At 42.6% G+C, this 142787-nt stretch overlaps 3 protein-coding genes and 1 long non-coding RNA gene across 14 annotated transcripts; 2 read left to right on the top strand and 2 right to left on the bottom strand.

Annotated features, from left to right (window-relative positions):
- Nucleotides 1-1167: 1167 nt before the first annotated feature.
- ZBTB42 (zinc finger and BTB domain containing 42) lies at nt 1168-6836 on the bottom strand. 3 transcript variants are annotated; one of them, XM_054828620.1, is made up of 2 exons: nt 6671-6836; nt 1168-5298 (listed from the first exon to the last, which is right to left on the bottom strand). In XM_054828620.1, exon 2 carries the CDS (start codon nt 5282-5284, stop codon nt 3854-3856), a length of 1431 nt encoding a protein of 476 aa, XP_054684595.1. In that variant the 5' UTR covers nt 5285-5298; nt 6671-6836; the 3' UTR covers nt 1168-3853. The 3 variants fall into 3 exon arrangements, with proteins under 3 accessions (XP_054684595.1, XP_054684594.1, XP_054684592.1); XM_054828619.1 differs by lacking the exon at nt 6671-6836 and adding an exon at nt 6438-6636; XM_054828617.1 differs by lacking the exon at nt 6671-6836 and adding an exon at nt 6026-6100.
- Nucleotides 6837-8006: 1170 nt separating this feature from the next.
- On the top strand, nt 8007-12617 carry LOC129207045 (uncharacterized). Its single transcript, XR_008577356.1, has 2 exons — nt 8007-8154; nt 8833-12617. It is a non-coding gene; the product is annotated as an uncharacterized LOC129207045 (long non-coding RNA).
- A 25655-nt stretch (nt 12618-38272) lies between these two features.
- On the top strand, nt 38273-115203 carry AKT1 (AKT serine/threonine kinase 1). Of its 7 annotated transcripts, none has more exons than XM_054826083.1 (15): nt 38276-38425; nt 40001-40075; nt 45513-45690; nt 77659-77787; nt 84409-84520; nt 87316-87463; nt 88322-88453; nt 88600-88665; nt 90334-90402; nt 91131-91256; nt 92541-92669; nt 96987-97201; nt 106170-106257; nt 110995-111097; nt 111792-115203. In XM_054826083.1, the coding sequence occupies exons 3-15, from the start codon at nt 45645-45647 to the stop codon at nt 111869-111871; spliced, it is 1443 nt and encodes a 480-aa protein (XP_054682058.1). In that variant the 5' UTR covers nt 38276-38425; nt 40001-40075; nt 45513-45644; the 3' UTR covers nt 111872-115203. The 7 variants fall into 7 exon arrangements, with proteins under 7 accessions (XP_054682057.1, XP_054682058.1, XP_054682056.1 ...); XM_054826081.1 differs by lacking the exon at nt 38276-38425 and adding an exon at nt 38434-38898; XM_054826082.1 differs by lacking the exon at nt 40001-40075 and having other exon boundaries at nt 38273-38425.
- A 1275-nt stretch (nt 115204-116478) lies between these two features.
- On the bottom strand, nt 116479-132855 carry SIVA1 (SIVA1 apoptosis inducing factor). 3 transcript variants are annotated; one of them, XR_008577211.1, is made up of 5 exons: nt 132683-132855; nt 132268-132474; nt 131708-131867; nt 125501-125572; nt 116479-116702 (listed from the first exon to the last, which is right to left on the bottom strand). XR_008577211.1 is itself a non-coding variant. In XM_054826088.1 (4 exons), the coding sequence occupies exons 1-4, from the start codon at nt 132798-132800 to the stop codon at nt 131157-131159; spliced, it is 543 nt and encodes a 180-aa protein (XP_054682063.1). In that variant the 5' UTR covers nt 132801-132848; the 3' UTR covers nt 130954-131156. The 3 variants fall into 3 exon arrangements, 2 of the variants coding, with proteins under 2 accessions (XP_054682063.1, XP_054682064.1); XM_054826088.1 differs by lacking the exons at nt 116479-116702; nt 125501-125572 and adding an exon at nt 130954-131214 and having other exon boundaries at nt 132683-132848; XM_054826089.1 differs by lacking the exons at nt 116479-116702; nt 125501-125572 and adding an exon at nt 130956-131214 and having other exon boundaries at nt 131708-131864; nt 132683-132841.
- Nucleotides 132856-142787: the final 9932 nt, after the last annotated feature.

Genomic DNA, 142787 nt, shown 5'->3' with positions numbered 1-142787 from the left:
GCCCTTCACGAAAGTTAGCTGACATGGCTTCGGCCAGCCCGACAGTGTTGGGATGCTGGCAGGGACAAGTGCCCTCTGCCGTGCTGTCCTCACACGTCACATCACTTCTGCGTTCACGGGGTCATCGCCCAGTCCCCAGCACCCGTCTGCAGCTGTAAAGCAGTACCGCTCGGGGCAGGGCTGGTCCAAAGCTCAGGGCATCGGAGGGAGAGTTGAGCCCATTCAAACCTCCCTGATACTCTGGTTAAAATGCAGAAGTGGTGTTGGGTTTAATCCTGCCCAGTGACTAAGGAAACGCTCAGTCAGACTCTGACTGAGATACGGCAGCTCCTCACATGCCTAAAATTCCACGTGGCTCTGAAATAGAAATAAATATTACAGTGTATAATGATAATTTTAAAAAAAAAGCACAACCACCTGTAAAATAGTAATAAAATAAAAATTAAATAATTATTAATAAATATTAATAAACCCAAACACCAGACCCCTTCCGCTAAAGGGGGGGAGGAGGAGGGAGGCTCAAGCTTACAACTCTAGCACGTTTTATTTTGTGTAAATTTATAAAGACAACAATCCTAGTCACGATTGTCACATTGTACAGCACATACCAATACAGTTGCAAACAGAACTCCACGCAAAACTAAGCGCTAACAGTAGCTTGAATCACTCTTCCTGCGATTGTCGTATCTAGACTAACAGTTATTACACTAACACTGAAGAAAAAATAGTTCACTATAAAACAGTGATAGAACGTTTTTATAAAATATATTCCATTCCAATAGCTTTTCTACATACTGTATACTATAAAACTCTCCCACAAAAATTAGTGTCTTTAAATATACATATTTAATCTGAACTGCACCAAGATTAAAAACAATTAAAAATATCAATGATTTTTTTTTTCTTTTTACATTAACTTCACAGTATTTGTTTGTAGTAGAAGACAAATCCAGTGTTTAAAATGCAGAGCAGGGCTGTCCCCTACAGAGCCAGTAACTGCCCCACAGTGAAATAGTTTATGAAGAGACGAGCGTAAGTGTGCAATGTTTTTAGTACTTCTCTGTAGAGTCATGAACCATTTTGAAAACATGCTCCGAGCTATTGCAACTTAAAAGTGAGAGACACACAGAGAGATAGCCAAAAAAAGTCACCTTAAGAACAAAAATAAGTGCAAACATTTTTTTTTTTTTTACTTTAGAAATTCAAGCTATGAGGAGTGGGAACACAAATACCAGACCATGAGAACAGCGTGTTCATGATGTAGTCAAGAATGAGAAAGTCTTTTTTTTTCTTTTTTTTCTTTTTTTAAAAAAACCTTTTGCCCCATATTCACTGCAGTACAGAGCATGCTCATAGAATCAGTTTAATGAATTACTTCTATACTAAGATCAGACACAAACTTGTTTCAACTTTTCCCTGCTCCATACGCTAATGATGTTCTTATGGCACATCCTATTTTATGATCTTCTAAAAAAACCAAACAAACAAAAAAACCAAAAAAGAACCCCCCCCAAAAAACAGTAACTGAAGACTGAAATGCAAAAAAAAGTGTCACGAGAATGCAAAATTAAGATTACCAACTTCAGTAATGCTGACTCTACAATAAACTCTTTACATGTAGTTCAACATGCAAAACCCATTGTTATTTAAATTTAAAGTGAAGTGTAAATTAACTAGTTTTGAAATAGATTAACAGTAATAATTCCACTTCAAAAAAAATCTAATAAATACTATATCAAGTATCTTCAGGAGAAAAAAAATAACTTAATTTTAGTAGAAAGAAAAATAACTTAATTTTAGTAGATTTTGTTCAGTGCTATTTCCAATCACAGCAAAAAGGAGAAAAAAAAGAAAAAACTGATTAAGTAAAATAAGACCACAGTACCAAAGCCACTTATGTTCAAGATACAGTACTCTCCCACAACTTTCATATGTAACAGGTTCAGCAAAAATATTTTACAGTCAAGAAATTAGACTGAAAACAACAAAACCCAAAACTATAAATAGAAGCAAAATTTCACATTACATGTACATTCATAGTTTAAGAGATGAATAATAAGAGGAGGCTGTAACAAGTATATCCTGATTTTCTTTAAAAGAGGAAGTACTTATTTAAAAAAAAAATAAAAAATGATGAATCCCATATTATTTATGTAGGTAGTGCTCAGTTTTTGGACCAGAAGGGGAAGGCATTGGAAGATTTTTTTCTTCATAAGATGAAATACAGTATTTTAAGCACAACTTTTTAAAATAATCTAACTCAGTGCTTCAAATTCATTTAAAAATAAACACTTAGGTTCCACAAAACAACTCCAGGAGTGTCAAGAAAGCTGGTGAAGCAACGCTAATGCAGCAGAATGACATTCAAAACCCTCAGATATTATTATTATTATATTTCAGTCCTGTGTACGTGTACCTTGAATGGGTAATTTGACTGGAAGGGAATAATCTGATATTTACTGACATGCACAGCCCAAAGGATGCTCTAGTAGGCAAGTAATTGAGTTATTTGGAGGAAAAACTGGTTATAGTTACAGGCAGCCTCAGTTTACAAACAAACTAAAAAAAAAACCCCACCTAAGAATACCCCCAAAACTCCCCCCAAAAGGTGGGACACGGGGGAAAAGGGTGGGCCATGCTTTCCCTCCAGCGGTTTATCTTCATAGTGCCCCTTCAAAATACCGGCAATTGCACAGAATTTGGCCCAGAGGGAACTACCAATTTCGTAAAAAAATAAAATAAAATTCTGAGCTACTGATTTTAACGTAGCAGCAAACTTTTCGGACAAGATAGCAGGGCATCTCCTAACACACGTGGTACGAGTTACCTTGAACTAAGACACCCCAGGAGCTGGGTATCAAGACAGGTTATTTAGCTGCTTTGGGGCTGCTGACCCCGCCAAAGAGGACACGATCAGCCCTTGGGTGTCAATATGGGAATGAAAATATTCACGTATCGTATGATTTTTCATATGTCCTAGTGCGCATCCTTCAGTATTTTGGGAGTGAATATGCTGCAGACAGAAAGAGTTTTTCTGTCCACGTTTTATGCTCAAAAGCAGCTTTTCAGTAGGTCAGTCCACAGAGGAGGATGGGGGGGGGAAGGGAAAATTTAAGTCAAGTCCCAAGGCAAAAACTTCTCATTCAGATTTTAGGACCGATTGCAGAACTACTCTAATATAATAATCAGAATTCAAAAAAAAACCAAACAAACGACTAGTACCAAAGATGCAGCCAGGAATCCTCAACCCCCTTTATAATTGGGGCCAATTTAAGGTCTTGTCTAGCTCTATAAAATAAGAGTATGGCCGTTTACTCTGCGATATGCAGACAAGTTTCTCTACACTGAAATGTATTCAAATCATAGTTCATCTCTTTGGATGTTTCTATGCAATATGCAGAGAGCATTAGGGGAGCTTAAAGGAATCCAAATTTTTCTCCAGAATTTACTGATAATCTTTTTTGAAACTAAAAAAAAAAAAAAACAAAACCCAAAAACACCCCTGACCACAAAGCAAGTACTCCAGCATGAAAACAGATGCTAAATCACTGCAGAATTACTTAGATCATTTCACATTAATAATGTAACATGGGTGCGCAAGAGAAAACCTAAAGGACAGTGCTGGGAAGGGAGGGCGGCAGGGGAAGGGGGGAGATGGAGAGGTGGAAGGATTGCATTAAAAGGCCTCTGGAGTGTATACCTCTGCATCTTTTAAAGATCATATACCTGAAGTGAATATCACCAAAATAAAATAAAGGGGGGGAGGAATTAAAATTCAGATGCTGCCTTTTTTCCTATTTTGTTTTAAAGGGCAGGGGGTGGAAATTAAAAAAAAAAATAAAAATCACGCATCTCAAACAACCAAGGACTTTACAAGGCCACAATGAAATTTGCGGATATGTCTGTACAAATCCCCAGACTGCGTGAACCGTCTCTCGCACCACTTGCACCCGTGGGGTTTCTCCCTGGTGTGCACGACCGCGTGGCGGCTGAGGTTGTGGGAATACTGGAAGCTCTTTCCGCACTGGCCGCAGGTGTAGGGCTTCTCCCCCGAGTGAGTCCTCTCGTGCCTCTTTAACGTGTACATGCAAGAAAAAGTCTTTCCGCAGAGGGTACAAGTGGGGACCGACCCGTCGGGGGACAGGCGGGTCCGGGAGCCGTCCCTGTCGCGGAAGTGAGAGCTCAGGTGCAGCTGAAGGATGTGTGGGCTCGGGAACACCTTGCTACAGAGGGGGCAAATGCAGATATGCCCGGGAGGCACGAGGATGCCCGAGGAGGAGATGTCCGACGAATCCATGTCGTCCTCGCTCTCGTCTCGCTCTTGATCTATATCCTCCTCCCGGGCATGAGAGCTGCCATTCCCCGTGAACATGTGTCCTAACCCTGTCACTAAGCTTTTGGCTGAATTCCCAAAATGCTGACTCTCCGGACTCCTGGCTTCGCCGTCCTCCTGATCTGACAGCAAGTCTTGTTCATCTTTAACAAGTGGCTCGGTACCCTGCTGCTGGCTGTCGGAAGCCAGCTGTCCAAAGACATAGGAGGGGTGTAAGGAATCTCTCCCCGGCACGGGCTTGAAAGACAAATCCAGCGCGCAGTCCACATCACTCGAAGCCAGGGGATGGTTAACAGACCTTTGGGACAAAGGTCCTGTGGAACTATTGACATTAGCCTTTGTTTTTCCAGCTGCTGCGGCGCATGGTTCTGCCTCTGTCGGCACAGAGCTGACACTTATATGATCAGAGGACCAGGCGGGGTGACTGCTGACCTTTTCTTTGCCTGCTGCTCTCTCGTATTCTGCAACGCTGAATTTTTGTTTGTTTCCTGGGTCAAACTCGTGGACCAGGGGCACTCCGGCATCTAGAAAATGCTCCGCTTTCTCCAAACTAGCCGCCTCATCATTAATCTTCTCTTCCGAACATAATTCTTTATCTTTCAACTTGCCCTTGCAGACTTTCACAATGTCATACATGTGAAGGTAGCTAGCCGCAGCCAGCACATCTTCGACCGGGAGACTGTTGAATTCCAGCTTTCCCTCGTACATGAATTCGAGCAGCAGGCTGAAGGCAGGGGCTGTGACAATGTCACTGTTCAGATGCACAATATCCCTTTTGTCTAACTGGTCCCTGTAGAAAAGATGGAAGTACATACTGCAAGAGGCAAGAACGGCTCTGTGAGCTCTGAATTGAGCTTCTCCAACTAAAACAGTACAGTCACACAGGAAGCCCTGGTGACGCTGCTGACTCAGACACTGCAGCAACTGGCGGCTATGGTCTGGAAACTCCATTCTTCCTTCATAACCTGTTCAAAACAGGAAAAACTTGAATGCTACTGTAAACTAAAGCCTCCTAGCAGCTGTAACAAACAGATCGGCTTTTTGGTAACACAAGCCAAAGAAACAGCCTTGGAGATAACGTTTACTGTTAATTGTCTGTAATAGTTTTATTGGAGGGGGGGTAAAAAGCAACACAACATACTTCTCATCCTTTCGCACCTGCTCTGAACAGGAAAAACTTGATTGTAAGTAAACAAAAGCTAGTAAAGCAGCAGCCCCTCCAACCTTTGTTTCTCCCACGAAGCACTTTAATAAAATTAAGAGGAAAACACACACACACACACCTCCCCCTCCCAAACAAAAAAAAAAAGCGCATAAACTCCCAGGCTGTCTTCCCGGCAACGCTAACTCGGGGCATCTTTTAATAAAGCATATCACCCATGTCACGCACATACACACACGCACATTTAAAGTTTATCCTCAGTCGTTATGCACCGAATCACAACAAAACAGTCGCGGCTGGCGCTGGGGAAGCGGCGTTTTTGGAGGGACGGAGCAGGGTGGGAAGGACGGGCAGGGAGAAGCGGCCCCGGCCCCGGCACCCGCATGCGGAAGGAGTGGGGGGGTGGAAATAAAGGGAAAAAAGTTTTACTCGAAGTTATTAAAAGCCAAGAAGGAAAATAAGCGGCGTAAGGACAGCGAGAGGGCAGGGCTGACGCTGCAGCCGGCTACCTGCCGCGGCCGGGCGCTTACCTTCCCGCGGGGCGCGGCGGAGCCGGCCGCGGGCGCGGAGCCGGGCGGGCAGGAGGGAGCGCGGGCGCGGGTGCGTGCGCGAGTGCGAGCGAGGCGCGGCGGGAGGGAGGGAGGGAGAGAGGCAGGCGGGAGGGAGGGAGGGAGGGAAGGAGGAGTGCTCGGTTTGCTAATTACACCGCAAGCTGGAGAGTCAGCTGCTCTGACTTCACTGCGATGGAAATGCTACCTCCAGCTGTGCGCCTTTTAATGCCATATGTTACTCCAAATCTCGCTACCAGCCAACCACAGCTTGCTGCCTTTTAAAGTTCCAGCAGCCCCATTTATAGCCCGCGATTAAATCCCACAAACTTGCCCCGAGCCCGAGCCCGTCCCCGTCGTCGTGTCCCCCTCCCCCCCCCCCCCCGGACCCCACCTCCCGCCGCAAAGTTGCTCCCCGCAGCCCGCCGCGGTGACCTTCGCCGGCGCCCGGCTCCGCGCTGTGCGGGGCGAAGGGGGGGTGGGGGCACCGCGGAGCCGCTTTTCTGAGCCCCCCCCCCCAGCCTTGCAGCCACGCTTCCCAACTTTGCAGGGAAGACTTTCCCTGTGCGGGGAGGAATCGTAGAGGTGGTGGGGTTCGTCCACCCGGCCGGCTCACCGCCTACTTACCGGCGTGCGGCGGCGGGGCTCGGCGTCCGCATGTGCGCGGTGGTGCGCGGCGCTCCGCGGGTGCGGCGCGGGGCCGGCGGCGCGGCGGCGTTGTGGAGCAGGTTGTTAGCCGGCCGCTCTCGCGATACTTTCCCTCCGAGCCGCGGGTGTGTGTGTGCGTGTGCGTGTGTCCCCGTCTGGTGCACACAATAGCCCCCGCCGCCCCGGCCAGCCCTGCCGGCGGCGGCCGGTGCGCGCTGCCGGCTGCGCCCTGCCCTGCCCCCCCCTTTCTCCTTCTCCTTCTCCTCCTCCTCCTCCCCTTCCTCCTCCCCCTCCCCTCCTGGCCGCTGCATTGGCGGCGCCGCCGTCCCGCTCCCAACTCCGCTGCGCCGCCGCGGAGAGGGCGCGCACGCCCGCCCGCTGCAGCCCGACGTGCCGCGGAGGGGTGGGCTGCCCCGGGGAGAGTAGAGCAACCTCCGCGCCCGCGGAGGGACCGGGGGGGGGGGGGTAAGAAGCGCGGCAGCGGGAGTTACGCGGCGCCCGCCCCGTGGCGGGGATGGGGCGAGAGGCGATGCGCTCCCCCGGATTTATCTTTAGTTGCGCGTCAGCTGATAAATACCAGATGCCTACGGATTTTTCAAGATGACCTTTTCGATAGTTGATTTGAATTTTAAATTTTAATTAGCTGTAATCCCATCAAAAGTGAGCGCCTTCAGAGGGAGACAGCGTAGAAGCGCGGGGCCGGCGGGCGGGGCCGGGGCTCGGCCGCGGTTCCCCCACAGCACCCGGGGTCAGACCCGGCCGCCGCCGAAATCCGCCGCAAAACTCCGGCTGCCGGAGCCCCGGGTGCCTCCGTGGTCCCGCTGGAAGCCGGAATGGGGCCGGAGGGGGGGGGAATATCGGTGCCTTGGGTTGTCCCGGGAGCCTCCGGGCTGCAAGAGCAGCGGGAGGGGAGGCAGAGGTGGCCGCAGGTGTAAAGCGTTGGACTAGGGCTCCGGGTCGAGGTTGATGTTTGGGGGTTTTGGTGCCCTTGAAAAGAAAAAGGGATGAGTTTGAGAGTGCCGTGTGGGTGGAGGGGGGAGCGGAGGTCCCGTCAGAGCTCCCCTGCAAGCGCCCAGCGTGGGGCCAGTCGGAGCTCCAGCCCGTCTTTAGCCTCCAAGTACAGCAGGGAAACTCCTTTCTCTTCCTTCCCCTACGTTGCCTGGTCTAGATTATAATATCCGCAGGATAGCAACTTTTTTTTTTAATGTATGTCTTTTCCAATGCACAATGGTAGCCTTAGCACCTTAAAATACAGTTTTATTCATTGGTATATTTATTACTAATTTAATCCCATTCTTTGATATTTTATCTTTAGGTTCTTTGTCACAGAAGTCAGAGCCTGCATTGCCAGCACTGCTTTTCTCTCACAGACCTCAACTGTTTAGCTCCATTGGCAGTGAACGCCAGGATATTTGGGTGGTTTCTGAGCATTAACAACTGCATCATCACAAAGCTCTTCTCAGGTATTTGGCAATACTATCATCCACAGTGTTCAAATTGGGAAACTCCAGCCCAGAATATGGAGGTGCCCAGCTCCAGCAAAAGAGTTTAAGGTCCTGGGGTTAAATCTGTCACCATTCAGTAAAGCCGAGAGCTTTATCTATTTGCCCACGATCGCAGACACGATTGGGGAACGGGAGCTCTCTGTCCTTTTAAAGACGGTATTATCATGCGGTTGCAGCCTGATAGATAATACAGACTCTACCAAAAGTGGAGCAATTTCTTCCCCACGGAGCAAGTGCAGTTTCCATTAAGTTACTCTGTGTGGATGTGTTGACTTGTAGAGTTTTGCTGTCTTTGTACACTGGAAGTGTTAGGCAGTCTCTTGTATTCATATGAATTATACTGCTTGGCATAAATCCCTTATTTTGTGTAATTCATTGTTCATTTTTTTCCTCTCCTCTTTAATAATAAGGGGAGAAAAAATAAGATTAAAAAAAGAACCAAGGTTTTAATTCCTGTTTGGGTTCTGTAAGCTTGGAATAATTGTCTACAATCTAATAGTGTCTCATTTTCAGTAAACCAATTACAATTTCACGGTAAGTGTGTGATCATTACCGAGTTTGAAATGTCAGAAAACACAACAGCATTCCCGTTTTCTCTAGGTATCCATTTTGCGTGTTGTTGGCTTGCTTTTTCAGGACGCAGAAACACTATACTCGCCTTCACACCAAGGCAACGATAGATACAATACAGGTGTTGTACTGATTTAACTACGGTTGTATAAAATACTGGTAGTACAACTCTCTAATGTAAACAAGCCCGAAGTGATTACAGGAGGCAAGGCAACAGGAAGAACTGCCCCAGAAGCTTTATTCTGAGAGCTCCTGCGTTCCTGAAGGCCGTGGTGAAAGCACGACACGGGAAGCAAATGGTTTGCTTTCGTCGCTCTGGCCCCCAGCGCTTTGCAGGCTGAAGGCTCCCCTACCACGGAGCTGAGGAGAGGCTCCATTTTCAGTCCTTCCCGAGGGAACGGAGCCAGGCAGCAGCTGCTCGGCCGATAGGAAACTCTCCGACCGGCATCCCGTGCTCAGGGGAGATCAAGACCATCCCACCACCGAACATGAGGACGGCTGGATGTGAACAAGGACTGATGGAAGATGTCAGGAGCCCCCATGTTAGGCATACTTGTGCAGCCACGTGCGTTCCTGGCCCCAGCTAAAACATTCCTGGGTGCCAGCGAGCCCTTTGCTGCGTATGGAGCCTTCTAGGGTTGAGCAGAAAGCCCAGGTTTAGGGCAGAGAGAGTAAAAATCAGTGGTGCTGGCAGGGCTCTCATTTGCCAAGCAAGGCTAGCCCCGGTCCTGGTTTTTTATGCTGCCTGGACACCAGCCAAAGCCCACAGAAATTAGTAGAAAAACCAACTGGATCAGGTCCATAGAGCCTGAGGACTCGCTTCCATACTTACTCCTTTGATCCAACAAGAGTATATATTTACCGAGTGGGGCCTCTCTAGCCCTCTTCGTTGGCCAAATGCAGAAGTGGTAGCAACAGGTTTTTCATGCGATTTAATCATTTTCTCTCTCACTGCATTGGGCAGAAACCTCTTTGTGTTTGTTTCTACATGATTTCAGTGCTTTTATTTTTTTTTTTTTTTTTTTTAGGGCATCTTCTTTGTGGTAGTTCAGAGAGTCAGGGCCTGAGATTGTTTGATACCTGCAGGGATTGAAAGTATTTTCAGTGCATTGGTCATAGCGAGGTTTATTTGCAGAAGTTCTTCCAAACTTTTCTGAAGGGTCATTTATCTGAAACAGGGAGGAATTTAACCCCAAAGGATGCTGAGCCCCATGGTGTTAAGAGAAGGAGCTGCCAGTGGCGCCCACAGATCTTCCCCAATTTGCAATCTTCTCCAGCACTTACCCTGCAGTCAAAACCAAGGTCAGCATTCAGGGGGTTGCTCCATTTGCAGTCAAGTCATAAAAGTGGGCATGACCTTCCCAAAGATCTTTTCAAGCACGTCATCTAAGACTCAAGGAAGCATTAACTTGCACTATTGCCATTCCAGACATTAATCAGAGCATATATTGCAGACAGTCTCCTGAGCAGTGTGCTTATGTGAGTCCTATTTGTTTTATGGCTGTTCTGCTGATTTCTCCCTGATAATGAGACCCTGTGTGCGCACTGGAGTATTTGTGAGTATATATTGTAGCAGCTAGGGCCTTACATCTCCATTGTCAAATCATCCTACCAAATGGATAGGCTCACAGCGCTAAGCTGCATGTATAAATTACATATTAACTTGTTGTATTTGCTCTAACACGGCTATCAATAAGGATACACCAATCTAGCGACATGCATTTAGAGCGCAAAGGACTCTGCAGAGGTACTGCTGGTGCAAGTCACATTCAACTCCGCAGCAAGAGCTTGCAACATCCCGGTCTGAGCCAGCCAGGCATTTGATATCACACCTGTACTTCAGCTCCCTTGTCAGCAGCTGGGAGACAGCCTCCTCTCAGTTATTCATCTTCCATAGGTTGCCTCAGCTTGCCTAACCCTGAGCTTCTGGTGGTTTTTGTTACAATCTATCTGCCACGTTCTGGATTTCTAGAAATGGTAAATGAAGGTACTTTTTTAGCCTTTAAAAAAACATTGTTTTTTTCCGTAAAGGGAGCGTACTTCTTGGTTTGCAGTGGTGAAGGAAATTTGCATGGCATTGATAAGGTGCGCTCTCCTCTTTGAGAAGGTTTTTTTCCTCTTTCACTCCTGCTAATCACCCTGGCAGCCATATTTTAATGTTGCTTGGATTTGCTTTGGCATATTCAGAATATAATACACTTTTACTTTAACAAAATCTTAGGCAATTAAGCAAGTTATTTCCTCTTTAATATTTGCTTAATTTATTTATCTATCTATCCATCTCCAGAAAGGAAATCTCAGAGCCTATGTTATAAATTAACAGGTGTATAGAAGTTTGTCGCAGGCTATATAGTGAATGACAATGAAAGGCCATAAATAATAGTGAACAGTAAGAGACAAAATTGATGTCTGCTTTGGGACTAGGCATAAGATTTATCAGGCCCAGACAAAGGTCTTTAAATCAGAAGCTGATGCATTCTCAGATAATCTGAGCAGCACTGGCAGGGCCCAGTGTAGACTTACTAATTTTCTATTAAAGGAGAGGTTCTTAATTGGCGTTGCTCTATTTGTAAGCAAATAATACACCATGTTAACAATGCACTTTATTTTAGTAACTCCCAGAAGAAAACAGAGCTAAATACTGCAGAAGTGTTTTGCTAGATTAGGACTGGGAAATCTCACAATGGAAATCCTTGCTAAGCAAAAATATAACCTAGAATAAAGGGCTTAGTACTAGGGACGTTCTGGTGCCAGTTTAGCAGCAGTTCCTCAGAAAATGTTTTGTCCCGGGATAAATAAATTTTACTTCAAGCTATTAACCTGAGCTTTGTAAGGCAGAGAGTTGGTGTACGTTTTTCACTGTCTGTAAAAGGTCTCTTAAGCAGGATCCTCTCTTGGGACTTGTGGGGTTGGGCAAATGTATTCTTAGAACAAGTGTTGTGATCCTCATTAGATAAATCTGTAATCGCAAGGCATAAAAGACTCTGTCATGTGTGGCATATAATCTCAGTTGTTGTTTGATTTTTGCTTTTCCACGGGGTTTTCAAATCAACCCAGCCTGAGCAAATATAAACAAGCATAAGCATCCCAGATGCAGTTAAAAAAATAAAATCACAAACATCTCCCTTTTCTCCGTTCTCCATACTAAAACCTTCATGTGCTACACAGGTCACACCATCATTGCTACAATCTCTTTGCTGTTGACCTTAGTGATGCTCCCTTCTGCCCTCTCAAACCCATCCAGATAGCTACAGCAATCACCTCTACTATTTCTTTATCCTTTTATCACATAGCAAATCAAAACTGAACTCCTTGTTCCCACCTTCAAGACCTTCTGCAATCTGGAGCACTCACAGTGGTGTCTTCTAGCCCCTTTCCCTACCCTCCCTGGGCGTTTTCTTCTTCCCTCACCCCTGCATCCTTTTTGTGCTGTCCTTTGGGACTAGAACTGCTTTCCTGCCACAATTCTTCTGTTAAAAGCACTATTGCTGTCTCCAGATACATAAACTAACAATATTTAAACATATTGGATCCCTTTAACATGGGTACCTGTCCTCTTCACCATGCCTCAACCTTTCTGTGATGTCATTCTCCTCAGTCTAGTTGGAGGAGCTGGGATGAGGATTTTTAGAGAGGCGGCACTGGATGGGAAGGATTTTGGGGTGAGCCTGGGAGCTCTGTGCAGAGAAAAGCTGGGCTCGGTGTGCTCCCATCCTCTGCTTGAGTCCTTTGGGAGCCTGGGTGCCAAACCCATGCCTCTGCGAGCAGTCCAGCCCCCAGGAATGGAGAGAGGAATGGGAAGCTGGGGATGGGGAGAGCAAGACAGACCATTTTTTCTAGTCAAAAAGAGCTGCTGTTGTCTCCAGGCTGTATAGTAGCCATCACGCTGGGCGCTCCACTTCCCTCTGATGTATTCCAGGTGGAGGGGGAGTCCAGAGAATGTCATATAAGAAATGCAAATAAAAATATCTTTCTAGACTTCCTTCTCTTATGTACTGTCTGCCAAAACCTTCGCTCCCCTCCTTTACTGTTTTGCCTATGGATGTGTTTTATGCTTTTATCTTGCTCTTCTGGTAAAAGAAGAAGTACTTGCTGCAAGTTTACATAACTTGCCTTTTATTGCTCTGGAAATGAATGTGGAGCTTTGGTCTTAATTAGACTCTCAGTGTAGGTCCTGTTTTAATGAATCACTGAAATATGTGAATAACATTAAGCTTAAGAATATGGCTGCAGAGTTGGATATTTAAAGCCAGTTGCATGGCTGGGTCTATGGGGAGACGAGCGCTTAGCACCCAGGTGAAGGTGTAGTAAGAGGGAAGGGAATCCCTGAGGCTGAATTTAGCTGCAGTAGACCTCTCTGCCTGTGAAAGAGTTTTGATTTCAGAGCCGGTACTTGTGTACTGAACACTTTGGTCCTGCGTCACGGCTTCATCATGCAATGAAGTGACAGACTTCATGACATCGGGCGTTCAGGCTGCAGTTTGAGATCCAGGCTTATGTTACTGAGTTCCTCCTGCAATGAAGCAAAGAGCCTGAGCTCCACCTGCACCCATGGAGGAGAAGGTTTTTAGTAGTTTGTCCTTGGAAATGAAATGCCTCAGAGTATGGGATGGTGGAGATGTCAGCAAACGTGCAAAACCTTGTGAAAAAATACCAGCTCGTTAAGACGCACTCCTGATGGTTTGGCAAAGTGTCAGTCTCGTCTGGTGAACCCGGTGACACTTATTAAAGAGCATTTGGAAAAAAGGCTTCCGGAAGACAGCACCATGCTTAGCTGGAGGTCAGCCTCTAACAGTTACTAAGTGAAAAGAATCAAGCCGGTATGGCAATCACTGGCCGGGGAGCTGCGGGCATCACTGGTAGGATGTCACCTGGTCAAAGCAGGATGGGATGAATGGACCACTGTCGTGGAAAGGGGGGTGGTGACAGTATTTTCCATTCGGTATACAAAGGGGTTTCACAGAAGTTGGCACGACTGTGAAATGTTCATTTGCAGAAAACAAAAAATGGACTAAAGTAAAACTAAAACTAAACGGACTGGGAGAGTTGTGGAAGAAGTAGCAGTGGACCAAACCCCCATGGTTTTTACACCTCCCTTAGTCTGACTGACCTTCAAGACCCAGACTTGAGGATGTGCCTAGATGGTCCATTTGGCTGCGTGACTGCAGGACCTTAGTTTGTGTAGCCAGCAGCGTACACAAAGCGATGTGCTGCTGCTCATGTCTGCCTTTAATTCCATAGTCCAAAAGGCTAAGTACTTATTTTCAGCCGAGTGAAGTAGAGATAGCCTCCAGCGCAAGTCCAGAGCAACGTTCAAACTATGCCTTTGTAACTGGGATACTCTCAGGCTCTCTGCTGCGTCTTGGGTACGAATAAGGGGGAGGATTTGTGACTACATGTGTTTAAACCAGACTTGTAAGAAGGCAGGGAAAGAAAAGGAAAGCAGAGGTCCTTTAAAGATCAGTTATGATTAAAAAACCCTGGAATTTGGGGTTTTTCTGTTTGGTTATTGGGAGTTATACCTGAACTCTTGCAGCTCTTCTGGTATTTGATGCAGAATCGATACCGAGAAGACTGGCTCTGATGCAGAAACTGAAATCCAAACAATCTCTCTCTCCTAACTGGGAGATCAAATTGCCGATTTAACTCATGTCTACAGGTAAGGTGGGCAAATGTAGAGAGATTGGAAAGAAAGAAATTGCAAGTTAAATAGTGTTTGAAGTGATAGGGAGCTCTGGGGAAATAGGCAAAACCTGAAGAGCAGCAAAAGGATAAAAATCATGAAGTTCTCTAGAGAGGCTGAAAAAAGTACATTTTATTTGCTGGAAAAATAAGATGGGTAAAGGCTAAATCCCACAATCCCTTACTCATGCAAGGAATCCTGTTGACTTAAATACTTGTGTAAGAAGTATTTCTGTGGGTAAAGGATTTGTTGGGCTGCGTCCAAAAGCGGGTTAAGGTTGATGTTTTCACAGAGACGGCTGTCTTTTGTATGCCACCCCGGGTAGTAAACGGCAATCATGGGACACATTTTACAGGACACACCAAATAAATAAGTTAAAAAAAACCAAAACAATCCCAAACCTTTTCTTAAGTGTGTGGGAGTTTGAGGGTGGCGGGGGGCTAACAGGAAGGTGACTCAGTGACCTGGGAGGCAGGGTTGGTGGTTACGACTCTGCTGCGGCCGAGCGTGGACCCTCTGCCGGAGAACGCCGCTGCCAGCACAAACTCACACAAGTTGTTTTGGCGCCTGGCCTAGAACAACACGGGGCTGTTTTTTCCCTTTTGTGCTCGACTCCGTTGCACTGGGACAATGTGAGATTTTTAATTTTATACACAGAAGGAAGAAAGAATACGACCTTTTTTTTTTTTTCTCCTCCCTCTGCTGTACTTATCTTTGCGTGTGGCGATGTTACAAAGCCAGGTCAGCAAATATTTTATTCTGGTGACAATTTTCATGCAAAGGGCACAAGGGGTGGCTGTGAGTGACCAGGGCACCTGGAATAGTCAGAGGCAGAAGAGAAAACCCATGACGTGCTGCCCCCACCTTTAACTTTCTGCGATGGGTTCTTCAGCTGCGGGCTGCCAGGTCCAGCTGATGCAGAAGGAGGGAGAGAGCAATGAGCGAGGGAGCAGGAGAAGGGAGGTTTTAGGTGCTTAAAGCCTGATTGACAAATGAGATAAAAAGTCCCATCTCCCCCAAGGCCTGCTCTTGGCACCAATGACTCAGCGAGCCAAATTGCAAATCTTCTGCTTGTCCAGGTGTGCCTGGATGGAGATGAGCGACTCTGGCTGTGCACGCCTCTTCCCACATCTTCAATGCAGCTGGTGGAGTGACCCTTGCACGTACCTGCCCAGCAGCGCCAGGAAGGGCTCTGCGCTGCCTCGATGAGCCCATTCCAAGGAAGCTGGAGGAAGACTTGCTCATCACCCTCATCCAGGGCTTTGCAGAAGGTGCCGTGACCGTGCACAGCCCCAGTGTCACTGAGGCTTAATGCTAGGCAGGTGCTCCCTGGATCAGGACCTAAATGGTTAATTTTCAAGTGGCTTCTTAGAGCAGATGTTCCCATGTGTATCCCCTCCTTCCCTCTTCTGACACATTTCCTACACAAACAGCAGATTGCATTGCTGCTGTCCTTTTGATCTGCGGGAGGGGGAGGAAAATCCCACACAAATTATATTAGTTCTTTTTTCAAGCAGGCTGGTGACAGTGTGTACGGGCATGTGCCTCCCTCCCACCTCTCCTGCCCAGATGTCTTTTGGGGACTTTCTTATTTAGCTTCTGCCCACTTCTGGAGCTGCTTTCAAGGATGCTTACCTTAAAGCCTGGAAGGAAAGGGGAGGTAAGGTTGGGAAAATTGTGGAAAAATTATGAGTGCAAAACATTGCTGTCTGTCTAAACACACAGAGAGGCTGGGGTACAGGCTGATCTGGCTGCTGCCATGCTGCTGGCACTCGCGTGGTGCCTTGCACTAACGTACCTGCATTCCTCGCAGGCACTGGTGAATTAAGCCGCACGGCCTGGGTGAGGCTTAAGATCTTACCAGACAGGAGACTGTCTTTGAGCTTGTGTCCGAGACCATTCCCAATCCCAAACTTGCTGTCCAGGCTGGTGGGATGTTGACCCACACGCCCGCATAGCCTCAGGGTGGTCGCAGAGGGACGGCTCTTGCAGCCTCGGTGCGAGGCGGCTCAGGGAGGGATGGCAGGAGTCTGCAGGATCGGATCAGTATGGGGAGATCAGTCCTTCCCTCCTTCTTCCAGGATAAAAACTGGGGACAGCAGATAAACTTGGCAAGACAGTAGGTTCAGGATGAATTAAAGGAGAAGTTTCTTTATGGGATCGTGGTTAAGGTGTGGATCCCCTTTGTCCAGCACCTTCAGGGTGCCAAGACTGCATGGGTTTGAGACCATAAGAAAATTTCATGGTCAATAAATTCACCAAAAGGTGTTAAATGCAATGCACTGGTTTTGGCTTAGAAAGCCACACAGTGCTGAAGAATATTGAGGGGAAGTATCACTGATTGCTCACCCTGTTCTCACATCCATCCCTCCGCATCACTGCTGTTCTTTGCTGGGGAAAGACACTAGACTAGGTGGACCTTTGGTCTGCCCCGGGATGGTCTTTTTTACATTATTATCTCTAGACTGAGATAGGGAAGAAAGCTTGCTTTCACTCTGCTACTGGCAGCAGTTGCAGAAGCCCTCTAGATGTATGGTGATGACGGAGGTGGGTGTGGTGGCCACCAGTTTTTCTACCATCATCTAATTCCTTCCTATGACTTGGCTGGTGTGAAAAAGGCAAACAGTTCTGCCTGAGCTCTTTCCTAAAAGACCAGATGTCGTCGTTCAGGAAGAGCCTTTGGAGTGGCTGGGATGTTTAAAGCTGCCAGTGTGGCTGGCCTTGCCGCAGCAGCCAGGTGGATGCACCGACACGGGGCAGGACGCGTGCACGAACCAGCCTAATGCTGAGTGGGCCGCCACTGAGAAATCTAAGCATAGCCAGCAGAATTTCAGAAATTGGATCTTTTTCTTCATTTAATTTTGTCTTCTTTCCCTGCTTCAGCGTCATCCTCATTTCTAACGCCCAGCAGTAGGCTTATAGTATCAGGGCTCTCTCCTGTTGTCGTTGGAGGCTTCTATAACAAACACCTGGTTATTATGAGAAGGATGTTTCTTGAGGCAGGGGATGGGAAGGCTCAAACGTGACACTGTGACCAGCCAAAACAGCAAGCCAGGGAGTGACTGATTGAAATGCTCTAAATAACAAATTCTTTTAAACCAAAAACAATTCCAAAGAGACTCAGCGTATTTGCAGATGTTATTCATATAGAAGGAGAGTCAAATATCATCAAATAACCCACCAAGCCTGACTTGCTCACTGGCTTAGAGAGAATAAATTAAGCTTTGCGCTTTATTTCACTTGGTTTCTTGAGCTCGTAACCAGAACCAGGCAGTTTGCAGCAGTCAGCCCGCATGTTCGATTCAGCTCTTTCTTCTGTAGTTAAAATTGTTAAAATTGCTCAAGAGTATGTAATGAACCCGTGTCCGTGTGGCTGTTCACCAGCATTTCTGCAGAGGCATAAAGTACACATGGATGCTGGGTGGGTCTGTGCGGTTGTGTGCATCCGGGAGGGTGCGTGCAGCGATGCGGGCTGGCATGGGCAGTGCCGGCACCTCCGCTTTCCCAGCGCCAGAACATCTGCCCCTGGCACAGGGCACCGGCACCGAGCAGCGCTGCACTCGGGGTGAGCCCAGCCCTTTGCAGCCGTCCTGCAAAAAATACACGTAGCAGCAACAGGCAGCGGTGGGGAAGGGAAAGAACAGACTTGTCACACTCCCAGAAAAAAAAGTGCAGGTTGTTTTTCTTTCACGGCGTTTCAAATGCAGCAGCTTTTCCAGGAATGTTTGGGATATTTCTTAGATGGTGATTTTCTGATATCCTTGGATTTAGCAAACTTCTGATGTTTAGTGTTTCACTTTGAGTCCAGGGGAAAAAAGAAACCTGCCCAATTCTTTGTCTTCCCCATTTAGATTTTCTCATTATTTCTCCACTGCAACCCATCACGTGAGTTCTTGTTTCAGAAAGTATGGGGCTAGGAAAGCTAGAGTTTGCTGTACTTTGATTTCCCTGTAAGTTTTCAGATGATGAAATGATGAGAAGTTAGAGACTGAAAAGAAAAGCAGTTGGGAAAATGGGGACAAATTAGTCCCTCCCACTCCTCACCCTGGCATCTTCCCAACATCTTTCATTTTATTTTGTTCAGCAATAACAAAAATAGGAAACAGCATTATTTGTCAAGTAATCAAATGTCCTTTGTGAATGCTCAAAAAAGTGATTTTTTAGTTTATTTCCATGAGTATTGGGCTTCACTGCTCTGCATTCTCAGGGCTATTTAAAAGGGAGGTTGCTTTTTGGGAGAGCACATTTCGCTGAGAGGACACCAGAGTTGCCTGAAGCAAATTCATTTCAAATCTAGATGAAATAAGGTGAGGGAGGGGAAAAAATGGGAAAAGTTAAATATAAGAGCTTTGGAGAAAAGCGGGTTGTGGTAGGTGCTGAGGCTGAATATGGAAGATGAAGGGTGGGAAGAGCGAGGTCTCCACAGACCATGCAGGTACACTTGCTCTTAAATATTATTCTGTCCATCTGATCATATTCTTTGTACTATATTAGTAAAAGCTAAAAGCAATTTCTTTCTTTGTGCCTTTCCCAAAGGTACGGTGCCCCCCGTTCCCACCTCGCGCTCAGCCCATCGCACGGTACCAGCTCTTCTTCCCAGCTGCTTCCGCAGGTCGTCCCGGGAGTGTTATCGGAGCTCGGGGCTTAGGTGTTTGCCCTTCGCTTCAGGAGACCATATGATGCATTTTAGCATTTAAAAAGATAATTTTATCAGTTTCATTGCCTTGTGTGTAATATATATTTATGAAGTGTGTGTCCATATGATTTCTACCACTGAGCTTCTAACCCTGTGGCAGCCCTAAGGCTTAGACTTACACACAGCAAGACTCAAATTCTTTCCTTTTAACATCAAATCATTCATTACTCTGTGATTTATTCAAAGGCTGCAGCATGGAAAGTAAGAAATGCCCATTGTTGCCAATAATATAATCGCATGTGGGGCTTAATCCTGTAAACATGCACAAGTAAAGTTACTTGCATATCTAAGTCTTTGGTGCATGCAGCCATTTGAATGTAAACTCCTCAGCCTGAACGTGCATCTGTACAGTATTTAACGCGAAGGATTTGAGCCAGCCTGGGGTCTTTGTGCTAAATATATAATAATTATTATAATGAGGGTATTAATGATTTGTTTGTGTGCTGTTCTTACATCTAGTGCCAAATATTCTATAGAATGTGTATCTGGGAAAAATTTAGCCCTTCGTATTTTATATCTGTAATAATCCATTACTGAGTTGCTGGATTCCATCTCATTTGTATATGCCATATTTTTTTCCAGAACATCTGTTTAAACCCACACTGGATAGCTGCCAGATTAGTGGAAAGGATATGGTATAAAGAAGACTTTTGTTTCCTCCGAGCAAGAAGAAAAAATAAGTTACAAGTCGGTGCATATTGCCGAGAAGAAGCAACTTTTTCTCTCCAGAAGCAGATGTCCTGTAGTGTTTGAAAATGAAATGTTTTTGTGTCTCGCAGGCAAAGGTTCTGTGCTTCAACAATATTGATTGTCAGTTAGTACAGGCTGTCAGCCTGCCGTGGTTAACCTACCAGTTGTTGGAGAGACAATCATGAGCAATTAAGAATCACATTTCGCAGTTTCAAATGCATCCATATTGCCACTTTATTCAAAATCCTTTTTTTCATGTTGGAAAGTACATTGGTGAGAGAGAAGGAGTTTTCTTTTTTCCCCCTGCCAACCATATTTTCATTGCTGGCCAAATTAAGAGAGATATATATTGCTCATAAACTTGCTACAGTTTCTTGATTAAAATCTTACATGCAGCACTCCTTTCAACATCAATCTATAATAATAAGGAGGGAGCACATTGCATTGCATGTCTTTGTGTTCTGCTTTGGATGCAAAGTACCAGGGAAGCATCAGGGCAAGATTCAGCTACAGAACAAGCAGCAGCACAATGAGAAAAGGACCGTTCTTTGCGAGGACAGACCTTTGTGAAATGCGGAAAAGGATAGGAAGATTAAAACTTAGGAGAGCTGAAGGCTTAGCAGCTGAAGTTACAACAGTGCTGGCTATGTGGCAATTACGGGAACGGCTGATAGAAGCAAGGTAGCAAAGTGCTGAAACCAACTTGTTACGCCAAGAAAACCAGCCCACGTGAGAGGAAACTCGGAGTGCTACGCAACCCCCAAATCAGCAGTGCCTGGAAAGCTTGTGGCTCTTGTCACCTCTTTGCCAAGCACCTTTCAAGGCTCTGATAGCTGGTGGCCTTTAGAGATAATTATCTGAGACACTGGGTCTGGGCACTCTTTCAGCATAAATCAACGTGTTACAGCACCTGTGCGAGGCACTATGCACGTTATGTTGTCATACACTGCATGCACGCAGTCACCTTGGCTGGTGGTTTTGGTCCAAACACCTGGGAACCATCTCAGAATCATGAGCCAACATGACTTAGAAGGACTTTAGGCAAAGACAAATCCTGCCTCCTTTTCCAGAACTTTTCCAAACCAAATAATTTCCTAAAAGCAACAAAAATCCGTAAGTTCTTCCAAGAGAGCACACCACTCACAGCCTCAAAAGAGATTTCTGACCATCAGATGACTCCCTCCATGGGGTTTCTCAGCACTCTGAACCTCAGAAGCGCTTCTCATGCCTTTGCCACCCACCTCTCCTGAAATCCATGCATTGTCTGGGTCCATAACGCTCAGGGGAATGGGACCAGGAGCAGCGTCGGCAGGTTTTGCTGGTGGGAATATGCCCCTCGCAGAACACACGAGGTTCTGCCTTATACACAGGGAAAGCAAGTAAATGTCAAGTCCTAAGCAAAATGATATACATGATTCAGAGATTAAGAGCAACTAGTAGAAAATGTCCTGCCATGGGCAGGGACACCCTCCACTAGACCAGGTTGCCCAAAGCCCCATCCAACCTGGCCTTGAACACTTCCAGGGATGGGGCATCCACAGCTTCTCTGGGCAACCTGTTCCAGTGCCTCACCACCCTCACAGTAAAGAATTTCTTCCTAACATCTAATCTAAATCGACCCTCCTTCAGTTTAAAGCCATTACCCCTTGTCCTATCACTCCATGCCCTTGTAAACAGTCCCTCTCCAGCTTTCCTGTAGGCCTCCTTTAGGTTTATGTTTTTCACAGAAAAACAAGTTTTCTGTGAACCTGTCCATGGAAAGGATTCCCCTCCATCCCATCTTCATTACAAAAACCCCCAAACCCTGAGCATCATCAAAATGGCCCAAGCCAGCACTGGACCTGAGCCGAGGACCACAGTGCTGCCTTGGCATTGCAGCACTGACAGATCTATCAAGTGAAATCTTCATGATTTAGGATCTCAGCAAAAGTATTTCAGAAATGATCAACAGTTTGAAGCAGCATTACCAGCAAATGAAAGGTTCTGAAAATGGGGAATCACAAAAAAAAAAGGGAAATTATGTAGCTGAATAATATTGAGAAATCATCTCCCACACGCAAATGTACACAGGTTCTAATACCAATGCTGGTACGAGTACAAAAGTGAAGAGTTTCATCTTTAGTAAGACTTTGTCAATTCAAAACTTAGATTAAAGGGATTGCTGTGCAGTACCTCTCTGACCATCTTCACCTCTCCTCTGTACAAAACACAAGTTTGTGATTTCACAATTACATTTTCCTATTTTTAAAACATGTTTTCTCTGTCATCTTGCTGAAACTGCAAGAGAAACTGTCTCGATGGAGGAAACTCAAATGGCTTCATGTATGACGTGAACAACGGAACAAAGTAAACACTGACAAAAATAGAAAGCAATGCTTTATTTTGTCTCTGATCTTTCATTTTTAGGGGATATTTGTGATAACATAGAACTTCCAGCATTTCAGGCAAATGGGAAATTTTTAAACAACTGATGTAATAGAGAGTTTAGGGGTTAAGCATGCAAGGAAACAGTATCTTACTCTTGCTGACAGCAGGATACAAAGATTTCTTGTATTTAGGACTCTTCCTCAAACTAGCAAGAAGGATGGATAATTGTCTTTAAATGGACTGCAGAGCTTTGCATCACACTTAATAACTAAATGCTCAGTCTCTTTGATTCTTCTAGGATTAAACATTCAAGAAGACTAAACATGCTTTTCTCCCCTCTCTTCTGTTTGCCTTTGCCTTGACAAAAAGTTTTCTATCAAGCCATTCCAGCTGTGGAAAACATCAAGGTACCTTGAGCACCTTACTGTGATTTATGATCCCTAAAATCTTGATCCTGATACCAGAGATGAGAAACTTGGGTCCGTATTGAGAAAATGATTTGGTCTTATGCTAGTCTCGATCAAACTGTTGACATTGACATTAAGCAAACATGGTAGAGTGTAATTACATTTTACACTGATCTATGAAATATTCATGTAATAATAACGAATACATACGTGCAATCATACAATATCATCATCATAAACTGTGGTCAAATACATATGATATTTGCAATGCTTATACCTTGTTCATATAAATAAATATTCATTAGAACTGAAACTAATTGCTGCATGGTTGATGACAGCTGAGAATATTAAGCACCACTACTGAATTATGCCTTCAAAGGCAAGTTTGAAATGACATTCATTTTCAAGTTGTGGGCCAGTTTATTTGTCCAGCTATGATAATATTTTTTCCAATGGAAAGAATAATGTTTATACTAATTGTCATGAGAATGTCTAAGCATTTTCTGTGACTAGTAATCAAATTAGGGAGTTGTGAGTGTCTGTAAGAACACCAATGTCAGTCTATTTTCATATTTAAAATTGGCCTTTCCCACAGCTCATTCAAGTTTATGTTCCAGCCACATGTCCCGCAGATAAATAAACAGATGCTCTATATAAAGAGTTAGATCATATTCTGAATGAGTGAGGAACATATGTCATCGTTAAGGGAAGCTTCAGTGCCAATGCTGGCATTAAGGTAGAGCAAAGAAAACAAGGAAGAAGTTGAAATAAAGCAACATAATCCCAAGGAAGTTGTCAAAACCAGAAGAGAGGTTATTTGCACTAGAGTTGGCAAGAAAATGTTGTTCAGCAGTTTTTGCTGAAAAACAAAAGAATAGCAAGAGGAATTTTTGATTTTTAATTTTAAAAAGTCCTCTGCTGCTGGCAGTTTGGGGCTGAAACAAAAAATTATGTTCTTTTTACTTCAACATGCCAAACCCCTGAGTTTTGTTTAAACAGAACTTTTTGTGAGGGATTTAAGGCGCCCGGTTTTCCAATGAAAACAACGACAAAATAAGTAAAACTGAAATTTCCCAAGAATATGTCTCTTTGGTGAAAATCTAATTTATTTATTTTTTACTAAGAAATTTTCATGGAAGTTTTTTTTCACATGCCACTGATGAAAGGAGGATATCCAGATATAGCGGATAATAGATCTTTATTGTCTGAATGCAACTAGATGACATTGTTTTTATTGTTACAATTGTGTTGTGCGCTTCATAAATAGAGAGAGACTGGAATGACAGTCCATACCCAAGAGATCATTGTAATCTAAATATAAGTCCAGAGGCTTTATTTATAAAATGTACAGAATCAGGGTTTTTTAATTGCATGCAGAAATATTGTTCAGAGAAAAATACTGTGCACACATAAAAAAAGATATTTGTTCCCAGATTTTGGGAAAATCGTAAGTGAAAAATCATGCTATAAATAAAAAAAAGAAAGAAAGAAAAAGAAGTTATCTGCAAATGCCTCATGAATTTATCTGCAATTTGATCATAGCAAATGAGCAGAGGACTAACATAGAAAACCTGGAAAAGACCAAAGAGCTCCCTGAAGTACCAGAAGAGGGAGGAGACTCTGTGATGGGCAGACAGATCACTGATGCAATTAGAGGGTTTATGTAGGATGTTGTTTCAGGTGATTGATTTCCTAAACCACAAACTTCCTAAGATACATCCGAAGGTGCAGTGAATGATAATGCACAAAGCACTGGAAGGACAGAGCTGCTCTTAGACTGATTTTTATCTCTAAATTCCCCCCAAAAGGGTTTATTTCTTGGATGAAATCCACAAAAACTGGGGGATCCAAGGGTGGGAATGGAGAGACCGTCTCGATGAAGGGAGAAGACCCATTTCCCCTCTATCAGCGTAGCATGGTGGGATCAGGAAATCGGGGGGGCAGGCTGGGGAGCCTCTGGCCAGTGGTACACAGGGGAGGTGGGACGTTCTGCATCTGCACACCGTGCACCAGCTCTGGAGGAGGTTGCTGGATTTAGCGAGCCGCTTTTGGCTGCCGGTTGCATCGGTCAGTGGCAGCATGTAAAGTTTTGGCAGTACACAGCTGAATCTGTGTGAGACTTGGCTGCCTGCACCATCTTTTTATGCACTTAATTTGAGAAATGAGTACACGACAGAAATTTCTGATGGCCTGATGTTACACTGCTCCGTAAGCTGAAAACCTCCTATAAAGCCCCAGATCCAGGTGTAGTCCTATCTAAAGGAAACACCCGCCTGACGTTCTGGATTTGGAAAAGAAACTTTACCACAGAAATTGTCAGAAGGTTTTTTTGGAGCAGGACCATTCACACCAACAAGCTTTAGGCTATTTCTTGTCCATGGTTGTGTAACCACCCTTCTGCCTAGGTCTTCAGCACTGCCACTAAACAAGCCCCACACTGACCAGCCCTTGCCAAGGGGTCCCGAACATTTGGGAGTGAGAGAAAGGGTCAGCCTAGTCCACGGTGGCCACTTAAGTTGTCTTCTCCCAGTCACTGTGGCTGTCACCACCTGCTCTGGGTCTCTTGGATGGGCAGGTCTTCTGAGGTTGACTGGAAGGAGAGCAGAGCCGTGGTTTGCTGAATACAATCAGCAGGCGCTGGCAGCCGGTCAACAATCGGGTACGTTTCTACCTCGCTCCAGCTATTTCATTTATGTGACAGTTTGAGGGAAACATCTGGCATGGCGTCTGACTGACACGTCTCCAGCTACAGAAAGCTGAGAAAAATCAAAGCACCCACCAGGGATAACAAAATGCGGTTTTATGCATCTTAAACCTCATTCTCTTCTCTCAGCCACCAGACCTGAGCCAGGGGTAATTCAACTAAAGTCAGTGAAGGACAGGCCAAAGATAGCACGAACTTTGATTAAAATGTTCCTGCCTGATGAGACAATCTTTGAACCAGGCTATCCAGGTTCCCCTACTTGCACCATCACTGATTTTGTGTGTGACCCTAGACAAGTCATTTTTCTTTCCCTCACCTCAGTTTCTCTCTCTAGATGAGGGAAAGGAGAGACTGCTTTGGTTACACATGTTGATATCTGCTGGTGCAGTCTAGAAGAGTTAAATGTAATTAATTACAGCCATTCTGCCTCCATCAACAATCATACATAACTTTTGGTGATCATCCAACAGCCAAAGGTAAAATAGGACCAGGAGCTGGAAGATGAAGTATTTTCAGTTCAGCCTGAATGTGTAGAGCATGTTTTCAGGGCAGATGATGAACTGCTGCACCATAGCCATGGTGGATTCTCCATGCAGAGTATCTACAGGCGGTCTGGGTGTTTTCATGACACTAAAATAGAGGTTCTAGAGGACTAGAAACTTGTTTTAACATCCAGTTTTCCTTCATCCAACACTTGATATCCTCACTACTATAAATTAAAGATAATACTATTATGTGAGGGAAACCCGGGTCTCTGCAGGGCTCAGCAGGTACATGATCCAGTTACTGCGAGTGAGCAAGCTACCTCATGTCAGCTGAGATGTGGTAACTCTGTGGGTACTTGCTCCTACAAGCAATAACGATAGCTCCCTACAGCAACTGTGCGCTATTTCAGTTCTGCTTTCCCCACCACAAGAAGTGCCATTCCACTCTCTTTACAAGAGACGAAGCCTGCACTCACGGTTATAACAGTTGCCCAGCTCAGTTGGGCTGAACAAGCGCTAGCTTGTCAAATGGCAGCAACTTGATCAACTGTCTGAGCTCTAATATTAAAACTCCGCCAAAAATGAGAAGACCTTTTCGGAGACATGTTAAAAGTGGATGTGGTTGTACGGTGGTGAAGTTCAAACAGGTAGCCCCAATCTTCTCCCCGAGTTTACGTGAAGCTCCGCAGCTTTGTAACCAGTCACTGCTGCTGCTACCCAAAGTTGCTGCTTAAAATACTCTCTGCTGTTGGAATACAACAGAACAGCCCTCCTCCCACATCCAGCCCCCATACAGAATTATCTAAATGCGAAAGAAATGGCAAAAAAGAGTGGTTTTGGAAATAATTAGGTCAATTAGAATGTAAAAAGGAGAGTGGTCTAGACATAGCATTTAAATTAGCAACAAACTGCTCCATTTGGGTTCTTCAGTTCAATCACCTATTTAATCATCAATTCATCTATGCGAATTCCTAGCAAATTAGAGAATTTGCTAATTTAACGTACCCTGAAGGTGGTGACTAAATTATGTATCAATGTCACTGATGCCTGCTCTGTCTAAAGCGCAAGAGAAACGCAGCCAGGCTCTTCAGAGAGGGGCTTTGGTGCCACATGCTCTCCAAGGATCACACAGATGATACAGGAAAACATAGTGTCCCCTTATATGATATGCTAAGAAACTAATCCTGTGGCTTGTATAGCACTTCTCCGAGGCCACGCAAGATGCCATCAGTCTCTCCTGGTGGGGCTAACCCTTACCTGGGCTGAAACCGGCCCCTGTGTGGGGGAAAGCCTGCACAAGATTTATCCATCACTCAGGTCGCTCCTCTAATTGTAAGTGGCACATAAAAAAAAATATTTTCTGGCTTTATAATTGATGCCCTGCCAGAAGCCAAAGTGTCCTTCCTCAGGGGCTCAGACGTGATCCTCTCACATCCTTCTTCAGTACTGATACAGACTTCAGTGGGACTGAAGTCAAGCTCTGAAGAAAACAAGTGTACAGTGTGTCTCCGAAAGGGATCTTTGCAGAAAACAAGGGTGGGGAGGGAATGGAAGATGAGGAAGTTGGGTGGGGAACATATCTGGGAGGAAAACAAAACTGGAATTTTTGAAAAGTCTAATTTTATGCTGCACAACCTACATGTTTTACCCTCTTTCCCGTTCACTTCATTGTAGACTCAGTAGTTTGAGGAAGCTCCTACTGTGTAGTCAGTAACAGATCGAGTATTCAATCTTGGGCTCTGCCTAAAGCAAAAAAGATGCTATTATTTGTCACACACAGTAGCTCTGCTTCAACATCGCCTAGAAAAGGGCATGCTCCTGCCTGGTGAGACCAGGCTGACAGCCCCAGAGATCCTTTCAGGTATGGTGGATGGAGTGGTACCTCTACAGGTAAGAGGCAGCATCGTTCCAAGGCGAGGCGTGCTTTGTCAGCACACCATCATCTGCAGGGGTTTCTGAGAGGTTACGTGGTGACTTGAAAACGGGCCTACCGTCAAAGGGTTCAGATGCTTGTTGAGTGGTATTCAAATGCCTAGAGATACAGGGATGGGTGCAGCCTTGGCAAGATTTTAAAAGCAAGATAAGGAGAAATGAATAATTATGCATCTGACGAGCTGAAAATTCACATCTCTCCTCAGGATTGGTGAACTGCTTTGGCTAAAATAAGATGCAATTTGAATCTTTGCCAGTTGCCTGTATTAAACTGAACCCATTTTTTTTTTTTCCCCTTAAGATCAGAGATTGCTTTGTTCAATGTTGGAGCACGTCAGAAATTCTTCTGGGAGCCTTGGAAGTCTAAGTGAAGGGGGGTGGAGAAGAAGGAGTTACCATATTGCTGCATTTGGCACCGGGTGCAACCGCGTGAATGCTGCCTCCAGGACTGGGTCTGCGATTCTGCAAGGATTTTGATAAATTAAAGAGGCTGCATAGATGCAGATACCCACCTCGGTACCCCTCCACACCTGTTTTAGGACATTTGCCTTGGTTAAATATAGAGAGGGTCCCTCTGCTCACCCCAGGGCTGCCGGTTTTCAGAGAGATTTGCCCTTCAGCCCAGCACCTTGCACGCAGACCGGCTTTCTTCCGTAGCCACTTGCTGGCTTTAAAATGACTTGCCCCCTTCCCATACGGGCCCGATACCGGCAGGGAGCCGGCTGGCCCCGGGCTTTCGGGATTGTAAAAGGTTGCAGGCACCACCACTGCAGCCCAGAGCAGAGCCAGGAGAGGGGTTACAAGAAAAACTCCCTTTGACTTCAGCAGAAAGTGAGATTATTTGGGCAATAAATGAAAACAGCAAGTATATGCTAACGTGCCCAGATCTGGAATGAAAATAAAGGCAATTTTAGCATTCCTTTACTTTACAGTGCCTGATTGAGGAATTTGGTCACATGGCAGGAAAGAAGGTCACTGAAAAGAGCTCTTTTAACAGAAGCTCATTCGTGTTTTAAACTGGTCACATGCCTTTTCATTTGTGTCTTCTCTGATGTGAGTCTCCTCTTCCTTCATCTTTATTTACATTGATCTGTTTTCATATTTTGCTTTGAATTGCAGACTTTTATCTACTAACCAGTTTGAAAGGGTGGCAGAGGCATCCCCACTCAACTCCTGTTTGCCCTGTGTCCAAGAAGAATCATTTTTCCTAATGAAAGAGCATTATGGCAATCGCATCAACACGATGCATTTTATGCTGACCGGTCAAGATCAATTCTAGAAACAAACTGTAGCACAAGAGTGTTCCTACTCTTCCATTTGTCTCTGCAGTCAGGCACACGTCAAATACATTCCACGTCACGTTGCTGACCAGAACAAAATGTTTGCATCTAAAACAGTGGGACTCGTAGCTAACATTATCAGAAGTGTTGCATAGCGATGCCACCGTAGCAAAACACAGATTCCTATCGGAGAAACATGTGTCATGCTAAAAAGGATAGCAGCGTTTGTAAAAGCATGCAGTACATAACGAGGAGAATATCATCATGCGGAGCATGGAGATGTGTCAGTGGCTACAAAGCAATAGATTTAATTCATACCTGAGAATAATTTGATCTTCAGTTTCCCCCACGCTACTTACTATGCCCAAACAGCTTTGTACGAGCTATTGACGGGCAGAAATTGTCGGGGAGTTCTGGCTTTTTAAGATCTGACTTTCTCAGCAGTTGCAAATGCAAGAGCAGAATGCTGATTAACTCTAAGATGACATATGCATAAAGAAAAGGACCCTAAGAATATAATAATTCAAAGCTACTTGAAATGAAATGTGTTTTTGTAAACATTACGCAAATAGTGATTTGGGGAATCTGCGCCCCGAGCAGAAAGCCAGGCTAAATGCATTTCCAGGGAATGTGCAGTTAGTACCTTGACCGTGATAAGATTACAATGAGCATTTTCGACTATTGCTAACTATAAACAGAAATTTGAGCTGTGTCGGTCAACGTGGTGACTCAGCAACCAAAGTTGCTTCGTCCTGCTGCAGTCAGAGGACTGCAGTTTGGTTTCCAGCACCACGGTTAGGATTTCCAGGGGGAACGGGAGATGAGTCAGGGAATTAGAGCAACCTCGCATTACTTAACTAGTGCTTGATCAATGGCACTGGGAAGGCTCTGCTGTAGGGAACCCCTGCAACAGTGTCGCAGTGTGCTCGCTGTTACAGAGCGCTGTGGAGGCTGCCAGTGCTGTCAGACCTGGCGGGGGGGAATAGGGGAGAGAAGAAAAAAAATACGCGGTCAGCAAATAATGTGAGAATTTGCGGTAGCATCACCTGGCAGATAATATTTACCCTATTGTGCATGAACCGATACATACCGTATCCCAGCTGTGATGCAAGTAGACTCAAAACTTTATATCCCATGGCTCAGAAATACTGTTATTTTCAAGGTACAGCCAATCACTGGTAAACTGGAACGCACACAAATCCCACGGCATCCCTAGGGCAGGAGTGTGTCCTCACCGGTCAGCTGCAATGCCAGGCAGGTAATTAACAAATGCCTGGATAAAATGAGCGAGGTCTTGTTTATCAATCAACATACCATTAATTAGCTCATGTGTCAATTTTAATTGAAGTGATTTGTATTAATAGTGGTTGTCTGCGCAAGTTGTATGGCATACCTGCGGGGATCTGTGCTTGCTCCTGGGCTTAACTTTTGGCAAATGTTCTAATGCAGGAAATGTCTTCGCAATTTCAAAATGCTAATTTTGTGAGAGATAACTAGCTGTGTAACTGATGGCTATTTATTAATAGAACTTATACATGGGAAACCATCGCCTAACAACTGTCTGCAATAAAACCAGAGTAACAGTGTTATGTAAGAAACTGTCTAGCTGAAGCCATGTCATAAAAAAGCTCCAATGACACACATAAGGGGGTAACATTATTTGCAAATTATAATAATAGCTTTCCACATCTGTTCTCATGAAGAGGGAAAGCTGTGTGGCTCCTGGTATTTTATTTAAGCTTTGAATCCATCCATATTGCTTTACATTTTGTTAAAAAAAAAAAATAAATCTATGACTCTCTTCATTTTACCTTTTCTTACTTTGTTAAAGGCAATGCTGTAGCTCAGGTTACTCTGGTGTTGTCATCATCCCTGGATCAGGTTGAGCCTCTTCTGGAACTGAATCGTCTCAAGTGTGCTTTCAATTTAAAAATGATTTTATGAGGACAAATATTAGGGCAATCAAAGCTGCCTCTGTGCTACTGAACATGATTATTATTTTATCATCTATAAGATTGCCAGAGCTCCCTGGTGCTGTGCGGTGTCCTTGCACCCCACAAGAGGCAGCGTCTGCCCCAAGGAACCTATAATCAAAAACCAGAGAAGGGGCTGGGGGAAGAGAATTAATCAATGATTGACTTTCTCTGCATTAAATACAGGAGTGTCTGAGGTATGGAGATTAAATGACTTGGCTAGGTTATGCAGAGTCTATAAAAGAATTGGGAATTGAAAGTAGCCCTCTTCCATCTAAATTCAGACATGTTGAGTCATCAGTCAATAACAAGACTGATTTCCATGGCAGTAGCGTTTGGAGGCTTTAATCAGGTTTCATGTCCTATTATGCTGGGTACTGTGTAAATATAGAATAACAGATACTCTCTGCAGGCATGTCCTTAAACAGATTCCCGCTGATTTCAGTGGAACTCTACACGTCCAGAAGGGTACCCTGGGGTAGATCTGATTTTCTAAATAGGGATGAGATGCAGTAGGTGGGAGTAAAACCTGCAGGATTTACAGGGAAGAGATTATAAGTAATGGGATCACAGAGGTTCCTGCGTGATGTATGCAGTGTAGCAACCTTGTTGATCACTTATTTTATTTTGGAAGAGGGCAGATGAACAAGGGAAAATCATAAACTTTTTCAGTGGAAGTCTGGTACCTACATGCTTTGAAGTGTCTGAGTACTGGTGTTTCACTGAACTGCAAAGTTTTCCTGCCCAAGAATAAATCAGAAACACTTAAAACAACTGCAGCAAAGCTTTTTTCCATTTTTGCACATATATATTCTTTAGCAAAGAGTAACCTCTTTGCTAGCTTAAAAGGTGGGACTATGAAAGGTAAATGGAAAGTAAAGATGCTACAATGGGAAGAACTGTGAGCACATTTGGAGGACATCTGCTGAGATGTTATCGGTGGCAAAGAAGCCCTGCCCATTTGGTGACATCATTTTCTACAACTTCCAGCGTGTCCTGGCAGGCTCAGGGGCTGCAGCGGGAAAGCTGTGCGAGAGCCAGGCTAGATGCGGCAGAAAAACACAACGGGCCTGATTCCCTCCAGGCTGGCAACGAGTATCTGACTGAGGAGCAGCTAGTTCTCCAGCTGCATGCAGATGACAAGGCTGAGGGCAGTGAGGACCGCAAGGCAAGTCAACAGGTCGCTTTCTTTCACAGTTGCCTTCATTACTGTAATATGTAGTGTGTATGTTAGACAAGCACCAAGAAGCTGCTGCACTGACTGTGCTCGGCACTGGACACAGACATGCCAAAATGTAGGTCCTGGCCCACGCAGCCCCAAAGGGATGGTCGCATCCTGATTTGCACAGGCTCTTGGTGGACCCGGCTTAATGCGTGACCCATTCTGCTCAAGGCTGGGAAATTCAGCAGACAGGCACTGGTTGTGGACTTGAGGTCCAAGAAAACCAGCGTTATATGCTGAGTATGGTGAGGGGTGGGCTGAGAGGTCAACCAAATATGTACTTGTTTTATCAGCACACATGCAGGGGGTTTTAGCCTGAATTTTGCAGTGTTTGTGCACATGCCTGATTCTTATTCCTGATATCTTCTTAAACTTCTTTTTCCTAATATCTTCTTAACTTCTGGATACCATTAGCTCATGTGGCAGCAGCGTTTTCAATGCCTGCATCTACATTGGCATGTTTGAATCAGGAGTGTGCTTTTGAAGCAAATCTGATCACACCGATTTACTGTGCTTCAGTTTATATCATGGAGCAGTCTGGGAGCACGTGAACTGGGCTCCCTTCCACGGAACCTAAAGCAGTGACGTCCTCCAGACCAGTTCATGTGAACTCTGGCCACCACTGGGCATGCAGTCCATGGGACCCCCGTTACAGCTAGCCCAAAGCATCCTCACTTCACCGAAACACCTTCTGTGTAGAGATGGGATCCTTGACGTGAACTGCATCGCTCTAGAAAACCACTCCTCGAGGGCCGAGCGCATCTTGGCTTGTTGCCCACAGGAAACTTCACACCAGGAGGAGAGGAAGAGGGTTTGGGCTTGAAGAGCAGCCTTGCCCCTCACAGCAAGAGGGACATAACTCGCTCTGGCCACAGAGTGCAACAGCCACAAGCCTGTCTGTAGGCACAGCTAACAAAACCAGCGGAGATACAGCCAAAGGCTAGTAAAAGCACTTGGAAGTTTTGTGACAATAAGAAGTCAGGCAGAAAAGAAGACCTCAGTGATTTCATCGAGGGCAAGCGATAGTATGAGCTCAAACCTGATCACATAGCAAAGAACTACAGGAGAGAGATGCTGTAACAGCAAAAAAAATAATACATACAAATAAAAAATATATATTCATATATATAATTATTTAGATAATATATAAATTATTATCGGGACTCTTCTTGTATTACAAATAAATAAAGCAGAAACTCCTGTCTTTTGTTGCTCCACAAGCAATTGCTTTTTGGTTGGTGTCTGATTGGCATGCCTGCAGAAACGAGGATGCAGCAGGGCTCTGAAGTAAACAGAGCACCAGAGATATGAATTTATCTTGCCTCTCTTTTCCTGCTTTTATTCATGGTAGTATCATTTCTTTTACCTATGAGGTGTGAATACAGATGAAGACATCATTAAGTGCAATTTTATGGCTGCAGTAGCCAGAGGGTCAGACGAGAACAATGCTGAAATGGTCATTTCTGTCCTTAAAAGTTTCCAGATGATACAGTTTTGAGGAGTTAATTTAAAGGGTAGCAGATTTTTGCGTGCAGGTAGATGCCATTAAAAACACACTGAAGAAATTAAAAGCAATCCCTTCTCTTCTGGCCTTAATATAAACCTGCCACTGGATAAATGTCATATGTATATACATTTTAAAGGATCTAGGAAGCCCTTGTCACCATAATACCTAAAACTTTAACAGCTCGATTACAGCTCTTGATCTCAAGGAAATTGCAGATGTCGTGAGGAAGACTGACCTGCTCTGTGCTGGCTTTCACCTGGACCTCAATGCAGGCAGAACCAGTGCTCCAAGAACCCGTTGCTGTGCCCATGCCTATGTCCAGCGGTGCAGCTGCTGCTCCTTCCATGTTTTCATGTGGGCATCTGCAGGGGTAATCAACCACGGATACTGCACCCAAGTTAATACACCCACATTGTGCTTAACTTTAGGCAAAGAGCATAATCAGCATTGGGTGTGTGAGAGCTGGGAATGCAACAGGAACCTGAAAGTTTTTTACTTTTGTTTTAATATGTGTATGTAACTTCAGTATTTCAATTTCAGAGGATTTGCCTTTCTGACTATAGCTAAGATCGTGATGTTTCCTCACACCGATCATTGGAATTTCAGCATTCTCAGGTGTCTTCCCAGAGCTAAGAACTCATGATATGTTACTTTATAAGCAAAGGGAAAAGCCGTGGTTTGAAGCAGACTTCAGTCCCTTCAGATCAAAGACTGTCACCTGATGTGTCTCTACAGCTCCTAATGGTGCCTGGTCCAGACTGGGACTTGTGGTTATTACTGTAACAACAAAAGCCACTGCAGTGGTGTATGGGACAGAACTGATATATTTGTTATTTTTGTCCATTCTATATCTACTAGCGCATTTTCTATGCAAACCAACTCAGTTCCTGTTTATGTACCAAATTCCTCATAGTGTTTGCTGCCCCATGTCACAGCTATCATTATTCCTGGTGAAGAGGACTGTACAGCTCTCGCTTTGGAGTCAACACCATTGGTGACTCAGCCAGAAAAGCTCTTTGCAGGACTGTGAAGTGTGCTTTCTTCCTCACGCTCCAGCTGGAGAAAGCACACTGTCATCCCAGGGCGGTCCAGCTTTACCACCCTGGCAACCAGGAACAGAAGCTGGAAAACAAACCTAGGTCTCCTGTCTGACCTCTCCCAGGGTTTTTAGCAAGCCATTGGGAAGAGCTCCCAAAAATGCTTCAGCGAACAGGCCTCATTCAGTTCACTGCTCCTTAGCTGACACTTAGCCTTGTAGGAAAATCACCAAAGAACAAACAAAATCATACATTTATTTATTCACAAGATGAATTTCTAAAAAGCAAAATGACAATGTTTCAGTATGACTATATTTGCTATCTTTTCCAGATAGCTTGCTATTGTTTTGCTATTGAGAAATACACCTTCAAACATTAGATTCGTTCAATTTTAGAAGTACGACTATGTTTATTATATTTGGCACCGTGAAATGCACTTTTAATTTGTATTTTTATTGAGCTACATTTTTGTCTGAGACCAAACCCGAGTTGTTTGTTTAAAAGCTGTTAATGCCTAGACTGAGATACTAGTTCTGTAATTCTAACAGGTTGTCATATAGTCTCTTCCTTTGAGTACAGCCCACCTTTTAAAAAGGGAGGATCAAATTCACTGTTGGGCCATAAAGGTGCTGTCATTACTTGCAATCATGGAACGGAACTTGTTCTACTGGGGGTTAACTCAATAATTCCACTTCATCTTACTGTGCTAGTCTTTCTTCTTATGCTTGACTGGATAAAACCCATTTTTATCCAAAGCTGCATAACTTCAATGTTTTAAAATAGCTTTAAAAGATACATCAAATTATATGTTACCTATATATATGTTAAAAATGGATGAGAACTGCTCTTCTGGTGTGGTATTGATACACTGTCTGGCGATTAACCATTCTTTGCCACTAACCCCTACATTCAGTATTTTTGGGTAATATAATACCAAGGAGCAGTTGATGCACCATGTTCTGAAGGACTTAATAAACCAGAGTCAACAGATGTGAAATTCAAGGAAGTGCTCAGGGAAATCTAGGGGCTTCCCTGAAAATTAGGGTTTATAGACTATCATCCCATTGATGATAACTGAGTGATAAAACCTACATTGTTTGCATTTATAACAATTCTTGAGTGATTTCATTGTTCTCGGAGAAAAAAAAAAAAAAGCCTGCTTTTGTTCATTGTTGATACAAAGCCACTCTTGTTGTTGCAGACCAGGCACTTCCTACTTTACCTGGGTATTTTTATCCACAGTACTTTGCTGTGTTCGAGAGATAAGCCCTTACTCCAGATTCCGAATTGCACTTCCCCCTCAAATTTGGGGAATGTCAGATCCAGATCAGGATCCCAACTTTCTAGTTTGGGCCTGTCTTTCATGATCGTAAATCAACAGTCGGCAAATCTAAACAATCTGTTCGTGTTGAAATTTATTTATTTATTTATTTATTTTAATTGTACTTCCTTTCTAGCAAACAACGGAGGTTTATTTTCTTCTCTTCGGGACAGAAAACTGTTTACTGTATGACCTTATTTTTTAAACTGCTGCTTCGTTTGCAGGGGGAAGTCCTAATGACCTTCCTTACCACGCAGCCTGGGAGCTTATCAATCAGGACAGGGTTTGGCAGGAAGGCAAGAAAGCTGTCTTGCTATCAAATCTATTACCAGAGATCCCCCTGCCTGGACAGAAGTGTCTTACAGCCAGTGAACTCCTGTACTTACACACACTCTTTATTGCTAGGTGTAACTGCAGTCTGAAGATTCAAAATTAGTTCATAAATGAATTCTTGTTTTTGTTAAGTTCTATACACTTCCTCTGAGCTGCTGGCAAGCTTTCCACACTGATAATTAATTTGAAATATATCTTTAATGCCTACTTACATTTTAATCCACGCTGAATATTCTGAACGCAATGCACGGTACGTGATCACAAACCCAGATTTTTCCTTTCCGTTACCTTTGCATCTTAGAGACCTCTCACAGCCATTTCATTCTGCCCTGATAGCAACAGAAATCTTTCCACTGACTGCAGCAGATGAAAATCTGACCCTAAACTAGGTAACTGGGCCTGCACCACAGGGTCCGCTTATTCCACTAAGTTACCCGAATGGTACCTTTTTAAAATTGTACTGAAACATACCCCAGAAAACCTAACGGAAAGTCATAGAAAATACCACGCTGGTGTAGCAGCTCTGCCAGGAGAAACTGGTCTGTTCCTTGGTGGGAAAGGAGGTCTTGCTCTTTCTCCCTCCACCACCAAGAGGAGCGAAGCCTTTCCTCCTCTGTCTCATTGTTGGCTCCTCTAGCACACTGTTGTCCCCAAAATCCAGCGATCCATTGGACGCGCAGGAACCCTCATGACAGATATGATTAGACAGACCTAGTTGATCAAAATGGAAGAAGAAAGTGAATGTTACTAAATGCGTACAAACATTCAAATGATGTGGTAGAAAAGCCTGTTCTTGTATCAAGTAGGTTTGCTACCAGTGTAAATGCAGTCATATTCCCCAGCTTTACTGGTGTAAATGCATTTTATGCACCTTTATGTTGTCAAGAGTACAAAGCTGTGGGAAGATGTGCTGTTTTTAAAATTCCAGCTAGCTTTTGGTTGCAGAAATGCAATCATCAGTGATCGTATGTTTCTGAAGAAATCCAATCAGTTCTTACAGCCCAGTTAGCGTTTATGGCACTGTCAATTAGAAAATAAACAAAATCCCTTAATGACCAAAGAGGGCAAATTTTGATACTGGAAGTGTGGAGAAATAATAAATCTGTCAAAGGCATTTCCACAACATCGTTTTTTTAGAGCAGAACGGCTCGTAAAAATCTTACAAAATATTGCTGCCTTGTAAGCAATAGTTCAACTAATTTGTGATGTTTTGAGCCATTCCTGCTGCGAGAGCGAGGCGGTGGGGGCGAGCAGCATCCAGACTCACCGCCCCAGCCCCTCCGCGAGTCCCAGGGCAGTCGCCTAACCTTTCCACGCCTCACAGCCCACCTGCTGCGGAAAGGGAGATTGAAATATCCTCCGAGGTACCGTGATACCTAATTAATTATTTCGTGGGCACAAGACAAAGCTCCAAGCACAGGGTAAGTGGACTAGCACCCCACACTTTCAGTGAAGCTTGCTGGGGGCACCCCAAGAGGTTTACAGGGGCCTGGCCCTTCCCAGAGGTTGAAATGCCGGGGGGCTGCCCGGGTCTCTACCCTACAGCGGCGTCGGGCCCCTGCTTTTTGGGGTAAATTGTCTACACTCCGGGCACCAGGCTCCTAAAGCTGGCAGCTTCCCGCAGGGCCGAGTTAGGAGAGGCCACATCACCTCCCGGGGCACGGCGTCCCAAACGCCCAGGTCAAGGGCCGGGACGGTCCCGGAGGGACGGGAAGGAGGCGACCCCGCCGGCGGGCTGCCTGGAGCCGGGCCACGCTGGGGGCGCGGAAACACCGCCCTCGGGGCCTGGGGCCGGCCTGGCGGGTGGGCGGAGGGGGGCGGCGGGAGGGCTGGGCCGGCAAGCGCTGCCCCGCCGCGCTGAGGGGAGCTCCGAGGGCGGCGAGGCGGGGCCGGGTGGCGAGGCCCCGGCAGCGAACCCACCCTACCGGGGAGCGGCGCGGAGCGGGGCGGCCCCTCGGCACGGCGGGGCGGGCGGGAAGCGGCGCGACGGCGGTAGGACCCGGCGGCCGCTCCCCGGAGGATGTGAGCGAGCGCCGCGGAGACGCGTGTGGGACGAGCCCGGCCTCGGCTGCGGGAGCTCGGCCCGGTGGCACGGGGGGGAGGCGGCGGCTGCGGGAGGGCTGCTGAGCGAGGCGAGGGGCGGCCTCCCCCTCCCGGCCGGAGGCAGGGCGGCGGCGGGGGCGAGGCGGAGCGGCGGGGAAGGCAGGCCGGCAGCCGGAGCGGGCGTGTGAGCCCCATGGGCCGAGCGCCTGCGAGAGGGGGAGGAGGAGCCGCCCCGCCGCCCGCGGCCCGGGGATGGTGAGGAGGCGGCGGCTGCCGGGAGCCCAGTGAGGCCTTCGCTCGGCACCCGCCGGAGAGCCCGCCTCGCCAGCCTCCCCCTTCCTCCGCTCGCTCGCTGGCTCGCTCCCCCCTTCCCTCCCCTTCCCCTGCCTCCCTCCCCGGCTCCTTTTCCCTGCCGCCGCCACCCTCCCATCACCTCCCCGGGCTCCAGCCATGTAAGTGACCCGCTCCCCCGGCTGGGAAGGGCTGGGGGAAGGAAGCGACGGGGCCGGGGCCTGCTCCGCTCGGCCGCGCCGTGCCCGCCGCATTGTGCGGAGCTGGGAGGGGAAGGGAAGGGGGGCGGCCGCCCGCCGCCTTCCCCGGGCGGCGGCCGCTGACCCGCCTAGGCCGCGGCGGCGGGTGGGGGGCTGCCCCGCCGCCTCCCCCAGGCACGGCCGGGCTGCGACGCCCCGGGGCGGCCGGGCGGGTTGGTGGCGAGGCTGGGCTGCAGGCGGTCCCCGGCCGGCGTCCTGCCGGCGGGCCCGGGGCGGACAGGAAGCTGTTGGCTCCCCTGGGATGCGGTGGATGAGAGGGCGGCGGGGCGGGGGGCTCCCCCGGCGGCGCTCGGGCCTGCGCCCACCCCGGCTCCCTCGGAGCCGCGGCCCTTCAGCGGGGGCCGGGGCCGCCCGGGACCTGCCCGAGCATCCCCTAGGGAAACGGGGATGGCGGGGGGGTGGGGGGTGTGGTATTTTTAAAACTGCGGCAAATAAAGTCGCCAAGTGACCCCCGTTTTTCCACCTCACCCGCCCCCATTTTCTCCCCTTGTCTTCTGTAGCCGCGTTGTTCAGCCCAGCTCCGCTTTGCGGACCACTGTTTGCCGACGGGGGTGTGATTATCTCCGTGGGCATTTGGTGTGTGTAGGTGGCTGTGCAGCGTTTGTGGACTTGATTATTTTTTTATTTTATTTTATTGGTTGTTGTTGCAGTCATGTTTTGCAGAGCTGTAGGGAAGTGTCTGCAGATGCCCACCCCCCACCCCCCGGTGAAATTCTGCAGTTGCTGAAATGTGCTCGGAGAGTTCTAGGAGTTTTGTTTCTTTGTAAAACGCATCATTATAATCGAACATGTTATATGAACACGTTGGGACTTCTTATTTATTTTACTGACAGTATGCTACTGATGCTAATGCAGCTTGCACCTTATCGGTATCCCTCCCCTTCCTCCCACCCCCTTGGGGAAAGTATTTAACTGTTTTTCTTACTGCTTTGTTTTCCTACCACTGCTAACATATAAGAAGCAAATCCCTGATTTGCTCTTCTTTGTTTTATTTATACCACAGGAGGGATGTACATTTCAAAATACAGTTATAAAGGGGAGTTACTAACACTTAATTCAGAAGAATATTTGTTTACAGGTAAATAAATTTGACATACTGCATGACTAGTAATTACTTTTATGTAGTAGTTAATTTCCTGATGACAGCCACAACATTTGTCTGAGTTAATAGATTTGAAGACACTGTGGAACTACCTTTGATTTTCTTAAATAGGAGGGGTTTTGTTGTGTGCGATGTTTATAGAACTGTTTTTGGTGTGTAGCAGTGGTAAATCAAATTTAAGAATTGATCCAATGTCCACAAGTAACTTGTAGCTTCAGCATTCACTTGCCGGCTTGTAAAAACATCCTGTAAGTTGTTACATTAAGAACTAAACAGGTTCATGACTGACATGATTTGTTTGGGGACAGAACAAAACTTCTGTTATAAATACTTTAAAATGGAATTTGATTAAATGCATCCCAAGTTGGTACAGAAGTTCTGAGCAGCACAGTTCTTAAATTATATGAGCATAAACTGTAAAAGGACTTGTTCTTGTTTGGGAACATAGAGGATTTTGTCTGGCCTGTGTCTTTGACAGAGAGGGCATGAAGAAGTCCCTTTTCTGCCATCACTCAGTTTTGAAATAGGCAGCTTAGTTTGTCCTATCAAACTATAGTTCTGGTTGCAGCTTGGACAGCTGGATGTCGTAACTCTGGCCCCTCACCTGAACAATATTAACCTCCTGTCTGTTGATCAGCAAAGACATCAGAGCACAAGCATGTCAAATTAGAGTTTTGTAAACCTAGATTAGGCTAACTGAAAGAAAAGTGGATGTGGTTTTAGAGATTTTTATTCTCTGCTTAACATTTTTTCCTATAGCTCTTAGTGTTAGAGAACCCTTTCTGAACCTTGTGATAAGCTGCATGTGCAGCAATGTAATACCAGTTTAGACGTGGTGTCATTCGACACAGAACATATAGTAGCAAATACTAGTGACCACACCTAACTCATTGCCCACGATGTGTTTCTGTAAAGTAAGCTAAGATGCTGGAACAACCTGGTCCCTCTAAGCTTTATTGAAAGCTGTCTGCCCAGATTTGGTAACTGGGTCATGGTGCGAAGCTCCTACTGTGTGCTTCGAGGGCCTTGAGCGCGTTGGAACTGCTGCCGCTCCTGCGAAACACCCAAGGCAGGATTTGCATAATGCAGGAGATGTACTTCACTGGTCAAAGCCTGGTGGGGACACCTATCTGTACACTCCACTTGAAATGCTGGCTGGAGCCCAGCTTTGTTGTGTCTGTGCTGTTTGGGTGCAACTGGCTGTCAGCTGTGAGCTTACACTGGGATCTACTGTGGGAAGAGAGCTTAAGTTGCTCGTGATATCCCATGTAATGAGCCCAAACACGCACCCCTCTGCTCCCCCTCCAGTTCCTGTGTGTCTGGTCTGCTCTGGTGATAATGTCATGTGGCCAAGGTAGGCAAATAGAGGCAGCTGGATCCTTTTCTGCCTGGTCCTGCTGTGGTGTGTTATAAGAACATGCAAAGATGTGTAGCACATTAGGGCTCAGAGTGTCCTGGGAGCATCAGAACTGTGCCACACCAGGGCAGTGGGCATCAGTAACTGGTGGTGTCATGAGGAAAGTGTTAGTCCAGGATCATGCTTTGCTGTGACTTGCTTTCTGATCTGGGCTAACTAGTACAGTTTAGGTACAGTCTAACGTGCCAAGCGAGGCAACAGCAGGACCGAGGTTGGGGGGTCTGATCCTCCTTCAGTCTCTTGCTTACTCTCCCTCATAGATGAGGTAATTACCATAGATGCTTTTGTATCCTGTACGCTTAGGTTTCAGCTTCAGCGTTATGGAAGAATTCCTTTTCTTCCTGCTCTGCTTTAGTGTGTGAGTAGAAAGATATAAAATTTCACCTTGGAAAGAGGGCAAGGAGGACAGATTCATCTCTTGATCTTTTAGAGACAAAAAAAGGTGAGCATAATAAGTGGAAGTGAATGAGAGAAGGAGCTCTAACACGGCTCTCCCAAATACGGAAAAGACAGTTCTGCTCCACCTTCTGTTGGATGGTTGGTTTGACTGACTCCTTAAAGCAGGTTTCACTGCTGCAGTGCCTAGGGAAGTGAGTTATCTCATTATTTATGAAGAACTTAATAACTTTAAGGAATTAATATATGTGTAAAACCAGCGTCACTGTGATACGATGGTGATGTCATGCCATTCATGATTTACTGCACTTCAGTTACATGAGGAATACTTTGGTATTGAAAAAGGTATTACAGAAATGCATATTGAAAAACAAGCAAACTGAAGGCTAAGAGAAAGACGGAGTTGTTTAGCTTTTGACAGTATTCAGTCATGTGCAGACACAGGCTGGAGCAGCCAGGTCATACTTACCTCAGATGCCCTCTGTGCACTGGGAACGATTCCTAGATGGCCATAAATGAAGACTGTAATCATTCCTTTTTTTTTTTTTTTTCCCTCTAAGGATTTTATGGAAAGGGAACTTTCTCTGGTTTACGCATCTTCAGTAGTACATTGACCTGTAGTTAACTGGCTCTTTTATTCCGAGAAATTACTCTTACTTGCTGCCACTGTCTTCAATAGCGTCTTTTACTAAAATAGATATATTAGACACAGCTTGAATGTGTGTTTTAAAATATACCAGATAGAGTGGATTTGCTTCTGTTGGAGTTGTGTCTCTGGGCATCTTGTTGGACAGTGAGAAGGGGTTCCCAGCTCTTCACACTGTGAAGAAAAATTAAGTTCCCCCTCATAACATAAGCGCTCTTGAAGGACTAGCTGATTGAAGGACTGAGGTGGAGCCCGTGCTGCAGGTTGGTGTTGGGGAATGTTTAGTGTTTTCCCACTTCCCCGTGTCATACTACTCAATCTTCTGTGCATGGCTCCTTTATAATACCCCCTTCACCACCCCTCTCCCCTTGAAGGAGATGGGCAGGTAAAGACACCTCCCTGAGAACAGGGCTGCAGTAGCTGGTGGGGAATGTTTCTTGGGTAGAAATTGTAGGGAAAAGGCAGTCCAAACTTTCTGGATACCACAGAGTGCAGAAAAAGTAGTTTCTTTGAACTTTGGATTTCTTTGTTGAGCTGCTTTTTTGGGCTGTATTGTCATTCAGATTACGAGATGACAGTTTAGCTGATGATAAGCAGGAGGTTGCCAAGTGGTAATCTTGGCAAGTGTTAACCCAGAAAAACCTGGAGGTAAGTTAGCTGCAGATTGCAGAATTTTGGACCTTTGTGCTTTTTTTCTGTTTTTAATAATAGGACTGTCCTTTCTACAGACTAGTTTGGCTTGTAGCTTCCTTTTTTTATGTATGGTTATTGAAAAGGATATTGATTGTTCAATGCAGCTAAATTGTTGAACTCAAGACACAGAGGTGGGTTGCACAGTCCCCGTGTTCCGTTATGGCACAACGTTAGAAGTGTTAACTTTTATACCTGGGTGTTGCATCTCCAGATATAAGCTGTGATAATCTTAGGGGTTTTGTTCAACACTTTGCAAATTGCTTGATGCTTAAACGAAGCCTCTAAACAAGGTCTAGTCTCCTTTTGACGTCAACAAGTAAGTCTAGTTCTCGTGACTGTTGTGCATGCATTTTTGAAAAGAGAATGAAAGCCTGCCATGTTCGTCAGGTTCTATCCTAATTGCTCTGGAGCTCAAGGAGTTTGTATCAAGGTAACTGGGCAGCTGTGGGTTACTGGTCTCTATTCTGCAGCATATGGTGTTGTCATATTTATGAAACTAAGGAAATCTTACATGTCTCTTGTTCCAATGCCATTTTTCATGTGTTTTCCCTCCCTCAGGCAAATGACTTATCTGTTTCTTGGAGTTGATAATTATAACCAGTGAGATACGGCAGATTTGTAATTTGGTAAAAAAAAAAAACCCAGCTTGTTTCTGAGGAAAAACTAGAAGATAAAGTGTTACTGGAAAAGCTGAGGAATAGTGATAAACAGTGAGAGTTCATAGCAAAGTATCAGGGGAGTGACCTCCTTTTCCCCAGTCCATTTCTGCTTGCAGTGATGGAACTTGTTCAAATTCGACCTCCTTGCTTTGAAGGCCACCCATTTCAGAGCACTGGTGATGTACAGTACAGAGTGAACCCTCTGTCCCTGCTGGGGTTTCAGTTCTAGGTTGGATTTATTTTGACCACCTGTTTCTTCCATCCACGGTTGTGTCGTAGTGAGTTTTGGGGAATTAGTTGCTTTTTAATCTAGTTTCTGGTGGATGGCTATCACCTGCATGTTCAGAAACAATTGATGCACATGTGCCAAATGCATGCAGAGATGGTATATATTTGTTAGGTGGGAATGTGATATCTCTGTGGTTGGGGAGACACTCCAGTAAAAGCCACGTCTTTGGTGGTGAGTTATGAATGCTGCTGGGTTCCATTTTATTAAACTTCTTGGTTATTACTGGGAATTTGTCACCAAGTACATTTTTTTGATCACCCAAGTAATACCAAATGGAATGGCGGTATGGACATTTTGGAGAGCACAGAAGTCATTAAAGAAAAACGAACAGAACATTTGTACCACAAGCAGAAAAATAATCAGATTTAATTTAGAAGAATAATAAAAGCTAATACATTTGGGAAGAGATTACTTTCATTGAGGGAGAGAAATGTGAAGAATATTTTTGTGGTAGTCAGCCATGAGCTAGGCACATTTTCAATAAGACATGGCAATTTTGAGCTATTTACATAGGGACTTCATCTCATAAAGCAGAGGTGTAAAAATCCTAAGTTGTGCTTAGGTGTAATTGCGAGAAAGCAGCAAATTGCGGTGCGTCCAGGGAAGAGCAATAAAATGGATCAGGATACTATAAGGCCTGATTTAGGATAACAGAAAGGTATGTGAGATTATCTGAGATTCTTTGTACATCTCTAGGAGAGGTAGGAATTATAAATATCAAAGATAGAGAACACCCTTTTGGGGGGAGTTGAGATCTGAGTGGGATTAACAGGATGATGCTGAAACTATGAAAATTTGAAGGAGACTATTAGGAATTTTCGCTGTTAGAGATATATCTCTGAGATGCACTGTGAGTTAGTTGATAGACTGCTATACCTCAGGCTGTAAAGAAACCTTCCAGAAGATGTTCTGGAAGTGTTCTTACCAGGAAATATTTAAACCTAGACTTTGTGAAATCTCAGAATTTTTATTGTTGTGGAGAGTGAGGTGTTGTTGGACAGATGGAGGTTGTCTGGGCAAGGTCTTGCATCCACCTCTAATCCAGACAGTGGTGGTGATGTAAGTCTGGCCATGATCAACCTGCTCAGCGAAGAAGCAGGGCTTTAGCAGGCACGTATTTTGGCACCTCTGTCTGCCAAGATACAAAAATCCTTGTGAAGAGCAAAGCCCTCATTTAGGATTTGTAATAATAATAATAATAAAAAATCCCAACCCAACAACCCAGCAATGAAAGCTACTCCCTCTTGTATTCCTTACTGTACGTTTGTGACCTGCTTCAAAATGATGATGCACTCTTCTTTTGATCCTTTTAGAAATAGCCGAGAAGGAGAAAAACAGAAAAAAACCAAACCATCCCTTTTGTGGAGCCTTGTGTGGAAGTTCAGGAATTTCAACAGAGTGATCTTTTGGCATAAACTGGTTTTTCAAGAGACATTCCTGCCATTATGAATGAAGTAGCAATAGTGAAGGAAGGGTGGCTACACAAACGAGGTAAGTGTCTCTTCCCTCCAGGATAGTAGATTGGCTTTCTCTCGTGCGGTGATCTGTCCTTTAGCAGCCTATCTTCAAATCATCTGTTATTTTCCTGTTCATTCTAATGGGAAACAGCATATAAGGAGTGTGTGTGACTTTCTCTCAAGTTTGAGGAAAACACACTTATAAGGACTTTTCTTTGGGTGTGCGCATGTGTGTGTGTTTACCAAAAACTTTGTCACCTGCTTTGAAAATGATGATAAAGATAGCAATTGAAGGAGATGCCACTTAAGACCATTGAAGGTTAAACTGCATCAAATTATTTTGTTTTATATATAGGGCTGTAGCTTTTCTTTTTGTGTTAGCAGGTGGAGTTGTCTTGAGGTGAATCTTCATTTGAATGGTGAAAAATAGCCTGTATTTTGTGAGCAGTGCTGTGCTCTTGCAGAGACTTGCTAGAGAATGTGCTGTTTTGTTTGTGTCTGAACCGCTCTCTTGGTACCAGTGTCCTAGACGGGAAGAATAGCCTTGAGCTTGTGCATTCTGTGCATTTCTGTTGTACCACTAATGGCATTTGATTTGTATAAAAAGTCTCTATTCTTGACTGGATGGCAAAACTGAAATAATAGTCATGTGTACCGTTACGCTTTTTACATTCTTAAATGTTTTATTCCCAAAACAGTGGGTTTGTTATTTTTTGGGGGGGGAGTGGGGGGTGTTTGTTTTAAAGTACTACAGCATTGCTCCTATAAAGTACTTGACTTACCTGTTTCTTTGTATTCTTATATTGTTGCTTGGAAAGGAGAGAGCAGTGTTAGGTACTTTCCATATCATCATCATTTTTTGGACCAAAACCAGAATCTTTGTGCTCCAGTAGTAGGGAAGCTTGCAAGGTTCTGCAGACTCAGGATTTTTCTAGAGGGTTTGCAACATATTGCCTGAAGGTGCAAAGGTGTAGCATAGTTATTTCTGGAAGAAAATGGAAATACATTATCATAACCTTGATAAAGGCTGATGGTTCTTCTGCAACAATAAGAAATTTCTAAGAATTTAGAAAATATGTTTGATAATCCATGTTTTAAAAGGGTGGAAACATATATTTCTAACAGCGGGATATGCAGCTTAATTTAGCAAATTATCCGATGATCGATGTAAAAATGTTTTGATAAAGTTTTTTCTTCTTTTTTGTTCTGGTTTATTTCTGTTAGAAACGCCTTTCCACTCATTATCTTAAATAACTCATTCAATAATTCTGGTGTACCCAGGCTACTTTGTTCTGATAAAATATTTGAGAATTGTGTTGTGTTTGGATAATACAGGAGAAAACACAGAATTATGCTTCCCATTCCCATTTTTGAATCTAGGAAATTCTTCAAATCAGAGATATGTTTTCGCTTTTAGGCTGAGGGTCTTTTTAACAGTCTATCGTTACAATTCTTTCTACACTTACCTGTAACTTTAAAAAAAAAAAATTGTTACTTTGAGGAGCACTGTACAAAAATCTTGGAGAGAAACATTTATTTTAAAAAGTATGAAAATGGAATTGTATTGTCAGGATGATTCAGAGGCAGATGTGTCTGAAACTTTAAAACAGTCATGTTGTATTTCAAGCTTGTCTGTATTTACTCTTGAGAATTGAATTTTCGTTGTTTCTAGGATTACAATAAAGCTGCTTTCAAGTAAGGAGACCTCTGGAGGAGGTCTTGGTAAGAGATGCCCTGATCTCCTGATCTGTTTTTTTCTTTTTTCTTTTTTTAAATTACCTTAGAGAAACAGATTATTATCTCTGATGGTTTGCTGATAATATTATGATGAGATTATCTGCTGAACACATTACCATTTCCAGAATGTTACTCTGCATGTTCTGCATATTTGAGACTGCAAATTTGTGCCCAAACTGTTAAACATATCTTGGCGGTTTTTTGGATGCCAGGTTTCCTAATCTTTTTAACCTATTCCCCAATGCCTTTTTGCCTTCTCGGTATGTGTGATGACACCTATTTCATTCCACTTCATTGACTTTGCAACTGTTAATTTGGCATTGTCCATGCAAGAAGGGTTTTAGAAAGCAGTGCTATCTCTCCTCCTCAACTTGCCAGTGTGTCAGCTCCGTTACTTTCTTGGTTTACATAGCTGTTTTGGGATCAGTTGACAAATTCAGTTCTTTTGGCTGGGGGTGCATGGGGAGCGGGAACTGATCCACTTGTGTGTGCGTGTGTTTTGTAAAGGATTTTTTTTTTTTTTAATCATCTGTATTTATTGCCAGACCCTATCGGTTTGCTGGCTCTGCAAGATCAAGTGCTTCAACCACAGGATGTTTCCAAAGCTGATGTCTGATACTGTGAGCTTCTGAAGTTAAGGCATAAACAGTAATTACTGCAGGGAGGGACTGCTAAAGGAGGATTTTAGATATAGGAAATGTATATTGTTTGTCTTTTGGATCATTTATAAAACCGAAGGTTGCACTGCATGTGATCTTTTAAAGATCCTAGGGCTTTCCACATGCAAATATTTTAAGTAGTGACTGGCTGAAATCCAGATTGGGCAATGATGTTCTCTTTACCTAACGTTCCCCCTGTAGCTTCGGTTGGATATAGTGTCTCTTAGTTCATGTCCTGAGCAGTTGAACAGCGTGGCTGTGTGCAGTTAAACAGTTGCTACATCTTACCCGGTAGTGGCTTAGTTTTGGTGGTTTTAATGATTTGTGTACGTATAAATCAGGCTGCAAAGTGCTCTGGAGCCCTTCTGGATGGCAGGTGTGTATAAGCATAAAGCTGTCATTAGCAGTAGCAGGTGTTTTGGCCTGGCAGGGAAATAGCAGGGCTTTCTAGAATTGTGGGCTTGTTTTCTTCTGTCAGCATGCTTTACATTTCTGTTTTTGTTTCCAAGATTAAAAATACAAATGGAGAAATGAAATTAAAACATCACTGCCTGGCCGAGAGTTCTTGGCAGTTGTGTAAGTCAGTCGCTTAAAGGAAGCTCTACTTCCAGTAGTGCAGATGTTTGGTTGTGCAGGGGCCAGAGACATCTCTGTGACATGTCTAACCTCAACCAGGCAGAAATAGAAGAATTCATGAATGAACTTTTTTCCCCGTTGGCAGTGCTTGGTGCTGTTACTCTAATCACAGTGAGGCGATAGACTCGTGTGAAGGCAGAAACAGTAGTTAAAATCTTAACCGTTCTTTGCATAGCTGCGTGGCTGAAGTGTTCCAACACGTGCGTAGAAAACATGAAGAAATTCAGACTTGGGGTTGATGTATTGTATGTGTACGTCCAGAATACGTAGTCCCTGGTTGTGTTATGTTGAAGGTTTGTTTAGTGGGAAAGGTCGGGGAAATGGGTCGATGCGGAGGTGCTATAATTGTGATTGAATATGTGGAGGGGAAGGAGAAAATGATCTGCCCAAATTGCTGCTTGTTGAGTTCTGAGATTACAGGTTTTCTGGATGTATGTCATGAGTATCCTTAATTTTGGTTGTGTGTTGTGGAACACCTGGGTGTATTTTATTTACTTTACTGATCCATTTTAAAGATCTCATTGGATTTCTTGCATCTTTCTGCTCTGGCCTCTGTTTATAAAGGTCCTTCTATTGTCTTCAGTCTTATCCTGTGGTGGGTTTTTTTTTTTTTAAAAGCCTTTCTACAAGGCTAACAAAGAGGGGGATTGTGTGTTTTCATACTCTGTCATCTCTGTCTTCCCTAGTATGTCCGGTTTTCTTATTAGGGCATAAACTGATATGGAAAAAGGAGTCTTTTGGAGGCAGGGAAAGAGGGGGAGGGAAAAATGCACGCTGATATTTAAAAAAGGAAATAGAAATCTCAATTTCTCACTCTGAGAACTCTAAAGCAATTATAAGCAGGAGGAGAGACCTGTGTATTCAGCCATTAATATTTAGCAGCAAATGTGGAGCTACTTTTTGCCTTTTTTTTTTTTTAATAGTATATAAACACCACACAGGAATTTTAACTGTGAAACCCGGTACATAATCCTCCAAATGACAGTTTGTGTGGACTTAAGCAGGTAAAACTATTTGACTGGCGGGGAGACTGGCTTCCAAGCGGATCAAAATTACTAGAGGTCCTTAAATGAGAAATTATACCAAAGATACTTATTCCACTCATGGAATTACTACTAATTTTTTTGTTGTTGTTGTTAAAGAATTATTTCTGTAATGAAATGGAGTGGTACAACCAGTAGTCCATTGTGATTTGTCTTCCTATAGCTTCATTGCATAAAATGAATGCAGGTTCTGTATGTAAAACACAAGCCAGGAATTAAATGCTGATTGTTGCTCTTTAACTTTCTCTAGCAGAATAGCACAGACAGTGAACTTTAGCTTTGTTATTTTGAGCACAGGTTTGTACTTTCAGTGTTCTGTTAGTATGAATCAAAACAGGATCTTACGAGGTATGACCAGAAGTTAACTTTTTTTTTTTAAGCCAGTGAGTCTCTCGTGTTGCTGTTTTTCTTCACCTCTTCTTTTTTCTCTCTTTTCTATTCTCACTGTGTTCTCTACCTCTTTTTGTATATGTGTGTGTTTTATTTGGGGGTGTTTTTTATTTTTTACCTTGGCTTCTGTCTGTCCCTGGGATGTAGCAGTGCACTTTCTTGATGACCTGTGTAGCCTGAACCTTCGAGGTTCAAATTAGTTCAAGGATTGTCTGGCTTTTATGGTATTTCAAAGGAGTGGCAGTGGCACTTGGTACAAAGGATCCTAAGGCACATCTGAACTCTGAAGGTGCCGGCTATAGAGGGCACAGCTGCTTCAGAGGAAAAACTGGAGGGAAGAGGAAAGGTAAGAAACAAGATAGGGGCTGAACAAAGAACAGAGGGGGGAAGTTTGTAACAGAGGGAAAGAAGCTGATGTTACTTTCAGAGCTGAAGGATTGGGTTTATTAGGGAAATCTGTTGCTCTTCCTATTGAAAACAAAATATAAGCTGTGTCAGTTTGTGGTTTTTCTTGTGTGTCCCTTTTTCAACACAAGGGGCAATAGTTTTGCAATGCTGGCTCTCGGCTGCTTTCATTTTGCTTGCCCTGTTCTGGGAAAAGGGTATGGGGGAGGAACCAGGAAATCATCAACCAATAAATCTGACCTTGGTGGTAGACAAGATGCTAGGGACATTAAGAAAGGATGAGATCACAAAACATCTGGAGAAAGATGAGCTGATAATGGCTAGTCAGCTAGACTTTTGGAAGGTAAATCTCATCTGATGGAATTATTTGTGGAGAGATCATAGGAAACAGGCTGGATCTAGTGTACTGTAAAAAGTCTGCTTTGGATGACAGGGAAGTCAGATGCTGAGAATTACCTAGCACAGTGCAACTATACTGTACTACATCTTTGAAAGAGCTAGCGTAGCCTAGAGATTGCTCATCTTCCTTCCACTGAGCAGACTATGTAAGTTTTTGTTACTTTCCAGTGTCATTTTAGAAAAGTCTTTCTTCCAGAACATTTTTTTTTGTAGGAAAACCTGTTCTTTAAGCCACAGCTTCACATTTTTGAAGGGTGAAGTCCAAATGTTTCTTTTTTTTTCAGTAAAAATTAGTCCCAAAAAATCTTTATTCCAACATTTCCCCCCACCTTTTTGCGAAATACTTTCAGTTCTTTGGAGAAGTCATGCTAGGTTCGATGTTTTTCTCTGTGTTTGTAAACTGACTGTCTGGAACTTGCATGCGAGTGACACCAAACAGTCTTGCTTTGAATGGCAAAGAAGAAGAGCTCAGATGTTGGTGGCCACATTATTTGTGTCAGTCCTGGAAGCTTACTTTCATATTCTGTTTTATTGTACATCAGAAGCGAAACAAACTAGGTCTCAATTTTCTCTCTAAAAGTGGGGTAGCATCATAAATTACTGTTACGTGCTGTTACAAGATGTTTGAGAATGAGGGATCTAGGACGTTGCAAGCCCTGTTAAAGCTAGCCTGGGAATACTTGATACAGTGGATCATGCAGAAACTGCCTGCATTGGCTTTGATCTCTTTCATGGTTCCTTCATTTTTCGAGAAGGAAAAGGTAGGCCTGTGCAAAAAAAAAAAAAAAAAAAAAAGTTGTCCATGTGTGGTTTTCTGTTCTTTTTTTTTTTTCCTCTCAGTAGGCATATTGAGAAGTCATCAGGTTTGGATTTAGGAAGAAAGAAGTACTAAGCGAGTATGCTATTTTGAGGTAAAGAGAGATCAAGAGAGTAAAGCTTGTTCGTTGTTCATGCAGGAGTGGTTTTAGGCATGGTGCTGCGCCATACCTTTTAAATTTGGTGCCCTGTCCTCACTTGAAAATGTCTTCCCCTGCAGCCTCTGTTTGGATGCCAGAAGGTTCCTTCCCTTCCACCATTCCCTGCTGGTGCTCCCCCTGCCTAAGCACCATCAGTTGCCTGTGCCCGCGGCTTCCCCTGCCTAGACTTGCTCTGTGTTAGTGCTCTTAGCCCTAGACTTCACCATCTGAAAAAGCTGGTCAGGACTCTGATTCTCTTAGAACACTACATGTCACCATGTACTGCATCTCTTTTTATCTGCAGTTTACGTTACTGGCAAATTCTCTTAAAAAGGAGGGTAGCTGTTGGGCTCAGACTCATTTAGGAAGCAAACCTTAATATGTGTTGGAAAGGGGTTTACATAGTATTTGAACAATTAATTTGAATGCATTTTGAAAGACAGAGCATTGTAAAACAACAGTCAGCCTTGTGGTTTTTTTCCCTCTTACATATTGACGTAACTGATTTACTAAGAAAGAAAGGAGTTAAATCTTATTTAAAAAGTCATCTCTCATGGGGGGAAGACAGGCGGGATTATTATTTTCAGATGTATTATGTTGCAGGTACAATGTGCCTCTTAAAGGGGGAACAAAAACCAGGAAACTATATGAGGAAAGAGGAAGAAAAAGAATGGAGAAAGAATAACACCATATTAGGTGTGAAGTAGTGTGCTTCTGTGAGAAATATTTACTGCAACTGAAAGGGGGAAATAATGAAGACCGACTTTGAATGCAGTTGGAAAACATGTTGGGGAACTCAGGGATGATTCTCTCACCTCTTCAAGTTCAGCCAAAAATGCGAAAAAGATAGCTGTTCAAACAATATTGTGAAATTTGTCAATTTATTCAAAAGTGCATGGTCGTATCTGAGGACAGCAGAGGTAAACAATCATCACAGACTGCGGGCAAGTCAGTTATTGTTTTCCTGAGTCTGTTGGGTAAGTCAGGAGAGCATGTTTTGAAGTGTTGTCCAAAGCCCAGGCCTTTGGTGAACTGCATGTTTAAGTACACTTTGGAGTCAATGGTTCTGTGCATGACCGCAGTGGTATTTCATGCTGATATTGAGACTGAGTGCAGTATCTGAATCATACATGGGGCTATCAAATCAGTCTCTTCTGCTTGCACTTTACTAATGTACTCTTACCGAGGACCGCAGAACATGCAGGCCAGAGAAGTGGGTTTTGTGTTGGTCGTGAGGCATGGCCTTCATAGGAGATTCCTGTTTTGAGACGGAGCTCCAGTCTTAGAATGGTTTGGGTTGGAAGGGACCTTTAAAGATTATCTGGTCGACCCCCCTTGGCCTGGGCAGGGACATCTTTCACTAGATCAGGTTGCCCAAAGCCCCATCCAACCTGGCCTTGAACACTTCCAATGATAGGCCATCCATAACTTCTCTAGGCTGCCTCTTCCAGTGTTTTACCACCCTTGTAGAAAATAATTTCTTCCTTATATATATGTAAGTCTAAATCTACCTTCATGTAGTTTAAACTACAGTTAAAACTCTTAGCCCTGGTCCTGTCACTATATGCCCTGGTGAAAAGCCTCTCAGTCTTTCTTATAAGCCCTGTTATATACTGAAGAACTGCAACAAGGTTTCACCGGAGTCTTCTCCAGGCTGAACAGCCCCAACTCTCTCAGCCTTTCTTCATAGGAGAGGTCTTCAAGACAAACATTATGCTGATATGAATGTCTAACTCATGAGGCTGATGCTGGTGTTACTTGAGTGGACTTCAGGCACTGGTGGCGGTCAGGGCTGCTTACAGCAATTGCTGCTAATTCTCCAATTTTAAGTGCAGCCTTTATGTTTGTGGTGGCTTTATAAATCAATTCCCACCTTTAGAAGTCAAAAGATTTTGAAAGTTTTGCACCTTCTTCTTTCTGAAGCAGAGGAGCTTGCTAATCCTCATAGTGTAGAGAAAAACTGGAAAACATAGCCTGAGTGCCTTCATCACAGTTTAGACTAAGGAGAAGAGCGAGCTGTTTAATTGCTTTTATTGAAAAATCTCAAAAAATAGAGCATTTAAAATAATTTATAATGTGTGTTTTTACTTTTCTGAACTTTTCACCTTAGCGATGTACCCTACTATTTCTGCAGTTGTGTCAAAGGATCTGGTGATCAAGAAATGCATCCTGATTGCACTTCAGAAAGCAAGTTATATGAAAGAATAACTTTCATATTTTATGCAAGAGGCTCCATGGGTCTAATGGCTAATAGAAACATGCAAATGAAACTACATTTGTACTGATTTTTATCCATCAAACTCCAGTTAAACTAAATCTCAAGATTTAAGAGAAAAAATACTTCTTTAAAATTTTTGCCATGTGTTTCCCTATGAGCCTTTGTACGTGCCATATTACAGCTGCCAGTGTAATGCTATCTTGTTCAGAATGATGTACCTACACTGGTGTAGAAAATACTTGCGCTAAGTAGTGTTTATGCCCTGAAATACAAGGGTACACACTATTTTGTATGTTCTTGCCATTATGTCTAAGTTGGAGCTTCACAGTTGGAATATCAGTAAAAAGTTATACCCTTGAACAAACCTGTTAAGCAGCTCAAAATCCATTGTCAGGCCTCTTCATAGCTGCAAAGTGGAAATGCTACTGTTTATTTACTGGTTGCTTTTCAGGGACTTCCAGGCATGGATTGTCTGGACTGGTGAGTGTTTGTGTGTCATACATATCCCTGCACCTGTCTGTGGTCTGTAAACCTTCTGTAAGTAGCAGTCAGTTAACTAAATGGAAGTGTTTCCTCTGTAATGCAGACTTTTGGGTGTTTTGGTTTTTAAATTTTTAACTTTGAATCATGCAATCTCCTTCACCTCTATACCCTCGTTAAGTAGAAATGAAACTTCGGGGACACCAAGAGAAGAGAAGGCATTTATTTCTTAATTCAAGACTTGACTTAAATATGTAGTTGTGTAGGTTTAGCTATATTATATGTTTATTATTCTACTGCAAGATTATGCATGGAGCAGACTAGAATCCTGTTGTGATAATCTATGGTGATAGTGCTGGTTGTGGGGCTTGGAAGTAGTTTTATAGGTGGAAATTGATTTCTGGACATAGGATATGATTCCTTTGCCACTATAAATTCAGTAATCAAGTCATTCTGTGGTAAATGTTCTTTGTGCTGCTCTAGCAGTGTCTTGAGAAGACCGTGCTTTAGATTGGGAGGTTAAACACCACTAATCATCATGGCTTTTTCTTCGATAATTTTTTTTAAAAAGAAATCTTGCCTTTTTACATGGTTGTTAATAGAAAAATGATTTTGCTGCTTTAATACTGCCTTTAGTGATATGTTTCAGACAGTGAAGGAGCAGAATAGTAGTTGACCTTTTCAACTTGAAATTTCCTTTGCATCAGAGATGATTGTAGTTCTAGGTCTTCTTTTCTGGTACGGATACATTTTTACTATAGCACAAACATTTGAAGGTATATAACTGAGGTATTTCCTGGTGTGGAAGTCAAAGTAGCCTTGTTACTTGCATGATAGCAAAAGTATTTGGTCTAAAAAAGAATTAGGGAAAAATGACTTTTTCATACATGAAAAATCACTGCAAACTTGCCAGCAACAGCCTTCAGCTGACTTGTAGAGATACTGCCTATTGAACACTGTTGTGACAGCTTGTTTCTGTCTTGAGCCTGTAAAGTCAAGATATCTTGATCTGAGAGATGGGGAGATAGTTAAATTACATCATCGTGGAAGAATACCAGCATACTTAGCTTTAAAGCCATTCAAGACTCCATTGGCACCCCTTTGTTATACAGTGTAGCTGAAAACGAACTGCAGCAATAATGAACCAATCCATCTAAATCACAGCAGCTGAACAAGTGACTGTTCTATCTCAAAATGCAAATGCCTTGTGCAGAATGGATTTAATTGTAAATGTTTGCTTAGTAGGGAATATGAGCCTTTTAGTTTGCGACAATAATCGTGAATACAAAGACCCACAGAATTTTAGGGTTTACATAGCTTGTCCCTGTTCTCATAACAATATTTCAAAGTCAGTTTTTTAAAGTGTACCATTTGGCTTTTTTCTAGCCAGCGAATAGAACTCTAAACGCCCAATCTCTAAGCGGTGCTTCAAAAACCGAAAGATAAATTTAGCTCTATGTATTTAGATCAGGCAGGATTTTCTGTTGTATTTCTTTCAAATCTATATTAGGGCTTTTATATAGCTTTGGATAATAAGAAGAAAAAGTGCTGACTTTCAGAGCTTGGATTTGTTTTTGCAGTGCAGAAGTGCCAAGGGTAACTTAGACTAATAGCATTTTCTTTGAGGTTCTAGTAAGGTGCCTCTCAAACAATTAAAAGGTTACTGTTAGGAATTTCTCTTCTAGTGGAAAAAACCACCAACCAACCAACCAAAGAACCCCCCCTCTATTAAAATCTTTATTTTTTAATTTTTTTTTAAAATTCTTGAAACCTGGCTGATGAATGCAACTAATGAGGATGAATATCTGTCACCAATTTAAATGAATTAAAATAAAATAACATTGCCATTTTATGGCAAGGAAAGGAGCTTCGCTAGTAAAAAGACAGAAAGCAGAAATACCTGCCTCCAGGCTGTTCTGAGGTATCTTTCTGTGTAAGGAAAGACAGATGAAACTTTGAAACCAGACACACACACGCGCACACAAAAGTGTGCATGTTTATGCTTCTGTTGGCATTTTGTATGTGTGTTCTTTAATAGCCTTCACATGTGGATTAGTCTTTCTGAAAAAAAAAAAAAGGCAGCCAAGCCCCCTGAAGAATAGGCCTTTGTGACACTGCAGAAGTTTACTGTGCCAAAGTTATGGTAAGAATTTGTACATTTTGGCTGCTGGAGTACTTCCTTCCCCTGCGATGTTTTAAGAGTGGAATAGAGGGTGTTTTTTGGTTTGTTGTTTGGGGTTGGTTTTGGTTTTGTTTTTTTTTTTAAATGACAATGCAAACATTCATTTCAGAAACTAAACTGCCCGTTCACATGATGGTGCTAGCTGTATATAAACACCCTGTTGATCTTGTTCTGCAGAAGTCTTCGTTGGGCTTCTGAGTCATACAAAATGCTCCGCTGCTCTTTTTAGGGCTGTGCTGTGGACTTAGGCTGTTATCTGTCAAATTTAGGTTGCCAAATTAATGTGCCTGAAAGAAATGTTTTTACTTGGAACAGGGCCTTCAAAGCTGGGGTATTTTTCTATGTCACTTTTTCTCTGTGTGTATAAAATATTTCATTCTACTATCTTGGGAATGGTTTTTGTTTTGCCTGTATTCCTTGGATAAAGCTGAACCTGTCGGGGAGATGTTTAGTATTTCTCAGTTGCAAAACCATCTTCTTACATATGATGTTTCTTCACATGGATCTTACATTGAATGTTTTAGTTTGTGGGTTGGCAAAGTAGCTTGGGATGGATGAGAGAGCCCTGCAGAGCACCGAGGGCTGAGAGGACGTCAGTAGCTGTGCAGCCAGGTGAGCCTTCCCGGCTGCCTGCGATGTGGCGATGAGCTGTGCAACACAGTTGACTTCACAGGGGTTTTCTGGAGTAACCAAGGGCAGAATTCGAGTCCAAGGCTAGACTGTCATGGTGACAAAATATTTAGAAAACATTTTCTTGCTTGAAACAAAAGCTTGGATTGTGCAACTGTGAAGTACAGTCCCAGTGTAATAAACGATGTTGTGTATTTTTAAAGGGTTCTGTGTGTTCCCTGACCACCAGCTCTTGCCAGATTCAGCATGCTCAGGTAAAACGAGGCATTTTTCCTCTGGACTGTTGTCTTTACAAGCTGGGTTAATTCTCCTCCGTTACACAGTGGGGTTGCAAAGAGGTAGCAGCCAAATCTGGCCTCACATTTGAACAGCCCTCTTAAAGACAAATGCAATGGAGCAATTTCTTCAACCATGGTGGTTCAGTTGCATTAAAAGTAGTTACTTAAAACTTACACCTTGTGGTTGGCATAGACTCATCTGATCCTAAGTAAGTGCTAGGACTAGATTTGGCGATTGCTTTTATTGGGTTAGAATGTGCTGTTCTTGCTGCAGTGGGAACCTTTAGTACTGTAGGTGTTTCATCCTTCTATAATAACTGCTATAACTTTTTTATTTTTTTTTTTAAATGCCTGAGGTTTGGAAATGTCCCAGCCTTACTGTTACCTACACTCTGACTTGAAAGGAAGCCAGAGGTCTAAAGTGGCTGTTCATTGGGAATAATATAAAATTACTGTAAGATGCGCAAAGCTGTGACAAGTGAGTGAAGACTACTAGCTAGCCATACACAATTCAGTTCATTGTAACTGTGCCATTTGGAGTTAATGCATCTTTCCTAGTCTAGTCTGTCTTCCTGGGTAATATCTGTTTTAATTTTGGAGAAAAGCATGATTTGACATGTATACTACCTTCTCTGCTTAGAGCAGCTGGTGGCCAAATTTCTTTCCAAAACAGGGACTTCTCTCGGCTCTTCAGCAACTATAACCAGGCCATCTGCAGAGACTGTATTTTTCTGATCTTAAAGAAGTTGATGTTTTCAGAGTTGCTGTGGTTGTTGAAATATGCTGTTATTCATGAAAATGGAAAACAAAAGCAAAACATGGAGAGGGGGAATATACTTTTCTAAGGTTTGCATCATCTTGCATCTTTGTATGCTTAGCATGTAACCATGTCCCATTCAGAGTGCTGCTCTGAACAGGGCAGAGCTCGTTCTTTGGGCTGCTGCTTTGTTGCCATCTACTAGTTCTGCTGTTGCACTGAGCTGCAAAACCAGCTGCTTTTGCTTTTCATACCTATTTTTACCTTCTCTAATTTGTGATTAAGATGTTAAGTTCTGCCTGGAGTTAGCCTAGCATGTCTCTAGACTGAGACTATGACATAGAGGAAAGCAACCACTTCTGTGCTTTCCCTTGTGCTACCCTTTCACACGTGGGAAATGGTCCCTGTAAGCAGCTGCAGTACTGCTTTATTATCCTCTTAAAAGCTCTCGCTCCTTGTGTTGCTTATAAAAGCCATTGACGAACTTGCAGTGTGTATGTACTGAGACTGCTGTTCACTGCGATGCCCAGTATTGGTCCCCTCTTTTTTTGTGTGTCTATCTGGCTGGCCTTCTGTTGTCCCAGTCCTATGACAGTAAACTCTGCAGAACAGGGACTGTCTCATTGTTTTATTTGTACAGCAGGTGGCTCAGCTCCAGATGTGTATCTGAAGTTGCAGAGTACTGCAGTAATACAAATCATTATGGTCTAGAAAGCTGTATATAAAATAGGAAGACAACCCCAGATTTACTATGATTGGTTTTGTGCATTTTTAAGGGGTTTTTTTTTTTGTGAAGTTTTTTTTTTTTTTGGTGGGTTTTTTGGTGTTAATCCTCATGACAGGTTACTGGCAGGAATGTGCAAAAATCACTATATATGAAGTTTTCTTCTCCCTACGGCCAGAGGAAAGCTTTCTTCGCAGCAGCAGCTCCAATCTGCTGGGAACGGGCTACTTCATAACAGTTCTTGTTGGTGTCTCGGGGAGGTTTGTTTACTCCTGCGACTAGATGGGGTGTGCTTATGGCAAAATGTCATGTTTCTGGAGACTCCGCTCTTTTCAGGCACTGTTTTAGAAGTGGAATGGCACACAACAGGATGTGTGGTTGTAGATACATGTTCACGCTTCAGAGGCTGCGCGTACCTTTTTGACCATGTACAATCCTGTGCTATTTCTCACATGATTCATGTGGTGAAATAAAACATGGAGGAACACAGAATTCATTTCTCCTTTTTATGCCCAGTACACACAGAGAATATTTATTGATATTCATCTTTCTGCTGATTCTCAAAATCCTCAAACCAGTTACTGCAGGCAAGGAGATTAAAATGAGGGCACGCAGCCAAGCAGACTTGAGGTTTTGTTCCCCAAATTTGAGTTGAAAGTTGCAGTTTGATAAAGTTGCATTCATTCTATTTTTTGCCTTTGTATTTTTATAATTCTCCTGAGTTAGCTACGTGTACTATTAGTGTTAGGATTTCATTTGTAGTGTTTTGAATGGCCCTGCTTTGAGTGGACGATTGGACCGGATCACCTCTAATGGCTCCTTTCAACATAAAGGATTCTGTGATTCTTGACTGGTTTGATTCTGGGAATCTCATTTAAAGCCCAGCCTGATTTTGAAGGAGAATAACAACCCCATTTGGTTTTAGTTTTGATATTCCTTGTGATGGCCATCAAACAGAAAATAAATAGCAGTTCCTCTGTTGTCAGCAGGCCTTTTCATTTTTCAGTGTTGGCTGATCTGTTCAAATACAGAAGTTGGGATTTTTTCAAGGAAAAGGTTCAAAACATGGAATAATAAACAAACCTCACTAATTTACTACTTGTTGTTAGTGTTCTGGGTCTGTGCTTTGGAACCGAAAATTGCTTTTTGCTTTAATTACTAGAATGTCTGGTTTCCTAAGATTGCTACATAGCTGTGAAGCTGCTGGGAGTTTTGCTTTCTTTTGTTTCTTTGGTTGGCAGCTGTTGCTGTGAGGCTCGCTGTCAGAAATTAGAAGTGTTTCTAACCTCATCCCAGCCTTTCTCCTTCACCCCTTTGTAGTTCTGGTGTAAAAGAAGGGGGAGAGGCATGTTCCCAGGGTGAAATAGAGGTAGCAGGATGTGTGGTGGGGCTAGCTCTGTTCTTTCTGGTCCTCTCCAAGCAAAGCTTGAGTTAGTTATGTCACTGATGGGATGGCAGTTAATCAGGTGCCTTGATGGTGACCTTCAGCACAAGCTGGTTGGCTGCAGCTCCTTGAGACTCTTGATCATGATAGAAGAGGCATGCTTTAGATTGACATTGTGTTGCTGGTTGAACAGCAACAGCCTGTTACAAAAGTCGAAGCCTGGGCCATAAGGTCCAGTTCATCAGCAGAGATTGACAAGATAGTCTACTGATAATAGCAGAAGTGACCTGGAAGCTGAGTATGGCTGATCTGGTGCCATCAGACCCAACCAACCCACAAATTTCTTCCTTTGTCCCAATCAGAATAGTGACCAAGCCCTTCATCAAGGACTGTTGGTGTTGGGGTAGCAGAAGTCCATCATCCTTTGGCCATTGTGATGAGCAGCCACCTTTTGGAGACAGACTTGATAAACCACGTGATCCACAGGGTGATGGATCTCAGCTGTTTGTTCCAGGGTACTAGTCACCTCAAACAGTTGACATTAAATGCTGCTTTATGAATGCCCTAAAGTTGTAGAAGCTTGTTTCACAACTGGTGATGTGGATGGCTGCAACTGGAGTCCCAAAGGACAGAGTAAACTTTGGACCTGAGGTGCCATTTCACTCAGAAAAGAGAGCCTTTGAGGGCAGGGTTGAAGTCTGGCCCAGCCAGAAATGGGAAACCTTGAGCAGTCTCCAGCCTCTGGAATTTGTTTTATCTGAGACAAGATTGTTGTGTGAAGTCTGGAGTCAGGGTCTCCATATGAAACTATATCAGATCTGCATTTAGAGCTGTGTCTGAGATGAGATAGCTGTAGTCCCAAATGGATTTTTTTATTTCTTACTGCTTTATAACCTAAAATCTCCAGAACAGGGAGCTTCTTGAAGGATACATGTCTAATACCAGCTTCCTATTTACACTTTCACTAATTTTTAAAAATTGTACTTACGACCTGCCATTGATTTATTTTTTTAAATTATTTTTCTACTTTGAAAACTTGATATGTCTTCCTTCCTTTTCCCACAATACCAGGATAGTGCTGACTATTTTGGAAATTGTTTTCTTTGTTCAGATTTGGACTTCTGAATGCAAACAATGCCTGGATCTGATACCCTCTTCCATTTTTGCTGGCCTGGAAATGCTGTTAATAAATTGCATAGGCATTCCCTATTCCTTGTTGCCCGTGTTGGTCAAACTGAAAGCAGAGCATCTAGGAGCTGAAGAGATGGCAGGTGTATTAGAGCACCATCCTGGAACTGAGAATCGAAGCCAGTCCTCCCCCTGCTCTGCCACAAACTTCCTCCTATATGATCATCTCGGATAAGGTTATTTTTATCTCTCTGTGCCCCAGTTCCCTATCTGTAAAATGGTGATAACAGCACTTCCCTACTTCACAGGGATGTTGTGAGGACAAACGCAGCTCAGGCTGTGGGGCTCTTGGATACTGTGGTAACTGGGGGCACAGATGGAAGAAGGGAAATGTTCTGCATAAAAGCTTTCTGTTCTTTAAGCCCAGTGGTAGGTTACAGATCTGATGTGAGTGTGGTTTCCACTGAAGTCACTGGTGCCATGGTATCCAGTGGTGCCATGTCTTTTCCCTGAATGTTTCCTTGCTTGACCACTGTGTACATACCAGCAAAGCACTTCACGTCCTTGCTAAATGCTATTGTTTGCATCCTTGGCTGCAGGCTCTGAGAGCTCAAGAGCCTGGGTGAGACTTCCTACTCATGTGTTTGCTGGCGTGGGCTGCTTGCAGTGACTGAATGGAGTACGCGCTTCTGGCAACAGCCACCCAGTGCATTTCACAGACTCACTCAGACCCTAGAAGGAGGTAAAAATATGTATGAATGGATTTGCACTTATGAAATTCAAAATACTGTAGCAGTTACTCTGAGCAAGCCATAGACTGCAGTCTGACCAGAAGAAAGCAATTGTCCTTGACATAAATGGTTAAATTTCATAGAAACCACATCCTTTGTGTTGTCACTGACAACATAACATTCCTTAACGTTTGATTTCAAGCAGTGCTTTATTACCCAGCTGTACATGCAAACATACTTTCTTCAGAAGAATTTCTGTCCAAAGACACCACAGAAGAGTACAAACCTCTTTCCGTTTTAACATGGACCTCATAGTGCTTATTTATATATAGTACAAGCAGGTAAGAGACAGGAAATCTATCTGCTTAACATTTACATTGTCACATGTCCAAAGGGAAGGCTATGGTGAGTTGAATATTTGTTCAATCAAATCTCACTCATGCAAATTGAAGTGTGGTTTTGGGGAGCTTTTTGGGTCAGGAGGTAGGAGTGTACTTCATTTAGTGCTTGCTCCTTGAAACATGCGGCTCATGTCATCTTCCTTGTTCACCTGCTTTGCTAAATTCTATATTTAGTTGTCTCTGCCCATCCACTTGAACAGGACAAAAATAACTTCAGTGTAATCCATCCTCTCTGTCCTTTCCTCTCCACCCCTTCCCTCCCCTTTCCTTTCCTGCTGCTGGGTTTAGGGCATTCATCTGTTTGGGAAGTGGTGGATTTCTTGTTTGTTTTGCTTTGTTTCCTTACCAGAAGGGTTGGGGGGCAGGAGGAAACATTTATACCCTGCAATAAAATTGTTGTGAAGAGTATGCAAAGTGTCAGAAACACTTCCTCCTCCCTTAGAACATTTGCTGAGGGGTCAGAGTGTGTGCAGAGTGTGTGGAGGGAGGTGGAGCAGAGAGGTTGGGAAATGACTTGCATGTGGCATACATCTGTCTGACAAAAAGCCAACCATGCCAGGGGATAAATGGACAAACAAATAGTGTTTCAGTTCTCAACTCGGAGGTTGAACCTAAAGTTTGCGCAGGAGCAGCTCTTCAGATAAGTTTCCAATGGACCTTGACTCCTGTTGTGCAAACATGTAGTAGCTGGCACAGAGGAGACTGTCCTCTAAATTCCTGCTGGGGAGAGGATCTACGCATAGGCTGTGCTTTACCCGGCTTCTCCTGTGTTCCACGATGGGCATATATGTATATGTAGAGAGAGGAAGTCATAAAGTCTGCCACATATCAACACTGGCCAAAACCCCCAGAAGTATTTAAGCACATAACACCTTGTCTTTAGCATGAATTAAGCACCAAATTAATTAAGCACTTCTGTTAATCTAGCTGTGGGTGTTGACTGTTTTTATCTGTGAATTAGATGAAGAATGTCCACTGAACTTACCAAAACATTTGCTGCCTGTGTTATCTGAAATATTATTGTCTTCTACTATTAAGCTGATAGGGATTTGAGGGAAACTGTGTTGTTTTGGTGAAACTGCTTTGAGATACAGCCTGCCAAGTTCTTGTATCTTGAGCTGAGTGTTGGGTATGTTGTCGTTCCTGACAGACACATTGTCTGGAGATGCAGGCAGAGTGTTTGTTCCCACTAAAAAAAATTCACTTTCTGTAATTCAGTGGTTTTTAGGTTGTATTAAAGGTGGTGATGAGGAACAGAAAGATGGAGGGGAAAAAACCCTTAGTTGATGCCTAACAGAATTCAAATTGTTTCTTGTTGAAATTTTTCATTTGGTATCTGCTTTTCAAAAGAAAGTGAGATTTTTTTTTTTTTTTGGCCTCCTTTTGCATTTGTAGAATTACTGTAGGACAGGAGGAAGAAAGAATTGTTTTTGAAAACTGCTCATCATTTTAAAGATTAAAATTCTCCTTTCTTCCTCCTCGTTTGCCTGTGTGCTGATGAAAGTCCGAGCCCTATGGCAGTGGCAGGGCAGCAGCGCTGCCCTGTTTTGACTTGCAGCACCCTGGGTGACAGAGGTGTGGAGGACACCACATCATGTAGGTACTTCTGAGACGTGGAGGGTGTTGGGCAGCACAATGGAACCGCCAACCAAACCTGGCTTTCACTTAGGAGCCTAAATCCCAGTTTGAACCCTGAGGCGATGAATTTTGTAACAGCCTTCCTTGGCATGTCAGGTCTGTGGGGTGGCATCCCACTGCCTTGGCCCTCATGATCTGTCCTGCTTTTGAAGCAAAGGGCGCTTTAGTTTTTAGGAACGTTAATTCCTTACTTTGCAAGCACAAATACGCACTCTGGGTGTTTGAAAAGGAGCGGGCCTCGAATTGAGAGTGCAGTTCTTATGCTTCCAGGCGTAGTGTAATCCTGTTAGTAGTCTGGGTTGCTGCGATGGTACGGGACAAGCCAGGCTGCCTCACAGGCATCTGCTTCTCTGCCTATTGAGTCAAGTCAATATCCTCAAAACTGTAATTTTCACTGTAATGATGGATTACGCTTGTCACAGTTTACAGAATTTTGTCTTGTGTGTTTAATAAAAGAGAAGTCCAATACATCTGAACTAAAGCTCAGTGTATGCAAGACAAACTACGCTTTAATTTTACAATTGTCTGATGGGACTTTGCGATTTATTTGTTGTTACTTCCTTAATGATGTTGCAGTCAGAGGCACTGTTTTGCTAAATGTTGTGTAAAAAGTAAATTGTAGCACAGCAGATGTTGGTATTTGGATGGATGTCGGTGCAATGGGGGGACAGCAACAGTCATCTCTGTCAGCTGTCTTCAGGCTCGGCAGGCCTGCTGCGTGGTTACTTTGGTGTGTAAAAACAGCTCGTTTTGCAACTGGGAAGTTTGGCATTACATTTGGCACAGAGCCACGTAACTGGGTTAACACAAGTGTTTATCCAGCGATTTTCTCAAAATTGGTAACTTGGAGAAAATGTTTATTAAACTTCAGTACAAAGGAAGGGGGGAAACGCGGCTGGATCTCTTCTTTTTTAAAAGGCATCAATGTTTGTAATGCTGAAAACCTTTTTTATTATTATTTTTATTTCCTCCACTGCTGTCTGTCTTTTGCTGTTTTATCATCAACCTTTTTGCAGCTGTTTATAATTTCCTTTTTAAAGATGAAAACAGGGAAGCATACCTGACGAAATGCCAAGTGTATAGTGTCATAACTACCTTTCTCTCCATCCTGTGTGCTGTCATGAATTAGGTGCAAAGAATTGAGGACTGCAAATGAAGGTATTTAATTACAGCCCCCTTTGCCGCCCCCCTTTTGTAGGAGTTCCAACTAGAGCATGGAACGGGAGCCCCAGTCTGCAGAGCAGCTGATTTTTGTATGATAAATTACTGTAGATTTTACCTTTGGGTTAAGTACAAGAATCCCTGCAGGCCATCAAGAATTTTTCATAGAACTCCTGTCAGTATTGGAGATATTTCTTTGTGGAAATAGCAATTTGAACTGCATTTTTTATAAGGAGGAGCAGAGGAAAGCAGTGGTTTTGAGAAGCAGCAGCAGTTTCAATCAGATTTTATGCCTGAAGTTGGGAACCTTTCCATTTAAGGTTCATTGGGAAACTCTATCATAATGGAGACTCTTAGTTTGGATTAATTTTTCTAATCCATTTTAATCTTGTATTGTCCCTGTGACTAAGTAACTAAAAGTCTTCATTGCTTAAAAAGGCTCCCATTTCTTTTGCAAAAGGGAAGATGATTAAAGTAGGAATTAGATTCTCTGGTGAAGGCAAGAAAAGTATGTAAAAAGAGAAAAAAAAAAAAAGTATTTTCAAACCAATGACAGTGACCAGTAGTGAACTTGTGCTTAGATAATTTTGTAGATGAACTGCAATTTTATCACCAAGTATAGTATCAGGATGGTAATTTTCATGTGGGTCCTTTGTTCTCTCTTGGGTTTTTGTTTTGTTTTTTAAAAGGAGGGGATGTTACCTGTACCTTCCAAGTTCTGTACCCAAGTGTGGCTTTGTTTAGAAAACCGTAATTTGCAAGAATGTCTGCCCACTACAAAGATGCATTTAATGTGCTGTGGATAAATGAAAATTACAGATTAGCCACTGCAAGTGAGCAGCGACTGATTTTAGGGAACTTTTTTTTTGTCTCTTGGCTTGATACCGAAACTGTAATCCTGATCTTGAAATGGTTTTCTCGCAGTACAGAGGTGGAGAGGGGAATAAATGCAATAAAGCATTAATTTGGGAATAATCTAAACTTTACAGCTTCCCCAGACCAGAGGGTGGGCTGAGCATCGTGGCCAGCCTGACCTCTGGAAGATTTCCCTGTGAGGTTGGCTCTGCCTGTGCTTGCTGTGAAGGAGCAGGGGCAGTGCAGCAATCTTGTGTGCTCACGGCCAGGCTCTGCCTTAGGTCTGCTTAACGTACGTACATGTGTGTGTATTTAAAAGATGTAGCTTTGCTATTGTCATGGTTGGGTTTGGCCATGTTTCAAGAACAAGGTCCTGAATGGGGAGCAATACTCTCTCCCCATGGGCTGGGCACAACCTGCCCTTCCAGCTGCCTCCCTTGCAGCTGGAACGGGACCAGGACTGGTACTGGTGATGGCCACAGGCACAGCTGGCCTGGCCTGGGGTGTGAGGGTCAGGCTGCCACCTCTCCCTGTCCTGCCTGTGCCTTCTCCCCTGCCCAGCAGAGACCCAGCGCCAGGAACACCCCATCTTGTCCCTTTGTCAGCATCCTCCTCTCTGATGCAGCAGACTCCAACCAGAGTTGAGATACCCACATCTTGGCTCATCACTACCACACTCTTCTCCCTCCACATGGTGCCTCTGTCCTCCCTCTTTCTCCTCCTGCTCCCCTCCCACCATGCTGGCAACAGCAGCAGGGTTTTCAGGTTGGCCTTGCTTGGCTAGACCCCTGGGGTGGCAGAGGAGCCCCTAGCAGCTGTCACCCGAGCAGATAGCATCAGATCAGGGACCAGTGCTGTAACCAGAGCATGCACTAAGCGCTAAACGACAAAGGAAGACTTGCACACAGGGTTTTCTGTACATGTGCATGTACCTTCCTTTGCAGAAGTCCCTGAGGCACGAACATGGCCCCAGATGACCTTCTGCAGGAATGTTACCCCAGGTGGCCTGTAGGTTTTTTCTCCTTTTTTTTTTTTTTTTTAAATATTGTATGAACAAAACAAAGCAAAAAAACTCCTCATATGAGTTTAAAGATTGATTTATGGCTTTCTGGAGTTCTCACGCTTAAAAGTGTGAGAATCTGACTCTATTGTAGTGTTGCAAGTTCTACAAACCTGAAGGGTAGCTGTAACTCGGGCAGGCAAGGAATGTGTTTTGGTGTTTATTTTGTTTCTGTTCTTTGGGAGCATGCTAGTAAGAGTGGGAAAATGAACTACAGAGAGCGGACTGTGTTCAGTTTAGGGTTCAGGTGATAAAGGGGATGCGCGTGGCGAGGAGCAGTCGTGGCGTGGCGAGGAGCAGTCGCGTGGTGTGCTGTGCTTGGAAAATCGGGTGCGGAGGAAAGTTGGGGCTGATGCAGAAGTCCCTGACCTCTGAAAATCCAGTGGGGCAAGTGCCAGGTTTGATGCCCATGGAAACTGGTGTGAGTTTAGGGCTGGCTGGGATTAGGGGGTGATGTTTGATTTTTCCCCTGGGAACAGAAGCAATTTTAAAAGGAGACTGGAATTTTTGCTGTGACTTTCCAAAGCAACAGTATAGAGCACTGCAGGCTGGACAGTGTAATTCAAGCTCCCATCTTCGTGTGCCCATCTGCTTTTTGCTTCTGTGTGGTGTATACCTTTCATTTTATTCAGCTGGGTCATTATTTAATTCCTCCTTGTGCAAGAAACAGATTTTTGTGTGACTGACTGGAATGTATCTCTCCTGGGGCTTGGAGCTGTTAGGGAGAGGTATGATGAGCTTACTATAATAGATGACTTTGTGATTCAAAAAAATAATAGTCACAATTATATGTATGTGTTTTTAGTAGTACATACACATATTTCAATATTACAGGGCTAAATTGTGGTACCACTAAAATCCAGCAAGAATTTTGCTGTTTGATTATATTGAGACTCGATATTTTTACTGTCTATTGTAAAAATAAATTAATTTTAATAGTGTTTAAGGTGACAGAAGTGTGTCTAGCTGAGCCTGTGACCCTGTTGAGGCAACACCGTGGATTGTGCTCCGCTTTACAGTGACAGCACACCTCAGTCCAAGGCACAAAAATCCTTGGCAAGGTTTCTTATGCCTGCGTTACTTGGCTAAGCTTAGCACTAGAGCTACTGTGGCTGTTTGCTCTCACGTTACCCAGTGGTGAAGTTGCTTTAATAATTTCTCAGTATGCAATTAGGTTACTTTGCAAAATTCCTCTGAACTGAGGCAGGCACTCCTGTTATCTGGAGGAGACTTTCATTGCTGAGTATGGGGTAGTGACTCAGTAAAAGTTATCTGTGGAATACTAAATTTGGAGGCGTAACCAGGAGGTTGCCATGATAACAAATATTAGAACTTGCTTTCTGGGAAGTGCTTGTAATTTTTCCATTGATGGCCATTAAATGGCTCAAGATAAATGAAACTTTTTATTAGAACTAACATGGTCTCCGTGTGCTCCTCCAGGGTTTTGCAGACTTGCCAGTGATGAAATGAAGAAGGGAAATCCAAATTAACCCCAGCCATATAAACAGCACACCCCTTTTTTAATATTGCTTCTTATTTTTGCTATTGAAATATTTGCTTAACTTGGCTTATTTGCCTCTTTCTATGAAATATTTACTCAGTAACTGTTTGTATAAACATGTTTAAAATTCTGCATTGATTTTTTTTTTCTTGGCACTTTAAAAAAATTTCCTGATGCACAGCATGGTCACACAATTACTGGTAGAGCTTTTATTGTAAGTGGCCTAAAACAACTCTGTGTATTTATGTTGAAAATTAGGACTCAAACCCTGAAGCTAAAGGATAACAATACAATCTGTTAATTTCTTACCCTCCATAAATTGCTTATTTATAAAAGTCCATGTTCTGCAGCTTAGTTTTTACAAACAGAGCTTTTTCCCCATTTCAAACTGCCTCTGAAGTTGGTCCATATCATCTGTTTCAGAAAAGCTGCTGTTTCCATAAATCTCCCCTAATGTCCCTTACCCTTTTTTTTCCCACCATTTCTCTACTATTTCTCAAGATTTTGATTTGCTTTGTGAATGACACAATGATCTAGTAATAGGAGCCTAGAAAAGCGAGCCAGGGACTCGTGAATCCTTGCCGCGGCCGTTTTGTGCGTGGCTGCGTCCTGCTTTTTCCCTCCTCTGCTCTCGCTTTCCCGTGTGTGCGCCCACCCCCAAATTAGCAGCTCGCCTCTTGGTTTCACCAACGCTGGGATTTTAACGGGGAGATTCTGCTGAGTAGTTTTCAGATTTAATGTTCACAAAGCAAATAAAATCATCATAAAATCACTCTCGCCTGAGTCTTTGGCTCTCCTAATCTTTTTTTAATGGGACAGAGTAGGGGAAGGGACCTAGAATCAATTTTTATTCAATTAATGATGCTTTTCCTGAATATCCTGTATGTGTAGGCAGCCCTAGGAATACAAGCTAAAACTGTGCTTTTGGACTGACTTTGTTTAATCTCTGGAGGAGTTTTTGTTTGTGTGCATTTCTTTGCTTTGTCCCCTCTTGTACTATCTGTCAGTCTCTAGACAGGATTTACTGAAGAACAAAACTGGGTATGTCATATTCAAATAAGGCATGTGTTCAGATAAGTGCAGGAGTCACGGCTGAGGATGCTTATGCTAAGAGGTAAATAATTAAATCAACTTTTAGATGATGCCTAGAAAAGCCCTTCCCTGTTCAGATACACCAGGGTGTGGTGTGTTTGGTGTTTTTGGTTTGGTTTTTTTTTCTTTGTATTTTTAGTAGAGATCATAAAATCTTTGGAGGATTAAGTCACACCCTTTATATAAATACATGCAGTGTATTTAAGAACCTGATTTGCAGAAATACTGATTATATTAACTTCAGATTGAGCTCGAGGAATAGTTGTAGGTACCTCCCTCCTCTAAGGGAAGATATTTAAAAAGTTGCAGAGGTTTATTAGCTTAAGTGCCTTGTTAGCTGCTTGTGCTATTTTCCATCATAGTGTCAAGGTAAAAATTACTTGGGGAGAAATAATTGTTCCAAGCATGCTTAATTCAGTTCAGTGAATCTGACACCTCCTCTGTCACTTTTATTTATTTATAAAAAGGAGAGTTGGGCACCCCTCAAAAGCAGAGGAATATGTGATGGCACGTTCTGTCACAGGAACATTTTATTTTGTTAAAATGCTGTAGCTGCTTGCGAGCATATTACAGAAAAGATTTCTCTAATTGTGTTGGACACCTTGTGGTAGTTTTTTGCTCCCACCATGAGGTAGTGGAGATGCAATTCACTCTGACATTGTTTTCAGTGTAGCTTAAGAAATCGCTTTATACTTTTTTGTAATTTATGTAGCTATCCTTAAAACTGCTGGTTTTAATGAAACTTCATTTACATCTTCTCCCACTGGAGACAGCTGTAGGTTAGGACTAGCCTGACTAAGCTGTGCCAAAGGTAGGAGTAAGGAGTTTTTTACATGCTGATTAATTCTCTTTCACTCCTTTGGGAATATCTGGTATTGCTTAAATTGATTGCTGTAAGCAATATGGCAACATTTTTGACCTTCTAAACTGAAATTCAGCAAAAAAAAAAAAAGGAAAGATAAATCTCTGTGTTTCAGTTTTACATAACCATACAGTTGAAATACAGTGATAAAAAATACAGAGGTGTCGTCTCTGTAGTGGTGGTGTTGGCTGGTGATCTCAAACCCTTTGACAGAAATGGAATCGGAGAATGTGGTAGTTATCCATCCTCTCCATGGAAAAAGTACTGGGTGAGAATCTATTTTTCCCCCTAATCTGACCTTTGATCTCTCCCGTGGCCTAGCTTTGTGAATCAGAGCACCCATTCCTTGGCTTCCTTAGGTGTTTTCCATCTGGACTGTTGTGTAACTGAAGACAAAGGTAGCTTCCAATACGCTTATTTTTCTACACAGCACGCCCATAGAGCTTTGTGGGAAGCGCTAAGCCAAGGCTGTTGTTTTCTGAAGTTAATGTACAGATGTGGGGTGCCAGGTGACCAGCAATAGTCCTCGCGGGGCTCCCTTTGTCCCTGGAAGCCAGACCGTTCATCCACCCCCCTTCTCCCCACCTCCAGCTCCCCTCTTCCTTCCCTCCCTCCCCAAATTCCCCCAAGATATGATAATGAAGCAGGTGCCCTGTATTGCAGCTTTGTGTGAGCGTGAGAAACGGCAGTAGGTTCAGAAAAGCCAGAGCCAAGCTGGAGGAGGAGGAGGCATTTCTTCTTAACCTGTTGGCAGTCATGTCAGTCACGGCCGTGCGGGCTGCCGGCTCACCGCACGACCGTCCAGCTGCCCCATGGAGAATAAAGCGGGGAGCGGATTTGCTGTGCCCCGAATTAGCCCATCGCGACTGTGGGACCCCGAGTTAGGGCCGTGAAAGACGTGGAGGAGCCAGGCTGCGAGTTAGGGAGCGGCGGCCGGGCGCAGGCGGGCTGCGGGCTGACCTCCCCACCGGGGAGCGGCCCCGACGGCAGGCCCGGCCGCCTCATTGAGATTCAGGGCACAGGCAGCGTCTCCGCAGCTGTACGCTGGAGGCGGCGGCCGAGGAGGCATCCAGAGAGGGGCCAAAAAAAAAAATCATCAAAGAACCGGCCCCCTTTGCTGCGCCTCTGAATAGGCAGACAAACTAGAGGTTCTCTGCTCTCCATGAGCGTGTTGGGAAAGACATTAGCATAGCCTCTTTTTTTTTCCCCCCTCTTTTTCTTTTCCCAAGCTACCGAAAACCTGGCACTGTGTTTAAATATCTTGTTTTGACAGTTTGTTGAGGGAAGGGAAGAGTGCTGCACCAGCATGGTGGGTGTCTGTGCAGCTATTTTTTAAAAAAAAATACATATTTGAACTGAGAGTTTTCATTCAGGTCACCCTAGACTTGTTTAATTGTTTGGTGTCAAGTCATTAAGATCCAGAATTAGCTCGCTGAGTTTGGAAAGGGCTTGCTTCCGAGTGCTTTAGAAATGCAAAGACGAGTTTTCAAGCCCTGCTTTCTTTTTCCAAATCTGTTTTGATTTCAGCTGGTTTTGAAGTGAGTGGATGCATACCCTATTTACTCTAACAGCAGAAACTAACTGTAAATCCTGGTCCCGCTCTTCAGTGCACATGAGACGGCAGCTTCTGATAGCTTCATGTCTTTAAGGAAGCTGGCATCTGTTTCATCGAAACCTCATTAGGCCGACAGGATGCAGACCACTTCTCGCTGCCATTGAAGTCTCAGAAATGAGTCATTCCTCCTTTGACCGGTGGCACATTAGCGCTGCGATTGGCATAACTTTCGTGTTTCCCTTGGACAATTCAGGGCTGTATGTCTTTGGAGCATGTGGGAATGTAGAGAAGGCTTGTGTCACTCAAAAGCTCGGATATTTTGAGTATTAACCATAATTGTAATTAATGGTACTACTTCTGATGCTCAGAGCAGAAAGTTTAATGCATTATTTATCCATAGATTTGTGGTAGCCGCTTGAGTGCGTTTCGTATAGGTGAGACCTTGTCAGTCGGTGCTCCTGGGCTTGTTCTGGTTACTTTTGGGCATAAGAAAGTTACGATGCTTTTGTAAATATGGAGGATATCATTGGATGCTGACTTGGTTAACCTAATGATTTTTTAATTTTTTTTCCAAAGCATTGGTATGTATGAGTTGATTAAAAAAATAAAGCAGAGGCTTCTTAAATATAGTCTGTTCTGAATTAAAGGGTGTGGTGTTGGCTTTGAATGAGCTTGATGCAGCAACAAGCATGCAGCAGTTGGTAAATAAAGATGGATTTTCTTTTGTTCTGCTGGTGCTTGCTGCTCATTATTCTCCACTTACCCCGTGAGCTTCCCAGGGAGTGGCAGCTGTTTCTGATGTTAGACACTCTATCAGTGGTAGACAGCTCCAGATTCGGTGAGATACTGTTGTGGGGAGGAGAGGAAAATAACCTAACCCTGCATTATTGTAAATCCTCAGTAGAATTAACTTTTCATGAACCAGAAGAGTTTTGTGTTTAACTTTTTCTGAAATATTCAGGCATAAGCGTGCTTTGCAGTACATGTTACTGTGAAAAAGCTTTTCTGGCATGAGATGGATTTACATTCTAAGTGTGTGTTAAGTATTTTAATGTGCAGTGTGTGGGGGCAGACACAAGGCAATAAAGGGAAATCGGTCTATAACAATCTTCATGTGTATTTCCAGATATATACAGTTTGGGAATCTTTGCAATTTGGAAATTGCTTGGAGTAAACAGAATGGTACATAAAGATTTTAAATAATAAAGCTAGCAAGCTACAGAGGAGTCTATTTGGTTCCAGGATTTTATATGTAGGATTTATAACCCATGCTTTTGCTTTCCTGTCTCTGCAGTGTTAGCATTCTGTTACTGAAAACAAAGAAGGCTCTGCCAGGGCATTACACAAGCAATGAATCACAGAGGAAAAAATGTTTTGCTTTGTAAATTGTTCACTTTTCCATGGTGGATCATTATTATTATTTTTTTTTTTTTTAGTGGTGTCTGATAGAATTTGCCACACGTGCTTGCATTTACCGTACTCAGTACAATTCTTCTAGTGTGACTACATAGCTACTAATATTAGTGACTTCAAGTAACTTCTCTTGCTTATGATTCTTAAAACTGCAATAGGAACAAAAAACACAGGGCAAAAAATGAAACAGCTCAGTTCACTCTTCAGGCATGATAGCTTACTGAGTATATCAGAGGAAGGAAACGGTGTTAATGTTTTTCAGTCAGCTTTGTCCCAGCGGTTCCACATAATTATTTTTTGTCTGTATTGACAAACTCCTTTTCTGCCTAAAATACTCAGATTTACTGTCGAGATCAATGTGGTCCTCCTCGCAGGTTGTAGGAAGTTCATAGTGTTTTAGCTAATGATAAAAAATATAAGCTTGTTTCTTAAGAATATGTACATTTTCTTGATGACTGCGTTGGTGAATCTGTGTTTCAGAACCTCTGTAGAGGAACGATAGTTTGCTCAGGCTTGAATGTAAAATTATACTTACAGAGTAACCGATTGGGAAGTCACACGCCAGGCAATATCTTGCCACTTTGCTGCAAGATGCAGAAGTATAACCTCAGTGTGTTATATAATAAAATTTATACCACAGATGCTGCAGTGTGCCTCATACTGTCCTTGGCAAGAGCAATAATCAATAATATGTATGCTTGCCATATTACAGGATTCATTATGCTCCAGACACGTAGAAAAAGAAGTTTAAAATCATGTTACTTATTTGCAAATTAAAAAGGTGGATCAGGAACCAGAATCAGCTAAAGCAAAGGACAAGGGAAGGTCCAAGAAGAATGGTCCTTGCAAAATGCCTGGCAGTAATGAAATCCTTGATTTTTTTTTTCACACAGAAAGAAAGAAGAAAGAGTGAGTCTGGAGGAGGATACTATATATGTATGGAATACACCATTTTAAAGACTGTGTGATTAATCCTGTTAGATGATATGTTTCTAACAGAGAAACAGATCGGTGGAATAAAGCTGTAAGGAAGTATGAGAGCCAAACATAAGCATCTAATCTAAGAAGAGTCTCTTGTGACAGTACAGTGTAATTTTGTGTAAAATTATGCATAGTTCACTGAAAATAACCAGATAATAATTTCAGAATCTGCAAAAAATAAGTATCTCCTCTGTAAATACCAATGGGGAAGACGTGTAGCATATATTGGGGAGTAAGGGAAGTGGAAACTCACTGTCTTGCTCCTCTTCAGATGTTTTTCATCCTGTCCAATCTGGATTTAGTCCTAAATGAAGGTATGATAAAGGGGTATGAGGTGGTTCCTAGGTCTCCCAAGTTTGCTTTATGCAAGAGAAGAAAATACCAACAAATCAGATATGTAACAGCACATTCCAAAATCGTGATAGTCCAGGCAGCTGCCTGCCTGACCTGCTTACCTGGCAAACCTCTCAGCAAGAGCTGGGCTGAGCACGCCATGTATCTTCTTGTTCCTGTAGTCACATCTGTGGTGTAATAGTAATGAGATTGGAGTAATCTCACTGATCTGGGCTGAGTTGGACTGGCAATTTAAATGTGAAAGGCTTCATAATCTCCTACTGATCCCAGAAAGTTTTTAGCGTTTAATTAAGGTCAGAATGAAAAAGACAACAACAAAACCTTCTGCATTTACTGCCTTGCTTATAAATGTTAAGCCATGACAGCTATAGGAGACGTCTTCTGAAATTCCTAAAGTGATGATGACATTTTTGTAGACCCCTTATAGGTTAGTATAACACTTGAGGCTGTAGCAGACGTCTCTAAAAGGAAGACTGAGAAGGTTTGTGCTCATTCCTTTTCCTCTTATCTTTCTTGCCTCACGCCCTGTTTCATCAGTGCAAATGGATGTTTTCTGCAGACATGGCTGCTGTTGGAAAGGTAGCTCTGTGACTTTCTCCTTTGGCTCAGTAACTTAAGTTTTTTGCTTTAGATTAGAAAATTAAAAGCTTGATGAGAGCTGAACAGGTGAAAGCAGTAGCTAGGGGTGCGCACACCCATGGCCACATGGCATGGGAGTTGGTGTTGCTCGTGTTTCTCTGTGCGGGAGAGAAAAGTAAGAGTCTGAATGGAAAAGAAATGACACAGCTGGTGCCCAAAGCAGGTTGAAACTGCACCGCAGAAGGAGAGGAGGTCTGTGGGGAGAGGAAGGAGGCAAAGCAGCTGCAGGGGAGTTGCTGGGGCAGGGTGCACGTCGCTGGAAGTGAAATTACTGGCGGAGGAGAGCTGAGCAGCAGGAAAAGAGGTGTGAGTGGAGCCTGGGAGAAGAGGAGAGCAGCAGAAGGTTGCCAGAGCCAATAAATAAATCTGGGGAGCCTTTTCTTCTTGCTGTTCTCAGTGGCAGTTTGAAGAGCTCGCCAGCAGATGAAGCCGTAGGCACTGGGTACCAGCCACTGCAGGGGCAGCATCACAGGGTGCGCAGGTGTGCTCTTGCTGTGGCAGACCTGAAAGAAGCTTGGCTCCTAGTCTGCTCCCTCATCCTCGCCCTGATGTTGAACAAACAAGTGAGAAACCATACTGGAGGGAGGAGGGGATAGCTGCTGCCCAGCTGTGGGTGCTCTGTAGTGACCACTTCTTTTTTTTAATTTTTTTAAATCAGTTGTTCGGGTGAGCAGAGTTCAAAAAGTGTGGCTGGTGTCCTGATTTGCATAGCACCTTGAGTGAGTCTTTTCTGATTCAGCCGAATAGAAACATTGCTGCAGGACCTTGTAGGACCTAGATGGTCAGCTTGACCCCATGTAAAGTTCTTTGAGGTTCTAGAGAGACCGCCCGAGAAGATGACTTCATGGACAATGAGCAAAGGGGGAAACTGAGGCACATTGACAAATTCCCCCAGAAGAGCCACAGGTGGAACCCTTGTCTTCCTTCTCTGAAGCCCAGCTGAGTAAATCCAGTAAATAACTGAGGTTTTGATCAACTTTTTTCTTTTTATTCCTCTGCTGGACATTTTCAACGTGGCTATGACACAGTCATGCAACTGTCACCTCTGCAGGTTACTCAGATGAGCAGTAACGTGGTGTGAGCAAGGGATCTTTTCTCTGACAAAGGAAGGTGGAATATCTTTCAGACTAGATGTTTGTTTTCTTCTTTGTGGTGGCTATACATCATTCAGTGTTTTCCCCATCATATTGTGATATATCATCTCGTGTTTCACGCTTGAGATGTTGTGAGAGGAGTGAGTGATGTTATGTAACTTAAGCAGAGAATTATCTTCTTATGTTCTAAAAGTGACTGTTGGTTTGATAAAGCAGTTGACTAATTAGTAAATTACCCATTGTTGTTTAAAATACTTGCGCTGCAAAATGTAAATGAAAAAAATTTCTCCACTTGTCAGTATGAAAAATGACAATAGCAAAAATAATACATAGGACATCTGCTCTGATTTTTTTAAAATTTAAAATGCATTTAGGGCAGATGTTGCAGAATTTGAATGGAAATCGGGGTAGATGGAAGAACAAAACATAGCTGTTTACCTTTTATGAAGTCCCATTTTTATGGTTAACATCACTAACAATATCTGACTCAGTGCCTGTGTTTTTCCACTGTTTGTATCAGAATGAACTCAATGTTCTTAAAACTCCTGCTATGTCAGGATGACATATAGTTTCAGTATTTAAAAAGAAAAATTGTTGGTGGGTCAGTATTTTGGGGTGTTTTCTGATAATCTGTCCCTTTGCCCATCTTTTCTTTCCAGGAGAGTACATAAAAACATGGAGGCCACGGTATTTTCTTCTAAAGAACGATGGCACGTTCATTGGCTACAAGGAGCGACCGCAGGATGTCGACCAGCGGGAATCACCTTTAAATAACTTCTCAGTAGCTCGTAAGTGTCTTTACATTGCTCCCTCGTCCACTTTGGAGGTTGATGTCTTCTTGTAGTCATAGTGCCAGTGAACTGCATCAGTAACATTCAAATCTGCCCAGAGCGATGTATCTAAACACTAAATGTGTTTATTTGAGATGACCTCCCCCTGCAGCCCCGGGTTGTTCAGGAATGACTGTGATGTGGAGGTTTGATGCTCTGCTGGTTTTTTGCAGTTTTCTTCTAACGTACCATTTCTGGTTATAGAATAAAATGGGTTAAGTTGTTAATATTTTGTATGTCTTGTTATTCAGCAAGTTGCTTTAAAGTGAAAATTAACTCAGACTCACGTCTCAGTACTTGGCAGGTAGGCACAGCCGAAGCGTTTCAGCCTGTTCTGCCATCAAATCTGGATTCAAGTGGCATTGGCATAGGTCAAAGTTATTTGACTGTTAGCGTAAGAGAACGTGGAGCAAGCACTGCTTTTAATGAAAGGTGCTCAATTTTTCTTAGTTTTGAACACAAAACCATATTTCTTCTATTAGAGCCAACAAAAAGGTTTGGAAATAATAATAATATCTCCTAACCTCTGCACTGCCCTATGCAAACATTTCCTACTTTGCTCAGGTGCTGCAGCACAGGATGTGATAGAAGAATCTGAAGATAATTTCCTTTTCTCACTCATGTTTTTAACCTTTCGCTGTATACTTCCAGCCTTTATTTTCTCCTGTTCTTAATCTTTCCTGTCTCATGATCTGCCTGTGTCTCATTCCACCACTTAAAAATAGATCATTGTGGCACCTGTTATTAACAACGATCCGTTCCATGTTCCTGGTGACTAGTGGAAGTGAAGTTCCGCAGAGAGAAGGGTAGGGGCTTTTTGTCTTTGTTACAGAGTAGCTTGAAATATGTGGGGTTCGTCTTTGTAGTTGACCTTTAAGCAGACAGACATTTTGGAACACACTGGGCCTGGAAGAGGGCTGGGCAGCACTAGGATTTAATGCAAATGTTCGTTTGGGTTTTTTCCCCCCCGCTGGTAGCAACATATACCTGTTCTGACTGATGATGGGAATAAATAATAGACGTGCTGTTGCCTGGTGCCTCTGTGCAGGATGCCAAGAGTGTTTTGGGGTTTTTTGTCTCGTTTTAGAGAGAGAATTGTCATAGTGTTTTCGTTTTGGTAATGACATGGTACTTTCCTCTTTAGACTGGTATTTCCTTATGGATCAAGAAGGTAAAGAAAAGCAGCAGAAAGCCATTAATTCATAAATTAATTCAGTACTTGGTCTGTAGCCAGAGGCTTTTAACAAATGCACTTTTTGCAGGACTCTTCCATCCTGTTGCTGCCAACTGCATTACTTACAATAATTATTTACTGCAGCTCAGTGCTAGGGAGTAAAAAAGGATTTGTCCGTTGCCTTCTCTTTGTCCAGGTTGCCTTCAAAAAGGGTTAACTTAAATCAGTTTTCACAACAGGAATATGGTGCATTTTTTTGGCAGATTGAGCCCATCAGCCTTGGCATTTATAGATAAACAAGTTTGTTACCATGGTATCGGAGCATTGTCGAAAAAGATGTGACACATGCCTATGGAGCAAGGTGTAGCCCCCGAAAGAGGGATTGTGGAGAGGGTGGTGGATGGAAGGATGTTCTTGCCTGGTGAACCAGTGGCAGGTTGGGAAGGCATTGGTGATTATGGGGAGGCCTCCTTGTGAGGAGTCATTATTGTGGTTTTGGGCTCACTGAAGCAGCTGTTGCCCCACCAGGATTTAATTTCTCATGTAGGCACTGGCATGCAGTGCTGCCAGCACCTGATGTGTGGTTCCCTTCTGGGTACCCTTCACACTTGTATCGTTTGGATGTGTTTTGCACCACAAGTTTTCTCTTTGAACCTGCTTGCTTGGTATTTTCATTTGGGTTAGCTTGTCGAGTTAGCATGAGTGAATTCAAGCTGCCTCTGGAGGATGGCTCTGGCCAGAGTGCAGCCTCGTGCTGCAGAGGCAGCCTGCAGAAGCCTCCTGCCAGTGAAAAGTGGGGGGAATTTAGCTTAAATGTTTTGTAAAATTTCATCTTTTTTTTTTTTTCCTTTCTCCTTTTTCCTTCCAAGAGACCATGATAGCCCTGACTTTTTTGTTAATTAGTGAACTAGATTTTTTTAATGAGATGGCAGGCTGTCTCTGTCAGTCTGTTCTTTGGAAGTGGTCCCATGTTTCTGATTAAAATCTTTACCCTCTTCTGCTGTAAAATAATGTAGGCTTTTTTATCTTTGCAAGTAAAAGGTTTTTTTTCATGACTAGGGGACTCTTCTTACTTGTAGTGTGAAATTCCTATTAGGTGATTTTGGTCAACCCATGAGAGGTAGGAAATATTCTATTGAATCAAATCAATGATGATTTGTCTTTTCCCTTAACAGGTATGAAGAAAGTATTAGCAATAAATACCGAGTGTGCTTTCCATGTGCATGACAGTCTCTTCTTTCTCCTACACAAGCCTTTTCCTTTCAGTCTGTGAGGGTTTTGATCATACATCTGTGATAACTTGTTTATAGGGCCCCTCCATGGGTAAAGAGAGACTCACAAGTACCTTTTACTCCACCTAATTTTCCATTTAAAATAGCTGTGTGTCTATGTTTGTAATTTAATGATATGTTTAAGGAGTTTATTTTCCCTGAAAGTTACATATTGGTGAATTATTTTAAAAACAACCAACCAACCAACCAAAGCAAAACTTCTGAAAGGTGGTGGATGAGCATTTAACTGTGATTTTTGAGCCATATTTGTGTTCATGTTCTGTATTTCACCACTTGTAAGATATAGAAGGAATAAAAAAGCCTGTACCTAAGTAGTTCTGCTCCAGAGAGCCTGCAGATAAATAACCAATAGAGCCTGTGTTGTAAATCTGCAAGATAAGTAGCCTTCATACTGATTGTAATCTCGGATTATCATGTACGTCTGCCGATTAGGTTATAAGCCTTTAAAACCATATAGCTGAGGAGAGCAGTATATTGTGAAAAAAACACATGGAGAGAGAGGCTATTCCTGTTAGAAAGAAGGGATTATTTCTCTGACTGTCAAAAAGGAGAGCAGACTGTGGTGGTTTTGTGTACAGCTGAAAACATAATTGCTCAACAGTATGAGCGCTCCTTTTGGGACAGGACTGCGTGTCTGCAGTCAGGCATTTATCATGGGACACAGGGTGGCCAGATAGTGGAGAGATTTTCTGTGTCTGCTGTTACTAGGGGCCACCTTATCCAGGTCTGTACCTCAGGGCTCCCAGCTCCTCACTTTCACCCTGCTGAACTGTGTGGGGGCAAATCTGTCCGATGGAGCTAGCAGAAGAGGAGCACTTCAACATAATATTCCTGTTTGCCGTTCCAAAGTTTTATTTACTTATCATTCTTCTTGCCTGATTTACCTTTTTTTTCTTTCTTTTTTTTCCCCCATCCTCTTCCTTAAAGAAACTAAAGCAGGAATGGGATGGATTCTTCCTTCACATTATTGTTTTAAAGTGTGATGTCATTATATAGGGAGCAGAGTTTGACACTTTCATCGCAAGTAATCTGCCTTTTAGCTTAAGTGCTGGGGAAGCAAATATTGTGACATTTTAGAAAGTCACTGGGATAATACTAAGTGTCTTTCAAATACAAAATGGTAATTTACATTTGAATGCCTTGGTGTCTATTCCTGTTAGGAACAATTTCTCTGTCCTACTTACTTTAAAAGACCAAATGCCAGGAAAGAATCAAGAGGTTCTTTAGAGCAATTTAAATCATTTTTAACAGGCTGCTGTTTATAGTACTTACTTTGTTGCAAATGGGGAGTACTTTTGTTGGCCATTTTGACAGAAAAAACTGTCTCTAAAGTGAGTAAGTGACCCTCGGCCATATTTGAAATGTGAATGTTTTTATAGCAGAACCCCCAAACATGCCATGAATCAGACCTCATATTATACAGCATCTGTATCTGTGCTCTGCTGTAGTGGTGCATGTTGCAGTACATGATTATAGAAGGCAAGTTTGGTGCTTCTGTAGCTTGCCAACTACAGTAAAGAGCAGAGTTGGGTTTAAAAGTAAGAAAAAACGTGCTGCTTCATCGTTCTGTTGATAAAAATCCATGTGATTGTCGTATATGGAGACAACTAAGTGGTAGCATCAAACTTTACGAAACCTATGTGGTACAGCACTTTGGCAAAGCAATTTAAAAATAAAGCCTTCTGTATTTCTTGATATGTGCTGTTATGATTGAGCAGGGTAATTAGACAGCATATTGTTCACTAAACAAAACACTTCTATGTGACATACTTGAATTATAGTGGTTATTAACTGACAAATCTCTATTATTCATCTTGCTGTATGCCTTAAAGATTGCTGGATCAGCAAGCTTAACAAATATCAATGGACAGTGCTGATTTAGGGGAAAAGTGGTGATGTTTAATTGGTCCGTTTCTATGACAGAAAATGCCTTGAATGGTTTATTATGCTGAAATTAAATGGTTAAAGTTTAGAGTTCATGGCTAGTTTAAATATCTGTGCTGCTACTTTGGAATACTTAATCTGAGGCACTAAATGTGAATCTAAGGACTATTTTAAAGAAGTAAGCAAAATCCTTTAGGGTAGTTGGTCATCATGTTGCGCTTCTGGATAAGTAGAGGAGAACAGCTCTGGATTTGCACGAGGTTAGGAACAGCCTGGTTTTTTTCTTTGAGTCTTCAGCCAAATTCAGTATCTGTTAGGGCTGTGTTGTGCAAGTTCATAGAGGACAACCCCAGCCTTCATCTAATGCGCGTTAAGCAGGCAAAAATGGGAGACAGGACAAACAAACAGCAAAAACCAGAAGAGCAGCTGAGCTAAGGTGGACAATCCGGGAGCAGGAATGAGATCCCTTGAGTTGAGTATATCAGAACTGGGCTTCCTGGGCTGTGCCATCTCATGCAGTTCAGCCTTAACTGCCATTCTGCAAAAGAGGATGGAGGTAGCTGGAAGGCTAAATACGGCGCTCGGGAAGCACGGCTGTGTCACCCTGTGGAAGTTCTTTAATCTCAGTGAATGAAGGAGTGCTGTTTATCACACTAAAACCTTTTCATGACTCATTAATAAACTTTCTCTTATCCAATTGCAGTGCTTTAGTAGGATGCAGTATAACCTCAGTGTGCTATTAAAGAAAAATTAGATTTTCTTGTCATGAAAAATGCAAAGTTACTCATTGAAAAGCTTATAATTCCAGTAGCAAATGAGGCATGAAATATATTGCCAAAAATACGGCGCCCAAAAACACTGGCGGTAAATATTTTATCTTGGTGCTAATTAAGAGCTTGAATTTAAAACTGAGCCTTCTAAATTTTCACAATAATAAAATCAACCTAGCGATACCAGTGTAGCCTTAGTAACGTGCACTGTTATTCTGGCAGGATTCTGTCCTCGACTTGCACATTGCTGATGGTGGAGGATGTTCATAGCTCTAGCAGTAAGCAGAAATTTCTTCTTGTCTTCATAGTGCCTTTTTATTTACTTGGAAGTTGATTTAGAACCTGAAGACCAAACAATAGCAAGCTTGTGGTTTCATTAACTGCAAGGAAAATAGTTTAATTTAAGAAAAAAATCCCCTCCAATTATATCTTTTTTTTTTTTCTCCCCTGCTCACTTGGTTTCTTAATTTGACTTTCCTTTAACAGGAGCTGTTTAATTAGCATTAGATTTTCTATTATAATATAAATCTGCAAAATGTAGTGTTTTGGCTTCTGTTGTTATTTCATTGATTTTCTTCTGGTTTTCAGCTCCCCTCTTTTAGTATATGTAGTGTACCTTTAATTAGGTGCATTTTCAGGCCCAAATTTGAATGATAAACACTTATAACAGCCTACGAAGCTTAAAATAGTGGGTGTGATTTTAAAAAATAAAAATAAAAATTAATGCTCAACTCTTGAGAGAGAGCATTTTTATGAAGAAAATGATGATTTTGCATGTAGTCATAGTTCTGTACATGTTTCAGGTTGTGCTTAGATGCTGGCAGTGATGGGAGCTGTTAGCTGGGTGTCCATACAGCATCCACCTGCGGCAGCTGTCCCGAAGGCGTTTAGAATGGGGTCTTTTCTGGGGGTGCCTCTGCAGTTTGATGTTCCCTCTAGTGTTTGAGGACTGGAAATGCTGAGTTTAACCTTCGTCAGGTCCCTGCAAAATGACCAAACACTCTCTCTAGCAACTCCTTGAAAGCCAAGGACAGCGGTTTATGTTGGGAAAGTCAAAGGGAGGGAACATAGGGGCTTGGCTTTAGTTTCAGTGGATGTAATTGCTGCATTATCAGCTGACTTTGTCCATGTGCTGTGCTCTGCTCTGGATGACCTTTGGAGTGTAGGACCTGAGTCTGAACAGCTTCCGTGTCATCACATCGCATTTCTATTTACCACTCTGGGCAGACCAAGTGTGGAGCCTGTCTTAGCCGAATTTGATTTCGGTGCTGCTTAGATGACTATCTCCCAGGCTATTTATTGGTTTCATCAACACAGTAAATTGTCTCAAGTCTCCTAAAGAAGTACTTAGAGATTTCTATGGCTGATTAATTGCAACAGTTTGCTAGATAAGAATAAAGACAAATGATTATTTAAACTTGCTTATGTACCATGACTCTTTCTTCCTTGATTGTGGTAGAGTGCCAGCTGATGAAGACAGAACGTCCTAAACCAAACACATTTATCATTAGATGCCTCCAGTGGACCACAGTAATTGAAAGAACATTTCATGTGGAGACTCCAGAGGAGCGGTATGTTTCATTCATATTTAATACATAAACTACTTGCAAAAGCAGATGCAAGTGTTCAGCATTAATAGCGAGTCCTTTGCCAAAGCTCTTATTTATCAGATGATGTACGTCTAGACTGAAAAGTGACAATTTTTGAGCGCCTCAGTTTTAGTGTGTGTTCCAGTATAAAAGATACCTTAAAGGGGGTTTCAGAGAGTGGATTTTGAGTAGTATTTGTAAATGATATGTTGCTAGGTTGGGTGTCCAAAAGAGAAAAACAGACAGGTGCAGGTGTGTACCAGCACACAGGTAGTTATTTCTGGAAACTCAGGGTTCATTTGTCACTGGAAATGTTATGGTATGTGAAATGAAGGGTTTCTGACCTGGGAGTTTCTGGAAGGATGAGCACAAGTGAAACAGAGATTCAGACAAAGTTGAGTTGTATCAAAATACTGACCTTTTAAAATCTTTTAGACACCTTGTTTTTTAAAGGAAAAAAGTTAGTTCTATCATTGCTGATTGCTAATGTTTTATGCAAATTAGACAATAAAGGTGATAGTTATCTGCTGCAGGTGCAGATTTCTGTTTCAGCTGTTAGGAAACAAAGCTAAGAGCATGCATCCTGTGCTCTCATCATTGGAGAATTGATCTCTTACCTCCTGAGAGAACAGTTTTCCAGCACAACTATTCTACAACTACACAGTATTTAAATATTTACTTACTCTTCAGGAACTGAACTTACATTATTCCAGTACCATTGCCCTAGGGGAAGATGTGTTTTAAACCCCTTGTCCTCCCTAGATATGATACTGGCACATTTATTTTTAAGATCAGCAAATTCTACCTAATATTCTTTGCTTTTTTCTTTCGTAGCCTTTGCGTGCACTGATTTAAAGAAGGTTCCTGTTTATTGCTTTTGATTCTATTACAGTGATCAGAAGAAGGTGAAATCAAATTAAAAGCAAAGAAAAATAAACTGGTCCATGTTTCTTTTAGCAGCTTTGTGGTCAGTGACCCTAAAGAGAGTGAATAACAGTTTCCACTTGGGGGAAGATTGTGTTTCACTCTTGTTTTGTTCCCTCCTAGCCAATTAAGTCAGCTTTGTGACACTTCAGGGCTCAGAGTGTTAGTCACCTCTGTTGGGTACACTTGAGACATAAAAGCTGAGGGTGAAATTCTGGTCTCCCAGAAGTCAAAGATACTCACTTCAGGAGGGCTGAGATCTCAACTGAGTCACTAACAAATCTTAAGAGATGCGACGGTAGATACACCTTTAGATTTCTCTGTGCCTTTAAAACCAACATTTGTGTTTTGAGAGAGATGGAGAGATAAAAGTACAGAAGAAAAAGTTCCTTTTGTAATAGTTTTGAATATGAAAAATTATTAGTAAATAAAGGAATATGTTTGTGATGGCAAATGAAATAGTCTGTGCTGGGAATATAGGGAGAATGTTCAGAATGTTTAGCATTACCTTGCTGCCCCAGACAGGGCTGGATAGTGCATGCTCAGACAAAATCCAAAATAAGAAATGCACAGGGTGGGAAAGACCTTATGTGTAATTGGTGCAGTTTTTATTAAAAACTTGTGTGTTGGATTCTTTTTCCCATGGACTTTACTTCCTCTGGGGAATGATTTGCCTCTTCTGTCCATCACAAACTGAAATTCACATGTTCATATATGATTTTTTTTTTTAATAATCTCATAGAACCAGTGAAAAATTTGACATTGATAAGGATGGCATGGCTTCACTGCAGAATGTGCATGGAGGTGTTCAGCATTGGCTACTTCTGTTCCTGATGTAGTAGCAAAGTAATTTACCTGGGGTGTCCTTGGGAGAAGAGTTTAGCCAGTGCCCAAAAAAATGTCAGCTGAACCACTACATACCGTTCCTTACAGATATGAAAGATAGTAAAACATGGTCAATAGTCCACTGAACATGTCTGCAACCCCTGCATGCCTTAAAGCCCATCCCAAAACCCTGTAAGCCCTTGCAAATTGTATGCTTTAGGTTCAATAAATATGCAGTGAAATGAAGTGAAGGCCACAAACTTTCACTTCAGTAGTTTCCAAAGGTGTGAAATTTCCCAAAGGATGCTGGAGTGGAAGCAGCGTCCATAGGAGTTGAAGGGGTCAGTATTAGAGCACCCACTGCTGAAACAGCTGTGGAAACTTTATCGTAACCAAGACCTGTGCCTAAGATAAAATGTCACTGCTTTTGCTGACGTTCTGCTAAACTTCACGCAGGAATTGCTGTACTCCTGTCATCCTCTTTACAACAGAGGAATAACCTGAGTATCCTAGGGTTTAATACCTTCTCCTAGAACATCCCTTGGCATGAAAATTTGGGATATGTGTGTGAAGAGGTGGCATAGTGCCCCCAGCAGTTGGATGTATGTGTTTCAGTGCACCATAGGAATGGAGAAGACGTGTTTAATTGTTTTGTGCTGCATGGGAGACTTTTGCTTTTTGGTTTTGGCAAGTCTGGTTTTGTTATGTAAATCTGTGCATCACCGGGTCATATCTTGAGCTGCTGACTGAATGACTATTAGAAATTCTGTTGTCTGAAAAGCCTTATATTTTATCCAGACTGGAAGGACTTCAGTTGTCTCTTGTTAGTACTATGATTAATAAAAATATATATTAAAAGTGCTCTTAAATGCAGTTTTACAGTACTTGAAAATGCACATAATTCATTGTATGTTGCATTGATTCATCAGAGAACATAAGTTGTTCTGTACTCCTTGGTGACCCTTGCAATGGCAGACGGTAATCTAAAGTCACAAGTAACAAGAATGTCTTTGCTTATCTTTTGCCAGGGAAGAATGGACAAAAGCCATCCAAACAGTAGCAGACAGCCTCAAGAAACAAGAGGAAGAGATGATGGATTTTAGATCTGGCTCTCCCAGTGATAATTCAGGTGCTGAAGAAATGGAAGTTTCTATGACAAAGCCAAAACACAAAGTGGTAAGTGAGCGTAGCAGGAATAACAATATTTTTTAGGTCTTCTCAAATGTAGACAAGAAATAGCCATCAAGACACATCTGTTCCCATAACAATTACGCAGTTGGTTGTAGATGCAGCTTCTGGAGGAAACAATAGTCTGAGCTGAGCCGGTACCAGGCAAAGCTGGAGTTCTGAGTTCAGAAGTCCTTACTGGATGGCTTTCAAGGCCAGCTCAGGTCTGGATTTGGTTCGCCTATTTTCCTGTGGTATAAGTCTTACTATTGCCATGTTGGCAACAGTCATTGATATGACAGTACAGAGACTATCCTCAGCCTGTGACAGATTCTAATTTTCCCCAACGTTTTTCCTAATGGCAAAACAAATAAGAGCAAATGGCTAATCTGTGAGGCAGTCATATTGTCTGTGGGGTTTGGTGCTGTTCAATGAGGCATAAGAAAGCTGGTCTCCTAGAAAGATGGGGAACATCAGAAAAAAAGGTTTAGTTTAATCCCTGGAATCAGAGCAACACGTGCCTTTTATTGAATGTCTGCACTGACAAAGTGATCAAAATGTCTATGGAGTAATAATAATAAGTTGAGTGGTATTTGCACATTTGAGTGTTGAGTCATGTGAAAGAGTGTTCTGTTAATTGAAAGCTTATGGTTTTCCCTAAACAGTTTGATTGATTATCTTTGGGAGTGCACTGGTATTCATTTTTATGGAAGAATAATTTCTGCGCCTGAATTCTGCTAAGCAAAAGGATTAAAAAAACCCACATATGCAATGTATTTTCATGTGAATGAGAAATTCTAGTCTGAGAATGATATACTTGTTGTTAGTTCATGCAATTAAGTTCTTGTTTATTTCTATCATTAACAGACCATGAATGAATTTGAATACCTTAAACTACTGGGAAAAGGCACTTTTGGAAAGGTCATTTTAGTTAAAGAAAAAGCAACTGGACGCTATTATGCGATGAAAATTCTGAAGAAGGAAGTTATTGTAGCAAAGGTGAGTAGATGGGAAACTTGAGAATGAGGTTCACCCTTGATACAGCCTTCGGGAAAGTCATACCAAGGATTCTCCCAAGTACTTGTAAATAATTGGACCCCGATCTGGGGAATCACTTTGCCCATTTCCTTCTGCTTGTGTTTCAGGATGAAGTAGCGCACACGCTGACAGAAAACCGTGTTTTACAGAACTCACGGCATCCATTCTTAACGGTAAGCGTTTGTTCCTATGCTGAGTGTAACTTGACATTGTGATAACCAAAACGTCCCTTATTTTTTGTTATATGTATGTAATACATCTGAGATCTGTGTTTTCAGAGCAGCTGTGTATTTTTGTACCCTTCCATTTTTGGGAAGCACAAATTAAAATGCTTTTTGAAGTCTTCTGATTCTTGCAGAGCAGGTCCTCAGTGCCTCTTGAAGACAATATTTCAGGGTGTGGTTTGACTTTATGGCTCACCCATTTAATAGCTTGCTATCTCTAAGAGAAGTATCTGCTTTCCTTGTCCTCCAAATGTTTGGTCTCCTCTTTGTAGCAGAGATCAGGGTGACCCTGATCTTGTGACAAACAAGTTCAAGAAGATATAGTGTGGGGGAAACTCTTTAATTTTGCCTGCCTTTGTTGTTTTTTTAAGCTCCCAGGAGTGGCTTGCTATGGAATCAGAGCAATGGTAATGCCCGCCGAAGGATAGTGGTGGGAGCATGTGGGATAGGACAGGGAAGAGCAGGACTGTGCTTTATCCGCTGCTTTCCTTTTGGATTGGCTTAGCTGTAAAATCAAACCACACTCTTGCTTTAGACCTCAAATGCCAGCAGTCTCTCTGGATTGAGTTCAGATACCTAAGTTCCGCCTCAAGATTTTGTTTCTAGTATTTATTACAAGTTGGCTCTGAATTGTTTCCTACCACTTAAGGCCTCTAAGAGACCTGTGTAAGATCCTAGTTGTTTTCTTTGTCCAGGTACACAAGGGCTTAACTGGAATTTAGACTTTAAAGCATGGCCTCTGGAAGTAAATACTGGCTGTATTGGGTGTAATCAGTAAATGTTTGTTGACATGTCTAAAACCCGATCCTCTCTCTCTCTGCAAAAATATGACTGGTTTAAAAATGCCACCCCTGGTATTGAAGACGATGATATCATATGCGGTATTTTTTTTAATGCTTTCATAAACCCAAATAGCTAAAACAAGGGCTGTCTTGAGAAGTCACCTACAAGACTGGGTTACAACCAAGAAACTTAAGACTGTGGCAAACAAGTTGATGTTGCTCTTGCCACAGGAATACATGTGACAGGACTGTACAAAGGCAGCTTGTGACACTTCATCACAGCCTCCGTCCGGTCTGTTTTTGTGAATTGCTCATAAATTGATATTGACAGCATTGCTTAATCCTCTGGCAGGCTGTCAACAGGGAGCAGGGCAGAGACCAGGGGGCTGGTGTGTGTAAATATGTATCTTTCATATAAGAGGGCTTGTAGGCAGTGCAGTAAAACCTTGTGCTCTGGGCTTCGGTTGTGGACCCTTGTCTGTGAGATAAAACTGGGAGCTTGTAGCTTGGGGAGGAGACTTCAGAGCCACTGTTGGTAGGTTCTGTGTTACTGATACTGGGCCAGGTCTTTGTTTCACAGCATTATAGGTGTTACTGATAGCTTCTGCATGGGATTCTTTTAATGTTTTATTAAATTTATGTAATGAAATAAGTTGGCAGTGGATCAGTCCTCAGCTGCAACTGGAAAGTGTAAGTATTATATAAGATCCAAGGACAAAAAGTCCACTAAAATAGAAAATTTCATGTCTGTCTATGTTTCTGAAAATCTATTAAAAATGCTTTTCTAACTGTCAGTGTGATCTGTCTTCTAAGTTTTGGTTTAAATCTGTTTCAGGCTTTAAAGTATTCCTTTCAGACACATGATCGCTTGTGTTTTGTTATGGAGTATGCTAATGGAGGGGAGGTAAGGGAAATGTAATAATGTTTAATACTTTAGGATTTTCCTGTGTTAGCTAAATAATGTCAAGCAGAATTAGTAGTAAGGTCCATGTTTGCAATTCTAATTAATGCAAGTTGTCCCAGTTAAACAGAGCTGTCTCCAGGTTTAACTAATATTAAGAATTAAGACTCTTAATTTTCTTAACTCCATTTTTAGAGAATAGAGGTTTTGGGTGTAGGTTCATATTTTACATGACAGCAACATATTGTAATCTGATATTTAGTAACTCAGTAAGGCAAGGTTGCTTAGTAGTTGCTCTCTAGACAACTTTTAACACTTCTCAGTGAATATGGTGAGCACACGTTACTTTGGAGGGAGAATTAGAAACAGCAAACTACAGTTAGACAGTCAAGAAGGAAAAGTCGGAATATTAACTGCTCTAAATCATGCATTAAGCTGTAATTTTAATATGTAATTGTAGTTCAATCAAAATTTTTTTTAATAATTTTCTGTATATAAAAGAATATGCAGCATACAAACTAGTTACCAGTGTGCATCCGTGAATATGAGATATAATTGTCTAGTCATTTAAATTATGAAGCTCTTTAACACATTTGGGAACACAGCTGGGTGAGGATGGGAAGGGGTTTTCTTTTAGGTAATATTGCATTCTGAGCAGGATGGTCTGCAAAGTGTGAGACATAACTCAGAAACATGTGCAATTTAAAGGTAACAAATTATTGTTTTTGTAGTTATTTTTCCATCTGTCAAGAGAGCGTGTCTTTTCTGAAGACCGGGCTCGATTTTATGGAGCTGAGATTGTTTCAGCACTGGATTACCTGCATTCAGAGAAGAATGTGGTTTATAGAGATTTGAAGGTACGTAGAAAAATAATTTCTGAGGCTTTTTGGTTTGGGGCTTTTTGTTTGTTAGTCACAAAGCAAATGAGCCTGAACTATAAGAAAGCCTTTCCTGACTGAACTTTAACATAACAGTTATTGCAGCTGTCAGACTTGACTTTACAGGATGTCTAAACACTTCTGTAGTCTAAGAGGTTGTATAATGAATTTATTAGGACCCTGGCAGTGTTTCACAGACTATGAAGAGGTAGTGCCTGTTTATGTTCTAAGAGAAACCTTGCTGGCTTTTCTGTGTGGTGGAACATAATCCTGGGCTGTTCATCCCAGGTCTTATCAGATAGATGCAAATTCATACTGTGTGCATGTTGGGCTTCCTTGCAATTTGCTGCGCAGCTCTATCTTCGTAGTACGTGCTTGCAGTTAAAAATTGGATAAACTTCAAGTTTCTTACTTGTTTGGTGAGCAGAGAAGGGGAAAAAAATCAACCAAACAAGAAATCTCAGGGCAAACAAACTTGGGAAATTCTTGAGGAAAAGGCAACAATAGCATTTCCCCCCCCCCCCCCCCGAGAAGTGTTTTCAGGAGACTATGAGAGGATACTGGCAGTTCATTTAGGAGCAATTTAAAATGAAGCATGCTATGTAATGTTTTCCGGCTATGACAAAGTCATTTTGGGATTCCTGCTGGGATTTTGTCTCCCATATCATTGTGATTCCTTTGAAAGTGCACTTTATTTCATACACAGCGGAAACTCTGTCCTGAAATCTGGATGGCTTTCTCAAAAACTAGTGGTGCAGGCTAGGATGACTACCGCGTGTTGAGTAAATGTATAAAGTGATTCTCATGTAAAGGGTCTCTCTGGAAGCGGTTCTTTAGCCTTGCATTTGCTTTTTGTTTCATTTGCTATCCTTTACTGGTACAGAATATTTCATAAAATCACTTAAAGGCAGGGATGAAGTTTTATGAGGGGGAATACTTAATACATTTTTTTAAAAGAACTGGTGTTCTGTTGGTGCTAATATTGCAGAAGCATAAATACAATGTCTACATTCTGCGTTCTTTCTGTATATATGATCGGTTACCCAAAGACTGCAAATTAGTTACCTAACATTCCCTAAAGAACTAAGGAAAGTGATATAAATTTATATTTACATCACGCATGCTTTGGCAGCTACCTTGGTTCTGACCCCAGTGAGAACAAGGTTGAAAACTGATCTGCAGAAATTCATGTCTTTCATTGACTTATTCAGGAGCAGTGTGTGTTATATGTAATAATGTCTTTCATTTGGGTTTTCTTCTCAGTTGGAAAATCTTATGCTGGATAAAGATGGACACATAAAAATAACAGACTTTGGACTATGTAAAGAAGGCATCAAGGATGGAGCAACAATGAAGACTTTCTGTGGCACTCCAGAGTATCTTGCACCAGAGGTATGTTTATGTGGGCTATTGTACTAAATTATCTTCTTAAATGCCATCCATGATATCAGTAGCGATACAGAATAATTCCTGTGCCATAATGTGTTCATACAGTAACTACTGTTATATAACAGCATGTACTGAGAATCTTCTATTCATCATGTTCTGGGACATACCTTTAGTATAACGATATGCGATAATTTTCAGGCAGGGTAGTATCTTCCTGCCACTTTAGGGAGTATTTACATTTTACTGGAACAGTGCTTGCTTCTTGTGTCAGAAATCTAATTAAAAAAAACCCCAAAACACTTTTAAATCACTTCAAATACTACCTGATGGATTGATGACTGTTTTGCAAGTTGTTTGTTGTGTGTTGGCCTATTTGAAAGCTATCAACAGGACTTCGCTTCAGAAGTAAAAGTATTGTCCAATTCTTTTACTCTTTGAAGACAGTATGAGGCGACGTATTTTCAGAAATAGGACAGACCAAACTTCTTCTGCAATATTTAGCATGTTATGCATTAAAAGTGCTGACTGTGTTGTGATTGTAAGAGCACGAGATGTGTCTCAATGTTAATTTGAACTTTTCAGTTTCAGAGATAAAAAAATCCAAGCAGGGGATCTCAGTCCCCAAACTGTATGTTTTGGGGAGGTTTTTATAGAAATTCTTTTTTAAGCATAAAATGCAAATGTGTGCTTGCAACTTTCATCCTGGAAATACTCCTGAGAGTTGTGCAACACAGGTGGTGTTATAGCCGTGAGTTAGTTATGGGCAGATCAAAAGTGAAATTGTGTGATAGAGGATATGTGTATACATGGTATTTTGCAGGCAGACGCTAGTTTTCTCTGCCCACGCTCAGAGCTGTCTGGAAGCAGACTCGCTGTATTAGTAGGGCACCAAGCCTGAGCTAACGCGGTGTGCCTCACAAAAGGGCTCGTTGTCTTGCAGCGGGTGCTTTGCTACCCGTGGTGTTAAGGCTTCCATCCAGCTCAGAGCACAGGCAGAAGCAAGTCTTGGGCTGCTGGCACATTATATATTGTTGGCACAGCCAGGATGTAGCCTTTTTCCGAGGTGGGAGACTTGGGCATTGCAAACCTTTCGTGAGTTGAAGTATGCAGAAGTACACAGTATGGAAAACCAAAGTGAAGGAGAAATATTTCTACTGAGAAATTTGGTGATCAGTGCTTTTGCACTCTCCGCTTGCATAGCCATGGCAGCATGCTCTTGGGTTTTTTTGTTTGGGGTGATGGTTTTGTTTGTTGGTTGGTGTTTTTTTTTTTAACGCCCAGCTGCTTTCGAGGGCCTCCAGTGTCTTTGTAATAATGAAGAACGTGGGCACCTGTCAAAGTAGCTTGCAGCAAGGAGGTGGAGCCAGTCTTGTGATAGCTGCCAGCTCTCCGTGGATCACCAGAAGTCTTCAGTAAATCTAAATTGGGGTCTGTGCACCACAATTTGAGATTTACTGAAGCACGGAGTAATTAGCAGCATGACAGAGTGTTTATTATTCATAAACATGGCTTTTATTTTAGCTTCCCTCTTAAAATCAATTACTGAACTTCAGTTTCTCATCAAGGATTTTATGAGGAGACTAAAAATATTTATTATTTCGGTTTTGTTTTTTCCTAACTTAGAATGTGGGGATTCCCTGTGCAGGCGTTATGTTGTTCTTTCTGTTATATTATTTGCTGTTATTTTTCTTTTTAATATTTATGATGTGTTGGCTCATCTGAAACCCTGAAGGACAAATCCTTTTGGTTAGCCCAGCTCTCTCCCTTACTTGCAAATCCCATCTGTGAGTTGGAGTGTTAAATTCTGGAGCCTTTTGTCATCTGGTTGGTAGCATGCAAAAAATCTGAAGATTGTGCGCGAGTGATATTCCGTGCGTTTAAGGTCATACATCCTAAAAAGCAAGGGTCTCAATCTTGTCTGCGTTCGTAACTTGAATCCGGCATAGCGGCATGTTTGTACAGTTGTTGCATCGTTGTTTTTAGGTTCATACTGGAATCTCGTGCATGGATGACAGTGACTGAATCGTGTCAACTTTGATGTGTCAGATGCATCAATGGCTGTGATGTTTACAGCTGTTGTGCCTTCTCTTTCAAATTCCATCTCGCAGCAGTCTAGAGCTGCTCGTTAGGAAATGATGAGCCTTTAATTTAAGTGAAATGACCTTGTTACTTTACTGCTCCTCAGCTACCCTGCATGTTGCAATAAATCATGGATGAGTGCAATACTTTTTTTGTTACAGTATATTTTTGATACTAACACCATTGCTCTGTTTTGTGCAGTCACCAATAAGAGTGTATGCTCGTTGCGATAAAGAACTTTGAAGAAATAAGCATTTTATATTCTGGTTAGGAGTAATGGAGGCGAAGGAAAGAGTTGTAGTTAGTAACCTATTATAATTATAATGTAGTGCATTAATACGCTTACTAAAGTAACATTTCAAGTATTTGCTGCATTTTGAAAGCACCTGTAGCATTTATTACATACACAACAAAGGCCTCTGTGGTTTTGTTTTTCTTTCAATCCTCTCCTATTGCATCTCTTGCGGCAAAAAAATAAAAATCGGAGGTCCTGTGACTGTTTTATTTTAGGTAACCTAAGCATAGGGGAGTGCGAACAGGAAACGCTTATTGAACGGGGTGACTCAGAGAGCGGTAACTGCATTGTCACACAATATCTCCTGTGAGCTGAAGGGCCGTGATGCCTCGGGAAGGATGGGGCCGGCTCCTGGAATCCTGTCCGGCCGGCAGCTGTGTCGGCCGTATACATATACAGGGCAGCTGCAGAGCCAGCTGTCGTTTGGTGTGAATCATACGGCAGGGGATGCTGTAAATAGACCAACGTGGGGTAATCTAATACCTGGCAGCCTTTTGATTTTTACTGCAGGCCCTTTTCCTTGTTCAGATAATTAAGGGGAATAATTAGTGTATAAAGAGAGGCAGAGTGCAAACAGTTGTTACGTGGAGTGTCTTGATGCTTCTTTATTTGTGTGCAAAACCTTTATCAAAGTTTGTAAGAGGTTCAGATCCTGCTTTCATTAAACTTACGTTGACTTTGTTTGGCTCTTTCACCCTTTCAGTTTTAAGTGTAAAGTATTCTGAATTGTAGCAATGTAGAACTCGCACAGACGCTGCAGCAAGAAAACATGATGGTGGTGTGGTCGTGGTTTGTGCTCTTAGCAAAAGTAAGCAGTTGAGTGCAGACCCGTGAAAAGAGTAAAGATGACAACTAAAACCTGAGGACAGGATCTGGAACATGAGACTGTTGGTGTCGGCTACAGACAACTGCGTAGGAGACACAAAGTCTAGAGAAGTCCTTGTAACATCCACTCCACAAGCCACAAAACACTCCCCACTCCCTTCAGCAACCTTCAGTGCAGAAGATCAGAAATGCACTGCCACAGGGCTTCTCTGGAGCAAGCCGGAGAGATGGAGGGCATGCTGGGGTCCCGAGTCCTTGCACCAGCTGGGGCTTTGTTAGGTAGAAGTGCCCAGGGGAAGAGAAAAATTAACTGTGCTGGACTCCTGGTGCTGTGAGACCTGGCAGAAGTCCACCCCACTGGCAATTCCTGGGTTTGCAGGCCACTAAGGAGAGGCAGGAGTGTTAGAGGTAGTGAGCGAGTGCCTTTGGAGGGGGGCAGAGGGGACAAGGGGAAGCATTTCCAGACAATTTCGCTGCTGTTTCAGGGCCTTACAGCCAGTCAAATGTTAGGAGTGGTGTTCTGGCTCTTAATGTTTAATGTAGATCAGTCATTTAGTATTTGTGGGTGGTCTTTCAGGATGTGCAGAGCCACCCTTTGGGGGGTGCAGGTTGATAGGAAGATGATGGGGATGTTTGACTTGTCACTTGTGAAGTAACAGGTTGATGGTCTTTTCTCTTCTTCCCCATACTGGCTCCTTGGTCGTTTGGTTTTTTGGTTTTGGTGTTTTGTTTTGTTTTGTTTTGTTTTAAATGGGATCCCATTTGGAGCAGTCTGTGATGAATAAGAGAGAATTTAACAGCTGGTTCTGTAACGTGAGAGCAGTCCTCAGCCTTTGGGCTTTCAAAGGTTGTGCTTATCATGGCCCTAATGTGAGGGAGGGTGGGAGGAAGAGAAGGAAGCTACCATAATGTACCCACTGCCTCCTTTTCCCTGTCCTGCTTACCGAGCACAGTGTACGTGGATGCCAGTTCTTTTCAAATGAATCTTCTGCAAATACTCTGCTGGTAGATTCAGCTGTGATGTGAAAAGATGAACTTGCTGGGGTAAATCTTCCCTCGTGCTCTGTGTTCATGCCTGGTTTGGGAATGTCTTCTAAAACCTTCTCCTTACATTTCTGCAGGTGCTGGAAGATAATGACTATGGTCGTGCAGTGGACTGGTGGGGTTTAGGAGTTGTGATGTATGAAATGATGTGTGGCCGGCTCCCTTTCTACAATCAGGACCACGAAAAGCTCTTTGAACTCATCCTTATGGAGGAGATTAGATTTCCACGCACTTTGTCACCTGAAGCAAAATCTCTCTTGTCAGGTTTGCTGAAGAAAGATCCTAAGCAAAGGTGAGACTGTTGCTTAATAGTTGCATTTGTAAGCACTTGTGGTCTCAGAAATGCTAAAATAAAAACAAGTCAAGAAAAAAAATACTCTGCTAAAGCCTTTGCAAATAAGTTCGTAATTGTGCTATGCAGAGGTGTATCTATGAAGGGAACTGTCTTCAAAACAAGTGACTTAAAAGTGACTGTTTCTGCGCTGCCGTATGAAAGGCCCATATGGCCATCATTGAAAAACAATGGAAAATGGTACTGCACAAAGGGCTATTGAATGCGCACACGCCAGCCATTTTTCTTTATTTAAAGTTGAGGAAGTTATTTCAGGCAAAACTGTAGTTTTGTTTCTAATCCATTCAAAGTGATCATCCGCTGAGATGCAGCAAGTGATCCTACTCGTTTTTGGTTTTACTGTTGACATGAGCTGACACTGTGAATAGCAACACGAAGCAGCTTTGGTCATCAGAAGGCTGAACTTCAGAATATGATGGCTGCCACTAATGCAAAGCTATAGCCTGGGACAAAGCAAGTTAACCCTGCCTTTGGTCATAATGAATCCAATGGCTGCTGTGGGTTGTCAGCTGCTGTAGATGGAATGCTTTCACCTTCTGTCCTGGTTCAGGCTGCTGTCTGTTTTCTGAATTTTTGTTTAAATCTGTGCCAGTAATTTAGCATCCTGCTTTGGACAGTAGGTGGTGGTGTTTGTACCATGTTTGTGGTGGAGTTTATACCATGCTTAATCTAATTTTCCTTTTTTTTTTTCCTTTTTTTCTTTTTTTTTCTATGCTGTGTTATTTAAACAGTAACTCTTGATTTAAAAACAGAAAAAAAAACCCCAAACCAAAACAAAAACCCCCAAGCCCTTAATGACTAACAAACAGAAAATAGAACAAGATCCAAAAAGGGTGTTGCCCTTCACACAAAGATAAACAGCAGTTTAACAACCTGCCACCTTGTCAACCCAGACATTTTTAAAACAAATAATATTGTGACTCTGGCCCTGATCTCCTGTCCTGAACCTTTCACCATAAATGGGCCCCAAATGGGAAATCTTTCATGTGAGGTACAAGCAGAGTATTTCAGTTTGCTTTCTGATGTTTGTTTAGTCTGCGTGTGTGTGTGCACATAGCAGGAAAATGGGTTTTGCCAGTACATGGATACTTGCAGCAAGGATTTTTGTCATCACTAGGCTATTTCCATCACTGTTTTTGATGGAAAATCCTGTTGAGAGGTCTTGTAATGCAAATCTACAATTTGTACTACTGGAGGATTCAACTTAGTGGTGACATGGGGATCCGGGAACAGTTGTGGCCAGGACCATGGCCAGGCTGGTACTAGGTGGCAACAGCTGCACAGCCTTCCTGAACCCGGCAGGATCTGCAAGGGGACCTCCAGGAGAAGGTTGTGTGATTGATTAGCAGCCCCCCTAGGCACTGTGCTCTGCGAGCGTGGTTCAGCCCCTGCCAACAGGATTCCTGTCCAGGAAAGTGCTGGGTTAAATACAGTTGTGACCCTTTTGTAGCTTATTCAGGTGGGGCCTTTCAATCACTGGAAACACTAGCAGCATCTGCTGTAATTTGTTCTTAAAGGAGCATCTCTGATGAACCAAAATGCAATTTGTTTACAAACAAAGAACGCCCACTTGTTTCTAATTACAAGGTTTTCCCAATGCCAATAATTACTCCACAATATGCTCATTTTATACAAATAGCCACTTCTTCACATGTATCTTCTGCAGGCTTGGAACCAACGATGCTCTGATCTGTTGGACAGATGATTTTCATGCTGCTGATAGAAATAACTATAGACTAGACAAGCCTGCACACATGCCCGCAGCTTGCTAATTACACTGGTGCTTCCCAAGCTTTTTGGATCACAGACCATTCTTAAATTCTGGTTTCTCACCAGTTACCAGTCACCCAACTTTTTAACTGAAGTTGTGATTCTGCAAATCCCCTGCGCTTCATGGCAGTTCAAGCAGTATGGAGAACTGAGCTGGAAGCACTAGAGGTAGAAGTCCTGAGTCCTGGCCTTGTAGTTTTCCTTTTACTGTGTGGTCTGTGTGCTGGGGTGGGCGCCTGGGATACTTGGTAGTTGACTCATAGTGAGTTCATGGAGCCATATTGAGGAAAATACATTTAGTGAAAAGTTAAATAATGTGCAATAGTCTGGGTGACATTAGCCTGTTGATGATGCTTTGGGGAATGACTGTGTGATTCAACAGAAATCCCCTCTTCCACAAAGCCCCATGGTGGACAGACGTTGGTGTCATCATAATGTTGTATGTGGCAGAAAACATCAGAATTGGCAGCATTTAGTAACTGCGGATGAACTTCAGAGTGGGATGGAGGAGACAGCCAAAACCATGAGAAAAATGAAACTGGGAGATGTTGTCCCTTCCCATAAAATTCTAAAAAAATAACCCCAAACCACCAACAAAAAAGGATGATATAATGAAGCTCAGTGACAAGGATATTTTAAGTTAAATATCAAGGAGCTAGGGAATTGTGACCTGTGTCAGTGAATTAAATCTTAAAAATTACCTGTTATACCTGAGCTGGATATATAGAATGCATTCTGCATTCAGTAATACCAGTTCAGTCTCAAACTCACAGGCATATGGGGAAAATGTGAAGAACAATAAATTGCATTCTGCTTTTAATCATGGCTGTTTTCTAAATTTGGTCATATAAAATCCATTTTGTAAGAGAAAAGGAATTTTGAAGTTTCTTTTGGGATTGATATAAGTTTATTAATCTTGTAATGTGAGCCCTAATTTTCCTAAGAAGGAAAAAATCTATTCTGTAAATATTTCCTTTTAATGTGACCTGAAATTTTCCTTCGCTGCTTTGTGACATGTATCAAATGGAAGGAGGTAATCAAAGCATTTTTTCACACATAAAGCAACTTTTATTATTCTTTCTCTGGCTGTGGAGACTGCAGCCTGTGAAAGTGGACATGGATCAGAGGGCTCCATGTAAATGGGCTGAGTTTAGATGGGTGGGTGTCTTTCTAACCAGCAGTGTGTCTGGCAAGTTCTGAATCTTGGTAGGTTTTAAACTTGAGAGAACTTCAGGATGGTTTCCTCTGAATTCGGATCATGTGTTTTCAGTACATGCTTTAGTGCTCCCTGTCATAGGTCAGGGTTGTTCAGCCTCTTTCAGATGTGGTTAGTCACAAGCTGCTTCACCTACTTCTGTCTTCTCTGGTGCTGTTGCACCTTGCATTCAGGAAGAATGAGAGGAAGAAGATGCAGCATTTCACAAACGCCTGTTAAAAGATTTAATGACTTCACAGAGTGAGGAACACCTTCCCAGGTGGTCTCTGGGAACTGGTGATCAGTCCTTGCAGCCACACAGAGATGTGGCAGTTTGTTCTTTCTAGTGATGGTGGCTCTTTCCACATCCAGAGTGCAACTCTGACTGCAGATGCTCAGGAAGATAAAGGTCAGTTAAGCCTTCACCTGCATGAAAACCCAGCTCCTTGGGTTTTTCTGTGTGAAAGGAGGCAGTTTGTAGTTAAGGAGTATGTCTGTGTCCCAATTTGTAATTCAGGTGTATGTCTGATATCTTTATCAATGATCTGGACAAGGGAATCGAGTGCACCCTCAGTCAGTTTGCCGATGACACCAAGTTGTGCGGGAGTGTTGATCTGCTGGAGGGTAGGAAGGCCCTACAGAGGGATCTGGACAGGCTGGATCAATGGGCCAAGGCCAACTGCATCAGGTGCAACAAGGCTCAGTGCTGGGTCCTGCACTTGGGTCACAACACCACCAGGTAACGCTACAGGCTGGAAAGCTGCCCAGCGGAAAAGGACCTGGGGGTGTTGGTCGACACCCAGCTGAATATGAGCCAGCAGTGTGCCCAGGTGGCCAAGAAGGCCAACAGCATCCTGGCTTGTATCAGAAACAGCGTGGCCAGCAGGACTAGGGAAGTGATTGTCCCCCTGTACTTGGCACTGGTGAGGCTGCACCTTGAGTGCTGTGTTCAGTTTTGGGCCCCTCACTACAAGACAGACATGGAGGTGCCTGAATGTGTCCAGAGAAGAGCAACAAAGCTGGTGAAGGGTCTAGAGCACAAGTCTGATGAGGAGCGGCTGAGGGAACTGGGATTGTTTAGCCTGGAGAAAAGGAGGCTGAGGGGAGACCTTATTGCTCTCTACAACTACTTGAAAAGAGGTTGTAGCCAGGTAGGTGTTGGTCTCTTCTCCCAAGTGACAAGTGATAGAACAAGAAGAAATGGCCTCAGGTTGTGCCAGGGGAGGTTTAGACTGGGTATTAGGAAAATATTTCTTCACCAAGAGGGTTGTCAAGCACTGGAACAGGCTGCCCAGGGAAGTGGTTGAGTCACCTTCCCTGGAGTTGTTTAAAAGACATGTGGATGTGGTGCTTAGGGACATGGTTTAGTGATTGACTTTGCAGTGTTAGGTTAATGGTTAGACTCGATGATCTTTAAAGGTCTTCTCCAACCTAAACGACTCTGTGATTCTCTGTTTATGATGCTCTGCTATGGGAAGGGTAGATGCTTGAGCAAACTTGCTCTCAGACATAGCTAGGTCTGCAGCTCACACAGCTGCTGCTGGAGTTGGGAGAGGTAGAGGTGACAGTCACAGAGGCTTCAGGAGCCTGGAGGTGGTCCTAGCTAGCTGGTGGCAGGCAGGAGGAGGTAACCTTGAATAGTTGGGCCTCTTAGGCGCAGCAGACTTCATGCCTTGTGGGAATCCAGAGTTTTGAAACCTGGATGACAAGTGTCTTAACGTTTGCTCTGAAATGTGTGTGTCTTCAGTACAAAACTGCTTCTGTCTCCAGACAAGTCCAGTGTCCTGGGTATTGCTTGAACTGCAGAGTGCTCATCACGTCTTCAAACATGTTTCACCAGGTGCTTTGAGGTAGACTGAGATTTAGCTGTTACGTATGCTAATTTTAGTCTAAATTGGTTCAGTCCAAGGCTATTCAGAACGAGTTTGGACAAACTCAAACAGTTCACCTGTAAGAAATCTAAGCTGAAGCTGAGAAAAAGGTAAAAGGGAAATTTAAAGAGATTCTTTTTCCCAGCTTTCTAGAAATTGGTAGTGTAGAGACTTCCCAAGCCTCAGCATCCTCAAACATGTCTCTTTTGTGGTTAGTAATGTTGCGGGGTGGGAGCTTTTCCAGTGTTCCTGGATCCACTATGTTTGTGTCACACACATGTGGTTAATGAAGGAGTGGGGAAGTAAAGCTCAGCACAGAGCTGGGAGTTGCATTAGGCTTTCCAAAAGGCAGAAAAGCCCCCAAAGACTGTGTGCGCAGGGTTTTGGGAAGAATATGGCCTTTTACTTCCAAGTCATCAAATCATGCTGTTCCCAAAGCCAGCCAGAGCTTCTCTGTGCTGCTAGTGCTGGTCACAGGAAAGCAATCTAAGTGCAGCTTCTAAATCCTTCCCCAGGGCTATTAGAGACTTCTGAAGGTAAGGGCCCTAGTAAAATAAGTTACTAGTCACCATCCTGACTGAATCAGAGAAGGAGAAATATGCATCTGTGTGCTCTGAGCTGGTGAACACCCGTAGCTTTTGCTGAGCCCGATGGGTGTATTTGAACTGTTGTAGAACCAGGTTTGGGGGGGAGGGGCGGGCAGAGAAATCATGTGAAGACAGAACAGCAACAGAAATGGTGCCTAAAAGTGTGGCCGTCTTCTCAGATGAGGATGGTGCACGTGGAAATCTGTAAATGAACAGAAATCTGTCACCTAAAAGTATGCCAGTCCCTTCAGATGAGGATTTGCCCACAGTCAGAATCAATATTGTGGCTCCTAATATGGTGAAGCACGAGTTTAGGAATGGGGTTCTTTGGCAGGGCAGAGTAAAGGCAGTTGCTGCCTGCTTTCCTGCGTTGGAGCCTGGTTGTCCTTACTGTAGAGACTTTTTAACTGTAAAAGTTTGTGGGTTTCTTCTTAAAGAGCTGGGAAATGGACCTGGGTGCTGAGCACTGTTTACCTTTACATGCACAAGTAGAGAAACAATATTTTTCATGTGATCCATTAATTGCAATCTTCTGCTCTGTGATAATAATGCTTTCACTGTTGACAGTGTGTTTATACACTATATTTTTTATATATATATAATTACAGTACATAAATTTTTAAAAACATTTGCACATGATTTCTCTGTGGAATGATAGCTGATTGCCCTTGACTTGCGGAGCACAGCCATTTGTCATTAAATGATTAAAGGAACTTGCAAGCAATACAGTTACATAAAAATTAAAAATGTGGAAATGGTTTCCATTTAATATTGATGTTGCACTTTATTAATAATTTTCTCCTTGGGATTTAGCTGAAACATAGAAAAAAAGGCTCTCAAATACAGAAGCTAAATGAATAACCAGAATTGTTTGGCAGGTATTTAGACCAATTTAGACAGAAGTTTGGAGGCTGAGATTTTTTGTTGTGTTGGTGTTTTTTTTTTTTTAAATTGCTTTTTGACCTCTACACTTTCTGTTATATTGCCTTGTACATGGTAAATCTCAGTAGCTTTTTCTTTTTAAGTCCTATTTATACTATTTTTGGTTCTGTCTGATGACTTAAATGCACAGAATTTAACTTTATTGTACAAGAATCTTTTCAAGACTTTTATTCCTGCTATATTTTTTTCAGTTGCTGCATGTCCTTAGAAAAGACAAGCCTGCTGCTCTTTCAGTTCTCATTGGGGCTTAACCATGATTTTTGCATTAGGTGCTGATTTAATTTTGTTCTCCTTGAGAGGGTCTTTTCATAATAATTCTGAAAAACGAGTGTATTTTGGAATAACTCCATATCCAAAATATGAGGTTTCTATCATTTCCTCATTTGCTCTGAATGGATTTGTTTAATAGTACAGATTTTTAAAAGGTAAGTAAAACATCAGGGGTTTTTCTTGGCATTTACCTGAGTATGTATTTGCCCTTCATGGAACAAAGACTCATATTAGATAACGTACACTCGTACGTGGCTGCAGCCAGCCAGCCTTCCTGCATGCTTCTCTAAAACACGATTCAGGTTGTTCTTAGCTCATAGTCACTCCTGAACTTCTGTGCAGAAGTGCAATCTGTAGACATGTGCGGATAAAGAGGATCGACTCCACCCTCTTCTTCACCATCATCATCTACACTGGGGAAGCAACGACGAGCCTGGTGTAGAGACTTGGCAAAGCCTCTGGACCTGTGGGGAACCAGCCGAGAGATGATTACTCACCGAGTTTGTCTCTGTTCCCAGGCTGCCCTGGAGTTTGTCTCTGTTCCAGGCTGCTCTGCAGCTGTATAGCGTGCTGCCAGGCAGATGGGAGAGCCATCGTCCAGTTTGTTTTGGCCTGTGGGGTTCTGGGGTGTACTTAGGCTTGGTCTTAGAGCTTAGCCGGGGAAGGAGAGCATCACCCAACACTTTGCTACTCCAAGACTGGGGACCTGTTCCCCGTTCCACTGCGCATTTTCTGAAGGAACACGAAGGAGCAAACCCCTCAGGTTGCTGTGCCACTAAACGGAAGAGTGCCAGGAAGCAAGCGCGGGCTCTGAACTGCTGGTCACCTCTGCTGCCTGCTCTCTGGTACAGCCACGGCCTCTGCCAGCCTGCGCTCTCTGAAGACAGCGTGTGGGCATGGCTGAGAAGGTGTTGCATGCACCAGGATCCATTCCCAGTCGGCAGTATGGACAAAGTGCCACTATATTTGATGCCTCCATGCTAAACAATCATCCAATGCTGTCCTGATAGTGTTGTGCCTTCAAGCTACATCCCAGAGCATGTGGTGCAGTCTCAAGCTGTAAAAATACCACTTCAATGGGCTGTAGCACAGCCTTCATAGTATCTCTGGTATTTTCAACCAAACCCCTCCCCTCTGTCCCCAAATAATGATGTATTAGGGCCACAGGGTCACCACATGTGGCCCGGAGGAGATTGAGGGCCAAGTGCTGTGCAGCACGGATGAGACCTGACCACGCAGCTTGGCTTCAGGTTCAAGGAACAGTCCTTGGCCCTTTTTTCTGTAGCTGTATAGCTCTAGCCTTGGTTATGTGGAGCCATTGTTCCAAGCTCTTAAAATGGGGATAATATCTCAGTTTGCCAGTGGCCCCAAGAATCAGAGAACAGGCAGATACTAGAGGTCAGCCTGGATGAGCTGGTGGCATCTCTTGGACTTAAAATCCTGAGCGTTGTCTTAACCTTGTTACCTGAAAGGAAGTCTCCTGCTGATTACTCAGTATGTGTTTTGTTTTCTCAGTGCATGCCTTTGCTTGCTGATGTGGTTCAGTCTTTTAGAGAACATTTTAACCTCCACAGCAAAATTTAAGCATCTGTTAGCTCAAGACTGCAACTAAACTGATTGCATCTATAAGCTGTGTGGACAGTTTTATTTTGGAATAAAAGTGCTTTATCTTGATATACCTTAAGTCAATAAAACACCCTTTGTGCTTTCGTGAAGCCAAGGAGGAGGAAAGATTTGCATACAGCATGATATTATCACTGCAGTTGTCAACTGTTTTCTTTAATGGAAATTTAAATCAGGTTGCATAAATCAGTTTGTCTTAAAAATCCTTGCCTCGCTTACGCTTCAAAATCAAATTCAGTTTTACTGCTGGCATCACTCTGTTCTAGAAAATTGTAAGGGGTAGTCACTTGTTAATTTAGAAAGGGAGAAGGCTGTGTGGCTCAGATCTTTTACTTGTAGGATCTGCTGTGGTCCCTAGGACAGCATCTTTCCTGAAGGGCAGGTCTTTTGAATTGTGATTATTTTTTCTTTGTTCGTTTATTTGTTTAAGAGAGACCTTTATTCTAATTCTATTTGTTAGCATGTTTTCAAATCTTTTAGTGGAACTGTTTTGAAGCCAAAAATAGGCTATTTTGCAGCCCTTGCACAAAAAGCAAATAAGAAGCAAATGTATTATATAAACTCAGAATTTTTTTATTACCATTTAATAAAAATTGTATGAGAAATAAAACTGTACTCAAACGTTTAATTACTTATTTTGCCCCAAACAGGTTAGGTGGTGGTCCTGATGATGCCAAGGAGATTATGCAGCACAAATTCTTCGCTGGCATTGTTTGGCAAGATGTATACGAGAAAAAGGTACTTACACAACTGTTCTCCCAAGGTGAATTGTAGCTGCAGGTATACTGAATGTTTCAGATTTTGTTGCCCTCCGTAAGGTACATAGAAGCCCTCTGCAGAAGAGGTTTGCAATTGTTTGTAACAAGGCTAAATTGCTTCATGTTTCTTAAAATACTGTAATTGGATTACTGCTGAACCAAAGCTTTTTTTTGCAATGAGAGGAGTATCTCTCAATGAGATACTTGTTTCTGTGACTGAATAAATTTTGGATGTAACCAAAATTGCTTCCAAATTTAGACAGTATATAAGCTTTTAAAATGGCTTTTCCTGTGAATTCTTGTTGCCATTCCTTGCTATCAGCTGATGTATCCCCTTGTGAGCCCAGGAGTTATTGTTAGTTCCTGAGGATCTGGAAGCAGTAGTGTAAGATGGGCTGTTTGTTCCCCTTTTTCATTTTGCAGAGAAGTGTAGGCTTTTACATCAATCCAAGCCTAATATTTTTTCTTTAGCGACAGAGGGCTGATGTGAAGTGTCTGCACTTCATGGTGTTTCTCACTGGTTTTCTTTGAGACCCGCTGAGTTTGTAGGCTTTCCAGTGGGGAGCCGCTGCAGTCGAAGAGCCCAGCCCTTTCTGTATGAGTGTGTTTCAGTTGCCTATGCCTCACTGTCCCTTCGTTCACAGGTAACCTATCCCACTCCTCTAAGTTGCCCTGCTTCGTGCTTTCAGGGCGACCTGCTGTTGTCCTCTCCCATTTGATTCTCACCAGCCATGTTTTCCATAATGCTTACGTGAAACGCAGCTAATTAAAACGTGGGTCTGGTGATTCAAGGCTCCCATCTGCTGGTGCCACATGATCTCACTCAATCCCAGCCTTTCCTGATTTCCCTCCTTCCCCCTGCAGCCCCTCATGATATCAGATCTCATTTGATCTCTAAATACGGTTTAGTTCCTCTTCCAGCTGGTGGGAGCAGGTAAGAAACTTAGCAGAAACTGAGTTTTAATTCTTTGAATTCTTTCAGTAAAACTAATACAGTGATCTATTAGCAATGTTTGTATTCTTAAAAAAAACCAGAGCATAACACCACTGGTTTCCATACCATAGTGGAAGAATTGTCCAGTGCCTGTATACAATTACAGAGTGTGCTCTGCTTCCTTCTCTTCTTTCACTTCCTCAGACTTGTGTGGCTAAAGGGAACTGAAAAATCATAAAATAAGTTTGTGCCTTGAAAGTGTAGATAGAATTTAGACCTCTGTTCTTTCAAAGCATCCCTTGAAAGAGCTCTGCGTGCAGCCATGAGGGCAGGAGGGAGTTGCATGGGGTTTATTCAGTATAATGTAACAAGTATATCTGAATTCTTGTTCTAAACAAGAGATTATCCCCATTTTCACCCAGCTGGCAAGCTGAATACTTGAGGTTTTGCTATTTTTTTGCAGTCTCAGGTAAAAAGTTGATAACAGGGCTCAAATGTCTTCAGTGAAATTATTTGTTATTTGATGGTAGTCCTGCTTCACTGAATGGAGGAGAAATCACATAAGCTGGAGCAATTTATTTCTCAATTGGACTGAGAAAGCCTTCATTCATAGTACTGACTCGGATTGTTATGGAAACTCCCAGGAAATTCCAAATGTTACATATTTTGGAGAAAACAGTGTGCTAATTGAGACTATTTCTGACCTTGGCATATCCAAGGGGCTGGATTCTGGTTTTGCTCCTGTCCTGTTAGCATGTGCATCTGAAATTGGATGTAAACCGTTACCTACTGTAGAAATAGCCATGCTGTGCAAATGACAAGATTTCAAAACGCCTGTGAGTAATTGCTGCCTACGTTCTGGGTGGTCCAAAGAGAATCTTGCAGCATTTACCTGAAATGCAGTCTCACGGATAAAAGCTGAATTTTGTCAGCTGCCTACAGGGGTTTATGTGCTAAGCTTGGTTACCCACTATCTCCAGATAATGGTGAATATGTTTATGAATATAGGCTTGGGGTAATCGAGAACACTTACTTTGTAATTAAGCATTTTGGAAACATAGATTTGCTTTGAATTATAAGGAGTTTTGAATAACTGGGGTTGTCCCAAGAATTTAAAATATTCATTAGACTCTCCTGAAAGAGTGTTGTTGTTTGTCTCTGGTGCAAAGAAAGGTGCGATTTAATTTGCAGTATTTTGCCCACCCACAAGTGAAACATAGGCAATGAGATTTTAATCGCATGGCTTTTTTCTGGTCTTTTTTGTCTCTTAAACCAACGTAAGCCTGCGGGTATCACACTGGTCTGCGGCAGTGGGAGACTACAGGTGGCACCTCTCTGCCAGTGGAACTGCGGAGCTATTGCACTGACAGCTTTTCAGTAAAGCAGCAATTTGCTTGGTAAAGCCAGTGTTAGAGCTTTCTGCGGCTTCCCCTCTGTTTCCAGATTCATGTTCTGAATTTGGCAGCCGGGGGGGAGGGGGAATTGTACCGTGGGTGCATCGTAATCTGTCTCAAATTGCTTTTAAGATACTAAAATAAAAGGGAAAATGATACAGGCAGCGCTAGCCCATTACACATGTGTTCTGACAGGATTGCTGCTCTGAGTCGTTCTGATGTGCATAGTTCAGGTGTCTGCTGCAGTGCCCAAGTCCTAAATCACTCTGCGCTGCGCACAGCAAGCCAGAGCAACTGGGAGCAGTGCGAGTGCCAAAACCACCATTAGCTTAAAAGGACAGATAGAACTTCACAGACGTGTGCATGCACAGCTTGTCAGAAACAAACCAAGGTTCGCTTCGAGTAGGCAGAAAACTGCTGTAAGGAGAAAGAGAATAGAGTTAACGTGAAAGAAGGAATGCTTATCCTCAGCAGGGTGTTTATATGTAATATGTTGGTGTGGCACGATTGAGAATAGTGTTATTAACAACATCATAATGTGAAGCATTCCCTCTTCAATAGCTTCAGGAGGACTGTAAGGCTCAGAGTGACTCCTGACTTTGGGATATCCTGTTGCCTTTTCCTTTTTAAATTCAGGACATAATTAAGCCTATAGAAGTGATCTTTTTTTTTTTTTTTTTTTTTGGCAGGAACATTTGCCAGGCTCCTTTAAGCCATCCTTTGGGCACAGAGGATCATTAGTAATTAAAAGAAATTATGATGAATGTATACTACAATTGTGCTCTCTTATAATAGAATTTTTGTGTCCCTAAATTTTTAAAAATTGTTTTTAAACTGTACAATGTTTCTTTCTATTTGGAAATACCACTGTATGTGTAGATTACACTTCTTAAAGTCTTTACGTTGAAAATGGAGGTGCTTTATTGGATTGTTGTTTGTAAGACAGGACACCACTCCATTAGGTGCTCTCAAAACAGATCGGAAAGGTGATCCTGGCGATAGGGAGCTTGAAGCTAGTACTTTTCTTATTAACTGACTTGCCAAGCAAATGATTCTTCAGATCTAAGCTGGAGGAAAAATTGGGGGTGGGGAAGAGGTGTTTTGTACACTCAAGATTTGCTGATGTTTTCCAGGTAGTGATTTCTGTTGGTGGCGTTCTTATTTCTGTAGAAGCAGAAGTGCAAGTCTCGGGGTCACTGCTTAATTCCAGTTGGAGCAATTTACCATTTACCTTGCTAAACCTTTCCCTGCAGTTTGAGATTGGAAGCCGTATACTTCCTCAATCACGCTCCTAAATTGTTGCCTGCTGTGGCTCTGTGCTATTAAAAGATGGCCATGCTTAACCCCAGTGGTGGGCGAACTGAAGCCCAGCACTCAGAGCTATTACATGTCCTCTGTGGGAGGGCTAAGAGCAGTGTTTACATTCTGTTTCTACCGCATCGTGCAGCGGGGAGGTGAGCAAGGTCTGAATCCCAGCTCCATTGCCCTCCAAAATTGTACGTGTTCCAACTCTGTACATCTGTATGCATCCAGCTGTGCCACCCCGCTTCCCAGGCGCACTCCTCCTCCAGCCCCAGTCAAGCAGCTCCGCTCCATCTGGAGTTCCTCTTGCCAGAGCTTGCCTAAGGTACACATGGATGATTTCTGGCCTGTCTGCCCAAGCGAGTGTCAAGAATAAAACCCAAATAGTGCAACTCGTGATGTAACAAAAGGAGAATGTTCACCGCTAAGCATGCTTGATTTTTTTTGTAAACACTCCAGATTTTCTAAGTTCAGAATTGATGTCAAACTGCTTTTGGCGACCAGGAGTATAAATGCTTGATGTTGCTGCTGCCTTGTCCTAAATTCTCCCGGGCTGGTCTGACCTACAGCACAGTTGCAGTCAGAGCTGCATGGGCGCAGCAGCTCTGTAGCTGAGATTTTTTTTGTGAACGTTACAACCCTTGTGGTGATAATGTACGTCTAGCTGATCAGTTTGGTACCACTGAGCATCTTCTTCATTTTCGTCCTCCTCAAGCATAAATCTGATGAGATGCAGTTGACAGTTTCTGTATAACTAGGTGGGGAACCAGTATAGACTATTATTTTTAAACATTTGTAAGCATGGTATTTATTACTTGAAGAAATGTTAGGATTTTAGGGGGGTTTTTTGGGTGATTAAATCCTAAAGACAAAATGCCTTAAATGCTCCATAACTAGGAAGTATGCACCTAAATAAATACTTTTTACTATATATGGTTCCTTTAGTAACTGGCGTTTTTTAAACTTCTTTTAGGAATGTAGGAAAAGCCACTGTAGCTTATAACTCTATTTCAGATTCGTCCTGTTTCAAGCAAGAAACTGCAAGAACCTATAAATGGACGTCTTTCTTTTTCTTTGCTTTTTATAGCTTGTACCTCCGTTTAAGCCACAAGTTACATCTGAAACAGATACAAGATACTTTGATGAAGAATTTACAGCACAGATGATAACAATCACTCCTCCTGACCAAGGTAAAGTTTTCCCAAATGTTGCCCACTAGGTTCTCCAGAGAACCAGAAATAATTTGCTGTAATGTTACCTGGTCTCTAGACCCTGTGAAGAAGCATCAGTTTAAACTTGCTGGTTTTCCATGTATGTATTTGACCAAGAAGCTGGTAAACTGATGTGAAACTTTCCTCGTCTTTCCAGTTTGGGAAATGAAAAATGTGTTTTAGAAGATAGTGAAATTCTTCGTACTGTTGTCTTTTCCAAATCTGCACATTCCCCCGGAAAATAATTCTGTTCATGAATTTTGCGTGCGTACATCTGCACATGCCCTGTGTAATGCGAGCAGTCGATTGAGTGTGGACTAACGTCTGCATTCAGTCAAAATACATTTTATTTTCGTGGTAACTGAGCATGTTTGATGCTCTGAAATAACAGTTGCCAGAAATTCAGAACACTGAATATGGATTTAAGCAATGCAGGTCCTAGCAATTTAAATGGACATCTGAACAGCTGTTTACATAGAGGAATCTGAATCTTCTGCGATGCCCATGTAATGGGGTGAGATTTAAGCCTTCCTGTTTCTTTGTCCTTTCAAGTTGTGGAAGAAAAAGGCGACAGTGACATTTTCTGAAATAACTTTACTGTGCATTATCTTATTGTTTGGTTACTTAAAAAGGTAGCAAATGTTGCCTACTTTTTTTTTTTTTAATTTTTCAGATGACAGCATGGATTGTGTAGATAACGAGAGAAGACCTCATTTTCCTCAGTTCTCTTATTCAGCCAGTGGAACCGCTTAATGTTTTGCAATGTTTTCCTGTTCAGAAACAAAACAGACTGCATTTTGGGGACCGTACTTCAATGGACACTAGAGAACTTTCTATATTATCTGAATTACAAACTGTGTTTGTATTACAATTTAGATGAATTTGTAGGAAGCCTCACAGATTCTGTATTTAAAACAATTCTTTGATGCATTTTTGAGAAGGAAAATGAATCCATTCTTAAAGTATTATGTCAAGGCTTTTATGCTGAATGACCATAGGTTTTTAAGAATATACACCAAAACTGTTTACTTTAGAAATAATTAAGGTATTCAACATATCAGCAACTCTGACCAGAAAATCCCCTTACTTTATTTATTTCATACAGTTCATTATCTAAATATAGAATCTGCACTCTGAACAATTAGATTTATATAGGAAGATATAAGACTTTAGTAGCTAGTGCAATAATATAAGCAACAAAGTGAACAAACTCTGGAGGGTTAAGGTTCAAACTCATTTTGGACAGCAGTGAAGTGTCATCCAACTCCAGAAAACCAACTATAGGAACAGCATTAATGGCCTCAGTGAGGTAAATCAAAAAGCAAAAGTTATTTTTGTTATAACATCTGCTACAAGACATTACATATCAAACTGAATCCAGTGGAATTGCCACGTTGTACAGATGAGTATTCCGTTCTAGACAGTGCATTTAATTATTCCATTTGCATAGGGTTTAGGAATACTTCATAGGATTGGCTTCTCAGAACCTAGAAACCGCTTGATTTACCAATCTAATACGAAATGCAACAACGCAAAATCACCCACTTTCACCACTGTGTAAAAATGCCATACAGGTCTACGTGAGAAATCAGCTTGATGAGTGAGTCAACCAGACAAAAGTACATTTTGGCACTGAAGTAATGACTTGTTGCCGCTTTTTTTTTAATGAAAAGATATATGAATATATATAAACACGTAATGATTTTTTGCATCATGCCAGATCATTTCTTTTTTCTTGAGTGTGCATTAAAGGTATCAGCCAACAGTTCATGGTGCCTTCTCACTCTTGAAGATTCACTTTAACAGTGTTTCCCATGTATAAGAAAAAAAGCTAGGTTGAAACTTCATATGTGTTTGAATAATAATGGTGTTCAAAAGTGAATTTTTTTTTGTTTGTTTTTCATTTTTAATCTTAGTGGAAAATTCCCCACACCCTATTTTTGTTGTATCATGTTTCTTTGTAATTTTCATAAAAGCAGTCTTATTCTGTCTCTGCTGCGAATGAATTTATTCCATTGTAGGTTGCATTCTCTTAAATTGCTTTTTTTTTTTTGTTTTTCATTCTCTTGACTGTATAAACAATGATGACATGTACTGCAGTTAACTAGCATTTAATTTTTTTTATTTGAAAGGGAGTATGTTATGAAAACCCTCGTTTCCCCTTTCCATCAGAAACTGCTGTGTTTGCACAGAGAGCCCATCATCTTGACTCTTTTTTTAACAACCTTCAACTCTAGTATTTTTACTCATGATATGAAAGTTTCCCTCCAAATACTTAAATAAAAATTGCTTTAACAAGTTAGGTCCTTATTTCTTGTGGTAGGAGCCTTCTGAATTTGTAGGGATGCCACAACTGCTCCAGTTTCTCAACTCTGATGTTCACATCACTGAGGGATTTATACGTTTCTGCCCCTCCTCAGCTGTTTCATCTCTGTGCTGATCATTATGCAAAGATAATTTTGGAAAATGTTTGTTAAAACAAATACACCCAATGCCAGGAATAGTTTGTCTTGAGGTGAATGAGGACAGGCCTCACTTTGCTGTCCTCCTGATGCCAGTGAGATTGTGTTACTGAGGCCCTAATCTTCAAAGGTATTTCTATTCCAGTCGCTTGGGTCAGTGTACAATATATAACACTGCATTTCCTTTCTAGGGACTAATATTAATCGCTTCTAGGAGGTAGCTATACAAGGCTGGAATGTCCTTTTTCAAACAAGAATACAGAGAAAAATACAAGAACGTCCAAGAACAACTGCAATATGCTTCAAACGAAGCACAGAAGTTCCAACTGTAGTAAGCCGTTAAACAGCCAAAACACTTTTTGATTCAAGGTATAGGCTGTAATTCCCCGTAGAATTTACTGCACATTTTATGCAAGGAGGGAACGTGAAAGGAGGGATCTGTGTCTCTGTGGAGGAAACCTTGCACTGATGCTGGACAGCCTGTCCCCTTCTGCGAGTCTGACCTCCTTACTGCTCTCCTTCCTCTGCTTCCAAGCCTTCATCTGAGTTTGCAGCCAGCCTGGGGATGAAGTCCAAAGAACTCTTCTGCAAGTCTACAAGCCCTGACAAGTTCTGAACTAACACACTTCGTGCATCCAAATATAGGCAACACGGATGAGCAAAGGTTACCATCGTCTGCCCCAGGAAAATCCGGCCTTCCAAATGCAGGAACAGACATGGATCGGGTTGTTCTTTTGAGGCTGATTGTGCCTCAGAACAGTGTTTTTCTGCCAGTTGTTGCTAATGGACTTTTGGTTTAATTCCTATATAGAAAATGGAACTTAAAAAAAAAAAAACAACACTGCCAAAAGAGTCTGGGAATGTTAGTATTGTTAGCAACAGTGAGCTGTGAGGGCAACACACAAATGTGGGGTCTTCTGGATACTTCCCCTCATTCTGCCTGTGATTATTCAAAATGCCTTGCCTGTTGTCTATAATTGAATGATTACCGGTGTTACAGCTGCCTGCCTGCAAACGTAAAGCGTGTTCTCCAGATTTTGATTTAGCACAGAAAATGGAGAGTAGCATATCCATCACTGTTGGCATCCTCTTGTCTTTCCCTACCTATCCCAAAAGTCTGTGACCCGAGCACCATTCTCTTCGGATTGCTTTTGTACCATATATGGAGGCTGCTTCCTTTAGATCTTTTATTTGAAAACCCCAAACTTTTTTAACTATCTGGTAGTATATGTATGTTAGAGCCCAGGAACTTGGTTGTAAACTCAGGTTGGGAGAAAACCAGAAAAAAACCCCACCTTTGCAAGAGCAAATAAGTAACATGCAGTTCTCTGCGTGCCTCTGGCTGCAGCCAGAAGACGAGGTCAGCTGAGCGCTGGTGGAAGCAGAGATGCACTGCTGCTTGAGGTTGAGAGACATTGGCAGAAGCCAGGTAATTCTGCAAATCCCATTTTATATTCTCTTGTGTAACTAAAACATCCAGTGCAATTCCATTAGGACATGGCAGGCTCTTTTCCCTTTAAACTGGGCGAAGATCAGTGTGGTTAAAGCATTCCCAGCTCTGCACAAAGTATCATCTCTCACCCTCCACAATAAACTAAACTGCTCTTTCTTCATTTTTCTGCCTACACCATTGCCTCTCCAGAATTTGTTCCCCGTTTTCTACCTGAGAAACAAATTACGATAGTTTTTGGAGGCTTGAGGGTAAAACTTGCCTTGATTGTTTGAATTTGGTGATCTTTGCTTTAACTGGGGGTGAATTTTCTCATCTGCTACTTTGGATTGCTTACGTGCATTTAAATGCTTGGTACGAGAGTACCGTATTCTTCATACTCCTAAGTGTTGGTGGGGTTTTTAAAGTCTTTGTCAGAGAAAATACGTGTTGCATTTTAGAGAGCGTACGCTAAGTCAGATTTTTATCTCCAGTATCAGGATTTAGGATGGTGGCCCCAAATTAGAGGTTGCAATGTCTAGCGGGTTGCAGATGGAGTTGCAGAGAAGCCCACACGCGTAAAGCGTCTGCGAGAGTTGCATGGGTTTTCTGCCTGAGAAGTTTGGGAGATTACAAGTTAGGAGGAAGGTTTGATTTGTTTCACTGTATCTGAAAGAGCTTCAGAGGTAAAAACACATTTGAAGAAATGGGCGTATGGAAGAGGATCTTGTTTCTTCAGTGTTGCAAATGAGTGTTTGTCTTCCACTTTTAGCTCAATTTTCTTAATAACAGGGAGGTTAATTGCCACTAGAAGTAAAATGAAAAGAACACACAGTGCCTATAGCAAATGGGAGCTTATTATCCCCAATGCAGCTGAGTGTACAGACGTTTGGTAGCTCTGTCTAATGGAACATATGTTGCATTCTAATCAGGTGATGACTAGTTGCTCTCTGTCTGAAATCATTTTAAACAAAAACATTTTATTACAGTCATCCCTGTGTGTCACTTTTTTTTTCCTGTTTTTTAAAATTTTTATTTCAGGTTTTTTAACTGCTGGTCACCATTCTGGTTCTGCGAGTGTGGTGCGTTCTTTCTTGAGGACCAGGTCAAGGACTTTGTATGTGAAAACACTTACTTCCTTCTGTGGTTTTTCAGTGCTTGTAGCTCGGTTCTCAGTTTCTCCTTTGCTGAAGCACTGCTTCACATGGTTGTTTGCCTGTAACTGCTCACTGCCTGTTTCTCTAGAGATGGACTTTATGAACTTCTTCCTGTGTTAAATGTAACCTGGGTCTATGCTAAGATTCCATTTTTATGAATTTTTCCACACTGTTTCTTCATGTCTTCTGTCATATTACCATAACTGCTTGTATTTTGCATTTTCATCAGGACTTTGAGTTTGTTTCAAGAAGATAATGACAACACGGACAGTGGTTGCTTTATTTTCTGAATACCGAGGGTGTTTCCAATTCTGCACATTTTTCAAATAATACATAACCTTTACCCCACAGAAGATATTATAATTGATTACAAGAGTGAAAATTCTTCACAGAAACAGAGGAGACACAATCCTTACCGCAAATGTTGTGATCTTTAATTATTTGTAAACTCTGCCATATCTTATTTCCTTGCACTATTACGTTCTTATAGCACAGATGCTGTTAGCCAGGAAGTTGTTGTGTAGTACTGAGAAAACCTGCATCAGAACAAAAAATAGATTTTGTGATCTTCAGCACAACGCCTGGGAATTCATCAAAGTTGGATTAAAATGATCATAAAATGCATGCTTAAACATTATATTGATTTGGAAAAAAACAAGACCAGTAATAGTGTTGTGCCTTCAGCTTACTGAAGCACAGTGACTGGAAGAGATGGGACTCCTCTGGGGGAGTCTTGCTGGCCCTGCCAGCAGCAGAGGCACTGGGCTAGACCATCGCCAGCAGTCCCTGCCAACCTCTTCTAGATACAACAGTGTAGGTCCTGGATTTGAGAGCACATGCTTCAGTGAAGGAGGTTCTTCATGGGTTTTGCTCTGTTGTCTCTGGTATGTGTTTATACTTCCAGACTGACATGACCCGTCTGCTCCTTTCATACAATCTCTTGTGACTCAGCACCAGCCTCGCTTGCTTTGAGATGCTTCCAGTAGTACAAATCCCACATTTTTCTCGTTTTGTTTTATGTCGTTGGCTTGGGTCATCCCAAGTTCACTGCACTTACTGTTTTAAGCAAAGTATGTGTCTTTGTTGAGTGCATACATGGTTTATTGCATTACAGTTTTGTAAGTAATTTTCTCAGGGACTTGAGTACATTGTATTCTAGTATTTTGTCACTTGCAGAACTGGAGGTTGTGAGTGCATTCCTCTACAGCAGGAGCACCAACAGTTGCCATTGCATTGCTTGAGATGGGTGCAGGCAGGCTGGATACCCCAGGTTTCCTCCTGGCACAACTAGGAGAGAAAACCCCGAGTTATATTTACTCTTTTGCGTGAAGGATGACGTCTGCTTTGTGTTGGGCTTTGCACACTAACAGGATCTGTGGCCATTTCTGAAAGGCTACATTAACAGCATCACCACCGGGCACTTTCATCTCTGCTTGATTTTGGTGGTTGCAGCTTTTCCTTTGCACTGGGTCATGCCCAAAATCAATTCCTTTAATGTTCTTTTCACCTGTCTGACACAGGGCACTCAGAAATTGTTTCTAGTGCAGGCAGGAGCTGCCAGCTCCCTTAAGGTGGCCGGCACCTGGAGCTTCGAGCTCTGCCCCATGGATTTGCGTATGCTTCCAGTTTGCCAGCTGCTCTTCAGCATGCCAGTTTGACTTTGGTCTCCTGACAGAACCAAACCCAGCAGCTTACCACATGTCAGCAGCCTCAGAACGGCTGAGGGCAAGGTCTGCGATGTAGAGGCTCCTTAGCCTGAAATTGGCTTTTTATTCTTAATTCAGTGAAGTGCAAATCGGAAGAATGATTGCAACACCTCTTCCCACACACATGCCTGGCATGTGGGGATGATACAACATTTGAGTGATTTTTTTTTCTTTTTTTTAATAGCAAGTGAACTTTTACATAATGTATTTGCTAAATTGCTCCAATGATTTTTAAAGGTTTTACAGATGTGCAGAACGCTCAAAGCATAAGCCCTTTAATGAACTTCAATAATGAAAACGGAGTGATAATATTCTTAAATGGTTGCAGCATATAGTAAGCTTTCCATACGATATGGTCACCTGCTGCAATTGTTCTTATTCTGATATTATTGGGGGAAATGAAACTAAACAGGAAGACGGGAATACCTGCTGACTGTCCAGTAAGGGGTGTAAAGTGAAACTGGATAAAACAAAGTGGAAAGAGCAAGGTCACTTGGTGCAACTGCAGACTGGAAAGTTGCAGAGGAAGGGAAGAATAAGAAAGCAGAACAAAATGTACTTATTTACACAGGTGAGGTTGTCATAAATTTAATGTGTAACTAAGATAAAGGGATTAAACTTAGTATGTCCCTTTACTTGATTGTAAAACTTGAAACCACATAACCTTTCCAAAGTTTTACTTTCTGTGCCCATTTGCTCAGCTGTTAAGGAAGTGGAGATCAAAGGTGACTACTTGCTATTTAAAATGGATTTTTTTTTTTTTTTAATTCTAGTAAGCAGCTCACAGAGTTGTGATGAGGTTGGTGCCTCCTGGGCTGCCCACTAGTTTCCCAGGTAACTTGGAGAAACTTGTCACCTCTGTGCTTTGTTGGAGGCAGGAGAGGTATCCTAAGGAGATGGGAAAGCACTGAGGTTGACTGATGAAGTTGGTGTGTGAGTGACACAGTGGTGTCTGGGGTTCTGCTGTGCAAAACAGTCGTGTCATCTGGTGGCCCAGTTTTTATTCGCAGTCTCTCAATAAATGAAAAAACAGAGGCGCATGTTACAAGAAAGGAAAAGTCCACAAGGATACTTTTCAAACGTGGAAAAAACCCTAGATATAAATACACCAATTTTTCTAACAGGTTCAGCTGAAATGTTCACAGTACCAAGATGGAACTGTGCACACGTGAGTAACACATGACACGGGTGTGCAGACTGGCGGAGGCCCCGAGCACCCGAGGGCTGCTGGAGAGGAAAGCTGTAGCAGCACAAAGAGGCTTCCAGCGCCCCATCTGGAAAAATCCCCCGCAGAAGCCCAGGCAGTGAGCGATGCCATCTGTCTGGCTGCTGCAGAGCCCATCTTCCTCTCCTGGGAGCAGGGAAAAAGCTGGCACGTGGAGGTGGGCTTTCAGTTCCCTGCTGCACAGAGGCTGGATGCAGATTGCTGGGTGTTACCTGTGGAGACCAGGCTGCTCTGTTCTGTCCCCTCTCCCTTTTTTAGTCAAGTTTGTCTGAATTTCAGTTCTCTTTATTTTACCTTCTGACTTTTTTCCTGATAACACCTTCCTCCTTCCCCCGGCAAGAAACAAAGGATTTCTTCTTGCTCTTCTCCCCTGCCTTCTCTCATTCTTTTTTATGCCTTCCTAGCCTATTTCAGATCTTCTTCTGCAGTCCCTTCTAGAGTTCTATTATGAACTGACATAGTATCTCTTACTTTAAATATTTTCTTTTGGGCAGTGTCCTGATGCTGGATGCTCCTTGGGTCACTGTGGAGACCTGAGAGACCCAATACACAGCTAGGCTCCCTTTTCAACAGTACAAGGAAGTTGAAAGACTCCCTTTCCTTGGTCTCTCAGACAAGTGCAGATTTAATGAGCAAAAAGAGGAACAGCAGTTAAAGCCTATAGTGCAGTCCTTCTCCCATCAGCACTACCTGGTGTGGCGCAGGAACTGGAACGAAGGCCTGGCAGTGGCCTGCAGCGCAGGTCAGGACTGTGCCCGCTGCTGGTCTGGCTGTGGTGGCTTTCCTAGAAGGTACAAAATACTGAAGACAAACAAGTATTTCACTTTAGGGATGGACATATTAGCTGTACTCTATCAATGAGATCTTATTTTGGATACTACAGTTCCTTAATGCAAAGCTGGGTGAGTTAATCTTGTCACCCGACCAAAACCTATAGGACTACTTTACATTGACTATAGAACCTGCATCCTCAGGGTTTCCTGTAGAGTCTTGACTGATGTGTTATGGCATGAATACCAAAGAAAACAGCATGTCTCCCGTTGAGTTTTGAAGTGATTTATTATTCCTGTTGATATTTTTAACATCCTTTCTGCTGCAGAAGCACACCTAGAAATCTCTAGGGTAAGAAGAGGAGGTAACTGCCCAGCACCTTTTGTCATTCACTCCTGTTTCTTCAGTAGAGTTAGAAGGGAGTTGGTTGCTTTCAGAAAATAAATCTGGTCATCCCTCACTGTCTGACATCCATTTCTGTTCCAGCACATCCCTAAATTTGTGTGGTTTTCCTGATGGTAAATGTAAGATACCTGAGGAAAGCAAGACAGACCCTTCCTCTGCCCTTTATCTAGCTTATCTTTTCATTATGGTGTAACTATCAAGTTTAACCTATCCAGAGTTCTTATAAAAATACAGTTAAATCCCTGATAAGACATTGACTGAAAATTGCTGATGGAAGACATTTACATATTTTTAACTCTTTAAAAAATTCATAAACTCTTTAAGAGCTCTTTAAAATCTGGAAACCTAACACCAACCTTCTTCACCATCCTCAAGTCCGCTGCCTCGGTCTGCAGCCTGTACATCCTGAGACCTATTTAATCCCCTTTTCTAGCAGGTCCGACTCAACAAAATGGGTTAAACTCTCAGATGCAAGACTTACTATGTCCTTTCCCATCCTACTTCTGCAGAACCACTGAGGCTTTCCATCTCTGGCGCCCATCCCTCATTATCCCCTAGGACCCCACTGATCTAATTTTCTAAGAGGAACTGGGGGAAGTCCTGCCAGGCAGCTCTGTGGAAGTTGCCCAAGAAGTTTCAACACCCTATTCCTGGATGATACTGTCCCATCCTATAGTTACCCTGCTTGGCTCCAGCTAGTCTGCAGATGCAGCTTCAAAATAAAATCAAGACAATATAACCTCCATATCACTCCTACCCCCCCCCCGTCTTTATTTAGGCAGCTGAGTGAAATGCAAACATATGGACTCCATAAATTCTTTTGTGAATGGCCCTGTGTTAAATACTCAGCCAAAGCAATGGTTATCATTAAACAAATAATGACAACACTAGAGTGTAACATATATGCAGGATGAGACCCTCAGCTGCGTAGCTCAGCTTGCCTGATGACACCAGGCTGGTTTACACCAGGCTTGGTGTTAGTGCAATCAGCTAACTGCTACAAAACCAACAAAGAATCCACACAATCCTCTTGCAAACCTTAAAGAAGCACTCTGGCAGCTCACTAAGCTCTGAATGAAATGATGCTTTGTAGTGTTTGCAGAAGAATGGTGCACGATAGCAAATCTTTCAATAAACACTCAGCATAATCAAGAATGTAGCCACAGCGAAGCAAACCAGACTAAAACAACTGAAATAAAATACTGCTGGAGACAGGTTTAAATATAGACTGACTCAAAAGCATGTGAAGAACAGTTCTGCTGGGGCAAACTGTCTCTCAGTAATATGAAATGCCATAGGGAATGTGTCAGACTAGTTTGCTGCAACAAACACACACACATGCACACCCTCTCCGGCCTACTGAATTTTTTTTGGTAATTGATGGTACATTCTTACGTACAATCTAGATATTCCCAAAGCTTTCTGAACAGTAATGAAACTATAGAGCACATTACATCAAAATAAATATCAAAATAATGATCTTAAATTTATGGCACACCTTCCAAGGAGCTCAGTTCATAGCACTTTTGCTTGTGTGGCATCTGACCAGATATTGTCAAAACCCATTCTTACAGGGTGCTGCAGGGTACTATAACTTAAGTGATTCATGCATGCAGCTGTTGGAACTGCTTGTTGGGTTGTGAAAAAGCTCACGGTGCCAAGTGCTGATCTAAGAGAACTCAGATCTCCCTCAGCCGCCTTGGCTCTGAGTTGTTACTGAACAACAGATGGTAGCATGAGTTAAGCAAACTCAGAAAATATTCTGAGTGGAGGAATAAAGTTAAAAGCCTCACAAGAACTGAAGTTCTCGAGAAAGTGCAGAGAATGAGTGTTGAGGCTTGAACTAGTTTTCATGTCCAAGCGATGTACGCCACTAAACATTAAAGGGTAGTCTCATTTCTGACAGTGTTTCTGAAGCACTCATTATTATGAAATTTTTCATTGAACTTGAGCAGAAGACACTACCTGTGAAATTAATATTACAGACATTTCAGATACAGCTCAAAGCCACAACTCTCGCGTATTAAGCTATACTTGCACTGTAAAACACAACCACAGACAGTATCTGGCACTAAGGAAAAGATGAAAGAAACCCAAATCACATAATTTTGCAGTAGATTACAAGCACTGGCAGCATCATGAGCTTCAAGGATCTCTTCAGCAGAGCAGGGACGGCACTATGCTTCCGCAAGTAGAAAACTTACTAGTGTTAGCGTGAACAGAAATGCACAAGCTTTTGCTGTATCCATCAGCAGCATCAGCACAGAAGGGACAAAGTCAGTACAAGATGTAAGAAAAAAAGGTTATAGCAATGATCCTAAACACAAATACATGGATATATAAAAGTGCATGGAGTAAACAAAGAATGGGAGACTTGTACCAGTGAAGAGGGAAAGTCCCTCTAACTTGGTTTACAGTAACTTCTAGTTCTTGCTCTCACTAAGTGCACTCCAGTACTGGATAGGTGAGGACCAAAAGGTATTTTCAGGACTTACAGATGCTTGTGTTGAACAGTGCTGATACAAACTCACATGAACAAAGCAGTTTTCTACAGGCCTTCTTTGCTCCACACAATGGCTAAATAAGAAAGTTCTTTCAATTCATGTGAAAATCAGAACCCATCTAAATACACAGGTATCTTAAACCAGTGCTGTAAGTAGCAATACATGTGACTACACCCAAATGAGACCAAGTTCTCTCAGAGAAGTGAGGACTTCCAGAACAACATGGAGTTAAACCACTCAGCAGAATATGAAACAAGGTATGAAGGAAGTATTTGAGCTGGCTTTCTTCTTTTAACATTTTTGTGAGGATACCGTGAAAATTTGCATATTGAGTATGTATTTTCAGCCTTACATTTTACTATGCTTTAATTCCTTATACTTCATCCAAACTGACAACAGTCCTAGGTTTCTAACCTTGTTTTTACTGGGTTTAAAAGTATTTTAAAATCTACTTTGGGGCAGTAAATGATCTTGCTATCATGGAAAGAGAAATCAGAGCAATCAGATTACTCATTTAGTGAGGTATTACTCAGTGCAAGAAAGCGTGGGAGAGTCTAGCTCCTAAAATGAAACTTGCTGGGACAGAGATACAGAAAAGTGCATTAGTTTGTGTATGCAAGTTACTTAGTTGAAAAACTAGTTAGTTATTTAGGCTCAGGTATCTATATTCTGTGGTGCTGCACTCTACAGCACAACTCACCAAAACACTTAAGGATATGAGTAAGTTTCATCATATCAGTAGTTCTAGCAGAGTAAACAGGATGTAAGAGTGGACATACTCCAACCACATATCCTTTTACCAGTTCCTCATTTCTGACAGCTAGCAGTATTCGACGCTTAGGAGAGCGTCAGCAGAACGCAGCAGGTCTAAGAGTGCTGAGGAGTTTCAACAGTACTATAAATTCCTACATGCATTCAAAGCACCGTACATGAACATACAGCCTTGCAATCCCCAAAATATCGTAAAATACTTGTGGTTTTGATAGACTCTGAAGGCCACAGATGTGCCCCTCCTGTGAACTGGAAGTCACCAGGCTTCCTGTCGATTAGTGTCTCTGCACTGTGGGGTCCTGAGGACAACTACAGCCTCTGTATGCAACAGGAACGCCTCCGGACTCATGCTGCCTCTGCTCTTGCTGCTGCAGCCCAACACCACTTGCCTTTACCACAGCAGGGACACGCCGTGACCGAGGCCCTTTTCCGCAAAGTTGTCTTCCAGTCAGCCAGCACCCAGCCTGGGCTACGGATGGAGCCAGGGCAGGACTTTGCACCTGCGCTCACCAAAGCCAGAAGGCCCATCCAGGAGGCCCCTGCCAGCCCACCCTACGCCTTGTTGAGGCTCCTGTGCTGCTCCCCTTCACATACTGACCAGTGCCCCCAAGCCAGCACCACCCAGGGACGGGCTACGGGCCTGCTCTGTCCCATCGTCCAGGTCATTGGCAAAGACATCCAATAGCATCAGCTCCAGTGACAACCCCCGAGGAACGCTACTGGTAATCAGCTGCGGGTTGGGTTTGCCCTGCCTGTCACAGCCCGTGGTGTCTGACAGTCCAGTGAAGCTTCTACCCACCTTACAGTTCACCTGTCCAAACCATACCTCTCCAATTCGGCTCCTACAACAGTACTTTGGGGGACTTGTGTTGAAAGCCTTGCTAACGTCAAGGTGACTGACGTCCATTTCCTTTACCTGGCGATGTTCAGTTAGGTCAGTCAGACATAATTTGCCCTTGACAAATCCATTTTGACTGTTCCCAATTATGTTCTTGCCCTTCACATGCCTGAATGTAGTGCAGGACACAGCTTTTGTGAGGATTCACACTATCATCTTCCTGCGGACTGAGGTCAGACTGACCAGCCCGTAATTCCTCAAATTGTTCTCTTCGAAGAATGGCACAGCTCTCACCTTTTCTCAGTCACGAGGACCATCCCCAGTTGCCTCTGCCATTCAAAGGCAAAGGACAGCAGCCTTCCAGTGAGGATAGCCTGCTCGCCCAGCACCCTCCGGGACATTTCAGAATCCAGCTTTACAGTCCTACTATTGGCACAGCAGTCACCGTACTCGTCCACATCTTTAGGAGAAGCAACTTGTGATATGTTAATTTGATGTAACAAAATGTGCAATGTGACATAAGGTGTTTGCATTTGGGTTTGTTTGGGTTTGTTTTTTAAGAAAATAGTGATATAACTTACATATCATCTGGCACATAAATACTCTTGTTTATGATACTGATACCTTAAAATTCAAAGAAAAAAATGATGTGTTCAATTTATGTTTATGCACATGATTTACATTTTGCTTTTGTCTTTGCAGACAGCAAAATGGTCCGTTTTGCATTTCAGGCTGTATTTTGTGAATGGTACAAAGTATTTTTGCATAAAAAAATCAGTTTTGGAAGCATTTGGTTTGGACCTACAGATTTATGAGGGAGATATTTTAAACAACCTCCCTCCCCCAGCAGTCCAATTATAACAGTATCAATCAAGCTCTGAGGACTTGAGAAAAAACTAAGAACTTGGGTAACAATCTACACAAAACTAACATAGTGATGCCACCCTGTGGCTATAACATGAAACTTCTACTGAAAAGGTAGGACGAATGGTTACGTTTTATTAAGTCTCTAATCAGATTAAAGTGGACTTCAGCACAAGGAGCTGCTGGCAGTTTTTGGAACCTTCAGTGCAAGTTTAAGAGCATGTGTATGCAGAACAGATGAAGATAGTACCTGGTGAAACTGCGTTGATTTTGACATTGCTGTGCAGGTTATCAGGTGGACATCTGGCCCTACTGCCTACAACTGTATTTATGAGGGAAAGAAACAGAAAAAGATCCGTTTCTTACACAGTAAGTGACAACAGAACAAATGAGAACGAGATCATAACTTCAGCCATTACATTTGAGTAAAACAATGTAAGAAAATTAAATAAATCTTAAAGTTTAAAGTAAATCCTATAACCACAATGTGTTTAAGCAATAATAATCTCTGCAATAGATAAGTAATATAACATCTATCATTAGGTTTTAATGGAAATCACAACCATGAGAAGTAAAACCCTGTAATAAAAGTGTAAACTATAATAATTTGATTCCAGCTGAGGCTTTTCCTTAAGGAAAAAAACAAAATAACAAAAGCCCAGAATACATGACACTAGCAAATATCATTAAAACTTGTAGTATAATGGTAGCAGTTCAAAATACAATGAACTATAAAAAGTATATTTCAATTTCTTTAGAAAAAAGTATCTATACAAAAGAACAAGATAGAAGAGTTATGTATATAACCGTGATAGTCATTAAAATACTATAAAATATACAGTGATCACTTTCACTCTATTGCAATTTTAATAATTTAAAATAAAAAGATTTAGAATCATTTTCCTCTGATTTTCTATCCACAAGAAGCATTCAGTGGTCTTTGAATTACATAGCTCCTATTTATTTTTTAAAGAAGCATTAACATTTTCTGAAGCCTCTTGGCCACTTTTAATAGGTTAACCAATTTGCTTCAGTACAAACAAAACACAATGTTCAAAGCTTTGCTACATTCCCCAGTAAGATTCAGTAATGAAAAACCCTAAAGAGAGCAGAAGAAACAGCAGAAGGAAACTCAGCATCAGGGTACACATGGTCTTTCTTAGCCTTATCTGTCCTCGTGCAAAAGCTTGCTGGAAGAAAGATGCTCTCCTGGAAGAGCCTCCTACCAACCCTCTCATTTCACATTTGCAAAGCTGTAATACCCAACATTATGCAACAAAGCTCGGCGATACAATCTTTGTGCTGCTCTAGCAGTGTTGTTCTGCCCATTGGTAAAGTGCTTCCGTTGGGTGGTTTGAGGTTCTCCTCCCTCTGCTTGGACAACCCCACACATTTCTACAATAGCTTGGGATCTAAGCTTAGTCTGACAATCGGTAGTAAACCGCTCATAGAACAGAGGACAAGCTTGACATATACAGAATAAACTGTGGAGATAGATACACTGCCATGCTCTATACTATCTGGAGTTTCCCCAAGCACTGAGGACTTCATGTCTAAGTACTCAGCACTACTGGAATCCAGATGGAAGGTAAAGGCAGCACAAATAGCCAACAGTTGCATCATCTGCCACAGTGAAACAATATTAAAACTAACCAAAAATTACAAGGGAGCAGTACATCTAAGTTTGTACACATACAGCATAGGTGGGAGTTTAGTATTGGTTAAGTTTTGCTAGGATTCAATTTTTTAATCCAGTCTGATCTTGTCAAAACACAAAACTATCAAGCAACTACTAGTAAGGTTCTGCACGGTGAAAGAGAAGTATGTATAATTTGCATAGTGCTGGCATTTTCTGTTGTCTAACCAATTCACCTATAGGCTAGCTGTGCTTTTCAAAACAATCAGGTCTAACAAATCTAGGCACAAAGATACTGTTTCCACTTCTACTTCTTGGTTGCACCTCTTCAGAGAAGATTCAGAAGATTTAAACAATTTGTAGATTGCTGCCACTTCTTAGTATCTCATGCCTGATGGTCGCAAATACAGCACGGAAGCAAAGCATGAATGTTTTACCCATATTCATAAAGAAAAAAACGAACGGCCTCATCTTTCACTTACACCTAAATAACTTGGGGTTTGTGCCCCGTCCCAAGACAAAATACAGCTGCATCTAGTTATCACCTACTCAGAGAAAAAAGAAAAAAAAGGTCATGAATTGGCTACAAGTCAGGGTCCAAATGGGTAGGATGCCGAAATGATGAGGGGAAGAGGCGCAGGTGCTGGCTGTATTAAATAAAAAATGTACCAATCACGCAATGGCACTGGTTAGATTTGTGTCCAGAGGTACAATTTTTTATTTTTTTAGGGTGTCTGGATCATCTATGGAATGGCTCACTTCTCTTGGAAAGCAAACAAATTTCTGACCTGATCTGCAAAACATATAGGAATTACTCACTGCAGGCACAGAACTAAGGTGATTTGTGTAACCACCAAATCTGATCTACCCAACCAAAACACAACACTACTATGAGGTATGCCTGTAATGGAGAAATGCTAATGAAGGAAGTAACTCAAGTGTATTGATCTTTTTAATGAAGTTCTTCATAATATTGTGTGGTTCTGTTCTAATGCAAATTGTAGATACTGAAGACTACCCACCTTCAATTGTCCCTAAAGGAATATATGGTATCTCTGAAACCATACATTTCTAGTATTTACTCACATACTAGGCTTAAAGAAAATTGGTTTATCCTGATCAGATCAGTTGACTTCCTTTTAGACAGAAAACTGTGCTCTTTGAGACATATTTCACCAGTAATGATATAGAGGCCTCAGAAGAAGTTTCTCATCCATCTGTAAAACCATTACCGTAGGATATTTTCACCCATCAATATCCTGGCTCCTCAGAGGATCTCCTTCCCTTTGAATACCAGGCAAACTTTGATTTTTGACACTTTGCACTGAATAGGAGGGGAAGAACATATAAGAACAACAAAGCACAGTATAAAAACCAATTTCCTGTTCAACTAATAAACCAGACAATTTCTCTGGCTCTCATATGCAGTCCTAGGAGTACCCAATGTACAGCTCTATGAGCAGTGGCAACAGACAACGCCTTGTGAGTAGGAGTTATTTAGACAAAGAGAAAAATCTTTGGATCTCTCACCCAAAGATTCTTCCCTTCCCATAAGTTTTCTCTGTAGGAAATATAAAGATATAAAAACAGTCCCCACTCCTACCTCCCATTGTTCATCTAAGAACTGCAGGACTAGAGCAAGAACTTTCCTCAATAGTGAGACTGGAGTCTTTGGGGAGATACAAGCACACAAGAAGCAGTTTTTTCATACCTTCTGAGCTGGTAACCACTTAAAAAACCCCATTTCTTACATGTATGATGCACCACCCCATGCAAGAGTTGACTACACTGTTCTGTGCTCCTCCTGCCCTGCTCCTCCTAGCCTCCAACCATTCTTTTCCAGCCCTCCCTGCTTTTGTCTTCTCCCAGCTCTTGACTCCGCATCAGGTATCTGTCCTAATGAACAACCATCTTTCAAGGGGTACGCTAGAGGATAACAAATAAGAACTTTAAGCTACAAAATCCATGTCATTGTTTACAGGGGACAGCTTTCTATGAAATACAGCAGTGACTAAATGAGCTAAAAACCCCGTATCTATCAACTACTCTGAAACATAAATCATTTGTAAACAACATGTCTCATCTCTCCAGAAGCCTAGAAGCAAAACAGTATTTTCAGTCTCTTGCCCTTGGGAGAGAATGAGGAAAAGCAGATGCATACTTACAGGTTTCAGTTTGAAAAATATGCTTCACTGAAAAACATTTTTGTTCACTGCTTAGAGCTTAAAATGAAACAAAGCCAAGTTTTAAAATTCTTTCCTAAAACTAACATTTAAATGCAGTAACCCACAGATTCTTCCCATTCACAAAACTCAGCTTTGTGTTTTAAGATGATGACCACAGGAACAACATTTTTACCTGCCCTATGATACCTGACAGCTGGGAACTGCACCAGGGATCTGCCATCAGCCTGACAATCTATTACAGTTTTGAAGACACAGGTAATACTGTGGAATTACTGCACACTCTAATATTTTTACTACTAGCTCACCTGACTGACATAGACTTTTGTTTGGTTTGGAGGTGGGGACAAGATACATTTTACAGTTGCTCAAAATCAGGACTGGAGTAAGAACTAGCAAACCCTCCCATTTTAACCGGCTACAAAGCATGCAGAACAGGGAAAAAAAAAATGAGTCACCAGCCAGACTACGCTAGCACACAGACGGCTGACGTAGTAGCAAAGTGACCCTCCCCAGGATACCCTAAAGGGCACAAATGCTTTTACAGTGTCTCTGCATAATTACACAAGGTATTACACTGGGGCGAGAAAGTACTTCATCTTGCACCTCACTGTGGCTGATATATCCAGAGCCATGCGCTGTGCAGCTATGAAGAAGTAGTACTATTCAGCAACAGCTATCACCCACCCTTTGCTAAAGCATTTACTGTTCTGTTTGGTTAGTTGCGGTATTCTGAAATGTAAAAAACACCCAGTATGCTTTCAAAAGCATGTCAGATAAAGATGTCCCCACAAGAGAATTACATCTCTCAACTTGCTTTGCAAGGGCCTTTCAATTTCTTCAAATAGAAATTGCTACAGGAGAGGGGCAGAGGTTAAAAAAAAAGTTACTCAACGCAAAACATACTAATCATACTTGAGAAAACTAGGAAGCATGAGTGGCAGACTTTGCTTTGGGAATGCAGGGCAAATAATTTGAGAAACAGAACATTAGCTAGGAGTGCCAGGAGCATTTCTTTTTTCTCTCAAATCTGTTCTTTTTTTCCTACTGTGTGAAATCAGCCACTTAAGTCATTGATTTTCCTGAAGTAAAGACCACTGTTGTTTTGTCTTACACATTGTTGGTTTGCAAAATGGTAAGTCTGGTGTTATTTGTAAACCATAGCAAAAATAGTAAAAGAAAATTACTTTGAGGGGCTTTCCAGTAGTACTTGATGATAGTCTCACTCCCACGGCACCAACAATACTAAGCAAACCAGACTCAGCAGCAATGTGGAAGGAAAGTGAGGCATGAGCTAGTTTATGGAGATGTACACTTGAGTGCTGACGATTTTTCGGACCACTTTGTGAGCTATTTTTGAGTGGGTACTCAGGACAATATGAAGTTTGCAGTGCAGATGATCAGCTTATACAAAAAAGCCACCTTCCAAGAAAGATCTTGCAAGGACAGCACAGGAAAACTAGTCTTTAACACTTAACTATTGAGAAAAGCTTTTCTGCTCCAAGTCTAGTGTACCATTATTCTATCAAAGTTACCATGGAAAGAACAATTAAAACCATTCAAGCTGTCCGTAAGCATAAGATGTTTGTGACAGTTTAAAAAAATTAATCAGAAATTCCCTCTTTGGAAAAGCCTTCAGGCCCGGCTGACTTTCCCAGTTAGCTCACAAAGAAAATTGTGTGTGTCCAGAATAGATTTACACTCACCTGAAAGCACTCAAGGAGCAACTGATGTCTATTCTGATCCCACAAAAGCATGTTCTAGCATGAGTGACAAGTGGAGAGACACTGAATGAATATTCTGAATTCTTTATCAAATAAGGAACACCAGATAAGAGAACAAAGTGTCCCCTTCCAGATAGGTATATCACAACTAGGGACAAAGAGAAAGTTGACTCAAAATAATCTAGAAATCCTCAAAATATAAAAGTTTATTTAGCTACAATATTAAAAAGTACAATATAAAGATATAAAACATAGAAATTTCGTAATTAGTTCACATGCTAAAAGGATTAAGTGACCAGCCGTAAGGAGGAGACTTCATGAAATTTATGGACATCTTAGCAATAAAGGCTATTTCATCAAGTTTCAGACTTGATATATTGAACAACCATTGCAGAGAACTTGCTCTCCCACATCACCATAACTAGGAAAAAAAAAAAGAAAACCGAAAGAAACAAAGTCAGTGTGTCTACTGTTTCTGGAACGTAACAAAGAATGCCATCCTATTCCATTATCAACTGTAACCTTGGGACTCCCACACAGCACACTCAGTATTTCCTTATATCATAGAACTGGTAACAATGATGGCAAAAACTTAAGACGACTCCTTGGGAGCATATTCATTTATCACTGGCCAGCATACTATATTGCTGGCAGGAAAGCAAAAGGATTTTTTGCCTCCTAGAACATTTAAATGAGAAGCTAAACTAGACTTGGACTAAGACTAATTAGCCTACTTCACATCAGCATTTTATTCTCCATGTTTCAGACAGTTTTACTGCTGCTAAAGCAACATAAGAAGAGTTCCAAGGCCATCATGTGGATGAGCTAGGTATCTTGTTGGGTTTTCGCATGCTACAGCCAATTTTCAGGGTGTAAGTAGTTAAAATAAGCTTAAAATTTCAGAAGGCACTTACTCAATAGTAGAACACAAAGAACAGGTAACTGTGTTACAGCAGCTGCAGAGCCTGCTGCAGTGCTGGCAGACGAACCGGTCACACTGTGTACATGCTTCCTTGACATCAGCAGTCCTTACACAGGATGAACACGCTTTAGAAACTCCCACAGGTGGAACTGCTAGGAAAAGATGCAATTAAAAAGAGATGTACAGCAAAACAGAAAAAGCATCTGGAAGTTCTGAGAACCGTAGAGTGTGGTATCTTCACTCAGCGTTAGAGCTACAGGTGGCAGCACTTTGCAGAACACACTTGCAGGCACCGGCACAGGCCCCACTGCTTCCAGCTTCGTTGGTTCTTTTTTTATTCAATGGCAAGACCACTAAGATACTGTCAAGCAGACCAGATATGCAACAATTTCTAAATCCAGCAGTGAAGCCCAAATCTAACAGCTCCTTTAAAAAAAAGGGGGAAATAAAGAAGAACTACGGAGGGACACACACACCCCCGCCCGACGAGTGCCATGAAGCCCGGGGGACGGACAGCAGTGCCGGCCGCCTGCCCGCGGCGGAGCCACTCACCCTTCTCCGTGGCGGCGGGGCGCCTCAGCAGTTTCCCGTCGTGGCCGATGAAGAGCTGCTCGCTCCAGCGGCGTCCCGCGCTGCCGTCCTGGGCCTCCCCGCCCGGCTCCGGCGAGCGGGTGACCGCACAGGTGGCGGCGGGGCTGGCGGGCCAGGCACCCTCCATGTACGCCTGGGCGCCCCTGAAGAGCAGCCGCCGGGTCCTCTCTGCCGGCGGGAGAGGAGAAGAGAGTTAGGGGCGGCTTCCCCCCCACACACCCCGCCGCCAGGCCCGGGAGGGGGCGGGCAGCGAGGCGCTGCCTCGCCGGAGCGGCCGTTAGGAGGCAGAGGCAGCTGGGGAGGCCTGCGGGCACAGGCCGGGCCCGGCGGGACGGCGGCTCCGGCGCTTCCCCCTCCCCTCCACTCCCCGCCTCACCGAAGACCTCCCGGCGGTACTCCTCGCCCCGCACGCCGCGGCTCAGCTCCCGCAGCCCCACGCGTGTTTTCAGCTGGAGCGGGGCCGCCTCCCCAAAGGGGCAGGAGCGCTTCGGCATGGCGGGCCCGGCACCGCCTCCCACGGACACCGCTTCTCCGTGGCGTAACGCCGCGCCCGGCCAATGGCGGGCGGCAGCGGCGAGCGCGAGGCGATGGGCGGGGCGGGCGATGGCGGCGTCGCCTCAGGCCCGGCCCCGGAGAATCCTCCCGTCCCCTCCCCTCGCCTCCCCTCACCGGCCTGAGGTGTTTTGGAGCCGGTACCGCTCGGTTCGCTTCGCAGGGTTCCCATTGCAGGAAAATTTCGCTTTCCACCGCGTCCCGAGGGCCCGCTGCCGCCCGCCAGGGTCTGCGGCACCCGGCCGGCCCTGCCGCTCCACCCGCCGCCGCTCCTCACGCGTCTCGACGGCTGGAAGTCATCTCCTCCGTGCGTCCGGCCCTTGGGCCTTTAGAACCCGACAGGATGAAGCAAAACAGGGTTCTGAAACTTGGGTTTGTCAATAAACCCTCGTTCCCCGTTAACATTTTCAGACTCATCTTCCTTTCTGACAGTCCTGCAGGTTATGTTTGTGTTCAGGCTCAGGTAGTTCTTCCTAAAACTTAAACTGCCTGCCACAGTTTTAGCTGTCTAAATGCTGTAGAACCAATGAAAATGTGCACAAGTGCAAGAATCCACTTTTTTTTTTTTTTTTTTTTTAAACCACCAAGGAGGCTGGTCAGCTTCTGTCTGGCCACGGTGCTCCTCAGCACCTGCTAACACAAGAGCAGACACCACTCATGGCCTCAGTGGGGTTTCAGGGACTGCTCCTTGGTTTCAGTTAAATCACGGAGCTCCCTGAGACTTTCTGCTGTCATTGTGTGAGAGGAAATAACTACAGTTAATTTCCTGTTTATATGGAAGCTGTCAATAGCAGCCTAGATGTAGTTTCACGGGTTTAAATTCTAAGTAGCAGTCAGTCTGGTTACTGTGCATAATTTGGAAATACATTGTTTCCCTCAGGGCAAATGAGACCTTTAAAATTGGTGTTGGTGTTCCTGGTACAATGTTTTGTGTCATTTCAAGAAGGTTTCTGAATTCAAACTTTCACCTGTATATGTGCTAGGATTCTGGAAAAAGTCACGACCGAGTATAGGAGTGATTTTTCCATCAGTGAACACCAAAACCATGTTTACACTGGCTGCTGAACTGCTATTAGTTGGCAGGTACAACCACACCAATTTCATACAGGTTAATGTGATTTTTTTTTTTTTCTGTAGAGCCGATCAGCCCAGCCTTGTGGTCTGTGGAGTGGAAGCTATGGTTGTAATGCACAGTAATTCACAAAAATCCCTTCCGAACTGCAAAGTCTGACTCCTGCCACGCTTTCTTTAGCTGTGAAGATTTCTACTTTGTCTTTTTCTGCATGTACTTGCAAATGCATGCTTCAAGATGTTCAGCAGACAATTTTCCACTGCACACTGAAACCTCATGGTATTTTCTTCCTCTCTAAGCAAATTTCTGTGTAAATATTCATTAGATAGACACTCTGATGTCCCTGAAGCTCCCTGGGGAATATGGAGCTCTGTCAGGATAGAGGGCAGCAGATCACACGTGTTTCATTAAGATGGCATAGGGTAAGTGTGAATGGAACTCGACTGTCAGAGAACTGGATAAAATTCAAAGAAAAAAAGTTAAAAGCGCTGTTCTGCTTGTGAAGAAGGAGTGCTCTGAAATGCTGATCTCAGAATATGAAACAGATTTGAAAGTGAGCAGTGTGTGCTGTGGCAGTGCTGTTGGTGCTGTCACCAAACAGTAAATTTAAGGGCACTTTCCCCGAGGGCTGATTACATTTGATGTGTGCCACCGCCACCCCACTGCAGGGCAGATGTAGAAATCTTCTGTTGCAGCTGTCTGAGACAGCCTCAGGTGGTGACATCTCTTAATTGCTTTGCAAACCTCAACCTTAACAACATCTGTTACTGATCGGTTATTTCCTATTTGTAAACTATAAAGGCAAAACAATTCTGTTTAGTCTGTATCAACACACCTCAGCATCCTACAGGGAGGGAACTGGTTCATTGCCAGTCTGTCGACTTGTTACCAAATAGAATGATTCTTAGTGTTTTATTAGTTTCATAGCAGTAAGCTTTGAGGAAGATCCACTGGTGATTTGGAAGTAGAAGAAGATCTGATCTGGCAAATCTTGCTGGCATTGAGCAGTCATGAAAATTAGTGCTGACAATTTCCCAGATTAGTTAATGAGATTGTGTGTTATGTTACGCAGCTTCTGAATATGAAAAAACAACCCAAACAAACACTAAACCACTAATAGTAATAGTGAAATATGATGATTTTGGTTTATCCTTGAAAATATGTTTGTGAAAGAAAGCAGAGAATAAAAAGACAGCCTTTTTCTTGTTGCTTTGCTTCTCCTGTGCTTGTGTGAATATTACAGACAAATTGCCTGGTTGATAGCTTTGCCACTTACAGAACAAAGAAAAATTGCATTTCATTTTTTCCCAATAATTTCCATTTCCAGCAAGCAAACTTAAAGAACAAAATGGACTAGGCTTGCCAAGTCTCTCTCTCCTAATATTCTGTTTCTACTGGTGCTTCAAGTCAGGGCAAACATGGAAGGACCCTGGTCATAGTTCACCTTAATTGCTCCCAGCAGTTTAGTGTGCAGAAATTTTCTGAGCTGAAATTTCCATCTGGACCTTCATATTTAATAGTTGTCAGTAGGCCCACTCTTCATTAATTTGTCCAGTCCCCTTCTCAAAATTGGTAATCTTTAATTTCTTATCTTTTCTAGCAAGGTCTACAACTAAGCAACATACTATTTAAAAAAAAGCTTGGTCAGGTTTGTTTTCAGTTTGCCACCTGTTCATGACATTAGGTGTCTCCTACATCTGGTTTTATAAACAATAATGAATAACCACTCCCTATTGACTCTGTATAACATCCTCGACTATAAAGATGTCGGCCATATCATCCTCCTTCGTGTTTTATTCAAGCCAAAAATACTTTATCATACTGAAGCCCTGCCTTGCAGCATGTCCCAATGCTTATCACCTCCCGGTGCACAGCACCCAGCATCACTCCCCTGAGCACTAATCATTCAGAACCCATTGCTCTATGTCTATGACGGAGGTTATTTTTTCCCCCACATGTGTTTCTGCATACTTACTGACATCGTCAATTTATTGCCTGTTTCGTATAGTGAGAGCGTCGAAAATATACAACTGCAGCTCTTCCCAGTTGGCTTTTAGATTTGACTTTTAACAAGAATGCAGCAAACACTGATACCTCACTGCTCATCTCCCTTTCTGTGAGTACTTATAAATACTTTAAATTGCCAGAAGCTTCCTCAAGTTTATCAACATCCAGTCCTCAGGATCACACCAGTCCCTTTGTAAAAACTGGCATCAAATTCCTTTTGCACTGAGAACAATTTAATTAAATATATCACATTCAGACCTGAACTACAATAGACTTTGCCTACAAAATGTGTAGGTTTAGATTTTAAATACTCCAGTAATCATTGACAGATTTTAAGATTTCTGTTTCTGATCCATCTGTAAGACAATAATAAGTGTTTGCCTGTCAGCCAATGTTTCCAACTACTCCAAGATATAATATGAGATAAACAGGTAGACAGAAATAAAAATCACAGATAGTGTAAATCACAGACATTGCAAATCGAGACCAGATGCTTTCTGAAAAGGGAAAAAAACTTACAAAGTTGGAAAAGAGCAAATTGAGGAAAATTTTGCCTGTTTTAGTCAGACAAAATATCCACAATGACTGACTTGCCTTTGTGAATCTAAATATTCATCAGTCTTACTTTTTCTCTCTACACCTTGTTTTGCAAGCAACTTCTATCTGTTTACTGTAACAAGTGTTCCATTTTAGGAAGAGGTGGCAGATAAATAGCTTTTAAACCATTCCAAATGCCTAATAGTAGGTTCCCATAAGCCTTGGAGGCCCTTAAAAATATTTTACCCTTTTCTCCAGCTTAATTTATACCAAAGCCCTCTCCTCCATGTGCTTGTAGTAAAAATTCCTCATTTATTCTATTCTTTCATTATTAGGCCATTTAGAAAGAAATCGAAACACAGTGCCTAGAGGTGGGGCTCTCTCTCTTACACCACTTTGAATAAGGAGTTTCCTTAATTTCTCTCAGTTTGTACTGCTCAAAGAGCGGATTTTGGCCAACTCTCTGGTTCTTTTCTAATGTTTTCATGCTAAAATGGTGAAAGGAACATTCTGGAAATGTTTTTAAGTAGAATATATATTATAGTAGCTGATGTAGGTGGCTGTACGCCAGCATGCAGCCTGCATTGAGTTGGCTGGAGTATCGGGATGCACACACATCCCCTGCATGGGACTGAAGTAAAGCACCGCGCCCCATGTGCTCGATCCCTCCATACTCGTCTTTCTGTGCTCTGCAATATGGATCCAAAGACAAAAAAATCCTCCTTCAATAGGCCTGCCTTTACTAGAATGGCTTGGGGCCATTTCCTTTTTTCTGTGCCCTTTTTGTATCATACCGTAGCACTAACAAGCAACATGTTTACAATGGGATCAAAGGGTTACGCGCAGTCCAGACGTTATCTGTCTGCAAGTGCATGTCATTTTACTATGACTTGTTAGCAACAGAGTTCGTGTCCTCATCTTGATGAGTTGGTTTGTGCATCAAAAAATGTTTGATAAGCCAGTGATGTGCAGGATTAAGGGCTGGCTCTTGAAGTATGCGGCTGTTAAGCCAAGGTTCTGCCATCCTGGCACGGCAGCCAGCACTCGCTCTTAAATTAGCACGGCGTGGTTGAATTTCATAGCGTGTTACTATTCTGCCACTTCTGAGATACACCAGTTCTGCTCGGTAGATCAAAACACTCGAAGGTCCTACTTACACTAGAGGGCACTCTCAAGACCATAAATTGTTTTTGCCATTGCAAAGATGTTACTGTTCTGACAGCAGTGTGCAGGGTTTACAAAAGGGCTGCTTTCTACAAGGGCTTTTTTTTGTGGTTGTTCCTGGCCTTCATTTCTGCTGCACACAGTTTCCTCTTATTTTGCTTCTTTCCAGATTATTTTAATCTGTCAAGAAAAAAGGAAATTGAGCTCTGATAGTGGTAACTGCCATTCCTGACCTAACATGGTACCATGGTTGTTCTGATTTCTTCCTCCGCAGGTAACAGTGTTTTTCATTTAATACTAGGTGGTTGTCCCAAGAATTCTTTAAATCTGTGTCCAAATGCTGCTATTCCGTTATTCTATATGGAATTGCCTGGGCGAGGCTACAGGTACCTCCGCCCTTTCACTAGCCTCACACAGTACAAAACATCCTCTCCCCCTTCTGTGGCATGGGAAGGGCTAGGCAAAACCTTCCTCCCTCCACGTTGCAGCTGCATCCAGCCCCACTCTTGTTATTTTTGTTGTGGAAATGAATCCTTACTTCGAGACAGCTTTGTTTGGTTGTGCCTTTATCCACTCCGACCGTGTAACCCAGCGTACATCGGTTCAGCTCGAAGGGACTGTGTCAGCACATGCTGATGAAGAACCGGGCTCTCAGCCCTCACCGTGTCTAACCAACAGTTCCCCACAGCAGCCCACAACGTGTGTTTATTTTAAATATGTATGGCTGTATTGTCAGTCCTGGATAGAGAAGACCTCTGTCCAGAAAACAGAAGCTGCGGAGTCCAGGCGAGTCCCTGAACATTGCCAGGATAACGTCACGGCTACAGGGACCATCACTAGGGCTCATGCGTTGTTTTCTTAGCACAGCTGAAATCTGTTGACACTGGGAAGTCTTGAAGGCAGTTATTCTATCTCTTTGCTCTCTGCTGAGCAGTTCCCATGTGTGATATAAGCTATAAAAGTGATGTTCAGTCCTAGGCCTGCCATCCAGGGAGCCAGTTAACAGAATGAGACTTTTTTGTGCTGCTGGCATGTTTCCCCTGGATGGAAGTCATCAATACATTTTGCATAGAGCTCAGACTTCCATCAGTACTGGCTTTGGTATTTTAATTATGTAGTCTGGTGCAAATCAATCTCTAATAGACAAAATGTCTTATCCCATTTGTAATGCCTTAACTAGCTAACATCTTTTGTTTCTTCCACTTGACCTCTTTTTCATGTATATTAAAATGCATTATAACTTAGTCTATGTATTTGTTCAATACATTCCTGCCATGTATATGCATTAATCTTTTTTCTTTTCTTTCTTTTTTTCTTTTTTTTTCTTTGTTTTTCTTTTTATTTATTTTTTTTTCCTGCATGGAACTTTCAGAGAAGATACTGATGTGACACAATCGTATCTTCTTGTCGTCTGTTGTATCTTTCCTGTCTCCAAGATTTGGAAGATCTCCAGATTGATGGAGAAGTTGTTCAGTGTTGCCTCTGTTTCTAATACTGATTCTTTATCACTACTTAAACTCAGGGAAGTATAATCTATATATATACAAATACATCACCACTGAAACTGGTGCAAATATGAAACTGTAATATTGGCATTGAATAATTGACTGAATAATGGAGCAGAGAGGCCTGACATACCTTCTAGCTCTTCAAAATTCACAGCCCTCCAGTGTTCATCCCAGACACCGGTCACTCTTCTGGCTGAGTTCAGCACTCAGCACATGAGCTTGCTGCTGTTTTATTCCAACTTCAATTCTTCTGTCAAAGTCGGAGATTCTTCTTTGTCCAGCCCTCTATTTATTTCAGTGCCCAATATAGGCAAGTAGAGATCACTGAAGGTATATTCTTATTTTGTCTGCAAAATGTATATACTTAAAATCCACTTAGTGGACCAAATACTCAGGAAATGGGTTTGATTTCTTAGTTACCTTCTCCAGTAATCTTCTTTAGAAGCTATAGATAGAAGCTTAATGCTGTTTCAGAAAGGCAAGGCAAACCTTTTGTGCACTCAGTAAATGTCTTCAGACTATATTTTATCTCACATAGACATGGTTACAGCCCCGTTAGTACAGATATAAACTGCGTTCCAGAATTCTGAAAGAATGGGTCTTTGCAGATGCAAGGCAGGAAGAAGTGCTTCTAATAATCTTCCAAGCTGAGAGTGGTATTGTACTATTTGAGAACTGAAAATGTAATAATTTTAAAAGAGGCAGTGAAAAAATTATGCTGATAGACAGAGGGTTAATATTCTAGACTCAGTGGTCTGCAAGACTTCAGCAATTTTTTCCAAGGAATGGCTCACTAAAAACATGGAGGTAAATGCAAAATGGGATAAAATTCAAAATGGACTTAAAAATAGATGACCTCTGAGTATCTTGGATAATTGCTGATTTTATGGACAAAGGAAATACAGTGGTTATACTCTGTTTAACCTTCATTAAGCATTTGATATAGAATCATACAGGGCATAATTAGTTAGGGATTAGTATAAAGTGAACAAAGAACTGTATAAGGGGAGATGGAATGGCTGACATGCAAAAGCTGTGTCTGTATTAGCAAGCAGTGCAGCCCTGCAGGGACGCATACACAAAGCAGTTGGTGCTCAGGACCCAATATCCACACTGCAGGTGGAGGGTTACTTCTGACCAGCTCTTGTGTGGCTCCACGGACTGAACTCTGATTAGGGTCTGGCCCATAGAGGCGCCACTGCTGGAGAGCAACTCTTGGGTTTCATCCAAAAGGAACCCAGCTTCCACACTGACACTACTCCAGAGTGCAAACCAAATAATGGAACAGTGATAACAGCCAGAGCAGAGAAGGATGAAGCTACCACGAGGGTAGAGCCTCAATGGCTGGAACAATTGAAACAGACAAAAGCTGCAGCAGGAAATGCAAATTTCAGAATTTGAATTGCAATGCCTATTTTTCATGCTGTAGGATGCTAACGAAGCAGTAAAGTTGGAACTGTAGTAGTGATGTTCATATGACTGTGCACTGCAACCACTGCTAGTATTATCTGTAGCAAGGCAGATTCTCGAAACAAGAATGTCACATCAACTCCTTAATTCTCCTTTTCTTCTTCACCCGTTTACTCAGGACACAAAACATGCCATTACAACAGATTCCGGTGGACACTTAGCGTGAATCAGTGGTACTACTCACCAGCATGAGTACTGGGAAACACCTTCCCTTCCTCTCCTGGCCATATTCCCCAGGTATAGCCCATTTGCTTTATTCCAGATGCAAGAGCATTGTTGGTTCATATTCACCCTGGCATCTGCTGTAGACCTCAGGTCCTTTTTAGCAGAGCTGCTCCTCAGCCAGATGCTTCCCAGTCTGTACTGAGACATGAGGAACCCCACACTTTCTCCTGAGCTTCGTGAGCTTTCTGTTGCCCAGCTTCTGTTGCTGAAGCTTGTCAAGGTCTTCTTTGCCATTTGTTGTCAGCCACTCCTGAATTCAGAACTCCTCAAAGGACAGGTTTCCATTCATGGCAGAGTGCTGCACCATTTTAAGAATCTCAGTGGAAACAACTCTAAATACAATAGGTTTCTCGCTGGGAGTTTCCTCTTCAGCAGCAAAGAACACCATGAAACCCTTTTTTAGTACAGTGACAGGTTATACACTGTATTTACCAAGTCTGTCATTTTGTCAGGCTCACCAAAGGTTGACTCCAGCACCTCTTGCATGGGATCATTTCCATCTACAGGCCAGCTGGGCTTCCACAAACCTCAGCGGCAAATGCCGTTTCCACACATTTGAGGAACTAAGCCCAGTTAGCATCAAAAGTTTTGTCTGATAAAGGGGAGGATGAAGATGGATTCTGCCACCTCTGCTGTAAGGGCACGGACAATTGACTGTATTCTGCAGTCCTTAAGAAACACATCTCCAGTGCTTCTGCCCAGGGTATTTTAAGGATTTCAGCCACAACCCAAGTGCTGAAGTGCTCCGCCACTTATCAGCACTGTAAAGGTATCTCCTGAAACCCAACCCTGTTGTCTGAGGCACTATTTACAGGCCTGTAATGCAAACTCTGGTGTATGTACTGAACTTCTAAAAGGTAACGCCTGTCAGAGGAAGGGTACGTTATCTCAAGGCAGTGAAAACATTCAAACATGAGTGTTATTTTTTTCCTGACAAAGATGTTTCCTTGCCAAAACATTTTTGTAGACACTGTTAAAATTCGTACTGTTTCCAACCACTGAAAAATGCAGCTGCTGGCCCAAGTTTTCTACATTGGAGGAAGCTATAAAGTGTATGTACTTACAGAAGATCTTTCCAGGTTTTGTTTGGTTTTTTTCTTACAGTCAGTCTCATAGGGCTGATGGGCAAATATTTAACGCAGTCTCTACTCCAGAAATATACAGATATTAATAATACACAAAGGTATTTTAAAACAACTAATTTCCTGTAAGTATATAAGAGATTAAAAGACAAAAATCTTGAAATTCTTATTTAGACTTGACTTCTTTAATGCCTCACTCTATAGCTGACATCTACACGGATATATTTTTACTTTAAATTTGAGCAATGTAAGGGTTCAACCAGCCCCATCCGAGAGTAAAAGCTGTTCGTTACCAAAGCTCCTTCGTGACGGACCTGTGATTTGGGAAGGAAAGCACCAAGCTTCCTACCGCCCCGAAGCAGGCTGTGCACCCCCCACTTCTCTCACCATGAATTAGCACTGCCACAGTCGAGCAGGCTCCTCGCCTCAGGCACCCTCTTTGTCATTGGCAATACAAATCTAATAAAGACAAAACCAGCACTAACAAACTCACTTTAATTAGTACCCAACAAGTCCTACTCCCCTGATACGAGTGCCTGTGCCACAAACAGGGACTTCTAAAGATGAGATGGCTGGAGCTGGATTTTCTTTCTCGCCTGATGTCTAGTTACAAGGCGATGTCAGCTCATGCTTTTTGCAAACACCCAGCACTTGAAACTGGCTCTCTGATGGGTATGAAATATTACTGTAAAGGAAGCTGGGCCACTTCCATGAGAAATAAGGAGTGAGCCAGAGCTTGACCCAAGTAAACTATAACTAGAAGAGGGTAAGGGCAGGTAAGCCATCTGTTAATTGCAACTCTCCAGAGGCAAGACAGTCACGTTTTTCCCAGGCTGTCTTCTTTCCTCCCTCCCAGTCTTAAGA

Source organism: Grus americana, chromosome 5, assembly GCF_028858705.1.
Source record: "Grus americana isolate bGruAme1 chromosome 5, bGruAme1.mat, whole genome shotgun sequence".
NCBI classification, from domain to species: Eukaryota; Metazoa; Chordata; class Aves; order Gruiformes; family Gruidae; genus Grus; species Grus americana.
The sequence above is the reverse complement of the archived record's forward strand: the minus strand, read 5'-3'. Positions and strand labels throughout refer to the sequence as shown.

Excerpts from the sequence above, each read along its gene's own strand:
- ZBTB42 (XM_054828620.1), bottom strand. The coding sequence starts at position 5,284 with ATGGAGTTTCCAGACCATAGCCGCCAGTTGCTGCAGTGTCTGAGTCAG.
- SIVA1 (XM_054826088.1), bottom strand. The coding sequence starts at position 132,800 with ATGCCGAAGCGCTCCTGCCCCTTTGGGGAGGCGGCCCCGCTCCAGCTG. Across the intron at positions 132,475-132,682 it reads GTACCGCCGGGAGGTCTTCG|AGAGGACCCGGCGGCTGCTC; the intron begins GTGAGGCGGGGA and ends TCCCGCCGGCAG. Across the intron at positions 131,215-131,707 it reads TCTTTGTGTTCTACTATTGA|TTATGGTGATGTGGGAGAGC; the intron begins GTAAGTGCCTTC and ends TTTTTTTCCTAG.
- AKT1 (XM_054826082.1), top strand. The coding sequence starts at position 45,645 with ATGAATGAAGTAGCAATAGTGAAGGAAGGGTGGCTACACAAACGAG. Across the intron at positions 84,521-87,315 it reads GTGGAGACTCCAGAGGAGCG|GGAAGAATGGACAAAAGCCA; the intron begins GTATGTTTCATT and ends ATCTTTTGCCAG. Across the intron at positions 88,454-88,599 it reads AGGAAGTTATTGTAGCAAAG|GATGAAGTAGCGCACACGCT; the intron begins GTGAGTAGATGG and ends CTTGTGTTTCAG.